Below are 144,179 nucleotides of genomic sequence, written 5' to 3' on the forward strand. Positions count from 1 at the left end.
GAAGTTCATGACTGAGGTGAAAAAGGTTTTAAATTCTCCGTTGTCCGGGAGAGAGGCTGCCAGGAAGTTACTCTAACTTTGGCAAGACTCCCACAGTGTGGCAGACTATGCGGTTGATTTCCGCACATTGGCTGCTAAGAGTTCCTGGAACCCGGAATCCCTGTTCGACACATTCCTTCATGGATTATCGGAGGAAGTTAAAGACGAGCTCGCAGTCTGGGAGCTGCCTAAGGATCTCGACTCATCGCCTTGGCCGTCCGGATCGATGGGCGGCTACGGAATTCCGGTCTCACTTGCTCACTTGCTTGATCCCACCTCGCCTCCAAGGGATCCCAGAAGTCCCCAGCATCTATGTTCCCGAGAGAATCCGAGGTTACCCCAGTTCCCCCGAGAGTCTTCGGCAGAGCTAGGTTGTCTCCAGCTGAACATTTACTCAGACTTAACACCAAGAGTTGTCTGTATTGTGGGACTATCAGTCAGTTTTCCTTCTCCCCTTACTCGTACCCCTCACCATGCCATCCTGCTGTGGGGGCGACCAGTCAAAATTTATCCGGGTACTCATTGACTCTGGGGCCAATGAGAATTTAATGGACACTATCCTGGTGTCAGATCTGGGCATCCCCACTCAGCCCCTCCCCATTCCCATGGACATCAGAGGGCTGGATGTGCGCTCTATAGGCAGAGTCACGCACAATACTACTCGGATCAACCTGCGAGTGTCAGGAAACCACAGTGAGTCTATGCAGTTCATTCTCATCAAGTCTCCTCAGGTACCCGTGGTATTGAGGTTTTCATGGCTCTAGCAACACAATCCCCCTTATCAGCTGGAATGCTGGTGCTATCACGGGCTGGAGCCCGTTCTGCCACGGCCATTGCCTGAAGTCGGCGCAGCCTGCCCCGGAACGTCTTCCTGTGGGCTCGGAAGAAGCCTTGGACCTCTCCACCCTTCCCGCGGAGTACCAGGACCTCCGGGAGGCTTTCAGCAAGGCTCGGGCCACTTCACTTCCTCCGCATCGACACTACAACTGCGTGATCGACCTTCTCCTGGGCACTACTCCACCCCGGGCACGGCTGTATTCTCTGTCGGGTCCGGTGAACAAGGCTATGGAAACATACATTGAGGACTCCCTGGCTGCAGGGTGTATCCGTCCTTCTGCCTCCCCTGTGCAATTCGACTACTGGGGCCTTAATGACATCACGGTTAAGAACCGCTACCCGCTACCACTCATCGCCTTGTCCTTCGAGCCGCTCCATGGGGCCACCATTTTCTCCTTCAACACAGCTAGCGGACAGTATGACTACCAGGTGATGCCATTCGGTCTGACCAACGCTGCTGCTGTGTTCCAGGCCCTGGTTAACGAAGTTCTCCGCAACATGTTGAACCTGTTTGTGTTCGTCTACCTTGTCGACATCCTCGTTTTTTCCCCGCTCAGTTCTCCACATCCGATAAGTCCTCCAGCGTCTCCTGGAAAACCAGATTTTTGTCAAAGCAGAAAAATGCTAATTCCATCGCTCCACCTTTCTCCTTCCTAGGATACATCATCGCTGCTGGTAATGTGCAGATGGGTCCCGCAAAGGTGAGAGCGGTGGTGGATTGCCCTCAACCCACTTCCAGAGTGCAGCTGCAATGCTTCCTGCCTGCCACCATGGCTCCCATTGGAGCCTGGCCTTTGTGTGACAACGCTTTTGGTGGCCCACCATGGTTTCTGATGTCTCCGCGTTCATCGCCGCCTGCACTGTCTGTGCTCAGAATAAGACTCCTTGGCAACCACTTCCTGTCCCTCACCGTCCCTGGTCACATTGATCCCTGGACTTTGTCACTGGTCTCCCTCCATCTGATGGCAACACCACTATCCTTACGGTGGTGTACAGGTTTTTCAAAGCCACCCATTTCATTCCCCACCTCAAGCTACCCTCAGCCAAGGAGACGGCCCAGCTCATGGTGCAACATGACTTCCGGATCCATGGACTTCCGGTGGACATGGTCTCTGACTGTGGTCCTCAGTTCTGGAAGGCTTTCTGCACACTCATTGGGTCGTTGGCCAGCCTGTCCTCTGGGTTTCACCCCAAGTCTAACGGCCAGTTGGAACGAGCCAATCAGGATCTGGAAATGACTCCTCGTTGCCTCGTCTCAGCCAACCCCACCACCTGGAGCCAGCAACTTGTGTTGGTGGATTACACCCGCAACACCCTTCCCTGCTCAGCCACTTGTCTCTCGCCTATTGAGTGTTTGATGGGTTATCAGCCCCCTGCTCTTCCCTGAGCAAGTGGAAGAGGTCAGCATACCCTCGGCCCAGATGTTTGTCTGGTCGCTGTCGCCGTACCTGGAAGTGAGCCCGGTGTGCTCTTCTTAAGACCACCTGCAGGTAGCGTAGACAGGCAGACCGCTACCGGACCCTCGTTCCCCGTTATCGTCTCAGGCAGAGGGTATGGCTGTCTTCTCGGGATCTGCCCCTCCGGGCGGACCCCCCCCGATCCTTAGCCCCTCTGTGTTCATCTTCTGTTGCCTCCGTATACATCCCGGTTTTCATGTATTAAGGATTAAACCTCTGTCTCACTGCCCCCTGTCTCCTCTTTCCATGTCTGCATCTGGGTCTTATCCTGAGTCTTGATAGCATTAAGCTTTCCTGAATATCTGGGCCAGGAGCATTTGTGGCCACGTTATTAAGACGACTTGGGAAAATGCTGATCCGCAACAGACGGTGCATCTCAGTATCAGCCAGACTGGTCTGCTACTGGGCACATCTAGACCTTATAAACTGTAGAGATTAGAAACACAACTGATCCAAACTGAAAGAAATAATTCAATCACAGGTGTTTTGGCGCCGTTATTCAAATTACATTTTCACTTCAGTTTAGTGCCTTGAGTAGAAATTTGTACTCACTTGATAAGTATTGTTCAATTAATGATTGCATTGTGTTGTTGTATGTTACTATACTCTAGGTCGGATAATTGTATTGTAGTGTTATAGTCTAATCTCGGTAGGATAATTGTATTGTAGTGTTATGGGCTAATCTAGGTAGGATAATTGTATTGTAGTGTTATGGGCTAATCTAGGTAGTATAATTGTAGTGTTATGGGCTAATCTAGGTAGGATAATTGTATTGTTATGGGCTAATCTAGGTAGGATAATTGTATTGTTATGGGCTAATCTAGGTAGGATAATTGTATTGTTATGGGCTAATCTAGGTAGGATAATTGTATTGTTATGGGCTAATCTAGGTAGGATAATTGTATTGTTATGGGCTAATCTAGGTAGGATAATTGTATTGTTATGGGCTAATCTAGGTAGAATAATTGTATTGTAGTGTTATGGGCTAATCTAGGTAGGATAATTGTATTGTAGTGTTATGGGCTAATCTAGGTAGGATAATTGTATTGTTATGGGCTAATCTAGGTAGAATAATTGTATTGTTATGGGCTAATATAGGTAGGATAATTGTATTGTAGTGTTATGGGCTAATCTAGGTAGGATAATTGTAGTGTTATGGGATAATCTAGGTAGGATAATTATAGTGTTAAGGGCTAATCTAGGTAGGATAATTGTATTGTAGTGTTATGGGCTAATCTAGGTAGGATAATTGTAGTGTTATGGGCTAATCTAGGTAGGATAATTGTATTGTAGTGTTATGGGCTAATCTAGGTAGGGTAATTGTATTGTAGTGTTATGGGCTAATCTAGGTAGGATAATTGTAGTGTTATGGGCTAATCTCGGTAGGATAATTGTATTGTAGTGTTATGGGCTAATCTAGGTAGGATAATTGTATTGAAGTGTTATGAGCTAATCTAGGTAGGATAATTGTATTGTAGTGTTATGGGCTAATCTAGGTAGGATAATTGTATTGTAGTGTTATGGGCTAATCTAGGTAGGATAATTGTATTGTTATGGGCTAATCTAGGTAGAATAATTGTATTGTTATGGGCTAATCTAGGTAGGATAATTGTATTGTAGTGTTATGAGCTAATCTCGGTAGGATAATTGTATTGTAGTGTTATGAGCTAATCTCGGTAGGATAATTGTATTGTAGTGTTATGAGCTAATCTCGGTAGGATAATTGTATTGTTATGGGCTAATCTCGGTAGGATAATTGTATTGTTATGGGCTAATCTAGGTAGGATAATTGTATTGTTATGAGCTAATCTCGGTAGGATAATTGTATTGTCCCTATACAAGATCAATAGGGGAGCTTTTTGAGCTTCTTGTCTTCACTGTTCTTTTATACACAACGACACCTCTCCGCTTATATAAAAAATTGGTGCCACTTTGAAAGATTTTATGTGTGGTATGATGCTAGTTAGCCTATTGCAGATCTGGACAAACAATCCACCTACAACTATTGTCACAATACATGGTGGATAGAGGGCAGGATAGACAGACTGGTAGACAGACTGGTAGACTATATTAACCTGTGGTATAGTTAGTCTGTTAGAGGGCAGGACAGACAGACTGGTAGACTATATTAATCTGTGGTATAGTTAGTCTGTCCTAGGGCAGGATAGACAGACTGGTAGACTATATTAACCTGTGGTATAGTTAGTCTGTTAGAGGGCAGGATAGACAGACTGGTAGACTATATTAACCTGTGGTATAGTTAGTCTGTTAGAGGGCAGGATAGACAGACTGGTAGACTATATTAACCTGTGGTATAGTTAGTCTGTTAGAGGGCAGGATATACAGACTGGTAGACTGTATTAACCTGTGGTATAGTTAGTCTGTTAGAGGGCAGGATAGACAGACTGGTAGACTATATTAACCTGTGGTATAGTTAGTCTGTCAGAGGGCAGGATAGACAGACTGGTAGACTATATTAACCTGTGGTATAGTTAGTCTGTTAGAGGGCAGGATAGACAGACTGGTAGACTATATTAACCTGTGGTATAGTTAGTCTGTTAGAGGGCAGGATAGACAGACTGGTAGACTATATTAACCTGTGGTATAGTTAGTCTGTTAGAGGGCAGGATAGACAGACTGGTAGTCTATATTAACCTGTGGTATAGTTAGTCTGTTAGAGGGCAGGATAGACAGACTGGTAGACTATATTAACCTGTGGTATAGTTAGTCTGTTAGAGGGCAGGATAGACAGACTGGTAGTCTATATTAATCTGTGGTATAGTTAGTCTGTCAGAGGGCAGGATAGACAGACTGGTAGACTATATTAACCTGTGGTATAGTTAGTCTGTCAGAGGGCAGGATAGACAGACTGGTAGACAGACTGGTAGACAGACTGGTAGACTAGCATAGACAAAGAAGGACCCGAACACCAGGATATAGGGGAGGCTTATGCAAGCAGATGAGGAAACATGGCTAGGATGGATGCAAGAAGATGAGGAAACATGGCTAGGATGGATGCAAGCAGATGAGGAAACATGGCTAGGATGGATGAAAGCAGATGAGGAAATGTGACTAGGATGGACGCAAGCAGATGAGGAAACATGGCTAGGATGGATGCAAGCAGATGAGGAAACATGGCTAGGGTGGATGCAAGCAGATGAGGAAACATGGCTAGGGTGGATGCAAGCAGATGAGGAAACATGGCTAGGATGGACACAAGCAGATGAGGAAACATGACTAGGATGGAAGAAATTATTTAGTAAAACCTGCAAAATGGTTTTCATTTCCATCGTTTTATGGTTGTTACATTCAGCTGACTCCCACATGTTAGGGGACAGAGATTTCATCCAGTTTGATCAACACCTGTATCATTCCCAGCTGCAGACTGCTGCTCAGGTCTAGTGTGTATGGGGGACAGAGTGGGCTGTCAGCCATGTGCTCATCGGGGAAGAAAGTCCCTCGTCCAGGTTTCTGTTCATGAGTCATCTTTCTGCTCTACTGCCACAAAGTGCTGCTACATTCTCCCACATCATCATAACAGACGAGATGATATCACCTGGAGGTCACCAGATTGTAGCTGGTCTTTCAAGGTCATTATCCCCATTTTGTTTGGAAAGCTTAAGACCAAACTCTACCCACTGGGAACACACTGGTTGAATCAATGTTGTTTCCCGCGTCAATTCAACACAATTACGTTGAACCAGCGTGGAATAGACGTTGAATTGACGTCTCTGCCCAGTGGGTATTTAGACTCTATTTATAGTGAGGTTTGGCGAGAATACCCCCCCCCCCCCCGTATATACATATAATACTATTTGAAATGTGTTGCACTGAAACTGCATAGGCCTGTGTAATGTGCTCGGATGGGCCAGAAATAAACCGGTCTTGACTGATGAAATATCTCCTAGGGTGAGAAGAAATAAACCGGTCTTGAATGATGAAATATCTCATAGGGTGAGAAGAAAAAAACTCCTAAAGAGTTTTTACCCCATGACCTAATATCCGTCACAAGTTTGATCACAATGATTTGAGTTACGATTAATGGCATGTCATCACTGACATGGTGACATTAAAGTAGATTGTTCCTTAAAATGAATTAACCACAGAATATTGCAGTGGTTTTATTACACGGTGATGAACAGCAAGCCGTGTTGTGCAATGGAGCATGTGTTGTTGTCTGTGGCTTTATATTTGATTAGTAATGTACACAGCATCTACTAATACTATCTAAATTATCTATCAATGTATTAGGCTTCATGTTTGTAGCTATTTGGTTCAATGTCAGTTTTCATTCATACTCTTCTGAACCAAACAACAGTTTCTGTACATGTACTTGATTATTGATATGTAGGGACAATACAGAGAGTGTTTTTTGATTGGCAGCCCTAGACAGTTACATAGTTTAGTGGGGATTGGTGAGAGACGGAGGGTTCTAGGAGTTATACGTTTGATTGGCAGCCCTAGACAGTTACATATTTGGTGAGAGACGGAGGGTTCTAGTAGTTATACGTTTGATTGGCAGCCCTAGACAGTTACATAGTTTAGTGGGGATTGGATTGAGACGGAGGGTTCTAGAAGTTATACGTTTGATTGGCAGCCCTAGACAGTTACATAGTTTAGTGGGGATTGGTGAGAGACGGAGAGTTCTAGGTGTTATACGTTTGATTGGCAGCCCTAGACAGTTACATAGTTTAGTGGGGATTGGTGAGAGACGGAGGGTTCTAGTAGTTATACGTTTGATTGGCAGCCCTAGACAGTTACATAGTGTAACACATAGTAGTTATATCTTGAACCTCTGACCACTGACTCAGTTGTTTTCCCCCAAAACCTGAAAACAGAAAAGTGGAGGCAAACTTCATTCAATAATGTAACGGCTTTCTATTGGTGAAGGAGAGTCGGACCACTGCAGCGTGTAGATTTCGATCCATGTTTAATAAAACAACTTAACACGAATCAACACACAAATTCAACAAAACAATAAACGAAAACCAAAAACAGCCTATACATGTGTCTACAAACCTCTAACAAGGACATCAAGACACACAGGACAATCACCCACAATACAACCAAAGAATATGGCTGCCTAAATATGGTTCCCAATCAGAGACAACGGTAAACACCTGCCTCTGATTGAGAACCACTTCAGACAGCCATAGACTCTCCCAGAACACCCCACTAAGCTACAATCCCACTAAGCTACACACCACATACAAAAACCCATGTCACACCCTGGCCTGACCAAAACATAAAGAAAAACACAAAATACTTCGACCAGGGCGTGACAAATAAAATGTTGCAGCTACAATGTATTATTTTAAGATAACAGAAGTACAGGTTCAACTCCATTTTAGGTTATGATTTGAATTTTTTTACATTTGGTTTCCACATGTCTTACAGTTACCTAAACCCACCGGCTAAACATAAACAGATGAATATGTCTGTTGAATAAGCATGCTATTACCGCAGCTATTTATTTATGAGAGTTATATGTCTGCAGGGGCTTTTCCTAGAAACTCAGCAACTAATAAAAAATCTAAAGATGTATGTGTTAATACAGCACTCGCCGTCGCTGTAGAATGTGCCGTGCTTCTACACCTGCATTGCTTGCTGTTTGGGGTTTTAGGCTGGGTTTCTGTACAGCACTTTGAGATATCAGCTGATGTACGAAGGGCTATATAAATACATTTGATTTGATTTGATTTGAATATAAGAAACAGTACTTTTAGATTCGCATTATGTCAGAGTCACTCTTCTAACCAAATGTCGTGCAATCTTTTGGCTTGAACAAAGCCAAAACATCCTAACGTAATTATTAGATCATTTCCCTAATTGTATTGGTCAAAATACTTCACCAGAAATGTAGCTAAAAAAGGGTTCATTGATAGGAAGTGATGTACTGGGCTAAATGTGTAGATTAGTATATTTTGGAAAACCCCTGAACAATAACATAAAGCCTAGTCCCTGTGGGAGTGGTGATGACTGGTATAGGCAGAGAGGAGGAGGAGGGGGTGATGACTGGTATAGACAGAGAGGAGGGTGGGGTGGGGGGGGGAGGTGTTAAGAGGGTGTCTAAGACTGAGAGCATAAATACTGAACCCAAAGCACCAAGGTCACAAAGGAGAACGACAACAAGTCTCAAGAGCCGGCCACAACAAAGAGATTGAACAGCAACAAGAGCCAAGGGAGAAACTGTGCTTTTTTTTGTGTGTGTGTGTCGGCGAGAGAGCATTCATCTTCATTGACTGTCTATCTGGCACATTCTTGCATCTTCTCTGTCACCTTTGGTCTCACCATGAGAAGAGTTCTGGCTTTGTTTGTGTTGGGGACGTGTATGCTGAGTGGATGGTGCGTTCCCCTGAAGAAGTCTGTGTCCGTCACGTTCCCTGGAGATGTCCTCAAGAACATGACGGATACGGAGCTGGCAGAAGTGAGTAGCCAATAGATGAATAGAGATTTGATCTTTGTCTATGAACAGATGCTTCGTTCCTCCTGTTTTCTGTTCTGAAGACGAAACACATGACGTGAGGGTGGGACATTTCTTTATGGTCACTAAAGAAATGTGGGTGTTGTCCAACGTCTTCATGTTTCAATGTTTTGGATTACGCCAAACTAAAGGGACACTAAATTCTGCATAGTTGGACTTCATTTTATGATTTGCAATAATCTCAAGATTTGCTATAATCTTATCATCGTAATTTATCATCAGAACTACCTGAAGCAGACATGTATGTGTTATAATTTGACCTCATTTCATGAATTTGCAATGATGTAATTAATCAAATAATCTCACGGTATTCATTATTTCCTACCTCCAGAGCTACTTGAAGAGGTTTGGCTACATGGACGTTCAGCACCGCAGCGGTTTCCAGTCCATGGTGTCCACCTCCAAGGCTCTAATGAGAATGCAGAGGCAGATGGGGTTGGAGGAGACAGGGACGCTGGACAAGTCTACGGTAGCAGCCATGAAGGCACCTCGCTGCGGGGTCCCTGACGTACGCTCCTACCAGACCTTCCAGGGGGACCTGAAATGGGACCATCACGACATTACGTACAGGTATGGTGGAAGATGGGATAATATAACCAAAAGACTGCACAGAGTGATGCTCCTAATACCTCTTGGTGCGTTGATGTATATTCATTAGCCCAGTAGCTAAGTGTAATGAGATGCATGAATTATGTTACAACCCTTTTCCTGACTGAGACATTCCAGAGTTATGTCTGATGCCTCAACAGACTTGAGTTGGAAATAGATACCTGAAACGGTGTGCTAATAGCGCATTGCAAAACAATGGCCTACGATACACTCTAATTGAATCTGTGGATGTTGACTGCCATAGTGAGTTTGACCGTACTCTCTTGCTTTTCTCTCTAGGATCCTGAACTACTCTCCAGACATGGTAGCCTCTCTGATAGACGACGCCTTCGCCAGAGCCTTCAAGGTGTGGAGTGATGTCACCCCTCTCACCTTCACGCGACTCTTCGACGGCATCGCTGACATCATGGTGTCATTTGGAAAAGCAGGTAAGAAGGGCTGCAGTAACTGTACGTAGCCTGGGATCCGAATGGACGCTTTGTTTTTCACCCATTGTTTCACTTCAGTGAAAAGGGAGCATATCATTTTGGAATCCAGGCTATGCAATATGTACCATATCATCTGACAGCAACAATTAAACAACCTCAGCCTCCCAGAAAATGTACGTTTTAAACATATCTCGAAATTGAAGAGTAGACATCCAAATAAATCTTTATTGAAGAAACATGAAAGGAAGGAACTGAATTGACCCCGACTCTGCATGAAATGAATGCCGTTCATTCAATGCCTTGTTATTTTCCAGACCATGGAGACGGCTACCCCTTCGATGGTAAGGACGGCCTTCTGGCCCACGCCTTCCCCCCTGGTGAGGGCATACAGGGAGACGCCCACTTTGACGACGACGAAAACTGGACCCTCGGCAAAGGAGCAGGTCAGCATGGTGTATAGTCAAACCTGGCTGTTTCAGGCAGGCAGTATTTCATGGATCTATGACTCCCCCTACTGTCCATTTTAAGCATTTTCTTGACTGAGATTGAAATGAATTATATGCCTCTGCCAACATCTTAACATCAATCTGTAGGGTTGAATCCTTGAGCTGCAGTGAGCCATTTTTTGGGGTCACTTATATGTATTTAATAATGTCGGACATAGCTATCGTTCACAAGTTCACCCAATAAAAACATCACTTTTTTGTTCCAGCTGTGAAGACTAGCTTTGGCAACGCAGAGGGTGCTCTGTGCCACTTCCCTTTTTCCTTCGAGGGCAAGCAGTACTCCACCTGCACCACGAAGGGGCGCTCTGACAACCTGCCCTGGTGTGCCACCACAGCCGACTACGGAAGAGACAAGAAATTCGGCTTCTGTCCAAGTGAACGTAAGATTGACAGTTAATACTTGAGAGGAATGATTGGTCAGAAAGTATTTTTGACAGAGTGTGCTATGACATGCCTCTAATCATATGCCCCTCCCTCTTTCTCTATTTCTTTCTTTCTCTCTCTCTCTCTCTCTCTCTCTCTCTCTCTCTCTCTCGCTCCATCTCTCTCACTCCATCTCTCTCTCTCTCTCGCTCCATCTCTCTCTCTCTCTCTCTCTCTCTCTCTCTCTCTCTCACTCCATCTCTCTCTCTCTCTCTCTCTCTCTCTCTCTCTCTCGCTCCATCTCTCTCTCTCTCACTCCATCTCTCTCTCTCTCACTCCATCTCTCTCTCTCTCTCTCCATCTCTCTCTCTCTCTCTCTCTCTCCATCCATCTCTCTCTCTCTCTCTCGCTCCATCTCTCTCTCTCACTCCATCTCTCTCTCTCTCTCTCTCTCTCTCTCACACAGTTCTGTACACATTTGACGGAAACAGCAACGGCAAAGCATGTGTGTTCCCCTTTGTGTTTCTCGGGGAGACATATGAAGGTTGCACGACGGAAGGCCGCAGCGATGGATACCGCTGGTGTTCCACCACAGACAACTTTGACAAGGATAAGAAATTTGGCTTCTGTCCCAACAGAGGTGAGGGATTGTCACTGTCACCACTACCAGACCTGGGTTCAAATAGTATTAATTTTATTTCAAATATTTTGAGTGTTTGATTGAGCCTGACAGGAGTAGCAAATGGGTGTGTTTTTGGGCCTATCCACTGATTCCATTGCACCAAGAAAAATCAATCGAGCACAGTTCAAATGAAATAGTATTTAAACCCAGGTCTGATCGCTGTCACACATACATTAATCACTAGCCTGCCGTCAGTGACACATGTTCGCTAATAGTATTGTGTCTGTGTGTTATGACAGATACGGCTGTGATTGGTGGAAACTCTGAGGGAGAGCCGTGTCACTTCCCCTTCATCTTCCTGGGAAATAAGTATGACTCATGCACCAGCGAGGGACGGGGAGACGGCAGGCTGTGGTGCGCTACCACCAGCAACTTTGACGCAGACACGAAATGGGGCTTCTGCCAAGATAGGGGTGAGTGATATAGACAGCGTCAGTGCCCCTACCGTGCTGACTCAAACTGATGGCTGACAGTCAGAGACAAACTGCTGGCTGACAGTCAGAGACAAACTGATGGCTGACAGTCAGAGACAAACTGATGGCTGACAGTCAGAGACAAACTGATGGCTGACAGTCAGAGACAAACTGCTGGCTGACAGTCAGAGACAAACTGCTGGCTGACAGTCAGAGACAAACTGCTGGCTGACAGTCAGAGACAAACGCCGGTTTCAAACTATTGCGCCGACTCGAACCGCTGAGTCAGATCATTTCCTTTCACATTGTCCTTTCCAGCATGGTTCTAGGTGGATGCATAACCAGCTCAATAGTATGGAAACTGTGTATTATAGTAGGTGCACTAGCCTGATCCCAGATCTGTTTGTAGCCAGTTAGCCTGGTCCCAGACCTGTTTGTAGCCAGTTAGCCTGATCCCAGATCTGTTTGTAGCCAGTTAGCCTGATCCCAGATCCGTTTGTTGCCAGTTAGCCTGATCCCAGACCTGTTTGTTGTCAGTTAGCCTGGTCCCAGACCTGTTTGTAGCCAGTTAGCCTGATCCCAGATCCGTTTGTAGCCAGTTAGCCTGATCCCAGACCTGATTATTGGCAGTTAGCCTGGTTCCAGACCTGTTTGTTGTCAGTTAGCCTGGTCCCAGACCTGTTTGTAGCCAGTTAGCCTGGTCCCAGACCTGCTTGTTGCCAGTTAGCCTGGTCCCAGATCTGATTGTTGCCAGTTAGCCTGGTCCCAGATCTGATTGTTGCCAGTTAGCCTGGTCCCAGATCTGTTTATTGTCAGTTAGCCTGATCCCAGACCTGTTTGTTGTCAGTTAGCCTGGTCCCAGACCTGTTTGTAGCCAGTTAGCCTGATCCCAGATCCGTTTGTAGCCAGTTAGCCTGATCCCAGACCTGTTTATTGCCAGTTAGCCTGGTTCCAGACCTGTTTGTTGTCAGTTAGCCTGGTCCCAGACCTGTTTGTTGCCAGTTAGCCTGGTCCCAGACCTGTTTGTTGCCAGTTAGCCTGGTCCCAGATCTGATTGTTGCCAGTTAGCCTGGTCCCAGACCTGTTTGTAGCCAGTTAGCCTGGTCCCAGACCTGCTTGTTGCCAGTTACCCTGGTCCCAGATCTGATTGTTGCCAGTTAGCCTGGTCCCAGACCTGTTTATGGCCAGTTAGCCTGGTCCCAGATCTGATTGTTGCCAGTTAGCCTGGTCCCAGATCTGTTTATTGTCAGTTAGCCTGATCCCAGACCTGTTTGTAGCCAGTTAGCCTGGTCCCAGATCTGTTTGTTGACAGTTAGCCTGGTCCCAGATCAGTTTGTTGTCAGTTAGTAAATGTCAAGCCAAACATGACAATGTGTGACGGGTAGTTAGCATGATAGCACAAACAATACTGACACTCAGGCTACAGGTGCAAACCACAGCTGACTTAATGATGTGTTTCTACTCACCCTCTCCTCTCTCAGGCTACAGTCTGTTCCTGGTTGCGGCCCATGAGTTTGGTCATGCCCTGGGTCTGGACCACTCCAACATCAGAGACGCCCTCATGTATCCCATGTACAGCTACGTGGAAGACTTCTCCCTGCATGAAGATGATGTTGAAGGCATTCACTATCTCTATGGTATGATATTATCACCATGTGACGTGATTAGAAAAGGCATTTTCACTGTATTTGAAACTTGATTATGCAATATCACTAGTCAGGGTCCTAGATCTGTTTGTGCTGTCTTGAGTGACACACAGACCTCCCGCTGGGCACATACGTCAGTTTAACTTCTAGCTTTGATTTACATCTAACTGTGAATTCAACGTGAAATCAACAGCAAATGTCACCATGTCATTAGATTTAGGTTAAAAATGCCCATTGATGATTTTCTGCAAATCCGATCAGTTTTCCACATTGACATATCGTCACATACATTTTTTTTGGGGGGTTGAAATGACATAGAAACAATGTTGATTCAACCAGTTTTTGCCAAGTGGGCTGGGACCAGGCTGCAATGTCATGTGATCATACAGGATACACAACATACAGACAACAACGTAGCATTTCCCTATATCACCACAGAGACCAGATGGCAATGGAACAAAAATGACTATAGTTAAGTGTTGTTCATTTCATTTAATTAATTTCCAATATCTTCCCACCCAGGGTCCAAGACAGGCCCTGACCCCATCCCCACCATTCCTTCACCTGGCCCTGAGCCCAAGCCTGACACCACTACCACTAAGTCCACTACCACTACCACCACACTCCCTGTGGACCCATCCCAGAGCCCCTGCCAGATTAACATATTCGACACCATCACAGAAATTGATGGAGACCTGCACTTCTTCAAAGATGGGTGAGCAACCTTTACACTATAAAAAAAAAAGGTTTCTTTGCGGTTCAACACTGCAACCTTTTTTAGGGCTGTGACGTTAAATGGGTGTGTGCCCCTTTAAGAGCGCACAAGAGTTCAAATCAAATCAAATTTTATTTGTCACATGAGCTGAAAACAACAGGTGTAGTAGACCTTACAGTGAAATGCTTACTTACAAGCCCTTAACCAACAATGCAGTTAAGAAAATACCAAAAAAATTAAATCAATAATAATAACAAATGATTAAAGAGCAGCAGTAAATAACAATAGCGAGGCTATATACAGGGGGTACAGGTACAGAGTCAATGTGCGGGGGCACCGGTGTCGAGGTAATATGTACATGTAGGTAGAGTTATTAAAGTGACTACGCATAGATAATAACAGAGACTAGCAGCAGCACAAGGGATGCAAACTGTCTGGGTATCCATTTGATTAGCTGTTCAGGAGTCTTGTGGCTTGGGGGGATAGAAGCTGTTTAGAAGACTCTTGGACCTAGACTTGGTGCTCCGGAGAGAGAAACAGGATAGAGTTATGGGCTAATGGAGAGAGAAACAGAGAGAGAAACATGATAGAGTTATGGGCTAATGGAGAGATAACCAGAGAGAGAAACAGGATAGAGTTATGGGCTAATGGAGAGAGAAACGGAGAGAGAAACAGGATAGAGTTATGGGCTAATGGAGAGATAAACGGAGAGAGAAACAGGATAAGAGTTGTGGGCTAATGGAGAGATAAACAGAGAGAGAAACAGGATAGAGTTATGGGCTAATGTAGAGATAAACGGAGAGAGAAACAGGATAGAGTTATGGGCTAATGGAGAGATAACCAGGATAGAGTTATGGGCTAATGGAGAGATAAACAGGATAGAGTTATGGGCTAATGGAGAGATAAACAGAGAGAGAAACAGGATAGAGTTATGGGCTAATGGAGAGATAACCAGAGAGAGAAACAGGATAGAGTTATGGGCTAATGGAGAGATAAACGGAGAGAGAAAAAGGATAGAGTTATGGGCTAATGGAGAGATAACCAGGGAGAGAAACAGGATAGAGTTATGGGCTAATGGAGAGATAAACAGGATAGTTATGGGCTAATGGAGAGATAACCAGAGAGATAAACAGGAAGTTTACAGGACAGAATGCAAATAAAGGAGCCACATATTTCTCCCGCTGGAGTCCCCACTTACTACTCAGCACAGCTACACCACAACGACCATTAGAGCTAATGAACACTTGTTGGTTCTTTCTAGAAACCATTTCTTCTAACAGTGTAGCCCATTATCTTACAATGTAAATAATAGCGTTGAAATGTAGCTAAATTCATAATTGTGATGTTTTTTTTTGCTGAATCCAATAGGCAATATTGGAGGATGTCGAGCAAGACTGATGGTGGCCTGGAGGGTCCGTTCTCCATGTCAAAGAGGTGGCCGGCTGTGCCAGTCGTCGTTGACACGGCCTTCGAGGACCTTGCGACCAAGAAAATCTACTTCTTCTCAGGTAAACATAATATACACACACACCATTTTTTAAATTTAACTAGGCAAGTCAGTTAAGAACAAATTCTTACTTACAATGACGGCCCAGGAACAGTGGGTTAAACTGCCTTGTTCTGGAGAAGAACAACTGATTTTTACCTTGTCAGTTTGGGGATTCAATCTAGCAACCTTTCGGTTACTTGCCCAATGCTCTAACCACTAGGCTACCTGCCGCCCCTACACTCTAACCACTAGGCTACCTGCCGCCTCTACACTCTAACCACTAGGCTACCTGCAGCCCCTACACTCTAACCACTAGGCTACCTGCCGCCCCTACACTCTAACCACTAGGCTACCTGCAGCCCCTACACTCTAACCACTAGGCTACCTGCCGCCCCTACACTCTAACCACTAGGCTACCTGCCGCCCCTACACTCTAACCACTAGGCTACCTGCCGCCCCTACACTCTAACCACTAGGCTACCTGCCGCCCCTACACTCTAACCACTAGGCTACCTGCCGCCCCTACACTCTAACCACTAGGCTACCTGCCGCCCCTACACTCTAACCACTAGGCTACCTGCCGCCCCTACACTCTAACCACTAGTCTGCCTGCCGCCCCTACACTCTAACCACTAGGCTACCTTCCGCCCCTACACTCTAACCACTAGTCTACCCGCCGCCCCTACACTCTAACCACTAGGCTACCTGCCGCCCCTACACTCTAACCACTAGGCTACCTGCCGCCCCTACACTCTAACCACTAGGCTACCTGCCGCCCCACATCACTCTAACCTTTGTCTCTGTTGTCCCACAGGCACCAGGTTCTGGGTGTATACAGGACAGAGTCTCCTGGGACCCCGCAGCATTGAGAAACTGGGTCTGTCCTCCACTGTAGAGAAGGTGGAGGGAGCACTGCAGAGAGGGAAAGGCAAGGTGCTCCTCTTCAGTGGAGAGAACTACTGGAGGTGAGTCAATCCCGAGTTCACATGGGAGGACTGGGTGCTGAGATAAGGTTCTGGGTTCAAGTTTCGAAGGGATCACACGCATACTAGAAATGTATGCATTGACTGTATTGTAAATTGCTTTGGATTAGAAGTGACTGTATTGTAAAATTGCTTTGGATTAGAAGTGACTGCTAAGTGGCAGAATATAATAGTATTAGCTGTATCATTTCATACAGCAAAACAACCTCCAAACGTAACTGGAAGTGGATCAGTAGAACTCAATGGAGGATTGGATGTATAACTATTTAGTGTATGTGTAGGTCTGTGTCGTAATAACCAAACCAAATGTGTCTGATCCTTACAGGCTGGATGTGGAGGGCCAGAAAATCGACATGGGATATCCTCGCTTCACAGACCTGGTCTTTGGAGGAGTTCCCCTCGATTCCCACGATGTGTTCCAATTCAAGGGTAAATATTCAACTATATTTCTCCACTCACACCGTAGGCTTTTTGATAAGAAACAGCATAAGTATTGCAGCAAACTGACAAGTTTATATTTTTGATAAAGGGATTGACATGGATTATTCCCGTTCTTAATTAAAGGGGATCCTTATTTGTATTGGGGATGCTCAGCCAGCCTCCTGTAATTGGAACCATGGCAACAAGACACTTCACACTGCTGTGTACCATTGTGTGTACTAAACACACAACACGTGAAAGAAGATTAATCCTTGTGATTGTTTGTATTGTAGGCAACTCCTACTTCTGCCGGGATAGTTTCTACTGGCGAATGAACTCCAACAGACAGGTGGACCGTGTGGGATACGTGAAGTACGATCTCCTGAACTGCAGTGGCTCTTAACTATGGGGGCTGAAGAACCCTTTCAATAGGGCCTCTTAGAGTAGGGTTCCATATCTGTTTGTTGCCGTCTTGCCAACTTATATATTTACATTGAAAGTAATTTAGCAGACACTCTTATCCAGAGCGACTTGAGAATGACGGCCAGTGTCTTAAGGTACGGTTTGTGTTTATGCAGTACCGTTTGGAAAGTTGAAACGTCACCCCAAAGCTTGTGTTTTGTAAAATGATTGGCCACCTTCCATGTACCAACAGTAGAATGGGTACTTTCCTTCAAACGGCGTGTGAGTCAACAGGTTCCTGTCATTTAACCTAGACTAGGGTCCAGAGAGATATAACCACAGCTCCAGCAGAATCGATTCAAAATCTGTTGTGGCTTTCACCTGTCTCCCTGGCACAGATATTTTGGATGAGACATGAATTTATATTTATTTATATTGCTCTTCAGTTTTATTTTTGCGTTCAACAATACAATGTGTTTATTTAGAGTTATTTTTTTATATTTTTGAACTGGCTCAAAAGCCATGCATTCTGCACTGAATGGCACGACATGGTCTCTCTCACTTAAGTTATTTTAGTATGTAAATCAATGTTTTGTATTAGAACAGAACTGAAAATTCAATAAACAAATAGCACTTTCATTATCAGTCCTTGTCTATGTCACCATGTAGCTAGCTAATCATCTTGTGCAGCTAGCTGTCTTCCTCTCTGCTGTCAACACAGTGAGGCGCCGCATAAACACACAAAACTATGTAATGTGTTGGTCCCATGTTTCATAAGCTGAAATAAAGGATCTGCGGACATTGTCCATACACACAAAAGCTTATTTCTCAAATTTTGTGCACAAATTTTACATTCGTTACTGAGCATTTCCCCTTTGCCAAGATAATCCATCCACCTGACAGGTGTGGCATATCAAGAAGCTGATTAAACACCATTATCATTACACATGTGCACCTTGTGCTGGGGACAATCAAATTTTAATTTCTCTACCATAAGCCTCAAGTCATTTTATAGATTTTGGCAGTACGTCCAAGCCGACCTCACAACCGCAGACCATGAGTATGACATTGTACGGGTGAGCGGTTTGCTGATGTCAACAGAAAGCCCCATGATGGCGGTGGGGTTATGGTATGGGCAGGCATAGGCTACAGACAACAAAATGGCATTTTATCAATGGCAATTTGAATGCACAGAGATACTGTGGAAAGATCCTGAGGCCTATTGTCGTACCATTCATCCACCGCCATCACCTCATGTTTCAGCATAATGCATAGCCCCATGTCGCAAGAATCTGTACACAACTCCTGGAATCTGAAAATGTCCCAGTTCTTCCATGGCCTGCATACTCAGACATGTCACCCATTGAGCATGTTTGGGATGCTCTGGATCAACGTGTACGACAGCATGTTCCAGTTCCCGCTAATATTCAGCATCTTCACACAGCTACTGAAGAGGTGTGGGACAACATTCCACAATCAACAGCCTGATCAACTCTATGGAGATGTGCAGCGCTGCACGAGGCAAATGGTGGTCACACCAGATACTGATTGGTTCTCTGAGCCACGCCCCTACTTTTTTTTTGTATGTTTTCCCAGTCATGTGACATCCATAGATTAGGGTTTACGAATATATTTCAAGTGACTGATTTCCTTATATGAACTGTAACTCTGTAAAATATTTTGAAATAGAGCTATGCCTGTTTTTTTGTTGAAATTCCACACAGCAGAGCCAGAGAGACTGAGCCAAACATCCAGCGTTATTAGCCACTGCCATTATGTAAATAGATACCTTGTATCATCTAACCAAACATCAAGCTACTATTTACAACTATAGTAGAATATTTTACAGCCATAACTACTGATTTTCCGAAACATTGCAGCATGTTCGCGCTACAATTGATATTGTTAATGCGCCCAGCACGCCGCTCGTTGGTAAATAATCTAATACGTCTTAATCTGGAAACAATAGACCTGTAATTTGCCATACGGTGCTCTATTGAAACTAACAAGATTTAAGACCTGCCATTAATATCATGAAAAAAAACAAGGAGCACATTTTAAAACAGCTTCCACTTTTCAGCAAAACAGAGAAATAAGATCCGGTCGGTCAAACAGGAAGTGAGGAGATACTGATGGCGCCCGACTAGAATGGAGGAGCAATTATCGCGTACAACTTCTTATACAGTTTTGTCGTGTCTACTAAGTCATAAACAAATTCAACTCGCAATACACAGTAAGTAAAAATCTCAAGGAATCTCGTGTTATATAGATACATTAATAAAATTTTCTTCAGGGACGGACGTTGGACGGTCTGTTTTTTTTTTACTGAGGCCCTCGAGGTCCCTCCGCCTTAGTAGGTTTTAGAATGCCTGAATGCAAAAACGTGGGCTCGCAGAGCAGGCAGGAGAGAGGGCAGCTAGGCCTGTTGAAATCCATAAAGATGGGTCGTTGCTAGCTCACACGCTGAACTCAAGTTGTGTTTAGTTAGAGTTGTCAACATGTAAAAATAAACAATAAGGACTGTTTGCGCTATTATATCAACCACGAAGTATATAACTATGCCACTGACCTTGTTGCATGTTGATGTGCAACCTCACGTCAGCAGGTTTATTAGCAGGATCTGAACGGCTTGTCCGAGAGCCTTGTTGTCTTCCCAGAAAAACTACTATTACTAGTTTAGCTACTAGATAGTATATTTGCCTCTAAAGGTCGCCAATGTGCTGTCTAAGCGCAAAGAAGAAGGAAACCACGTCCAGCGCAATTAACATTTACAGTTAGCGATGAAGCTAGCAAGCTCTCCAATACAGTGTTCCATCTAGTGTCAGTAATATTTACCTCCACTGACTTCTCTAATGATCCTCAGAAATGCTACTCTACAGAAACTCCTTAAACTTATTTGCAATAATCTGCAGTTCACACAATCAATATCCAATAAAAGGTACACACATTTTGTGTAAAAGCACACTAATGAAATAGTATGAAAGTTAAACTGGTATCCATCATCATGTCTCAGTCTCAATTATGTCTCTGTAGTGTGGCGCAGCGGTCTAATGCATTGCATCTTAGTGCTAGAGGCAACACTACAGACCCTGGTTCGATTCCAGGCTGTAACACAACCGGCCGTGATTGGGAGTCCCACGGGGCGGTGTACAATTGGCCCAGCGTTGTGTAGGTTAGGGTTTGGCTGGGGTAGGCCATTAGAGCACAGATGTCTCAAGGGTTAGAACATAATGTTGACAATACCAAGGTTGTGGGTTTGATTCCCTCACACTGAACATGTGCCACTCATAAGACCCGTGTGTCTTAGTTGGTAAAGCATAGTGTTTGCAATGCCAGGGTTGTGGGTTTGATTCCCCACCGGGGACCGGTATGAAAATGTACATACTCACTACTGTATGTCTACTAAATTACTAAAACAAAAATATTTTTTTGGGAGGGTAAACTGACTTTCTATTCTTAAAGCTAATGACCATATTATTTTCTATCCTAGATGGAAGGGGAGATAGAGGTGGAGAGCAGCAGTGATGTGGGTCCGTCGGGGTCCGGGATGGAGGAGCCGTCGGAGAGCGGTATGGGCATGGAGTCGTCGGAGGCCATGTCTGCAGACAGCAGTGACGCAGCGGCACCACACGCCTCACGCCACCACAGCCAGCACCGCCATGGGCACGGTCACCATGGGCACGGTCACCATGGCCAGGCCCCAGAGTCAGACTGCCATGTGGGACAAAGCTCAGAGGGTATCCCGGTAAGAACAACACCACTATGTGAACTGTTCAGAATCCTTAAACTTTATTGCTATTCAACATCAAATCAAATTGTATTCGTTACATGCACATGCTTGGTAAACAACGAGTGTGGACTAACAGGGAAATGCTTACTTACGGGCCTTTCCCAACAACGCAGAGTGAAAGAAAATAGAGAAATAATAGAAAAGTAAAACATGTAATAATTGATACACAACGTGTAACTATAACTTGGCTATATACACAGGGTACCAGTACAGAGTCGATGTGCAGGGATATGAGGTAAATGAGGTACACATAACTATGAATACATTGACAGATAGTAAACAGAAGCAGCAGCGTATGTGATGAGTCACAAAAAGTTGGTGCAAAAAGTGCCAATGCAGATAGTTAACCAAATAGCTAACCTAACAACTATTAGCAGTCTTATGGCTTGGGGGTACTACCCTCTGTAGCGCCTTGCGGTCTGATGCCGAGCAGCTGCCATACCAGGCGGTGATGCAACCAGTCAAGATGCTTTCAATGGTGCAGCTGTAGAACTTTTTGAGTATCTGATGACACATGCCAAATCTTTTCTGCCTCCTGAGGGGGAATAGGCTTTGTTGTGCTTTTTTCACAACTGTGTTGGTGTGTTTGGACCATGATAGATCCTAAAAGAGATCAAAACGTTTAATCTGTAATGGTAATACAAGGGAAGCCTGTGTGTTTGCAATGATAATCATAATACATTTTAATAAAGCGCTTTTCAAGAATCCAAAGACTGTTCAGCGTTTGAATGGCTCGGTAGGGTCTCTGGTAATACCTTTCAGTTAGTCTCCATCTCCTCTCACGCGTGTTTCTGTGTTTCCAGGCGTTCTTACCAGAGACCAGCTCCAGTACAGACGTCACCCACCACAGAGCCACCGTCCACCTCCCAGACTCCTCCTCTGTGGCCCAGTCCACCAGCGTCTCCACCGTAACCCAGTCCATCTTGGTGTCCGGGTCGGCCCAGGTGAGCATCTCTAATATTCAAGAGCACCCTGGTTGACCCCCATAGCCAGCTTAGGTACCGGCCGGCCTAGCTGTCGTACTAGCTACTGGCCGTACTAGCTACCGTACTAGCTGCCGGCCGTACTAGCTACCAGCCATATTAGCTACCAGCCGTACTAGCTACCGGCCGTATTAGCTACCAGTCGTACTAGCTACCGGCCGTACTAGCTACCAGCCGTACTAGCTACCGGCCGTACTAGCTTCCATACTAGCTGCCGGCCGTACTAGCTACCGGCCATACTAGCTACCGGCCCTACTAGCTACCAGCCGAATTAGCTACCAGCCGTACTAGCTACCGGCCGTACTAGCTACCGGCCGTACTAGCTACTGTACTAGCTGCCGGCCGTATTAGCTACCAGCCATATTAGCTACCAGCCGTACTAGCTGCCGGCCGTATTAGCTACCGGCCGTACTAGCTACCGTACTAGCTGCCGGCCGTATTAGCTACCGGCCGTACTAGCTACCGGCCGTACTAGCTGCCGGCCGTATTAGCTGCCGGCCGTATTAGCTACCAGCCGTATTTCAGCTACCGCCATACTAGCTACCGGCCGTACTAGCTGCCGGCCGTTAGCTAGCCGGCCGTACTAGCTACCGGCCGTAGCTGCCGGCCGTATTAGCTACCAGCCGTACGGCCGTACTGGCTGCCGGCCGTATTAGCTACCAGCCGTAGCCAGCGTACTAGCTACCGGCCGTCTAGCTACCGTTAGCTGCGTACTAGCTACCTAGTATTAGCTGCCGGCCGTATTAGCTACTGTACTAGCTGCCGTACACCGTAGCTACCGGCCGTACCGCCGTACTAGCTACCGTACTAGCTGCCGGCCGTATTAGCTACCAGCCGTATTAGCTACCAGCCATACTAGCTACCGGCCGTACTAGCTACCGTACTAGCTGCCGGCCGTATTAGCTACCAGACGTATTTGACAGGCAACAGGTGGCAGCCCATGCCGGTCAACAGGCAGAGTTAACTGAGCTAGAGATAATATTTAACACTGCTTACTGCATTTCCAAAGGCGACGGCTTTTACCAAATTCAGACCCATGTTACTTGATGAATTACAAATCAACCCCAACATATGGAAACGAGTGGTCTTCCGTTAAACATTATCTGCACCATAGAGGACACTATCCGGGAAGAGGGTTAGTGCTATCCGGGATCGTTGGGATGTCCCTACTCTAACCATAAAAGCAAGTTGTTGTTTTTTTTAGCTTTTAGCTAGTCTTGTGATGCATTCTACATACCACTAGAGGGATATCTTCAACCACCAACTTACCATCCTGAGACAAGGCTGAGTATAGCTAGTCTTGTGATGCATTCTACATCAAAGCTAACAACTGATGACAATTTTAAGAATAATAGGGACAGTCATTTGCAGTTAAAAAATATATATATTTTCTGAGCTCCTTACTTTTTGAGTGTAGTATTACACTCATATTACTCATATTACATAGTATTACACTCATATTAATGTTAATGTTACATACCCTACATTATTCATCTCATATGCATACGTATATACTGTACTCTATATCATCTACTGCATCCTATGTAATACATGTATCACTAGCCACTTTAACTATGCCACTTTGTTTACATACTCATCTCATATGTATATACTGTACTCGATACCATCTACTGTATCTTGCCTATGCTGCTCTGTACCATCACTCATTCATATATCTTTATGTACATATTCTTTATCCCCTTACACTGTGTATAAGACAGTAGTTTTGGAATTGTTAGTTAGATTACTTGTTGGTTATTACTGCATTGTCGGAACTAGAAGCACAAGCATTTCGCTACACTCGCATTAACATCTGCTAATCATGTGTATGTGACAAATAAAATTTGATTTGATTTTGATATTACATAGTATTACACTCATATTACATAGTATTACACTCATATTACATAGTATTACACTCTCACTTGTCTTTTCTTCTTTCTTCTTCCTAACATTGATTTGGCTAATAGTTGTGTTGAATGTCACTGACTAAGTCGCTTTGGTATAAAAAAAAAAGCATCTGCTAAACGGCAGTATATTGTATTACAGGTGACAGTCCACTCCAGTGCAGCGGTGTCAGACTGCGGGGGCATGATGGTGTCAGACTGCACAGCCTCTACCTCCTCAGACCTGGGATCAGCCATAGACAAGATCATAGAGTCCACCATCGGACCTGACATCATGAACGGTGAGGGAATGAAAACCTTTGCCCCCTCAACGAAGGAAATTTGATTCCTAGTAATCATGAAAATATATATAGAACAATAGACACAAACGTAACAAACAATATGAGTACAAATACCCCATTCAGGTCAATTATTATAATTTTTTTTTTTTTTTAAGGACTTGAGTTGGTGTGATTCCTTTGTGGAGAACTGACCACACACTGTAACCTGTCCATCACAGCCAATATATATGTATCCTTGTTCTCCAGGATGTATAGCAGTGACCAGTGCAGAGGACGGAGCTGCCGAGACCAGTGAGGGGCAGTATTTGATACTACAAGGACCAGACGATGGTGAGCTTTTCTCTGAGGACTCTTTGGTATCGACTGTACCTGTTAGGTCTTCCAAGTAGCACCTATATTGCTTTCAGTGGTTTACAGCAGTGGTTCCCAAATGGGTTTAGAGCATGTGGTTGGTTCCCAAATGGGTTTAGAGCATGTGGTTGGTTCCCAAATGGGTTTAGAGCATGTGGTTGGTTCCCAAATGGGTTTAGAGCATGTGGTTGGTTCCCAAATGGGTTTAGAGCATGTGGTTGGTTCCCAAATGGGTTTAGAGCATGTGGTTGGTTCCCAAATGGGTTTAGAGCATGTGGTTGGTTCCCAAATGGGTTTAGAGCATGTGATTGGTTCCCAAATGGTTTTAGAGCATGTGATTGGTTCCCAAATGGTTTTAGAGCATGTGGTTGGTTCCCAAATGGGTTTAGAAATGGGTTTATGTGGTTGGTTCCCAAATGGGTTTAGAGCATGTGGTTGGTTCCCAAATGGGTTTAGAGCATGTGGTTGGTTCCCAAATGGGTTTAGAGCATGTGGTTGGTTCCCAAACGGGTTTAGAGCATGTGGTTCCCAAATGGGTTTAGAGCATGTGGTTCCCAAACGGGTTTAGAGCATGTGGTTCCCAAATGGGTTTAGAGCATGTGGTTGGTTCCCAAACGGGTTTAGAGCATGCGGTTCCCAAACGGGTTTAGAGCAGTGGTTGGTTCCCAAACGGGTTTAGAGTTTGTGGTTCCCAAACGGGTTTAGAGTTTGTGGTTCCCAAACAGGTTTAGAGTTTGTGGTTCCCAAACGGGTTTAGAGTTTGGGAACTACTGTGGCAAAGGGTCGGCAGGGGGGGTCGCAGGCGAAATTGGGTAGTGCATCATCATTTTTAACTTGTCAGAAATGTCTTCATCAACTAGCCCATGTCAGCTAACATTTTTGAGCTAGGTTTTTTAGCCCATAGATTTTGTTATAATGTTTGAGTAACTCAAGTATCACATGAACACATAATACATGGCAAAATGTGTATATTACAGGAAATATGTTTTAAAACGGCAACATTTTATCTGCACCCCATGACAAATTTGTGGAATTGAAAGAAATTATATTTAAACCTGATACATTTTCACTCCGCCAACAAGAAGGGTAAACAGTTTGTGTCATGAACAGTGCTTGTGCCCATACAAGTAGACGTGGCGTGTGCAGGGAGGGGGCGCAGGATGTTCCCCAATGCTGGAATGGGGGGGTCTGAGTGCAATATGTTTTGGAAACTCTTATTTAGAGAACCCATGTTTCAGCAGCCAGTACATTGTACATAGGAAAGTACATTTGTTTTTTTCATGGGAACACAACATGCCTGTCTCTTTCCAGGGGCCCCTATGGTAGCCCACATGTCGTCCTCGGCTCTGTCCAGCCATCACCGCATCGCCATCGAGGCTCTGGGAGAGGGTCCTACCTCCACCTGCCACGACCAGGGGGACATGCAGGGTATGAAATATGCAACCTATGCCAGTGTTTGGTCGTTGTAATGTTTGTTTGTTTTTTTATGAAAGAAAAGCTTCATAAAGATTTCAAGTGAGTGCTGTCCCTTATTTGATTGATATGTTTATGACATGCAAGATAACCTGGATCCAGACCAGCCCTCTGGGAGTCACTCTCACTCCGGCCACTACCCAGACCATGAGGACCAGGACAACCAGCCTCAGCACTCCCACGCGTCCCAGTACATGGAGTGTAGCGGTGGAGATGCAGACGGACCTGATCAGGTATGAAGGACAGACTCAGTTGAGTTTTTTTTTTTTTTTAGCTTGGCCTTTTTAAATCATTGATTTTGTTGTTATTTTACACATCCTTTTTTATGTTCTGTTGTTGGTGCTTGTTTTATCTTCATCACCTTTATGGCTTTTCTGTTTTTTTTGGGGGGGGTGGTGGTATCTGTCATTCCATTGTTTTATGGTGGAGTGTGTTGTGATTTTTAAATGCATTTTAAATAAAGTTTGATTTTGTTTTAACCAGACTGGAGAGTCCTCCTCCTCGTATGTAGACGATGAGGAACCCGACCAGACACGCTCCTCCCGCTCCCTCGTCCGGTCCCGTTTCCCTGAGTACGGTATAGTCGACAACTCTGGCCAGGACCTAAGGGGGTACGTGGAGTGTAGTGGTAGCGGTGCCACCGACTCCAACCCCTCGTCCCCTGCCCGCCTACGACACACCCACTATATGGTGGACTGCAGCGCGGGGACGGGGGCGTACCTGGAGTGTGCCGGGGACGAGGAAGAGGATTCGATGCAGCACCACTCTCGGAGCCACATCGACAGCAGCAGCAGTGCTAACCATTCCCAGAATCACCAAACTCTGTCTAACCACTCCCAGAGTCACCAAACCCTGCGGCAGTATGTGGAGTCCGGGGCTGCGGTTGCAGATTCAGAGCAGCCCGGTTGTTCCAACTCCCACTCTCAGAGTCACCAAACCCTGCGGCAATATATGGAGTCTGGGGCTGCAGATTCGGAACAGCCACGATGTTACCAATACCAGGCTGAGGAAGGGCAAGGAGAGGACCCAGACCAGAACCAGGACCCAGACCAGCCACAGCACTCTGACCAGCAGCAGCCTCAGCACTCCCACTACATGGACACCACCAGCAGCAGCACTGGCCCAGAAGGCGAGGGTTCCACCACAGACCACCACCACCCCCAGGCAGACACCGCAGACTCGGGCTCAGCAGATCATCCACAGGCTATGGAGTGTTCTGAGAGCCAGCCTGGCCCTTACATCAGTAGCAGTGGAACCTACTCCTACCACCCGGAGCCTGAGGTGGAAGAGGCCCCTGAACCTACATGGTCCCCCAGTTTGGAGAGGTCTTCGAGGGGAGAGGAGGAGGAGGGCGGCGTGGTGGGGGGGTCTGGGGCTCCAGTCGTGGAGGAGGGGGCTGGGAGCGGACCAGGGGTCGCCGTCCCCCACACCATGGCTGAACTGGAGGAGATGATGGAGGTGGTGATCGTTCAGCAGTTTAAGTGCAAGATGTGTCCCTACAAGAGTGTCTCCAAAGACACCCTCATCAACCACATGAGAGACAGGCACTTCAAACCCACAGGTACAGTAGCCCCATCACACATAGAAAGAGCTGAGAAACAGGCACTTCAAACCCACAGGTACAGTAGCCCCATCCCTCCTAGAGAGAGCTGAGAGACAGGCACTTCAAACCACAGGTACAGTAGCCCCATCCCTCCTAGAGAGAGCTGAGAGACAGGCACTTCAAACCACAGGTACAGTAGCCCCATCCCACCTAGAGAGAGCTGAGAGACAGGCACTTCAAACCACAGGTACAGTAGCCCCATCCCACCTAGAGAGAGCTGAGAGACAGGCACTTCAAACCACAGGTACAGTAGCCCCATCCCACCTAGAGAGAGCTGAGAGACAGGCACTTCAAACCACAGGTACAGTAGCCCCATCCCTCCTAGAGAGAGCTGAGAGACAGGCACTTCAAACCACAGGTACAGTAGCCCCATCCCACCTAGAGAGAGCTGAGAGACAGGCACTTCAAACCACAGGTACAGTAGCCCCATCCCACCTAGAGAGAGCTGAGAGACATAAACATATGATCGAACAAACTGTACTCATCGTCCAAAAGGGGGAAATTATATTTGGACATAGTCTAGAGGCACAGCTTTCTTTTTTTAAATTTAACCTTTTTATTTAACTTGGCAAGTCAGTTAAGAATAAATTCTAATTTACAATGACGGCCTACCCAGACCAAACCCTCTAACCCGGACGACGCTGGGCCAATTGTGCGCCGCCCGATGGTGAGGTGAGGACAGAAACTAAATGAATTCGAGTCGAACTTTATTGATCCTCAGCCTAATTAATTAGAATGAACCTTTTATTTATCCCCAGCTGAATTAATTGGAATTAAACGTTATTGATCCCCCCCCAGGGAGAAAAAATAGACTAATACAACCCTTTATCATTTATCAAATAAGCGCCCTGCCAAAGAGGAAGTTTGATTTGATTAGCTGATTGATGGTGTTTGTGTTACTTCCAGGTGGCCCCCCTCCTAAGAAGCGTGGTCGTGGTCGGCCCCGGCGTAGTGATACGTTGGCCCGTCAGCAGGCTGAGGTGAAACCAGAGCCCCAGCCTGAGGAGCCAGAGGACGATGACATCGTAGACGCTGGGGCCATCGATGACCCTGAAGGTACAGTCCGTGGAGATCCCTGTCATTTTAGATCAATTATTGTACTTTACAGAAATGCATTGTCACTAGGCAAAAGCAGATAGTTACTGACTGACTGACTGACTGACTGACTGATCCACTATCATCACTTGGGGCGGCAGGGTAGCCTATTTGTTTGACTATTTTCTACATTGTAGAATAATACTGAAGACATCAAAACGATGAAATAACACATGGAATCATGTAATAACCGAAAAAGTGTTAAAAAATATATTTTATATTTGAGATTCTTCAAAGTAGCCACCCTTTGCCTTGGTGACAGCTTTGCACACTCTTGGCATTCCCTCAACCAGCTTCATGAGGTGATTCCAGATATCTTTGGTACATTGGTCTAGCCTAAATGAAACAAATTCAGAGGTAGCCTACAATTATAGTTCATCTGTATTTGAGTTTGAATAGCCTCGTAATAAGTTATTCTTTTAAATATTTTCATAATTAATAGGCTGACACATTACCTTTAGCCACAGAATACAGTATCTCACCACTGGGCTCCCGAGTGGCACATCGGTCTAAACTGCATCTCAGTGCTAGAGGCGTCACTACAGACCCTGGTTTGATTCCAGGCTCTATTGCAACCGGCCGTGATTGGGAGTCCCGTAGGTCCGCGCACAATTGGCCCAGTGTCGTCCAGGTTTGGCTGGTTTCCCAAATTAAGCACTGGAGGAACTGCAGGAACAGGTTGGAGAGCCCATGACATGCCGAGTTTGGGCAGAATATCACCTGTTGTGCTGCAAAATGACCAGAGTAGCCTGGAAGTGGAAAAACGTACTGGCGGGGAAGTGGCTACAATTCCATTGCTTACAGGTGACAGGTATTTTTGCTCCTTCCCCTGTTCCCTCCCATTTGATAACGGGCCAGTCTAAATCCAAACTAATATTAACTCATTAGTAAAGACCAGATTACATTGAGAATAGTCTGATGGGTGAAAATGATGATCACTTGATGAGAGAACAGCTGTGTAGCCTGAGGAAAGGAACAGAGCACAAGCTTTTTTCTTTTACTTTCTCAATTCATTAACTGCCTGTAGTCGCATCTTGCAGCCCATATATGTGTTCATTTCTAAGACATTCTAAGGTTTGTATCATTCACAACTAAAGTTGCCAAATAACTCTGAATCTATCTTATAAGACCTGTTTCAAATGATCACTTTAATGCTCAACGTAGCCACTTCATATGCACAATCACTCCGGAATGGGAAAAAATATATCCTTTCCATTTTATTAAGCTAAGTTCAATTATATTCTTCTTTATTCTAAAATAATGAAACTAATAAGCATCTCTAGTCTTCTAATTGAACAAGTCTACAGCCTATATCATGGGGCATAGACAGATAACACACAGTAGGCCAACTCATATTCTGTTCTCCTGAATAAAAAAATATTCATATCATGTTGCTTTAGACCTGCCTAAAATAAATAACGGATTTATTGTGATGGTGTATTTAGATTTATTAGACTTTTTTAAGTGTAGATGTTCCAAAGGTGCACATCAGCGGCTTGTAGCCAATGAGGAGGCCTGAAGATGCTAAACGTGTTTATGCTAATTAGCTGTCAATTACTGTGAGAATGGCAGTCTTTTCCATAACAATAACCGTCTGGGAAAAAAAGTATGACCGCAGATCTGCGCCTAGGGGCTAGCAGTCGATTTGGGATTTTACACACTCACTCTCTTTCCCCCCCCCAGAGGACAGTGACTATAACCCAGCAGATGAGGACTGTAGGGGCAGACAGCCTGCTCTCCTGCGACAACCTGTCCCCCCTCCCTGCTCCTCCTCCTCCTCCACAGACCGCCCCAGACGCAGGGTGGGACGACCCAGGAAGTTCACCTACACAGAGGGCAGCTACAACAGCAAGGGTGGGTATCATATACTGCACAAATACTCATGCCACGCACCACCTCTGTTTTTCTGAATAATCTGTCCATTGTAATATGAAGGCTTTCCAGCTGATAAGCTGGTGGGAAACCAACTACAGGAAGAGAATGCCGTTTTGTCTTTCATTTGAATGATCTTATTCAATAGGTTTGCTATCAGGGCATGAACTTTTTGTTTTGGATATATGCAGAAGCAGTAGCAGACGGGACGTCAAAGCCTAAGGGGAGTGTGGATCCTCAAGGCTCGGAGGAGGCCAGTTCCTCAGGCCTGGGAAACGGCCCAGGTCCCTTGGCCAATGGAAACACAGCGGAAGCCGGCATCAGCCAATCGGACTCTGAGAACAAAGACCCGTCGTCCAATGGGAGGCCAGAAGAGCTTTTCCCAAGGAAACGGGGTCGACCCTCCAAGCGGTTCATCAGAAAGAAATACAAGAAGTACATGAACCGCAAGTAAGACTCCGTTTCATATTATTACTGACACCTGGATCGCCTTTCTCACTGAGTCCTGTCAACAGCTATATACCCTTGTTGAAATATTGGGAGGGCCCCAACTGTACTGGAAGTGAGCTGGCCTTTTCCAGCAGATGTGATGAATGTAACCAGGCCATGCAGTGCAGGTAGCTCAGCATTTCTCTGTAGTGTGAAAAGGGTATATAATTCTGTCAATGATTTATCTGTAGGAAGAGCTCTCGCAACCAAACCTTGACTACCTCATCCCCTGCATCCTCTAGATTGGTATTATAAGAGCTCTCGCAACCAAACCTTGACTACCTCATCCCCTGCATCCTCTCGATTGGTATTATAAGAGCTCTCGCAACCAAACCTTGACTACCTCATCCCCTGCATCCTCTCGATTGGTATTATAAGAGCTCTCGCAACCAAACCTTGACTACCTCATCCCCTGCATCCTCTCGATTGGTATTATAAGAGCTCTCGCAACCAAACCTTGACTACCTCATCCCCTGCATCCTCTCGATTGGTATTATAAGAGCTCTCGCAACCAAACCTTGACTACCTCATCCCTCATCATCCAGAGATATAAAATACTGTGTGAGCTATGAAGCTTTTAGGAACCTCTTCCCCGTCTGTTCTGTTAGGTACTGTAAGTCTCTGAAGCCCCTCCTGAGGCCTCACAGTTGTTGGATTTGCGGCTCTCGCTTCCTGTCCCAGGAGGACCTGAGGTTCCATGTTGACTCTCACCAAGGAAACGACCCAGAGTGCTTCAAATGCCTGCAGTGTAACTACCGCTGCAAACGATGGTCCTCGCTTAAGGTGAGTGGGCCGGGGCGTACAGTCCGGTCAGACGGTCAGAGGTGAGTGGGCCGGGGCGTACAGTCCGGTCAGCCAGTCAGAGGTGAGTGGGCCGGGGCGTACAGTCCGGTCAGCCAGTCAGAGGTGAGTGGGCCGGGGCGTACAGTCCGGTCAGCCAGTCAGAGGTGAGTGGGCCGGGGCGTACAGTCCGGTCAGCCAGTCAGAGGTGAGTGGGCCGGGGCGTACAGTCCGGTCAGCCAGTCAGAGGTGAGTGGGCCGGGGCGTACAGTCCGGTCAGCCAGTCAGAGGTGAGTGGGCCGGGGCGTACAGTCCGGTCAGCCAGTCAGAGGTGAGTGGGCCGGGGCGTACAGTCCGGTCAGCCAGTGAGTGGGGGCCGGGGGCGTACAGTCCGGTCAGCCAGTCAGAGGTGAGTGGGCCGGGGCGTACAGTCCGGTCAGCCAGTCAGAGGTGAGTGGGCCGGGGCGTACAGTCCGGTCAGCCAGTCAGACGGTCAGCCGGTCAGTCAATTGTACAGTGCCTAGTGAAAGTCTACACACCCCTTGTACAGTTGTCATATTTTGCTGCCATAAAATGTTCTAATACCCATTGCTCGTGTTTCTTGGCCCAGGCAAGTCTCTTCTTCTTATAAAAAGGGACTCAATAGTTGTTGTTTTTTATACCCTACAGATCTACACAACCTGGTCCATATTTTCAAAGTGAAAGAAAAATATATATATATATTTCAATTATTATAATTTTTTAAGCAATTTTTTTTTGTAACAAATTAGAAGCACCTTTGGAAACAAATTCTGCTGTAAGTCATTTTGAATTAGATTCGACCAACTCTGCACAACTCTTAGGGCAACATCTATTCATTGTTTTTGTCAAAATCGCTCAAGCACAGTGCATTTGTGTGGGAATCATTGATGGACAACAATATTCAAATCTTGTTTATGATTTTCAAGCAGATTTAAGTCAGGACCGATACTGGACCATTCAGGAACACTCCACACCTCTTGGAAAGCCATTCTGGTGTGTCTTTGGCATTAAAATGTGTATAATTGTCCCACTGAGAAATAAACTCTATCCCAGGGTTTGGTTTTCAAAAGACTGAGGCATATTTTCCTCTAACTTTTTACCTGGGTTTTGCTCCTTTCATATTTATTTTCATCCTGATAAACTCCCCAGAACCTGTCGGTAACAAACATACCCATAACATGATGCTGCCACCACATTACATGAAAATACAGAGGGTTTCACTCTGATGTGTTGGATTGGATTTATTTTAAGCCATGTTGTCTTGCAATATTGTTGCTAACATAATTCAATTTTATTTTAAATTTGATGCATGCTTCATTCTTTTCACAGGAACTTGGTACTGGTACTTCCTGTCCTGTACTTCCTGTATATATCCATCTTAGTTTTACTCGTTATTGTTATTCCTCGTATCACTATTTTTTTTAAATGAATAAGATGTTTGTATCTTTATATTATTCCTAATTAATATCAATGACCTTGCTGCTGTGTCTTCCACCATACCTCCCATTCTCTTTGCTGATGAAAACCAATTTGATTTTATCACACAATCATTTTTATTCACTAAAAATGTTCTGAATACTTCCAGATAAACAAATGATCTTTTAAATGTAAAAAAAAAAATCCAACTTTATTGTTTTCACTAGTAAGAATAAAAAATATTGTATAAAAATATATTTTTTTAAGCCAGAATCTTAATTGGTGGGAATGAAATGGAACTTGTCAAATCCACTAGATTCCTCTGAGTTCTAAGTGACATCATAATCAATGTGTCTGCAGCAAAGTGAGGAAATCTGTTTGTATCATCTGGTGGTTTGGTTCATCAGCCTTGTTTCTTAAGTCTATACTAGAGCTTCTTTTACCCATCTCACATTTACTGTAATATTGTCTGGGCCAGAACATATGCCTTCTACTCATCGTACAAAATACATTTGTAAGACTAGCCACCTGGCTCCATCTGCACCTTTGTTTAAGAAACTCAATATCTTGTCTATTTAAGACATTAATGTACGCCAATTATGCACTTTCCTCTACGAATATTCATACCTCCCAGACAGTTTATCTAAACCCTTCAATGGATTCTTCCAGGTTAACACAAGACACTGCGATAACCTTCACCCTCCCCAGTGCCGCACCTCACATAGTCAATTCTCTATCAAATACAGAGGAACCATATTCTGGAATTCTTATCTTCACATTTGCCAAAACATCATCATCCCTCAAAAACTTCAAGAGACGACTGGAGGTCAGCCTGATGTAGCAAACTACTCAGTAATCTCCTCCATGAAGACTGGGGGTCAGCCTGATGTACCAAACTACTCAGTAATCTCCTCCATGAAGACTGGGGGTCAGCCTGATGTACCAAACTACTCAGTAATCTCCTCCATGAAGACTGGGGGTCAGCCTGATGAAACAAAACTACTCAGTAATCTCCTCCATGAAGAATGGGGGTCAGCCTGATGTACCAAACTACTCAGTAATCTCTAACTCTCACACACTCGCATGCGCACACACACACACACACATTTAAACAAAATAAATACATTTAAAAAATTCCTGTGATTACTGATCATCAACTCCTTTATATATTTTATAATTAGTAGGTTTTCTCATCTGTTTTAACAAACCTGTTTTCTTATTGTACCTATCTATTGTAATATAGTTTTGTGGTGTAGCTTTCATATAAGCCCTTGGGCTTCTAACCTGCACACTTGTTTTTTTTTGTTTATTTGAAGAATTGTTGTCTATCACCTTGTTTTCTTTGGTGCAAACAAATAAATGTTATGGATATGTAATGTGGAAGCAACATCATGTTATGGGTATGCTTGTCACCGGCAGGGATTGGAGAGTTTGTCAGGATCAAAATAAATATGAAAGGAGCAAAGTCCATGGACAATTACACAAATGGACAATTACACAAATGTTAATGACAAAGACACAGCAGAATGTATTTCCAGGAGGTGTGGAGTGTTCCAGGAGTGTTCCAGGGGAATACAGTCTGTCCTTACTTTAAATCCGTTTGAAAATCAGACACAGTTTGAATATTGCTGTCCATGCATGATTTGAAAAATGAAATGGCTGCCAAACGTGCTACCACCAAGCATTACCTCTGGGGTGTGAAGACATATGCCAGGGATCATCAACTAGATTCAGCCACAGGTCAATATTTTTTTTTGTGGGGGTGGTAATCTGGTAATCCCTTAGATTATATTTTTTGTGCAAGGGGCGTGTAGACTTTCACTAGGCACTGTACGGCTGACTCATTCACTGACTGACTGGATTACTCACTGATTGACTGGATTACTGACTGGATTACTGACTGACTGACTGACTGGATTACTGACTGACTGACTGACTGGATTACTGAATAACTGACTGACTGGATTACTGACTAAATGGATTACTGACTGACTGACTGACTGGATTAGTGACTGGCTGACTGGATTACTGACTGACTGACTGGATTACTGACTGGCTGACTGGATTACTGACTGGATTACTGACTGACTGACTGGATTACTGAATAACTGACTGGATTACTGAATAACTGACTGACTGACTGGATTACTGACTGACTGACTGGATTACTGAATAACTGACTGGATTACTGAATAACTGACTGACTGACTGGATTACTGAATAACTGACTGGATTACTGACTGACTGTACATAGCCCTCATTACAGCAGCAGGTCATTAGTCTTTATTGCAAAAGAATTGAAGAAACAATCATTGAATCAGTCTTCAGTTGTTCTCAGGCCTTGTCTGTTCATTGTACTTTCTGTAATAACCACAGTGGAATGGTAAGAGCCTGTTGTCTCTGCTGTGTTAACAGGAACACATGTTCAACCACCAGGGGAACAAGCCCTTTAAGTGTGAGGAGTGTGACTACAGCAGTGTGTATAAGAAGGATGTCATCAGACACTCTGCAATACACAACAAGGACAAGTATGTACACACACACACACACACACACAGGATATCATCAGACACTCTGCAATACACAACAATGACAAGTATGTACACACACACACACACACACACACAGGATATCATCAGACACTCTGCAATACACAACAAGGACAAGTATGTACACACACACACACACAAACACAAACACACACACACACAGGATATCATCAGACACTCTGCAATACACAACAAGGACCAGTATGTTCTCTCCTGCCACCATGTGGGCCATTCCCCTGTGAGCTCAATACAACTCGCCAGACCTACAGTACATTTACTGTTTTTTAAGATTTCAGATTGATCGACTTGATATAAATAAAAAATACAGTTCAATCAATCATCAACCGTAACTTATTTTTCTTCCTTTCACAGGAAAACAAAGACTGAGTCAGTAAGTATTTCCCCCTTTTTAAATCTATGAATATTCAGTTACCATAGTAAGACTTTTCTATCCAGATCATCCCTTTATAAAAGAACCAACAAAATCAGTGTCCTATACGAAGTTTAAGTTTAGGCCTTTTTTAAGGAAGAAATTATCCAGACGGGCCAGAAAAGCAATTATTATCCAGTTGAAAAGACGGTAGACTGCTACTATCCAGACTGCTACTATAACTTGCTACTATCCAGACTGCTACTATAACTTGCTACTATCCAGACTGCTACTATAACCTGCTACTATCCAGACTGCTACTATCCAGACTGCTACTATAACCTGCTACTATCCAGACTGCTACTATAACCTGCTACTATCCAGACTGCTACTATAACCTGCTACTATCCAGACTGCTACTATAACCTGCAATATCCAGACTGCTACTATAACCTGCTACTATCCAGACTGCTACTATCCAGACTGCTAGTATAACCTGCTACTACCCAGACTGCTACTATAACCTGCTACTATCCAGACTGCTACTATCCAGCCCATGATGTAGTCCTATAACCTAGCTCACTACGGTAAGACATTACATTTACATTACATTTAAGTCATTTAGCAGACGCTCTTATCCAGAGCGACTTACAAATTGGTGCGTTCACCTTATGACATCCAGTGGAACAGCCACTTTACAATAGTGCATCTAAATCTTTTAAGGGGGGTGAGAAGGATTACTTTATCCTATCCTAGGTATTCCTTAAAGAGGTGGGGTTTCAGGTGTCTCCGGAAGGTGGTGATTGACTCCGCTGTCCTGGCGTCGTGAGGGAGTTTGTTCCACCATTGGGGGGCCAGAGCAGCGAACAGTTTTGACTGGGCTGAGCGGGAACTGTACTTCCTCAGTGGTAGGGAGGCGAGCAGGCCAGAGGTGGATGAACGCAGTGCCCTTGTTTGGGTGTAGGACCTGATCAGAGCCTGGAGGTACTGAGGTGCCGTTCCCCTCACAGCTCCGTAGGCAAGCACCATGGTCTTGTAGCGGATGCAAGCTTCAACTGGAAGCCAGTGGAGGGAGCGGAGGAGCGTGGTGACGTGAGAGAACTTGGGAAGGTTGAACACCAGACGGGCTGCGGCGTTCTGGATGAGTTGTAGGGGTTTAATGGCACAGGCAGGGAGCCCAGCCAACAGCGAGTTGCAGTAATCCAGACGGGAGATGACAAGTGCCTGGATGAGGACCTGCGCCGCTTCCTGTGTGAGGCAGGGTCGTACTCTGCGGATGTTGTAGAGCATGAACCTACAGGAACGGGCCACCGCCTTGATGTTAGTTGAGAACGACAGGGTGTTGTCCAGGATCACGCCAAGATTCTTAGCGCTCTGGGAGGAGGACACAATGGAGTTGTCAACCGTGATGGCGAGATCATGGAACGGGCAGTCCTTCCCCGGGAGGAAGAGCAGCTCCGTCTTGCCGAGGTTCAGCTTGAGGTGGTGATCCGTCATCCACACTGATATGTCTGCCAGACATGCAGAGATGTGATTTGCCACCTGGTCATCAGAAGGGGGAAAGGAAAAGATTAATTGTGTGTCGTCTGCATAGCAATGATAGGAGAGACCATGTGAGGTTATGACAGAGCCAAGTGACTTGGTGTATAGCGAGAATAGGAGAGGGCCTAGAACAGAGCCCTGGGGGACGCCAGTGGTGAGAGCGCGTGGTGAGGAGACAGATTCTCGCCACGCCACCTGGTAGGAGCGACCTGTCAGGTAGGACGCAATCCAAGCGTGGGCCGCGCCGGAGATGCCCAACTCGGAGAGGGTGGAGAGGAGGATCTGATGGTTCACAGTATCGAAGGCAGCCGATAGGTCTAGAAGGATGAGAGCAGAGGAGAGAGAGTTAGCTTTAGCAGTGCGGAGCGCCTCCGTGATACAGAGAAGAGCAGTCTCAGTTGAATGACTAGTCTTGAAACCTGACTGATTTGGATCAAGAAGGTCATTCTGAGAGAGATAGCGGGAGAGCTGGCCAAGGACGGCACGTTCAAGAGTTTTGGAGAGAAAAGAAAGAAGGGATACTGGTCTGTAGTTGTTGACATCGGAGGGATCGAGTGTAGGTTTTTTCAGAAGGGGTGCAACTCTCGCTCTCTTGAAGACGGAAGGGACGTAGCCAGCGGTCAGGGATGAGTTGATGAGCGAGGTGAGGTAAGGGAGGAGGTCTCCGGAAATGGTCTGGAGAAGAGAGGAGGGGATAGGGTCAAGCGGGCAGGTTGTTGGGCGGCCGGCCGTCACAAGACGCGAGATTTCATCTGGAGAGAGAGGGGAGAAAGAGGTCAGAGCACAGGGTAGGGCAGAACCAGCGGTGTCGTTTGACTTAGCAAACGAGGATCGGATGTCGTCGACCTTCTTTTCAAAATGGTTGACGAAGTCATCTGCAGAGAGGGAGGAGGGGGAGGATTCAGGAGGGAGGAGAAGGTGGCAAAGAGCTTCCTAGGGTTAGAGGCAGATGCTTGGAATTTAGAGTGGTAGAAAGTGGCTTTAGCAGCAGAAACAGAAGAGGAAAATGTAGAGAGGAGGGAGTGAAAGGATGCCAGGTCCGCAGGGAGGCGAGTTTTCCTCCATTTCCGCTCGGCTGCCCGGAGCCCTGTTCTGTGAGCTCGCAATGAGTCGTCGAGCCACGGAGCGGGAGGGGAGGACCGAGCCGGCCTGGAGGATAGGGGACATAGAGAGTCAAAGGATGCAGAAAGGGAGGAGAGGAGGGTTGAGGAGGCAGAATCAGGAGATAGGTTGGAGAAGGTTTGAGCAGAGGGAAGAGATGATAGGATGGAAGAGGAGAGAGTAGCGGGGAGAGAGAGCGAAGGTTGGGACGGCGCGATACCATCCGAGTAGGGGCAGTGTGGGAAGTGTTGGATGAGAGCGAGCGGGAAAAGGATACAAGGTAGTGGTCGGAGACTTGGAGGGGAGTTGCAATGGGGTTAGTGGAAGAACAGCATCTAGTAAAGATGAGGTCGAGCGTATTGCCTGCCTTGTGAGTAGGGGGGAAGGTGAGAGGGTGAGGTCAAAAGAGGAGAGGAGTGGAAAGAAGGAGGCAGAGAGGAATGAGTCAACGGTAGACGTGGGGAGGTTAAAGTCGCCCAGAACTGTGAGAGGTGAGCCGTCCTCAGGAAAGGAGCTTATCAAGGCATCAAGCTCATTGATGAACTCTCCGAGGGAACCTGGAGGGCGATAAATGATAAGGATGTTAAGCTTGAAAGGGCTGGTAACTGTGACAGCATGGAATTCAAAGGAGGCGATAGACAGATGGGTAAGGGGAGAAAGAGAGAATGACCACTTGGGAGAGATGAGGATCCCGGTGCCACCACCCCACTGACCAGAAGCTCTCGGGTGTGCGAGAACACGTGGGCGGACGAAGAGAGAGCAGTAGGAGTAGCAGTGTTATCTGTGGTGATCCATGTTTCCGTCAGTGCCAAGAAGTCGAGGGACTGGAGGGAGGCATAGGCTGAGATGAACTCTGCCTTGTTGGCCGCAGATCGGCAGTTCCAGAGGCTACCGGAGACCTGGAACTCCACGTGGGTCATGCGCGCTGGGACCACCAGATTAGGGTGGCCGCGGCCACGCGGTGTGGAGCGTTTGTATGGTCTGTGCAGAGAGGAGAGAACAGGGATAGACAGACACATAGTTGACAGGCTACAGAAGAGGCTACGCTAATGCAAAGGAGATTGGAATGACAAGTGGACTACACGTCTCGAATGTTCAGAAAGTTAAGCTTACGTAGCAAGAATCTTATTGACTAAAATGATTAAAATGATACAGTACTGCTGAAGTAGGCTAGCTGGCAGTGGCTGCGTTGTTGACTTTGTAGGCTAGCTGGCAGTGGCTGCGTTGTTGACACTACACTAATCAAGTCGTTCCGTTGAGTGTGATAGTTTCTACAGTGCTGCTATTCGGGGGCTAGCTGGCTATCTAGCAGTGTTGATTACGTTACGTTGCGTTAAAAGAACGACAATAGCTGGCTAGCTAACCTAGAAAATCGCTCTAGACTACACAATTATCTTTGATACAAAGACGGCTATGTAGCTAGCTATGTAGCTAGCTACGATCAAACAAATCAAACCGTTGTACTGTAATGAAATGAAATGAAAATGTGATACTACCTGTGGAGCGAAGCGGAATGCGACCGGGTTGTTGAGTGAGGAAGTTCTATTCGGTAGACGTTGGCTAGCTGTTGGCTAGCTAGCAGTGTCTCCTACGTTAAGGACGACAAATAGCTGGCTAGCTAACCTCGGTAAATTAAGATAATCACTCTAAGACTACACACTCTAAACTACACAATTATCTTGGATACGAAGACAGCAAAGACAACTATGTAGCTAGCTAACACTACACTAATCAAGTCGTTCAGTTGAGTGTAATAGTTTTTACAGTGCTGGTAGACGGTGGACGTTAGCTAGCTGGCTAGCTGCTGTGCAGATAGCAGTGTAGACTACGTTAGGACGACGAAATACGATAATTACGCAATTATCTTTGATACAAAGACGGCTATGTAGCTAGCTAAGAAGAAATTGCTAAGATTAGACAAATCAAACCGTTGTGCTATAGTGAAATGTAATGAAATGTATACTACCTGCGGACCGAAGTACGAATGCGACCGCTCGCTCCAACCCGGAAGTACAGACTGGTCCATCATGATGTAGTCCTATAACCTAGCTCACTACGGTGAGACAGACTGTTCCCCATCATGATGTAGTCCTATAACCTAGCTCACTACAGTAAGACAGACTGTTCCATCATGATGTAGTCCTATAACCTAGCTCACTACAGTAAGACAGACTGTTCCCAATCATGATGTAGTCCTATAACCTAGCTCACTACGGTGAGACAGCCTGTTCCTCATCATGATGTAGTCCTATAACCTAGCTCACTACGGTGAGACAGACTGGTCCATCATGATGTAGTCCTATAATCTAGCTCACTACGGTGAGACAGACTGGTCCATCATGATGTAGTCCTATAACCTAGCTCACTATGGTGAGACAGACTGTTCCTCATCATGATGTAGTCCTATAACCTAGCTCACTACGGTGAGACAGACTGTTCCTCACCATGATGTAGTCCTATAACCTAGCTCACTATGGTGAGACAGACTGTTCCTCACCATGATGTAGTCCTATAACCTAGCTCACTACGGTGAGACAGACTGTTCCTCACCATGATGTAGTCCTATAACCTAGCTCACTACGGTGAGACAGACTGTTCCTCACCATGATGTAGTCCTATAACCTAGCTCACTATGGTGAGACAGACTGTTCCTCACCATGATGTAGTCCTATAACCTAGCTCACTACAGTAAGACAGACTGTTCCTCATCATGATGTAGTCCTATAACCTAGCTCACTACGGTGAGACAGACTGTTCCTCACCATGATGTAGTCCTATAACCTAGCTCACTATGGTGAGACAGACTGTTCCTCACCATGATGTAGTCCTATAACCTAGCTCACTACGGTGAGACAGACTGGTCCATCATGATGTAGTCCTATAACCTAGCTCACTACGGTGAGACAGACTGTTCCTCATCATGATGTAGTCCTATAACCTAGCTCACTATGGTGAGAGACTGTTCCTCACCATGATGTAGTCCTATAACCTAGCTCACTATGGTGAGAGACTGTTCCTCACCATGATGTAGTCCTATAACCTAGCTCACTATGGTGAGAGACTGTTCCTCACCATGATGTAGTCCTATAACCTAGCTCACTATGGTGAGACAGACTGTTCCTCACCATGATGTAGTCCTATAACCTAGCTCACTATGGTGAGACAGACTGTTCCTCATCATGATGTAGTCCTATAACCTAGCTCACTATGGTGAGACAGACTGTTCCTCATCATGATGTAGTCCTATAACCTAGCTCACTATGGTGAGACAGACTGTTCCTCACCATGATGTAGTCCTATAACCTAGCTCACTATGGTGAGACAGACTGTTCCTCACCATGATGTAGTCCTATAACCTAGCTCACTACGGTGAGACACTGTTGCTCACCAGACAGTTACTTCTACATCAGGTGTGTGCCACACAGACACTGACACACCTGTTCTGCTCCTCCACCAGAAATAATCATTAGAACAGATTTGCCATTGCTTGGACTTGCCAGGCTTTAAAAAACATATTTTGTCAGGATCCGTCTCGTTGCTGTAGCGATTTTGCGCTACAGCCCAACTGTCATTTTAGCTGAGAATTCTTTTTTGGGGGGGAGGACCAATGGGGGCAATAGAATCTTATATCACAATATTTTTGGGGTACATAATCACGATAGGACAAAGGTTAACATCGCCCTAACCTACTAAGGTGTTGTCGTTCCCGTGTCCAGTGTGGTCTGTCTGACTCTCAGCAGGTATCTAAGGTGTTGTCGTTCCCGTGTCCAGTGTGCCACAGAGTCTACCCCATGCAGAAGAGACTCACTCAGCACATGAAGACACACAGTACTGAGAAACCACACATGTGTGACAAGGTAACAGCACTGAGACACACATACGCACGCTCACACACACGCATGTACAAGAAAGTAAATTAAATGAATTCATCTTAATTATCAACTTTGTTTTTAAATGTGAATGAGGAGACCTGTGTATTATTGGAATGGTTAATCACATTAACCATTCCAATAATCCACTCAAATCAATCATGTTTTTCTAGTTACAATCTCAGGTTTTCATTTAAAATCTTTATAAATCTCTGTATGTGCTTTGACTTCAGTGTGGGAAGTCCTTCAAGAAGAGATATACGTTCAAGATGCATCTCCTCACACACATCCAGAGTGTTGACAACAGCAGGTCAGTACAGGATGTATTGCCATTTTCATCGTGCCTCTTAGCGAAACATATCCTCTTAGCGGAACATAGCCCCTTAGCGGAACGTAGCCCCTTAGCGGAACGTAGCCCCTTAGCGGAACGTAGCCCCTTAGCGGAACGTAGCCCCTTAGCGGAACGTAGCCCCTTAGCGGAACGTAGTCCCTTAGCGGAACATAGCCTCTTAGCGGAACATGGCCCCTTAGCGGAACGTAGCCCCTTAGCGGAACGTAGCCCCTTAGCGGAACGTAGCCCCTTAGCGGAACGTAGCCCCTTAGCGGAACATGGCCCCTTAGCGGAACGTAGCCCCTTAGCGGAACGTAGCCCCTTAGCGGAACGTAGCCCCGTAGCGGAACGTAGCCCCTTAGCGGAACGTAGCCCCTTAGCGGAATATATTAGCGGAACATATCCCCTTAGCGGAACATATCCCCTTAGCGGAACATATCCCCTTAGCGGAACATAGCCCCTTAGCGGAACATAGCCCCTTAGCGGAACATATCCCCTTAGCGATAGCCCCTTTAGCGGAACATATGCCCCTTAGCGGAACGTAGCGGAACATATCCCCTTAGCGGAACATATGCCCCTTAGCGGAACGTAGCGGAACATATCCCCTTAGCGGAACATATCCCCTTAGCGGAACGTAGCGGAACATATCCCCTTAGCGGAACATATCCCCTTAGCGGAACATAGCCCCTTAGCGGAACGTAGCGGAACATATCCCCTTAGCGGAACGTAGCGGAACATATCCCCTTAGCGGAACATATCCCCTTAGCGGAACATATGCCCCTTAGCGGAACGTAGCGGAACATATCCCCTTAGCGGAACATATGCCCCTTAGCGGAACGTAGCGGAACATATCCCCGTAGCGGAACATATCCCCTTAGCGGAACGTAGCGGAACATAGCCCCTTAGGGGAACATATGCCCCTTAGCGGAACGTAGCGGAACATAGCCCCTTAGCGGAACATATGCCCCTTAGCGGAACGTAGCGGAACATATCCCCTTAGCGGAACATATACCCTTAGCGGAACGTAGCGGAACATAGCCCCTTAGCGGAACATATGCCCCTTAGCGGAACGTAGCGGAACATATCCCCTTAGCGGAACGTAGCGGAACATAGCCCCTTAGGGGAACATATGCCCCTTAGCGGAACGTAGCGGAACATAGCCCCTTAGCGGAACATATGCCCCTTAGCGGAACGTAGCGGAACATATCCCCTTAGCGGAACGTAGCGGAACATATACCCTTAGCGGAACGTAGCGGAACATAGCCCCTTAGGGGAACATAAACCTAGTCAGTCCTGTGAGGCCATGGTGGTGTTCAGTACACACTGGAGCAAAAAAAAATTGCACCGTGAAAGAAAAATCTACTTCGAATTCACCCTGTTTCAAAACCTTTTTCTCCTACCATACACGACACAGTCGACATGTTTGGATTCAAGACCTGCGATCTAATGCATGTTTCTATTCCAGGTTCAAGTGTGAGTTCTGTGACTATGACTGTGACAACAAGAAGCTCTTGCTCAACCACCAGCTGTCCCACACCAACGACCGGCCCTTTAAATGTGACTACTGTAAATACTCCACCTCTAAAGAGGACTTCCTGGTCTCACACCTGGCCATCAAACACACAGGTGAGTCACCAATGATTTGATGACAGTTGGCACAGTAGCTAGCTTAGAGGCTAGCGAGACGGAGCAGTAGCCAAAGTGTTGCTGGTTCAAACCACAGGCCTAGTGTACAGTGGGAACTGAACTGCTGGTCTCTGATCTCCTGTCATTCTGCCCTTGATTATGGCACTCAACCCCTTAATTGCTCTCCATCCAGGGGGCGCTGCACTGAGACTGACCCTGTGCCTCTCAGTGGCTAATGCGTGTTTTCGTGTGTAAAATATTTCTTCCTCCCAGGAGAGAAACCGTTCTCCTGTGAGATGTGCCACTTCATGACGAAACACCGTAAGAACCTGCGTTTGCACGTCCAGTGTCGCCACCCGGAGGCGTTTGAGGAGTGGAGCGCTACGCACCCTGAGGAGCCCGTCAGGCGGAGGAGGAGACCCTTCTTCACCCAGCAACAGATAGAGGAACTCAAACAGCAACATGACGAAACACCGGGCCTACAGAACACTATAGTACGTCTGGAGAGCCTGGTCCCAGATCTGTTAGGGTTGATTATATGCATAGCCTGGTCCCAGATCTGTTAGGGTTGATTAGATGCATAGCCTTGTCCCACATCTGTTAGGGTTGATTAGATGCATAGCCTGGTCCCACATCTGTTAGGGTTGATTAGATGCATAGCCTGGTCCCAGATCTGTTAGGGTTGATTAGATGCATAGCCTGGTCCCAGATCTGTTAGGGTTGATTAGATTCATAGCCTGGTCCCAGATCTGTTATGGTTGATTAGATGCATAGCCTTGTCCCAGATCTGTTAGGGTTGATTAGATGCATAGCCTTGTCCCAGATCTGTTAGGGTTGATTAGATGCATAGCCTGGTCCCAGATCTGTTAGGGTTGATTAGATGCATAGCCTGGTCCCAGATCTGTTATGGTTGATTAGATGCATAGCCTGGTCCCAGATCTGTTATGGTTGATTAGATGCATAGCCTTGTCCCAGATCTGTTAGGGTTGATTAGATGCATAGCCTGGTCCCAGATCTGTTAGGGTTGATTAGATGCATAGCCTGGTCCCAGATCTGTTATGGTTGATTAGATGCATAGCCTGGTCCCAGATCTGTTAGGGTTGATTAGCCAACTCCTATGATCTCTGGCATGACAGATATGTTGCATGAGAATGACCGTAGCAGTTGGAAAGACATCACAAACTGATCTGTAAACAGGCTTGATGAGCTTCTCTTGCATTTCTATGCTTTGGAATTTGAAAAGCTGCAGCTTCTGAATAGGAAAGCTGCAGGCCTGTGACTCTGTTTTTTTCCCTGTGTTAGCTGGCGGTGGATCCTGATACACTACAAGCCATGCAGACAATGCAGAACGCCTCAGTCTCCCAAGATGCAATGGGAAACACCACCATCATCTACGAACAGGGTCAGTGATTCCTGCCATACAAAAGGACAGACACAAATGACATGGAAGGAAAAATACCTTTTTATGGCTCAATATAAATGTATTGTCTCAACAGAAATTGGTCAGTTGATCTCCTCCAAACACATTAACAACATTTGCATGTACTGTATATTATATTGAGTGTAAGGCATGACTGAACCATGTCTGAGACTCTCTCTCCATCTCCACAGCCGGAAACTCCGACCTGTCAGCCCAGAATGCTCTGGATCTGCTGTTGAATATGAGCAACGCCAGAGAGCTGGTGGGAAACTCACTGCAGGTACTGCCCAAAGCTTTGGTTTTTACACCCTGACAAGGTTCTATCCTGCCCTCTATCTGACAATCCATGGTTAGTTGACCGATCCATGGTTAGTTGACCGATCCATGGTTAGTTGACCGATCCATGGTTAGTTGACCGATCCATGGTTAGTTGACCGATCCATGGTTAGTTGACCGATCCATGGTTAGTTGACCGATCCATGGTTAGTTGACCGATCCACCTAAGGAGCAGTAGACATGCTATGGTCTGCGTGAATAGGAATGCATCTAGTTTCTGTCTATGAGCAGCCTTTCTGTCTGTCACCTCAGGTACAGGTGTTGAAGTCGTCTGACTCCAATGTTCTAGAAGCAGGCTCCTGGACGGGCGTTACCTCGGCGACGGGGGGAGGGCAAAAAGTAGTCACCTTTCACGTGTCTGAGACCGGCGAGACCCTGGTGCAGGAGGTACATTTATGACATATATTATTATATACTAGTATTATGATATTATATGCTATTATTATAGTATACTATTATTATGATATATTATTGTATATTATATACTATTATTATTATAATATATTATTATTTACTTATTATAGTATACTATTATTATTCTATACTATTATCATATTATTGTATACTATTATTATGATATATTATTGTATATTATTATTATTATAATATGTTATTGTATACTATTATTATGATATATTATTGTATACTATTATTGATATATTATTATATACTATTATTATGATTTATTATTATAGTATACTATTATTATGATTTATTATTATAGTATACTATTATTATATATTATTATTATTTATTATGATATATTATAGTATACTATTATTATATATTATTATACTATTATTATTATTTATTATGATATATTATTATATACTATTATTATTATTTATTATATACTATTATTATTATTTATTATTATAGTATACTATTATTATATATTATTATACTATTATTATTATAGTATACTATTATTATATATTATTATACTATTATTATTATTTATTATGATATATTATTATATACTATTATTATTATTTATTATATACTATTATTATTATTTATTATTATAGTATACTATTATTATTATTTATTATTATAGTATACTATTATTATATATTATTATACTATTATTATTATTTATTATTATAGTATACTATTATTATATATTATTATACTATTATTATTATTTATTATGATATATTATTATATACTATTATTATTATTTATTATATACTATTATTATTATTTATTGTATACTATTATTATTATTTATTATATACTATTATTATTATTTATTATTATAGTATACTATTATTATTATTTTATACTATTATACTATTATTATTATTTATTATGATATATTTATTATATACTATTATTATTATTTATTATATATATTATTATTATTTATTATATAGTATACTATTATTATTATATATTATTATACTATTATTATTATTTATTATGATATATTATTATATACTATTATTATTATTTATTATTATAGTATACTATTATTATATATTATTATACTATTATTATTATTTATTATGATATATTATTATATACTATTATTATTATTTATTATTATTATATATTATTATATACTATTATTATGATTTATTATTATAGTATACTATTATTATTATATATTATTATATACTATTATTTATTATATACTATTATTTTATATATTATTATATACTATTATTATGACATATTATTGTATACTATTATGATTTTTTTTTTTCATGATATTATGATTTATTATTATGATATACAATTATTATGATATATTATTGTGATATATTGTTGTATACTATTATGGTATATTTTTGGATACTGTTATTATTGTATATTGTTGGATACTGTTATTATTGTATATTTGCTGCAGTTTCTTTTTAGCGTTTGATTTATCATGGGCGTTTGATTTATCATGGGCGTTTGATTTATCATGGGCCTTTTTACTTCTAGATGACGTTGTGTGGTGTTGTCTGTTCTGTTTGTTGGTGTTCATCTTTGTTTTTCACACAATCAAAATGTTAATCACCCAAATAATGATCCATTAGGTCCAGGATGTGCAGGAGGGTTATGAGGCAGGGACCAATGAGAATGGAGAGATCACCCAGGTGGCCATCCAGGCCTATGAGGGGGCAGAAGGCTTCAGTGTGTTGGAACAGGTGGAACAAGCTACAGAGGAGATCCACAGCACCGGACCTGGGTACAGGTACAACACCATGGTCTCACCAGGGTCGTGTTTAGTAGAGCAATGTGAGAGAGAAAAAATCCTCTGCTCTCATTGGACAAGTTCAGGAAGTTCAGGAAGCACTCCCTTATTTTCACTGCGTTCCTATGTGCGTGTGTGTGTTGTGTTTTCAGCAGTGGCGAGGGCAGTCCTCAGCCCATGGAAGAAGAGGAGGAGGGAACAGAAATAGTCAGAGAGAATGGAGAAAAGTACTACCTGACCTCCGGGCTAGGGGATGGGGTGCTGCAGCAGGTCGAGGTAAGCCTGAAGCTCTGTCTATGAGTGGTTACATTTATCCAGTCCCGTCCCTCAGCTTTATACCAAACCATGTGGTCAGGATTGTGGCTTTTTGGTTCTGTTCGGTTGAACAGAAGATGGCTGAGAGGTCATCAGTGGAACATTTTAGGAAGGTTGTACTAGACGATTTTTGCCGTTCCAGACTAATTTTCATGATTGGGGAGAAATCCTGTGAACTTGGGCTAGGATCAGTACGTCGGGTTTCGTGTAGTATGAGCGGGTCAGGTACGCGTCGATGATGACTGTTCCGTTCTCCAGACTTCTGTCGGATGTCCCGATTTTTAGTACATTTTTCGGACATGTCAGAAATGTTGGTGGTGCGATTTTGTAGTCTGAACAGCGCTACGACGCGCAATTGGGCAAAGGGCTACTGCCAATAGCCAATGAGCACTCAGCATGTGAGACCAAAACTGAGACCAAATGTAAAACGACGACGGTGAAGAGGAAGTCATCATCATCATCATCAACTAGCAGCAGCAAGGCACCGTATGGACTGAAGTGATGGGAGACAGACAGGTGGAGCTGTGGAGAGAACACTGCTGGCTTTTCAATATTAATATTATTCAATATTTTATATGACCTCTAATTCCCTCTGTAGAATCGAACGTCCATATTGTCCACGTCTGCCCAACCATTGGCTGGTCCATAATTTTAGAAAATGTATTTTATTTGTTTTTTATGATAATAATGCAGCAGCACGGGAATTTCCGTGGATTTTTTTTCTCCCTTACGACACCTGAGAAACGCAGGGCAGAATCAACTAGGGAGTCATGGTGTAAAGTGAGCACCCACGTCCTGGGGTTTAGGATGGGCGGAAGGAAAGATCTGGGATCAAGGAAATGTGAGCAGGTCCAAGTTGTTAAGATTTTAGAAGTCATGTAGTGTATGCCTCGTATTAGGCTGCAGAAAGCCGTCTCACCCTGGGGCATCTAGACAGAGGGAGGATATCAGAACCAAGTCCACCCCAGAAGTCTGCGTTCTGATAAGTCTCATCCTCACACTCTCTTTCTTTCTCTCACTCTCTCTCCAGCTGAGCAGTGAGGCCCCGGGTTCTCCCTCCATGGTGGGTTCTCCCCAGCAGAACCAGCTCAACCCTAAGAGGTTCTCCTGTCGTATCTGCATGGAGTCGTTCCACGGCCGCAGTGACATGGAGAACCACAAGAGGGCCCATATCGACCCCTCCACCTTTAAGTGTCCCGACTGTGACTTCACTGCCTCCTCCTGGCCAGTTGTCAAGGTGGGGGGGGGGTAAACTATCTTTGATCAGCTTTGAGACATTTTAATTACATGGTGAATTACATGGTGAAATACATGTTGAATTACATGGTGAATTACATGGTGAATCTCAAAAGGGTTTTTCTTGATTTCTCTCATCCTTGCCTCCTTGAAGAGAAGGTCTGAGGGGATGAAACGTTCTCCTCCAATGCCTTTTCAAAACAAAGCTAGGAGATGGGGCACGGAGGGCGGCTAGGAGGGCGGCTAGGAGATGGGGCACGGAGGGCGGCTAGGAGATGGGGCACGGAGGGCGGCTAGGAGATGGGGCACGGGAGGCGGCTAGGAGATGGGGCACGGAGGGCGGCTAGGAGATGGGGCACGGGGCGGCGCTAGGAGATGGGGGGCGGCTAGGAGATGGGGCAGGGATGGGGGCGCTAGGAGATGGGGCGGCTAGGAGATGGGGCACGGGGGCGGCTAGGAGATGGGGGCGGCTAGGAGATGGGAACGGGGGCGGCTAGGAGATGGGGAACGGGGGCGGCTAGGAGATGAAGGACGGGGGCGGCTAGGAGATGGGGCACGGGGAGGGGGCACGGGGGCGGCTAGGAGACGGGGCACGGGGGCGGCTAGGAGATGGGGCATGGGGGAGGGGGCTAGGAGATGGGGCACGGGGAGCGGATAGGAGATGGGGGCGGCTAGGAGACGGGGCACGGGGGGCTAGGAGATGGGGGCGGCTAGGAGACGGGGCACGGGGGGGCTAGGAGATGGGGCACGGGGAGCGGCTAGGAGACGGGGCACGGGGGAAGTCTTTTGACAGTCACCACATAGATAGAGGTTGAATGTATCGTTTACAGCCTGTAAAGGCAGCGTTGACCTTGTCCTGATCTACAACTACTTCCAAAGCATTTCAACACATGGTTGTCCCATTCCTTTCCCCAGACCCACATGGTCATGCATGCCTACCTGAGACCTCACAAGTGTCCCAGCTGCAGCTTTGCCTCCAAGAACAAGAAGGATCTGAGGAGACACATGATGACGCATACCAACGAGAAGCCCTTCACCTGCCAGATCTGTGGACAGAGGTATGTACCCAAAGACAGTCAGATTGCAGATTTCTCTTGTTCTATTAAGGATTATAGATACAGTGCACTGAAGCAATTCCCCACACAAAGGCATTGATTGGTGTAAACATAAGCTAAAGCAGTGATGACACTGGTGTGCCCTGAGGAACTATGAGGTGTGCCCTGAGGAACTATGAGGTGTGCCCTGAGGAACTATGAGGTGTGCCCTGAGGAACTATGAGGTGTGCCCTGAGGAACTATGAGGTGTGCCCTGAGGAACTATGAGGTGAACTATGAGGTGTGCCCTGAGGAACTATGAGGTGTGCCCTGAGGAACTATGAGGTGTGCCCTGAGGAACTATGAGGTGTGCCATGAGGAACTATGAGGTGAACTATGAGGTGTGCCCTGAGGAACTATGAGGTGTGCCCTGAGGAACTATGAGGTGTGCCCTGAGGAACTATGAGGTGTGCCCTGAGGAACTATGAGGTGTGCCCTGAGGAACTATGAGGAACTATGAGGTGTGCCCTGAGGAACTATGAGGTGTGCCCTGAGGAACTATGAGGTGTGCCCTGAGGAACTATGAGATGTGCCCTGAGGAACTATGAGGTGAACTATGAGGTGGGCCTTGAGGAACTATGAGGTGTGCCCTGAGGAACTATGAGGTGTGCCCTGAGGAACTATGAGGTGTGCCCTGAGGAACTATGAGGTGTGCCCTGAGGAACTATGAGGAACTATGAGGTGTGCCCTGAGGAACTATGAGGTGTGCCCTGAGGAACTATGAGGTGTCCTCTGAGGAACTATGAGGTGTGCCCTGAGGAACTATGAGATGTGCCCTGAGGAACTATGAGGTGTGCCCTGAGGAACTATGAGGTGTGCCCTGAGGAACTATGAGGTGTGCCCTGAGGAACTATGAGGTGTGCCCTGAGGAACTATGAGGTGTGCCCTGAGGAACTATGAGGTGTGCTCTTGACACTTTCCCTAATCTGAACATTCACTTATAAATGGTTAACTTTTTATTTAGGAGAACCAGTGACCCTAGAAGGAAAAATCCCTCCTAGAATAGCCAGGCACACGTGTGAGAGGCTGTTACATTTTGTATCATTTGAGGGGTGCGCATTATCAAGTAATTTTGTATAATTTTGACTTCGCCTGTAAGAACCATTAGTAAGTCTGATGTTAGGTTTAGCTGTGCCAGCCTAATCAAATAAACTTATCCATCACGGTGGGACCTTTTTACGAAGCAGAAAGCCGCTCGTCTCAAGCCCAAATCGTTCAAAAGTAAAGACCCATGCATATCAAGTTATTGTATTGCGTATTCGCCGGTCGCTCTTAAAGGGGTACACACAAATTAATCATCATGAGTAAGGAGCTATAACAGTAGTTCAAATCAACACTACTTAATCTATTTTTTTTAAACTAAGTTTGTACTGAAAAGTGATGATTTGCAGTATGGATCAGATGAGATGGAGGGCATGACAGTTGTGTCACAGTTCCAAAAGGTATGGGAACCACTGGGCAAGAGAAAGGTTCCCCCATATTTCTTACACCAGTCCTTTCCTTTAAAAAAAAAAAAAAGAATTCATGAGGGGATGTGAAAAAGTGCACACTTGGAGCAGAAGGGTAGAGAATGGTGGCATGATTTAGTGAATATCCATGTTATTCTTTCAGGTTTAACCGTAACGGCCACCTCAAGTTCCATATGGAGCGACTCCACAGCCAGGACCCTCCGACAAAGAAGAGCCGCTCTGGTGCAGGCTCCCAGCAGACCATCATAGTTAACAGTGACGAGGAGGCTCTCGCCACGCTACAGTGTAAGGGAACCATACTTAAGAGCCTATACACTAGCACACATACACAGATCATTTCACTGGTTGAATATGTCAATCTCCATCCATACCATCTGACATTATAGTTGATATACTGTACACACACCCTAGGGCAATACACATAGTTCCCTCAAAGGTGGTTTGAAATGCTCACATTTTAATGTTATTGTATGGTAGCCATTAGCCCATTGTCTGACCTGGTCTTTGTCCCTGTGTGTCTCCAGCAGCTCTGCAGGCAGGACAGACTATCAGCCCAGAGCAGCTACAACAGGCCTTGGGTCAGGACCACATCATAGTGTCCCAGGAACAAGCCTTGGGTCAGGACCACATCATAATGTCCCAGGAACAAGGCCTGGGTCAGGACCACATCATTATGTCCCAGGAACAAACCTTGGGTCAGGACCACATCATAGTGTCCCAGGAACAAGGCCTGGAAGACCAAGAGGAGGCCACGTACATTCAGCAGATCACCACAGTGGACGGACAGACGTTACAGTACATGACAGGAGACAACCAGGTGACTGATGTACACTGGATCAGGGGTGTCAAACTGGGCGGGGGATGTACACTAGATCAGGGTGTCAAACTGGGGGGTGATGTACACTAGATCAGGGGTGTCAAACTGGGGGAGATGTACACTGTAGATCAGGGGTGTCAAACTGGGGGGGGGGTGATGTACACTGTAGATCAGGGGTGTCAAACTGGGGGAGATGTACACTGTAGATCAGGGGTGTCAAACTGGGGGGGTGATGTACACTAGATCAGGGTGTCAAACTGGGGGAGATGTACACTGTAGATCAGGGGTGTCAAACTGGGGGGTGATGTACACTAGATCAGGGGTGTCAAACTGGGGGGGGAGATGTACACTAGATCAGGGTGTCAAACTGGGGGGAGATGTACACTGTAGATCAGGGTGTCAAACTGGGGGGAGATGTACACTGTAGATCAGGGTTGTCAAACTGGGGGTGATGTACACTAGATCAGGGTGTCAAACTGGGGGGGATGTACACTAGATCAGGGTGTCAAACTGGGGGGGAGATGTACACTGTAGATCAGGGGTGTCAAACTGGGGGGAGATGTACACTGTAGATCAGGGGTGTCAAACTGGGGGGGTTGATATACACTGTAGATCAGGGTGTCAAACTGGGGGAGATGTACACTGTAGATCAGGGGTGTCAAACTGGGGGGGATGTACACTGTAGATCAGGGGTGTCAAACTGGGGGGGGTGATGTACACTGTAGATCAGGGGTGTCAAACTGGGGGGGGATGTACACTGTAGATCAGGGGTGTCAAACTGGGGGGGGAGATGTACACTGTAGATCAGGGTGTCAAACTGGGGGTCACTGTAGATCAACGGGGGGTCCAGGAGACCGCACTGAAAATCGGTTATATTTTCTCGCCACTAAAATTAGCTAAAAAGTCCTCTATCCAGTACTTTAGAATTTTCAATGTTCCATGACTATCTATCTTTCATTTCTGTGATTTATTTGTGAGCTGAACACAGTCAATAAACTGTATGGATGTGTAGATCCATCATATTTTATGAACAGTTTTAGAGAATTTTAAAGTAATATTGAGTTCAAAACCACAAACGTTTTTATTTATTATAATTTTTTACTCAAACCAACTGCGGGCCGGATTGGACCCCCTGTCGTACTGGATGTTTGATACCCCTGCTGTAGATAGAGCTATATCTAGATACCAGAGGTGGCTAGTGGATAGGGATATAGGAGGACTGTCACATGGTTTCCATGTGTTCGATATCTTTCCATCCGTTCCATTCCAGCCACTACAATGAGCCCGTCCTCCTATACTTCTACCCACCAGCCTCCTCTGCTAGATACATACAGTGGATTCCTTTACAAATGGAGCTAGATATGACTACTTACAGTGTATTCGGGAAAGATTCAGACCTCTTGACTTCTTCCACATTTTGTTACTTTACAGCCTTATTCTAAAATGGACCAAAACATTATAATTCCTCATCAATCGCCCTCCCAGGGCTAGTTCTCCTCCTTCGCCCTCCCAGGTCTAGTTCTCCTCCTTCGCCCTCCCAGGTCTAGTTCTCCTCCTTCGCCCTCCCAGGTCTAGTTCTCCTCTTTCGCCCTCCCAGGTCTAGTTCCCCTCCTTCGCCCTCCCAGGTCTAGTTCTCCTCCTTCTCTCTCCCAGGTCTAGTTCTCCTCCTTCGCCCTCCCAGGTCTAGTTCTCCTCCTTCGCCCTCCCAGGTCTAGTTCTCCTCCTTCGCCCTCCCAGGTCTAGTTCTCCTCCTTCGCCCTCCCAGGTCTAGTTCTCCTCCTTCGCCTCCCAGGTCTAGTTCTCCTCCTTCGCCCTCCCAGGTCTAATTCTCCTCCTTCGCCCTCCCAGGTCTAGTTCTCCTCCTTCGCCCTCCCAGGTCTAGTTCTCCTCCTTCGCCCTCCCAGGTCTAGTTCTCCTCCTTCGCCCTCCCAGGTCTAGTTCTCCTCCTTCGCCCTCCCAGGTCTAGTTCTCCTCCTTCTCCTTCTCCCCCAGGTCTAGTTCTCCTCCTTCGCCCTCCCACGTCTAGTTCTCCTCCTTCTCTCTCCCAGGTCTAGTTCTCCTCTTTCGCCCTCCCAGGTCTGAATCCCCTCCTCTCCCAGGTCTAGTTCTCCTCCTTCTCGCTCCCAGGTCTAATTCTCCTCCTTCGCCCTCCCAGGTCTAGTTCTCCTCTTTCGCCCTCCCAGGTCTAAATCCCCTCCTTCGCCCTCCCAGGTCTAGTTCTCCTCCTTCTCTCTCCCGGTCTAGTTCTCCTCCTTCTCTCTCCCAGGTCTAAATCCCCTCCTTCGCCCTCCCAGGTCTAGTTCTCCTCCTTCTCTCTCCCAGGTCTAGTTCTCCTCCTTCTCGCTCCCAGGTCTAAATCCCCTCCTTCGCCCTCCCAGGTCTAATTCTCCTCCTTCGCCCTCCCAGGTCCAGTATATCATCTCTCAGGATGGAGTCCAACACTTCCTACCTCAGGAGTACGTGGTGCTAGCAGACGGGAACCACATCCAGATGTCAGATGGCCAGATCATCCAGTATGAGCATGATGGGGCCTTCCTGCAGGAGCAACAGGTGAGGGAAAGAGGACCCCCAAAAACAAAATGACTCAATCCAGAATAAATATTTCTTTTTTAGTATAATTATGTAATGGAAAGGTGCTATACAGTGCCTTCGGAAAATATTCAGACCACGTGGGGCGGCAGGGTAGCCTAGTGGTTAGAGCGTTGGACTAGTAACCGGAAGGTTGCAAGTTCAAACCCCCAAGCTGACAAGGTACAAATCTGTCGTTCTGCCCCCAAACAGGCAGTTAACCCACTGTTCCTAGGCCGTCATTGAAAATAAGAATTTGTTCTTAACTGACTTGCCTGGTTAAATAAAGGTTTAAAAATATATATATATATATATAAGGTCCCACAGTTGACAGTAAATGTCAGGGCAAAAACCAAGCCATGAGGTAGAAGGAATTGTCCGTAGAGGCCTTTATGGTAAAGTGGCCAGGCGGAAGCCACTCTTCAGTAAAAGGCACATGACAGCCCCCTTGGAGTTTACAAAAGGCACCTAAAGGATTCTCAGACCATGAGAAACAATATTCTCTCCTCTGATGAAGGCAAGATTGAACTTTACAATAAGTCTGTAAAGTAACATAATGTGGAAAACTCAAGGGGTCTGAATACTTTCTGAATGCACTGTATGTGCATTGCTTACTCTATTGTTTGAAAACCGTATGTTAGATTGTTAACTGTTTGTCAAACTGTCTTGCAGATTGCCCTGAGTCATGACGGGCAGATCCAGTATCTTCCCATCAGTTCAGAACAACAGATGGTCAGTCCTGAGGACCTGGAGGTTGCTGAACATTCTGCCGTTACTGGTATGTTAACACGCGGTCTGCTTCATACACGCTGTCTGCTTCATGCACGCGGTCTGCTTCATACACGCGGTCTGCTTCATACACGCGGTCTGCTTCATACACGCGGTCTGCTTCATACGCGCGGTCTGCTTCATACGCGCTGTCTGCTTCATACGCGCGGTCTGCTTCATACGCGCGGTCCGCTTCATACGCGCGGTCCGCTTCATACGCGCGGTCTGCTTCATACACGCGGTCTGCTTCATACACGCGGTCTGCTTCATACGCGGTCTGCAACACCTGGTTCAGTCCTTCCAACCCTGTAGCAACACCTGGTTCAGTCCTTCCAACCCTGTAGCAACACCTGGTTCAGTCCTTCCAACCCTGTAGCAACACCTGGTTCAGTCCTTCCAACCCTGTAGCAACACCTGGTTCAGTCCTTCCAACCCTGTAGCAACACCTGGTCCTTCCAACCCTGTAGCAACACCTGGTTCAGTCCTTCCAACCCTGTAGCAACACCTGGTCCTTCCAACCCTGTAGCAACACCTGGTCCTTCCAACCCTGTAGCAACACCTGGTCCTTCCAACCCTGTAGCAACACCTGGTCCTTCCAACCCTGTAGCAACACCTGGTTCAGTCCTTCCAACCCTGCAGCAACACCTGGTTCAGTCCTTCCAACCCTGCAGCAACACCTGGTTCAGTCCTTCCAACCCTGCAGCAACACCTGGTTCAGTCCTTCCAACCCTGCAGCAACACCTGGTTCAGTCCTTCCAACCCTGCAGCAACACCTGGTTCAGTCCTTCCAACCCTGCAGCAACACCTGGTTCAGTCCTTCCAACCCTGTAGCAACACCTGGTTCAGTCCTTCCAACCCTGTAGCAACACCTGGTTCAGTCCTTCCAACCCTGTAGCAACACCTGGTTCAGTCCTTCCAACCCTGTAGCAACACCTGGTTCAGTCCTTCCAACCCTGTAGCAACACCTGGTTCAGTCCTTCCAACCCTGTAGCAACACCTGGTTCATGTTATCCCGAGGGCTTCTGAGTGGCGCAGCGGTCTAAGGCACTGCACCTCAGTGCTAAAAGCGTCACTACAGACCCTGGTTCGATCCCCTGCTGTATCACAACCGGCCGTGATCGGGAGTCCCATAGGGCGGCGCACAATTGGCCCAGCTTCGTCCGGGTTAAGGGAAGGTTTGACCGGGGTAGGCCGTCACTGTAAAATAAGAATTTGTTCTTAACTGACTTGCTTATTCAAATACAAATCCTCATGTTCTCTATACGTAACACCAGGATTTGTTGATTATTTGAATCAATGGTTTTAGAGGGGACGGGCTGGAACAAAAGGGCTCAAGAACTGGAGGTTGAGAACCTTGAAGTGGTTGTTCTCTTGTCAGTTTATTAACACTACCTGCTCTCCCTCCCTCTCTGTTCCAGCGGTAGCAGATGCAGCCTTGCAACAGACCCAGACGGTCTATACAGAGGCCACACAAGAACAGCTGGAGCAGCTACAACAGCAGGGAATCCAGTATGATGTCATCACCTTCACCGATGAGTAGAAGACCCTCTGTCGGACGGATGGAAGTCGGGAGGGATGGCTCTCTGTGATTGCGGACTTGTCTCCTAGTATGATGTCTATTATTGGCTGCCTGATGTCCGTATGTAGTGCAGGACTAGTACGGTGGAACCACGATGACCAGTGACCTCCAGCATGGTTCGACAGGATCGGTTCGACAGGATCGGCCCGAGCGAGACTGCAGAGAATCTAAAAATCATTGTGTAAAATCATCCAAAACAGCTACTCATTATGCGATCAAGATTGGCAAATCTTGGCAGGGTCTTGCCTAGGTCCATCCCCTAGAACACACTGCTCTACTCTCTAGGAGCTCTGCCATGCTTCAGATACCCATAACCCACTGCTCTACTCTCTAGGAGCTCTGCCGTGCTTCAGATACCCAGAACCCACTGCTCTACTCTCTAGGAGCTCTGCCGTGCTTCAGATACCCAGAACCCACTGCTCTACTCTCTAGGAGCTCTGCCATGCTTCAGATACCCATAACCCACTGCTCTACTCTCTAGGAGCTGTGCCGTGCTTCAGATACCTGGGATGAAAGAAGCAGCCCTAGAGAGGATTCTAGTGGCTGGTAGATCTATCACTCATAGTGGGAGTGTTGAATAGATGAACTCTCACTGTTAAGTAGATCTATAAACAGAAGCTTTTGTCAATTCTAAATATTGTACCCGTCGCTTCTAGGTTAATCAATAGGGGTTGATGTACATTAAAGAACAAAGTTACACACGGTTGGATGATCTAGACTGTGTCTGAAATGCCACCCTATTTCCTACATAGTGCACTACTTTTGACCAGGGCCCTTCAAAACTGGTGCACTAAATAGGGAATAGTGTGTATTTTGGTACGTAGGCGTACTCTGTAATTATTTAAGATCTGCGGTTTCCTCAACACCTGCTTTGACTTGCCAGACAATGTCACAAAAGAAGAAATGAAAATGGACTGTGTGAAGACTGCCTCTGGAGGATCGGAGGACTGTCAGACTACAGGGTTGATTGTGATTTGTGGTTTAAAAGGAGTGGTTAATCATTTGGTCATTTGTACATATCTTTTTGCATATGAAGCATTTTGTTCCATGATTTGCTTAAATGAAAATTGCTGAATAAGCTAAAAGCTGATGCCAAATAAATCACAACATTTACATATGAATCATTTTGCAGACGCTCTTATCCAGAGCGATTTACAGGAGCAATTAGGGTTAAGTGCCTTGCTCAAGGGCACATCGACAGATTTTTCACCTAGTTAACGCAAAGATTCAAACCAGTGACCTTTCGGTTTCTGGCTCTGTGCTCTAATCGCTAGGCTAGCTGCCACATTACTACATCCTGTCAGATCTTTCACTTCCCTTATTGTGATTTTGTTTTCTTATGCTTTCATTTTGACCAGATCATTTTGTTTTTTCTATGACAAAAACATTCTAGAGGTATTGTGATACTACTTGAAACTGTGATACCTGAGCTGGTACCGTGACAACAGTACAACCAATCATCCTTCTACTCTAAGCCAATAATAAGTGTTCTGAAACTTGTAAATTACAAGCTAGAGAGACACCCCCCCCTTCCCAAATGAAGGAAGTGAATCACAAGGCTGGTCTCGGAACAATACAGTAAAAGACCTGTGAACTCCAGTTGCCTTTTTTTGGTTGGTGACTAGGATGTGTGGGGACAGCTGCACAGCCTCAGTGAGTACTTGACTGAAGATGAACATTCTCTTTCTCATGATTCTTCTATTAGGTGAGATTTTATCCAGTTTTGTCTCATTTAAGATGTAAAAAAAAATATATATATATATATAAAATTTGCGAGAGACCCACATGAAAAAATAATGTAGTATACTGTAGTGTTTACTGTAGTGTTTAAAAATATATTATTATCTTTGGCATTGAGGCTTTCTCCTTCAGGAATCCTACTGGAGAAATACTAAATCCTTGTTCACACTTCAGACATTAATGCTCTAATCAGTTCTGTTTTCAAAATCTATTTTGGACAACTGACTGTCCGAACAGCAAGTTACAAATGACCAAATTAGGTGTGTGTGTTCAGACAGCAGTCATTTGCTGACACGGCTACGCTAGTTGTCATAGTAACGACAGGAAGTTTCACAGTTGCTTAAATGTAATGTTCAAAATCATAGTGTATAAACACGTTTAAAGCCTCAAAGGACAAAGATGATCCAACTTTCAAAACAAATCCTTTTTGGTTATCCACAGCAGTTAACGAGCTAGCTAGGTACAGCGCATTCAAAAATAATTCACACCCCTTGACCTTTTCCACATTTTGTTTTGTTACAGACTGAATTTAAAATGGACTCAATTGAGATTGTGTGTCACTGGCCTGCATATTACCCCATAATGTCAGTGAAATTGTGTTTTTTTTAAAGAAATGTTTACAGATGAATTTAAAATGAAAAGCTGAAATGTCTTGAGTGAATAAGTATCCAACGCCTTTGTAATGGCATGGACTCACTCTGTGCAATAATAGTGTTTAACAGGATTTTTAAATGGCTACCTCATGTCTGTAGCCCACACATACAATTAGCTCTAAGGTTCCTCAGTCGAGCAGTTCATTTAATTTCAAACACAGATTCAATCACAAAGTCCAGGGAGGTTTTCCAATGCCTCGCAAAGAAGTTCACCTATTGGTAGATGGGTAAAAATAAAAAGCAGACATTGAATATCCTCTTTGAGCATGGTGAAGTTATTTATTACACTTCAGGTGGTGTATCAATATACCCAGTCACTACAAAGATACAGGTGTCCTCCCTAACTGAGTTGCCGGAGAGGAAGGAAACCACTCAGGGATTTCACCATGAGGCCAATGGTGACTTTAAAACAGTTTATAGAGTTTAATGGCTTTGATATTAGAAAACTGAGGATGGATCAACAACATTCTAGTTACTCCACAATATTAACCTAAATGACAGAGTGATAAGAAGGAAGTCTGTACAGAATACAAAATATTCCAAAATAGGCATCCTGTTTGCAACAAGGCACTGAAGTAAAACTGCAAATGTGGCAAAGAAATGAACTTTGTCCTGAATACAATGCTTTATGTTTGGGGCAAATCCATGGTGTTGGCTGCGTCATGTTATGGGTATGCTTGTCATCAGCAAGGACTGGGGAGTTTTTTAGGATAAAAATAAACGTAGTAGAGCCGAGGACTGGCAACATCCTAGAGGAAAACCTGGTTCAGTCTGCTTTCCAACAGACATGGGAACAATTTACCTTTCAGCAGGATAATAACCTAAAACAGTTGTGATTTAAATCTGCTTGAATATCTGTGGCAAGACTTTGAAATGGTTGCCTAGCAATGATCAACAACCAATTTGACAGAGCTTGAAGAATTTTGAACAGAATAATGGGCAAATATTGTACATTCTAGGTGTGCAAAGAATTAACCAGAAAGACTCACAACTGTAATCGCTGCCAAAGGTGATTCTAACATGTATTGACTCAGGTCTGAATACTTATGTAAATTCAATATATATATATTTTTTTTATGTGCAAAAAAAAATCTAAAACAGCTTTTCACTTTTATTATGAGGTATTGCGTGTAGATGGGTGAGGGAAAAATATATATTTCATCTGTTTTGAATTCATGGTGTTAAACAACAATGTGGAATAAGTCAAGGGTTATGACTCATTTCTGAAGGCACTGTAGGAAGGTGGCTTGAAATGGCTTTTTGGCTGTTCACAATGCAGGAAAAATAACAGATTTTAATCAGATGTGCAAAAAAAAACTTCAAACTGCCCATGGAAACGAGGCTTAAAAGAGCACATTTTCCATAACCTGTAGGTAGAACTGGGGTCTGAATGGATTCTTCTCTGCTGTAGACAATACAATATGTTCTATACTTGGCATGTAGGTCTCTCACTTATGGGTGGCACAAAATAAGTTATGGGGAAAGGGCAGGGTGCATTCAGAAAGTATTCAGACCCCTTGACTTTTTCCACATTTTGTTACGTTACAGCCTTATTCTAAAATGTATTAAATGTTTTTTCCTCATCAATCTACACAGAATAAAAAAAACAGTTTATACTTTTTTATTTGAGCAAATTTATTCAAATACATTATTTACATAAGTATTAAGATCCTTTGCTATGCAACTTGATCCTCCTTGAGATGTTTCTACAACTTGATAGGAGTCCACCTGTGGTAAATTCAATTGATTTGGACATGATTTGGAAAGGCAAACACCTGTCTATATATGGTCACACAGTTGACAGTGCATGTCAGAGCAAAAACCAAGCCATGAGGTCGAAGGAATTGTCCGTGGAGCTCCGAGACAGGATTGTGTCGAGGCACAGATCTGGGGAAGGGTACCAAAACATTTCTGCAGCATTGAAGGTCCCCAAGAACACAGTGGCCTTTATGGTAGAGTGGCCAGACGGAAGCCACTCTTCAGTAAAAGGAACATGACAGCCCGCTTGGAGTTTGCCAAAAGGCACCAAAAGGATTCTCAGACCATGAGACACAAGATTCTCTGATCTGATGAAACCAAGATTGAATTCTTTGGCCTGAATGCAAAACATCACTTCTGGTGGAAACCAGAACAATACCATCACTACATTGAATCATGGTGGTGGCAGCATCATGCTGTGGGGATGCTTTTCAGTGGCAGGGACTGGGAGACTAGTCAGGGTAGAGGGAAAGATGAACGGAGCAATGTACAGAGAGATCCTTGATGAAAACCTGCTCCAGAGTGCTCAGGACTTCAGATTGGGGTGAAGGTTCACCTTCCAGCAGGACAACAACCCTAAACACACAGCCAAGACAACACAGGAGTGGCTTCAGGACAAGTCTCTGAATGTCCTCGAGTGGCCCAGCCAGAGCCCGGACTTGAACCTGATCGAACATGAAAATAGCTGTGCAGCGACACTCCCCATCCAACCTGACAGAGCTTGAGAGGATCTGCAGAGAAGAATGGGAGACACTCCCCAAATACAGGTGTACCAAGCTTGTAGTGTCATACCCAAGAAGACTCAATGCTGTAATTGCTGCCAAAGGTGCTTCAACAAAGTACTGAGAAAAGGGTCTGAATACTTATGTAAATGTGATCGTTAAGTTTATTTACATTTTAATATGTTTCTATAGTAAGTACTGTATAATATGATATAGTTAACTAGTATTTTTTCATGTGGGGGGGGGGGGGGGGATCTGCTTGTTTGTAATTTCTTAGTGTGTTTGTTTGATAGATGTCCCTGAGATGGAAGCACAACAGAGGACGGTGGTGAATGGACAAGCGTTGCTGAGATTTGTCTTTCCTCCTTTCTACAACGGTTATGAGAAGTTCTGTTCTAAACTATATCCTTGGGGAGTTTCTGTTATTGTGAATACCAGAGGATATGTCAACGACTTCTACGAGGGAAGAGTATCCACAACCGAATACAACGGTGGAATGGACGTTGTGATAAGGAATTTAAAGCCAGTGGACACTGGCGACTACAGGTGTGCTATTGTCACCATTGGATGGAATCATATCTACAAAGACTATAGCCTCCTGATTGGTAAGAATGATCATAAATAAATCATACCATATCTTATATGATGTTTCATCTGGGGTTCGAAAGTTATTCTGTTGTATTCTAGGAACTGTGATATTGTAAACCAGTCGGTGTTGAAGACAAATAAATCTGTACAGGATGAGGAAGTCACCTTTTTTTAAATAACAACATAACTGTATTGAAATGAGTGCTTATTAAACTCAGTCTCTGTTTAGATAGTGGTCGACGTAGCGGTCCAGTATCCCCTCGACCTCCGGTCAGGTCAACCATCAGCCCCTTCGTCTTCTCTTCCTCATCAGACACCTCTGGGCCTGTTTTCACCAAGGACCACAGTGACAGCCCCAGGTGCAATCTCTCCCTAACACTGGTTCATTATTCCTCCTAGTTGATCATATTTCTGGGAGCGTTTTAATGCCTATGTTAATATGTTGTCATGTCTGTCTAATTCACCTGGTAGTGTTCCCTGGAGCTTTGGTTTACCACTAGCTGCAGGTCTTTGCATCGCTATGGTGATTGTGATCAGCTCAGTAGTCCTTGTTGTGGTTCATCACAAAATCATCACGAAAAGTAAGAGGACAAACCTTCAGTGTTTCATAGATGAATTGCTGTTCATGTTGAAATCATTTTTCAAATGCGTAGGCTATGACCTTTTTAGCCAGCCAAAATATATAATAATAATTATAGCACTGTGTCTGTTCTTTGTTTTTAAATTGATGTAATAACCTCGTTCTTCGCAGAGAAATGTGGAGCAACTTCCAGTGACTCAGCTGCACACATCCTCTCAGTAAGTGCTAAAGGTGGACCTTTGTCTCTGTGACTCAGTGTCAAATGTCTTTTGTCCCAGAAACAACAACCAAAGAATAATTATTGTGTTTGAACTTGACGTTGCCATTATGCATTTTCCCTGTTGACGTCTTCTGTCGTGTGCCTCGTGCTTAACAGTTTATAAATATGTATTGCTACTCATAACGTATACCTTAAAGTCCCAATGCTGCCGTTTTTATCTCATCAAAACATATGTGCGTAAGAATTAAGTACCTTACTGTAATAGATTTTTCATTAAAATGGGCAAAAATACATTTCTCAAGCAATAGAACTTTCTGGGATTGTTCTAAGTGGGGACACTCCTGCCCATGCAAACCTGATGATTTTAGAAAGTCCTGTCCTGTGTAGAATGTATTTTCAACCAGAAACTATCAGGAAATGGCACTGATCACATGTGTTCTCACTTTCAGTGTTAGTTTCAGTGTTATTGCACAACAGCTGATGAAACTATGAAAACACAGGAAAAAGTGCATTTAAATATGTAACATGCAGGATGTCCTACAGGAGGAGAGCAGTATTGTCTACACCACAGTGGACTTCAAGCCTCATGAGAACCATACCACTGAGCTGTATGCTAACCTACAGACACTCCGCAGTCCCAGAAGCACCGACTCACACAGAGAGCCTGCTGGGACAGTGGTGTACTCCACACTGGCTAGCAACCAACGCTGAACCCCATTATCTTTCTGATGATCCCAGAACTCCAATGTTTGAAAACCTGCATTGTATAACCTCAACCTGGTTTAGGGCTCTATTCAATCAGATCCACTTTAGTCGATGATTAAAGTTTTTTTTTTTTTTGCGGTATTGGAGGTGGAACTGCCTACAGGTTTATCAAATCCACAAGCGGCTCCGGGCATTATACCTAAAGGTGGACACCGCCATTGGCTGCACGGTGTCACAATAATAGAAAACCCACGCAGCTTTGTTTACAAGTTTGAACACTGCAATGTGAGATGTAATCTACACCTCGAATTAGGCTGATAATTATTTTTAAATTTGAGCGTCATTATTTCTGTTTATAAACTGGGTGGTTCGAACCTTGAATGCTGATTGGCTGACAGCCGTGGTATATCAGACCGTATACCACGGGTATGACAAAACATTTATTTTTACTGCTCTAATTACGTTGGTAACCAGTTTATAATAGCAATAAGGCACCTTGGGGGTTTGTGGTATATGGCCAATATACCACGGCTAAGGGCTGTGTCCAGGCACTCCGCGTTGTGTCGTGCTTAGAACAACCCTTATATTGGCCATATACCACACCTCGACGGGCCTTATTGCTTAAGTAGCGTACATATTCTTGCTTTGAACTTCTAACAGGAGTGGGACGGGTGTGATCATTGTCACGCAGACACAAGAGCAGCTGCTCACCGATTTGACCGCTCAAACACAGTTCCACCTCCGACACCGCCAAAACATCAGCTGTGCGGGTGTCAGCTATCGCCAGTTAAAGCTTGATTTGCCATCGTGTTGATGATGTGTTGATATCATGGGATGGTCAGTCGTTGCATCCACAGCTCTGTCTATTCATTTGAGAGTGGTTACATTTCTCTAGGCCCATCCCTCAGCTTTTTACCCAAACAGAGGTGGGGTGACCACTTTGTTTCAGATACAGATTCTAGCTTTAAGGTGATTTTTTTATATCTATTTTGACTTATAAACCATACAAATAAAGTATGAATCCGCTGCACCAGAATTTATTTTTGAGTTTGATATCAGACTGTCTTTCAACAAGCTGGTTCTATTGACGTGCTGAGATCGATACGGTATCTATCTGGACATCAGGTTATCCGTCATCCAATCACCATGTCTTTATCAGTTTCCTCTGGAGAAAACCCTTAGAGGCGGAGCATACCCGAGTCCTATAAGAGATGGTTATCTGTGGTTTCTGGGCCTACCTGCCTTCACCATGTCCAGATCTATATTCTATAGAATTCTATTATTTTTCTTACATTAAGAGGTTCCACAAGAGGACAGTTTCACTTCAGGGAGAAAGAGCTACAGACAACCAAACACACATTTTAGCATTGGGAATATAGTGTTTTTTATTAGTTGGCAACTGTGTACATTTCACAATCTACAACATTTCCCCAACTATGCCAATTCTAGTGCTACAATCACGTGTATATAACATATTACTATTCATTACTGGAAGACTTAGATTCAATCCAGACTTATTTCACAGTAGATATCTTATGCGATCTGGGCCAGACCGACATTGTTGTTCTGTCTGTCAAAGATGGCATAGTACTGCCTGATGAAGACATCTCCAAGGATCCAGAGCTGCTGAGTTCCACCGTTACCAAAACCAGTCATGCAGCCGTTGGAGTTCTACACAGAGAGAGAGAGAGAGAGAGGAGGAAAATCAGGCATGTGACGACCTTTGCTTCTAGGATCTAAAGAAAGATTAAGCCTCAGATGTACATGTGTTCTGATGAAGGAGCTCTGAAACACATCAGGATTAAAGATCAGATGGGTCATTTAGGTTGTATGTAACATTCAGGAGACTACCTGGGAGGTGTAGGCGGAGGCAGGGATGGTGAAGGCGTTTCCGTTGAGAGTGAAGGTCACCTCGGGCATGTTGGGGATGTTGTTGCAGTTCACGGTGGCCTAGGAGAGGAGTAATAACATGTTCTCATTTATTCTGTGGTTAATCAAAGGGGAGGTGGTGATTGAGGGGGAAAACATCAAGAACAGATTTACACACGACCACACCGGTCCCAACCCAAATAGGTTTAGCAACAATACGGTCGTTCCAACAATACGGTCGTTCCAACAATCCGGTCGTTGCAACAATACGGTCGTTGCAACAATACGGTCGTTCCAACAACTAACAAGGCAGCTTAGTGCAGCTTGGTTTGGCTTGGTTCCGCTCAGTAGTGTGAAAAGCCTTATAGTTGGACACGTGTGTGTGTGTGTGTGTGTGTGTGTGTGCGTGTAACTCACATCTCCATACTGGTCAGTAGTGGCTCCGACCCAGCTGTTCATGTTGTTGATGTCAGTGGTTGGCCCAACGATCTGAGAGGTGCCAGTATCTATGATAGCCTGACATCCACCATTGCAAGCCACTGTGTTGCCGTTGATGGTAACGCTGGAAGGACAAATACTAGCTGAGTTGACCTGTTCTTCCTGTATTTGGTATGTATATTTCTTGACGTTTTTAGGTTTTTGTCGCGAGCAAATAAACTTGAAGTGCACAGCAACATTTAGTCAATGAATACTTATGTAAATGTCTGCGATATATATATATAATGGACCAGGATATAGGCTCTGTGTGGACTAGTGTACCTACCTGTCCATGTTGATCTGCCAGTAGGTCTCGGAGGACAGGGGGATCCAGGTGATCTGTCCGGTGTAGTAGTTAGACTCAATGTCTCCGAAAGACACCACACTACCCTGTGCTGAGTTTCTATTGGACGAGGACAAAAGGTCAATAAGGTTGTTTAATCATCAACACATGTTGAAATGGATGTCACCTTTTCTTCAAGGACCATTTTAAAGCAGTTGTATAATTGTATTAAATATGAATTCACTGGATACGTTCTTGCTTCATTAATATCACAGCTAAGAGAAAAGGCCACCTCCCATCCAGTTGTATTTCTACAGTTACTATGTTACCCGCTCAGGTAGACGGAGAAGAGGTTCTGGGAAACGAGGCCCTGACTCATCATGTTGTCAAAGACTGGTGTGGCCCCAGAGGCCGCCAGGTTGGGGAAAGCCAGGCCCAGGATACCGTCGGCAACCATGTTGGCCATGAAGGGAGCCTCGGTCTGGCTGGCACCAAAGATCTGTTGAGTCACAGAGATACCGCCCACCTGGAAATACAACGGCAAGCGTCAGTCACTGGGCACCATAGAAATAGAACAACTAGAATAGGATTTCCCCATTCAAGTCTATTGTTTGGTGACGTGTTCACCAGCACCCATATTGAGTGTAGCCAAAATAGTAATTATATTTCTTTGCTGTCTATACTGGAGTCTGTATCTAATATACTTTTTTAGCATGTAATGATATAAAACAGGACCACTTTGGGATGGCGGGTGCTGAGTGGAAGATTATTTGAGGGTTTGCATTGTATGTAATGTGTCAATTAAACACGTGTCACAGTAATGTCTACATTTACGTACCGAAACAGTGTCGTATGCCAGCCGCCCAGTCATGCTGCCAGTTCCGTACTGAATGGAAACAGGCTTGTTGGCCCACGTGAAGGTGCTGGACTGTGCAGGGTTGAATTTGGCATGATTCTCTATTTAAAAACATGAACATGTTCATTACAGACCATTTAAAAACATGAACATGTTCATTACAGACCAGTTAAAAACATGAACATGTTCATTACAGACCAGTTAAAAACATGAACATGTTCATTACAGACCATTTAAAAACATGAACATGTTCATTACAGACCATTTTAAAACATGAACATGTTCATTACAGACCATTTTAAAACATGAACATGTTCATTACAGACCATTTTAAAACATGAACATGTTCATTACAGACCAGTTAAAAACATGAACATGTTCATTACAGACCATTTAAAAACATGAACATGTTCATTACAGACCAGTTAAAAACATGAACATGTTCATTACAGACCAGTTAAAAACATGAACATGTTCATTACAGACCATTTAAAAACATGAACATGTTCATTACAGACCATTTAAAAACATGAACATGTTCATTACAGACCATTTAAAAACATGAACATGTTCATTACAGACCATTTAAAAACATGAACATGTTCATTACAGACCATTTAAAAACATGAACATGTTCATTACAGACCAGTTAAAAACATGAACATGTTCATTACAGACCATTTAAAAACATGAACATGTTCATTACAGACCATTTTAAAAACATGAACATGTTCATTACAGACCAAGTACATACTGTGCCATTGCAAAACTAAACGTTCATTTATTCATTGGTAGTGATCTATTCGCTACCATCCACGCTCTTAAGGGGACGATGTAAAAAAAATAGAAAATGCATGAATCCTATTCTATTGTTTAACTGTGTTGAGCCAACCCTCTTATGATGTTAACCCTCAGCCCCTAACCTCAACCCCACAACCAAGTCTCCCATTCTCTGGCTAAGTACTCAATATGAAACTGTATTTTACAACTCTTGTCACAAGAGACTACTCAGAAACAATTTTGAAATATAGCTATTCTCCAATGCCAACGGTATGCTACAGTATTCTACAGACGCCTCTGGTATACTCACGGCAGGCCTGGCTGGAGCAGTAGACCGAGGGAACCCACAGGTTGGAGGAGCCCGTGTCAAAGATGACGTTGAAGGACTGGGGAGGGGTTCCAATAGAAATCACACCGTAGTAGGACAACTACAAGGAGACGGTGACAGGGTCACACTAGTGAACATTTCAGAGTCCTACGAAGAAACACACATTTGTCTAACAACATAGCTAGTTACATGCCAAGAAGCATGGCTGGCTATATACTCATAGTTCATCTGATTATGCCAGTGTACATTTAATTTAAACAAGAACACAAACTCTAGAGCCAATGGGTTCAAACTATGCAGTCACAATATCCAACATGTAAGGACATTTTTGAAACGATAATCATTTAGCCTATAGACTAGCCTGGTCCCAGGTCTGTTTGCGCTGTATAGACACATCCCATGGCCATTAGCTATAGAGCAAAAACAATTGTGGGACCAGTCACCAGGCTAATACAGTATTTCACCATACTGCTTCTGTCTGTGCCTTACATCAGCATCGTTGGTCATAGCCTCATCACCAGTCTGGTAGAACTTGGCCATAGGTTTGTAGGGGAACTTCAGCCTGGTCTCCTCCCATATACCCTTCTCCATCAGGGTCTCTCTGGCAGTCTTCCCCTTGATCAGAGAGATCCTGAAAACACACAATCACAATCACAAATCCACTTTATTCACTACAATTACACGTACCAGGAATTGGACCTGGTGCCAGGTGCTGACAATAATAAACAGAATATGCAGACTGAGAAGAGAAGAACAGAACTTACTTGACATTACACTCGGACAGGGCCACTAAGGCACACAGGAGGACAGCCCAGTTCATCATAGTTGCTTCTGGTTCTTCTTGGGACAGAGGGAGTGAAGTTAGAAGGAGGAGAACCCAGGCCTTATATACAGTCATCCTGGACACCAGGACCCAATCCCACAGCCAATCGACCATGTTAATGCCCTCCTTCAGCACACAATGTCAAAGCTATGGGTATTGTCCAAAAATGGCATGCTATCCCCTATATAGTGCACTACTTTTGAACAGGGCCCATATGCCTCTGGTCAGAAGTAGTGCACTATGTAGGGCACAGGGTGCCATTTTGAGCACTACGTGATAACACAACTTCAGATAAGAAGTGTGAAGTGGTTGCAAATATAAAACGCCTTTGTAGCAAAAAGTAAATATGCTTCAGGAACAATGTTAAAGAACAGTCTGTCATCTAATCTAGAAAGCAAAATATATCTGGATACTAGTCTGTGCCACAGTGGGGTCAGTTCAGCTAAACCTAGAGTATGGGGGGTCAGTTCAGATAAACCTAGAGTATGGGGGGTCAGTTCAGATAAACCTAGAGTATGGGGGGTCAGTTCAGATAAACCTAGAGTATGGGGGTCAGTTCAGATAAACCTAGAGTATGGGGGTCAGTTCAGATAAACCTAGAGTATGGGGGGATCAGTTCAGATAAACCTAGAGTATGGGGGGTTCAGATCAGTTCAGATAAACCTAGAGTATGGGGGTCAGTCAGTTCAGTTCAGATAAACCTAGAGATAAACCTAGTATGGGGGGTCAGTTCAGATAAACCTAGAGTATGGGGGTCAGTTCAGATAAACCTAGAGTATGGGGGTCAGTTCAGATAAACCTAGAGTATGGGGGGTCAGTTCAGATAAACCTAGAGTATGGGGGTCAGTTCAGATAAACCTAGAGTATGGGGGTCAGTTCAGATAAACCTAGAGTATGGGGGTCAGTTCAGATAAACCTAGAGTATGGGGGGTCAGTTCAGATAAACCTAGAGTATGGGGGGTCAGTTCAGATAAACCTAGAGTATGGGGGGGTCAGTCAGTTAGAGTATGGGGGGTCAGATAAACCTAGAGTATGGGGGGTCAGTTCAGATAAACCTAGAGTATGGGGGGGTCAGTTCAGATAAACCTAGAGTATGGGGGGTCAGTTCAGATAAACCTAGAGTATGGGGGGTCAGTTCAGATAAACCTAGAGTATGGGGGTCAGTTCAGATAAACCTAGAGTATGGGGGGTCAGTTCAGATAAACCTAGAGTATGGGGGGGTCAGTTCAGATAAACCTAGAGTATGGGGGGTCAGTTCAGATAAACCTAGAGTATGGGGGTCAGTTCAGATAAACCTAGAGTATGGGGGGTCAGTTCAGCTAAACCTAGAGTATGGGGGGTCAGTTCAGATAAACCTAGAGTATGGGGGTCAGTTCAGATAAACCTAGAGTATGGGGGTCAGTCAGTTCAGATAAACCTAGAGTATGGGGGGTCAGTTCAGATAAACCTAGAGTATGGGGGTCAGTTCAGCTAAACCTAGAGTATGGGGGGTCAGTTCAGATAAACCTAGAGTATGGGGGTCAGTTCAGATAAACCTAGAGTATGGGGGTCAGTTCAGATAAACCTAGAGTATGGGGGAACAGTTCAGATAAACCTAGAGTATGGGGGTCAGTTCAGATAAACCTAGAGTATGGGGGTCAGTTCAGATAAACCTAGAGTATGGGGGGTCAGTTCAGATAAACCTATAGTATGGGGGGTCAGTTCAGATAAACCTAGAGTATGGGGGTCAGTTCAGATAAACCTAGAGTATGGGGGCTCAGTTCAGATAAACCTAGAGTATGGGGGTCAGTTCAGATAAACCTAGAGTATGGGGGGGTCAGTTCAGCTAAACCTAGAGTATGGGGGTCAGTTCAGATAAACCTAGTTCAGTAAACCTGGGGGGGGACAGTTCAGATAAACCTAGAGTATGGGGGGTCAGTTCAGATAAACCTAGAGTATGGGGGGGTCAGTTCAGATAAACCTAGAGTATGGGGGTCAGTTCAGATAAACCTAGAGTATGGGGGTCAGTTCAGATAAACCTAGAGTATGGGGGTCAGTTCAGATAAACCTAGAGTATGGGGGTCAGTTCAGCTAAACCAAGAGTATGGGGGGTCAGTTCAGATAAACCTAGAGTATGGGGGGTCAGTTCAGATAAACCTAGAGTATGGGGGGTCAGTTCAGATAAACCTAGAGTATGGGGGGTTCAGATAAACCTAGAGTCAGTTCAGATAAACCTAGAGTATGGGGGTCAGTTCAGATAAACCTAGAGTATGGGGGGGGGTCAGTTCAGATAAACCTAGAGTATGGGGGGGTCAGTTCAGATAAACCTAGAGTATGGGGGTCAGTTCAGATAAACCTAGAGTATGGGGGTCAGTTCAGATAAACCTAAGAGTATGGGGGTCAGTTCAGATAAACCTAGAGTATGGGGGTCAGTTCAGATAAACCTAGAGTATGGGGGGACAGTTCAGATAAACCTAGAGTATGGGGGGGTCAGTTCAGCTAAACCTAGAGTATGGGGGGTTCCCAGTTAAGATAAACCTAGAGTATGGGGGGTACAGTTCAGATAAACCTAGAGTATGGGGGTCAGTTCAGATAAACCTAGAGTATGGGGGGTCAGTTCAGATAAACCTAGGGTATGGGGGACAGTTCAGATAAACCTAGAGTATGGGGGGACAGTTCAGATAAACCTAGAGTATGGGGGTCAGTTCAGATAAACCTAGAGTATGGGGGTCAGTTCAGATAAACCTAGAGTATGGGGGGTCAGTTCAGATAAACCTAGAGTATGGGGGTCAGTTCAGATAAACCTAGAGTATGGGGGGGACAGTTCAGATAAACAGGATATGTAGCAAAAGTAAATATGCTTCAGGAACAATGTTAAAGAACAGTCTGTCATCTAATCTAGTTCAGTTAAATAGTTCAGATAAACCTAGAGTATGGGGGTCAGTTCAGATAAACCTAGAGTATGGGGGTCAGTTCAGATAAACCTAGAGTATGGGGGTCAGTTCAGATAAACCTAGAGTATGGGGGTCAGTTCAGCTAAACCTAGAGTATGGGGGTCAGTTCAGATAAACCTAGAGTATGGGGGGTCAGTTCAGATAAACCTAGAGTATGGGGGTCAGTTGGGGGTCAGAGATAAACCTAGAGTATGGGGGTCAGTTCAGATAAACCTAGAGTATGGGGGTCAGTTCAGATAAACCTAGAGTATGGGGGTCAGTTCAGATAAACCTAGAGTTCAAAACCTAGAGTATGGGGGTCAGTTCAGATAAACCTAGAGTATGGGGGGTCAGTTCAGATAAACCTAGAGTTTGGGGGTCAGTTCAGATAAACCTAGAGTATGGGGGTCAGTTCAGATAAACCTAGAGTATGGGGGGTCAGTTCAGATAAACCTAGAGTATGGGGGGGGTCAGTTCAGATAAACCTAGAGTATGGGGGAGTATGGGGGTCAGTTCAGATAAACCTAGAGTATGGGGGTCAGTTCAGATAAACCTAGAGTATGGGGGTCAGTTCAGATAAACCTAGAGTATGGGGGTCAGTTCAGATAAACCTAGAGTATGGGGGGGGTTCAGATAAACCTAGAGTATGGGGGGTCAGTTCAGATAAACCTAGAGTATGGGGGGTCAGTTCAGATAAACCTAGAGTATGGGGGTCAGTTCAGATAAACCTAGAGTATGGGGGGGTCAGTTCAGATAAACCTAGAGTATGGGGGGTCAGTTCAGATAAACCTAGAGTATGGGGGTCAGTTCAGATAAACCTAGAGTATGGGGGTCAGTTCAGATAAACCTAGAGTATGGGGGTTCAGATAAACCTAGTTCAGATAAACCTAGAGTATGGGGGGGGGACAGTTCAGATAAACCTAGAGTATGGGGGGACCAGTTAAGATAAACCTAGAGTATGGGGGACAGTTCAGATAAACCTAGAGTATGGGGGGTCAGTTCAGATAAACCTAGAGTATGGGGGTCAGTTCAGATAAACCTAGAGTATGGGGGGGACAGTTCAGATAAACCTAGAGTATGGGGGGGACAGTTCAGATAAACCTAGAGTATGGGGGTCAATTCAGATAAACCTAGAGTATGGGGGGTCAGTTCAGATAAACCTAGAGTATGGGGGTCAGTTCAGATAAACCTAGAGTATGGGGGTCAGTTCAGATAAACCTAGAGTATGGGGGGTCAGTTCAGATAAACCTAGAGTATGGGGGTCAGTTCAGATAAACCTAGAGTATGGGGGTCAGTTCAGATAAACCTAGAGTATGGGGGGGGGACAGTTCAGATAAACCTAGAGTATGGGGGTCAGTTCAGCTAAACCTAGAGTATGGGGGGGGTTCAGACCAGTTAAGATAAACCTAGAGTATGGGGGGGGACAGTTCAGATAAACCTAGAGTATGGGGGGTCAGTTCAGATAAACCTAGAGTATGGGGGTCAGTTCACATAAACCTAGGGTATGGGGGGACAGTTCAGATAAACCTAGAGTATGGGGGGACAGTTCAGATAAACCTAGAGTATGGGGGGTCAGTTCAGATAAACCTAGAGTATGGGGGTCAGTTCAGATAAACCTAGAGTATGGGGGGTCAGTTCAGATAAACCTAGAGTATGGGGGGACAGTTCAGATAAACCTATGTAGCAAAAGTAAATATGGGGGACTTCAGGAACAATGTTAAAGAACAGTCTGTCATCTAATCTAGTTCAGTTAAATAGTTCAGATAAAACCTAGAGTATGGGGGTCAGTTCAGATAAACCTAGAGTATGGGGGGGGGTCAATTCAGATAAACCTAGAGTATGGGGGGTCAGTTCAGATAAACCTAGAGTATGGGGGGTCAGTTCAGATAAACCTAGAGTATGGGGGGGGGGGTCAGTTCAGATAAACCTAGAGTATGGGGGGTCAGTTCAGATAAACCTAGAGTATGGGGGTCAGTTCAGATAAACCTAGAGTATGGGGGGTCAGTTCAGATAAACCTAGAGTATGGGGGTCAGTTCAGATAAACCTAGAGTATGGGGGTCAGTTCAGATAAACCTAGAGTATGGGGGTCAGTTCAGATAAACCTAGAGTATGGGGGGTCAGTTCAGGGGGGGGTCAGTTCAGATAAACCTAGAGTATGGGGGTCAGTTCAGATAAACCTAGAGTATGGGGGTCAGTTCAGATAAACCTAGAGTATGGGGGTCAGTTCAGATAAACCTAGAGTATGGGGGTCAGTTCAGATAAACCTAGAGTATGGGGGGTCAGTTCAGATAAACCTAGAGTATGGGGGTCAGTTCAGATAAACCTAGAGTATGGGGGGACAGTTCAGATAAACCTAGAGTATGGGGGTCAGTTCAGCTAAACCTAGAGTATGGGGGGGGGGGTAAGTTCAGACCAGTTAAGATAAACCTAGAGTATGGGGGGACAGTTCAGATAAACCTAGAGTATGTCAGTTCAGGGGACAGTTCAGATAAACCTAGAGTATGGGGGGACAGTTCAGATAAACCTAGAGTATGGGGGATAAACCTAGGGTAGTTCAGATAAACCTAGAGTATGGGGGTCAGTTCAGATAAACCTAGAGTATGGGGGGTCAGTTCAGATAAACCTAGAGTATGGGGGTCAGTTCAGATAAACCTAGAGTATGGGGGGTTCAGTTCAGATAAACCTAGAGTATGGGGGGTCAGTTCAGATAAACCTAGAGTATGGGGGTCAGTTCAGATAAACCTAGAGTATGGGGGTCAGTTCAGATAAACCTAGAGTATGGGGGGTCAGTTCAGATAAACCTAGAGTATGGGGGTCAGTTCAGATAAACCTAGAGTATAAACCTAGAGTATGGGGGTCAGTTCAGATAAAGTATGGGGGGTCAGTTCAGATAAACCTAGAGTATGGGGGTCAGTTCAGATAAACCTAGAGTATGGGGGTCAGTTCAGATAAACCTAGAGTATGGGGGGTCAGTTCAGATAAACCTAGAGTATAAACCTAGGTCAGTTCAGATAAACCTAGAGTATGGGGGTCAGTTCAGATAAACCTAGAGTATGGGGGGTCAGTTCAGATAAACCTAGAGTATGGGGGGTCAGTTCAGATAAACCTAGAGTATAAACCTAGGGGGGGGTCAGTTCAGATAAACCTAGAGTATGGGGGGACAGTTCAGATAAACCTAGAGTATGGGGGTCAGTTCAGATAAACCTAGAGTATGGGGGGTCAGTTCAGATAAACCTAGAGTATGGGGGTCAGTTCAGATAAACCTAGAGTATGGGGGGTCAGTTCAGATAAAAACCTAGAGTATGGGGGGTCAGATTCAGATAAACCTAGAGTATGGGGGGTCAGTTCAGATAAACCTAGAGTATGGGGGTCAGTAAACCTCAGATAAACAGAGTAAACCTGGGGGGGGGGACAGTTCAGATAAACCTAGAGTATGGGGGGGGGTCAGTTCAGATAAACCTAGAGTATGGGGGGTCAGTTCAGATAAACCTAGAGTATGGGGGGACAGTTCAGATAAACCTAGAGTATGGGGGGTCAGTTCAGATAAACCTAGAGTATGGGGGGAAAACCAGTTAAGATAAACCTAGAGTATGGGGGGTCAGTTCAGATAAACCTAGAGTATGTTGGGGACAGTTCAGATAAACCTAGGGTATGGGGGACAGTTCAGATAAACCTAGAGTATGGGGGGTTCAGTTCAGATAAAACCTAGAGTATGGGGGTCAGTTCAGATAAACCTAGAGTATGGGGGGACAGTTCAGAGTTCAGATAAACCTAGAGTATGGGGGTCAGTTCAGATAAACCTAGAGTATGGGGGGTCAGTTCAGATAAACCTAGAGTATGGGGGGTCATAAACCTAGTATCAGATAAACCTAGAGTATGGGGGGTCAGTTCAGTTTCAGATAAACCTAGAGTATGGGGGTCAGTTCAGATAAACCTAGATAAACCTAAACCTAGAGTATGGGGGGTCAGTTCAGATAAACCTAGAGTATGGGGGGGGGTCAGTTCAGATAAACCTAGAGTATGGGGGGGACAGTTCAGATAAACCTAGAGTATGGGGGGTCAGTTCAGATAAACCTAGAGTATGGGGGGTCAGTTCAGATAAACCTAGAGTATGGGGGTCAGTTCAGATAAACCTAGAGTATGGGGGTAGATAAACCTAGGGGGGTCAGTTCAGATAAACCTAGAGTATGGGGGGTCAGTTCAGATAAACCTAGGGGGGTCAGTTCAGATAAACCTAGAGTATGGGGGGTCAGTTCAGATAAACCTAGATGGGGGGGGTCAGTCAGTTCAGATAAACCTAGAGTATGGGGGGGGGTCAGTTCAGATAAACCTAGAGTATGGGGGGTCAGTTCAGATAAACCTAGAGTATGGGGGGTCAGTTCAGATAAACCTAGAGTATGGGGGGTCAGTTCAGATAAACCTAGAGTATGGGGGGTCAGTTCAGATAAACCTAGAGTATGGGGGTCAGTTCAGATAAACCTAGGTATGGGGGTCAGTTCAGATAAACCTAGAGTATGGGGGGTCAGTTCAGATAAACCTAGATAAACCTAGAGTATGGGGGTCAGTTCAGATAAACCTAGAGTATGGGGGGTCAGTTCAGATAAACCTAGAGTATGGGGGGTCAGTTCAGATAAACCTAGAGTATGGGGGGTCAGTTCAGATAAACCTAGAGTATGGGGGGTACAGTTCAGATAAACCTAGAGTATGGGGGTCAGTTCAGATAAACCTAGAGTATGGGGGGTTCAGATAAACCTAGAGTATGGGGGACAGAGATAAACCTAGAGTATGGGGGGTTCAGACAGTTCCTAGAGTATGGGGGGAAGTTCCTAAACCTAGGGTATGGGGGGGGACAGTTCAGATAAACCTAGAGTATGGGGGGACAGTTCAGATAAACCTAGAGTATGGGGGATCAGTTCAGATAAACCTAGGGGGGGTAGTTCAGGGTATGGGGGACAGTTCAGATAAACCTAGAGTATGGGGGGACAGTTCAGATAAACCTAGAGTATGGGGGGTCAGTTCAGATAAACCTAGAGTATGGGGGGACAGTTCAGATAAACCTAGGGTATGGGGGGTCAGTTCAGATAAACCTAGGGTATGGGGGGTCAGTTCAGATAAACCTAGAGTATGGGGGGGTTCAGAAACCTCAGTTCAGCTAAACCTAGAGTATGGGGGGTCAGTTCAGATAAACCTAGGGGGGGTCAGTTCAGATAAACCTAGGGTATGGGGGTCAGTTCAGATAAACCTAGAGTATGGGGGGACAGTTCAGATAAACCTAGGGTATGGGGGGGTCAGTTCAGATAAACCTAGAGTATGGGGGTCATATGGGGGGGTCAGTTCAGATAAACCTAGAGTATGGGGGTCAGTTCAGATAAACCTAGGGTATAAAGGGGGGTCAGTTCAGATAAACAGGATATGTCAAAGTGGGGACTTTTTTGAAAGTTGAAGCTCATTTACTGCATTTCTACACAGTTTAAAAACTCTATACTATTATTTGGAGAACAGCAAAAACAAACAAAAATTACCCCAACCATTAATTATCACTGCAATATTAGGTTTAAAGGTCTGTGGAACGGCATATACACTGGGTGTACAAACCATTAGGGACAACTAGCTATTTTTTTTTTTTTTTGTAGGGTCATGGATTATACAAGGTGTCAAAAGGGTTCCACAGGGATGCTGGCCCATGTTGACTCTACAAGGTGTCAAAAGGGTTCCACAGGGATGCTGGCCCATGTTGACTCTACAAGGTGTCAAAAGGGTTCCACAGGGATGCTGGCCCATGTTGACTCTGCAAGGTGTCAAAAGGGTTCCACAGGGATGCTGGCCCATGTTGACTCTACAAGGTGTCAAAAGGGTTCCACAGGGATGCTGGCCCATGTTGACTCTACAAGGTGTCAAAAGGGTTCCACAGGGATGCTGGCCCATGTTGACTCTACAAGGTGTCAAAAGGGTTCCACAGGGATGTGTAAGGAATTGCTATTTCGTATGCAGGTGACTAACTTACTGCTAATTACATGGCTACAACTCACAGTAAAGCCTGTGGGGTCCCCTACAGGATAGCTCCCACATTACACACATAATCTCCTATGTAACCGAACACTGTGTGCCCGAAGAAGATTCTACGATGACGGACAGACAACTGAGCCAATGGCGGAAGACTACAGACTACAACCAGCTGAACCAATCCGGAGATCCGATCTTCCTAGAGTCAACCTACTTCCTGTGACGTATATAAGGGCTGTGCTGACTGTTTACGCGCTCTCTGCCTGCCGTTCCACACGAACTAACGGAAGAGCCGTAATTACGCTGTACTACATATTTTCACTCTGAATAAACTGTTTACTTGTCATAAAATTTACTACTTAGTCTGAATCGATCCTTGACCGGCTCACCCATCTACATATCTAATTACTAACAGAACTTGGTACGCAGAGGATGGTTAACTAACGGTCCAGTCGAAGCGAGCAGATTGGGTATGAGAGAGGGGGTGAGCTCGTGGAAAGGACGATTCGATTTTCGGGGGGTGGACAACAATTCTGCTCAACTCGGGAAACTGATCTAAAGGTGCACCATAAATAAGGTAAGCAAAACCTGTTAAATCAAACTTTGCATATTGTCGTATAGTCAGTCTAAATTTTGATCAGTATTTCCGAGTAAGTATGAATTCTTGTGTAAATTTATAAATTTGCTGACGAGTCGAAAAGAACAGTGTAGTGAAGATATGTAGAAACAAGCCAGCGACGGCTGGTGTGATATAAATCATTGATGAGATATCAGTAGGGGATAGTTAATTACTATTCATTAAATCTGGCGCCGAGGGGATAGATTGTGTAATTTTGTCCCGTGACCCGGTCAGCGCAGTCTGATAGCTTTCAATGATGAGGGATCACTTTTGAGGCCTGTAGTTCCGATAGGGGTCGAACATATATATAAATTCAGTTTCGATAGGGGTCGGACATGTGTATAATTTTGATAAGGGTCAGCACGATAGAGATTAGGGATAGATATCAGTAAGGGGATAGCAAATTGCTATTCATTAAACCTGGCCCGAGGGTGTCCCGCGACTCGGTCGAAGTCCAGTCTGATAAGAGGTCCAATGATAAAGATAAGCTGATAGGGGTCAGAGAGAACGTGTATTAATTCTGATATTGTTAATTCGATAGGGGTCAGTAGGGGATAGAGTTGAATTCTAGAGTTGAATTCTATCCAGTAATTCCGCTTAGTTCGGTCTGATAGGGGTCGATTAATAAGAGTTCAGAGATATAACCTGTAATTGTGTGTTTTGTCTTGTTTTGTCTATTTGTAACTGTTTATATGAAAATGCAAGGTGGTTGTAATGGTTTCCATTAAGATTGTTGGTGGTTACATAGAGAGAAAGAGGCAGAAAAGAAAAAATCACGTAGGGGTCAGATACGAAGGGAGCGAGATTGATGAGAATCCTGATTGAGGGAAAACTTTGGGCGTTTAGGTTGGTGCTGTTTTCTGTTGTTCAGATGCCGGAGTAACAAATGCAGATAACTGAAAATTGGGTCTATTTGCGGAGAATCTCAGTTCCATAAGCATTGGTGGTTCAGTGGTAGAATTCTCGCCTGCCACGTGGGAGGCCGGGTTTCGGTTCCCAGCTGAGGTGTAAAGAATAGTTATATATGTCTGAGTTTTTGGTTGTAATTGAACTGGTTGTTTTGCAGAGAAAGTTATAGTCACTAGTATTGGTATAAGATATAAACTGAACGTTTTAAATAGTTTGTTTGGTTCAAATTGAAAGACTAATTCATTCAACTTAATATAAGAACGGAGATTTTGATGCAAGGCGATGTCTGTTCACTAAATGATTTGTTGGGAATAATACATTGGGAAAAGAGTCGTAATTAAAATGTTAATTCAAAGACGAGACAGTAACTTAAATCAAATTAATTCTGAATAATAACGGGGAACAATTATGATAGATTTGTGTCCATCGAAATGTTTTTATAAGATTAGCGAATTGAGAGATGTTGATTGATGTTGTAAACTCTAAATCAGGATTCAACAGATGTGATAAATTAGGTTTGGTTTATCGAACCCGAAATACTGTTGTTGCAGACAGCCAACCATTATTTACAATGAGTTGAAAATCGTTGCGAAATGAGTCAAGATTGAGCGCTTGTTGATGACATCACTCGCGAGGTTTCCGTCGCCACGGAAATGATGTCTTGACTGGGGGTGACAGAGAAAATGGTTAGTGTCCTTCAAAGGGCGTTAATGTTGAGTCACTTTTCAGAAGATGATAAACATTTCGAAATACATTTTTAAAAAAGGAGTATGTAAATCGTCAGGAAAGATGCTAAAAACTAGCAGCTGATTCGCTGGGTGGGTATCATTGATTTGTGGCGTTTATTTGGACTGTAATTGGGCCGTGAGAGAGAGGGATTGGATGTCTGAGTCATAAAACATCGTGATGGTGGATTCTGATGGTTGTTGATTCTTGGTTTGATCGTTTGAATAGCACCAGTGAATTTGAGCACTGTTTCCATTATGTGGAACGGTGTCAGGGTATTAATGGTGAAAAGCAACCTCTATGGTAAAACATTGTACATGTTTCGGTAAACTAGCGAGGTTGAATTTGGTTATTTGAACATTTCCCTTGATACGTAGACATACGTAACAGGGGCAAGTTGTTTTTCCTTGAGGAACACGCAGATGGTGTTTTGTTTTATTGAGATGTAAATGTGAGTTGAAGGAGCCAAGGGAAAATACGTTATTTTTATTAAATATCAGGGATTATAATCTTGGGGAGAATGAGGCCATAAATGACCAAATTGGAAAGGCCTGGAAGTTTTGATTAATCATTAAGGTTTGCAAATATATACACATAAAACATTTGTTAGGACTATTTGTTTTGGTGCAAAGGTATTTTAAAGAGACACGCTTAAATATGGAACTTTATGAGTTTTTATTTTATGAGTTTTAAATTACACAAGTGAATTTGGATTTTAAGGATAAAGGGTTCTTTAATATGTCTAATGTGGTGTAGAACTTGAATGTAAAAGGGCGGGTTGACTCATGGACCTTATCATGACTGTCTTCTAAGGTCTGATCAGCCTTAGGGGAGAGTCATTGGTATAATGAATGTGGTCATATTGAGATACTAGTTTTAAGGTAAATTCATTATAAAGGAGTTTAGAATAGGAGGTTAGGATAGGATATATATTAAGCCAATAGGGCAGGGAATTAAATAGAAAAATAAGTTTCAGTTCTTCGGGGTGATAAATCACTGTAGACAAGGAATTCTGCACTCTGCAACATATATTAAATTCATGTTATTGTCAGATAGAATACTGAGAGTCCTTGAAGGAAGGATTTTGATATGATAAGCATTTGTTTTGATTTTTTTTTGACCATTAGGGGTTTAAAAAAAAAAAAAAAAAAAAAAAAAATAGTATTAAATTTAACAGGTATATAGGACATCTGTGATGATTTAGGATTATTGTTAGGTTGATTAAGGAAATGTAAGGACTTTAGAGATTGACACTCATAGACATGATTTTGGATAAAGTCAAACAGTTAGAAGCTTAGTGGTATTTGAGAAATATGAGAGAAAAGGTTTAAATTGGTAAATATATATTTAAGAAAATATATAAGTAGCGCAGATAGTTCTTAAGTAGATAAGAAACTTGACAGGGAATTGGTACTGGATTGACGCCCAAGGGAGAATTGGACATGTGGAAAACTAAAAGGGGCTCCTTCATGATGATGTCAGACATAAAGATAATATACTAATCTTACCTAAGTCATTATTTAGAGTAGGTAAGGTTGATACCTGGGCAGAGTCAGGTATCAAAAGGGGGATGGGTAAATTGTGGTCTAGGATAGGATGGGGCTTATTGGATAAGAAACTAATAAAAAAAAAATGTAAGCTAACAATTGGGAATAGAAGTTAAAGATATAATCAGATAAAACATATGAGAAATTGTTTGTTAACCAAGCCTGTATGTCCAGGATTTTATGCATTACAGGTGAACTACAGGTGAAGTCACTCAATCCAGTCCCAGAGGCTTGGGGACCATAGAAGACCCCTGGTGACAGCTAGCTGAAAGAGCTACCCAGATTCATATCGCACGGCGGAAGGGTAAGACATTTTTCACTGTCGGACAATAAACAGAGTTCGGGAGAAGAACTGGAATTAACAGAATTCCGGGGCCAACTCTCGAATGAAGTAACCCTACCTGTCCTATCACCCCTGTTTTTGTTCATAGAAGTGAAGATGTGTCTGGCTCTGGCTAAGGGATGTGTATTTTGTTCCAAAATAAGCATAAGAGATCCCTAGATCTGGGTAGATAAGAAGTTAGAATAGAGATTACACGGTAACCGACTTGACAGTTCTAGGATTGGAGAAGAGGGTATCCTTATAGCATGGAGGATCCCACAAGGGTGGATAGGTTTTCCATGATATGGGGAAACCTGGGAGCAATGTTGAACTTTGTAAAGGTGATGAAATCCTACTAACCATCAAAACTATTAAGCTCTCTGATGCAGGCACTCACACCCTCGGACTACAAAGGACGAGGACAGACATGATGGGTGTGTTTTCTATTAAGGTACTGCCAAGACCAGAGGTAACCGGACACACTCCTCTACCACCACTGTGTTAAAAATACCATTCAGGTAATTAATGTTAGAGACTATTCGGCTATGGATCAATTAGAAACTGAGACTGGTTTTGATAGTAGGGACAATTTGTGGCTGTCTTATATGAGGTACACAGCTAAAACCCTGAGAAGAAAGGACTGTATTATTTGAAGTTATGCTAGACCTGTTCTGGCTACACCCATTTGCTGTAGGAGAAGGAGAGGGGTGGTTGTGTATTTTGAGAAGTTTTTACCAGGTTAAGCCCAATTCAACCCTCTGCTCCTCTTTGAGCCTTGTGTTTCCTGCAGTACCTCCTCATCGGGCCTCTTGGGGTGTTGAGGCATATGGGGGCAATTACGAGTGCATCACGGGTACAGGTAATGGCATTGATTATGGGAGATTGCCTGAAGCTGATTGCAGGAGTAACATAACCATTAATTCCACTTGGCCAGTTACAGGCCTAAACCAAACTAGTGGTCTGGCTGATGTATGTTGGATGAGTGGAGCCAAAAGAGGGCTGAGACCCATTCTTAGAGGAGAATGGCAAGGTACGTGTGGTCTGACCAGTTTGATAATTCCACTGACCATTGTTGATGTTGTTGCTGAACAGCTGCTGAGTTCTGTAACCAGGGGACCTGAAAACATGCCATCCCATGGGAGACATAGATGTAGTAGTGCTCCATAGACAGAGGATGTAGTTGACATACACACTAACCTGTTGGGAGTGCCAGTGGGGGTTCCTCATGAGTTTCAGGCCTTGGGTAGGAATGATGGACTCTGGCACTTACTACCTACTATGGGTCCAGCCATGGTGGATGCTAGACAGACTGCATGGATTAATTATATCTACTATAATCAACAGCGTTTTGTGAATTACTCCCGTGATGCACTCACTAGTATGTCTGAACAGCTTGAGGCCACATTTGGGGTTTCCAGACAGAATAGATTTGCCTTGAATATGCGTCTTGCCAGTCAGGGGGACGTCTGCAAGATGTTCGGTAAACAATGTTGCACATATATTCCTAATAATACCAGTCCAGATGATAGTTTTTAAACTTCACAATCTAAGGCGGGCTTGATGCACTGTCTGCTAAGATGAGGTCCACGGGGGGGGGGGGGGGTGGAGGAGTCTGTTCTCTTGGCCTGGTTTGGTAAGTGCACTGGTATGATGGTTACTGGATTTCTGACCCTAATTCTTGTATTATTTGTTATTGATGTGATGTGCTGCTTGCATCATACCGTGTTTTGAGAAGTCTGTTACAGATGTGGTGAGGGCTTCAGGCATATGCCTTTGCTTGATGCTCCAGTTGGCGATGCTGATACGGACGCATGCTTTCAGGGGAGGATGGGACTGGTACCACCTGGTACAGGATAGGAGTAGCTGAGAGGACCAGATGGTTTCTAATAATTCTTTACTCTGTTTTCCATGACCAAAGTTTTATCCTACATCTTACATGTCAATAACAATAAAGTTTTATCCTGTTTTTGATAAGTGACACCCTTGGGGGGAACAAAGGCATACAACAAAGGCATATATAACTTGTTATTAGTAATAAACTTTTTATTATTTTCATGAAATGCTATGACTGCTGAAATAAAGGATAATTGAGTGACACCCTAGCAGGAGTAAGGAGGGGGATCCAGTTGCTTTTATTGATTAAGCTTCTCCATTGTATGTCGTGTCCCATCTGGGATGGGAAGAGGGGGAAATTATTTTTCTTTGTGGGCCATTTCCGGATAGACATACCTAGTTTAGGATATTTTTCCTTTTTGGATTATGTCTTCGTTTTTGCTTGGAGTAATGTATCTGGACTATATCACATCTCTTAGGAGATGTGAAGAGAGGGTATCACAACTTTTTCCTGCTGGAAAAAGTGGGCTAATGTGGACAATCATTTTACTTTTATTTTGAGCTGTTCTCCGCTCTGTTAAATGAGGGTTGTAAGCCAACTTAGTACATAGTGGGATTGAATGGAGAACATGATGGTAATACATAAATATCTATTTCTGTTTAATACCGTGCCTTATTTCATAGTCCTTTTGGGAGAAGTTTCTCTTTGTGTCTGGATCCAGTTAGGTTGTGTCACGTCTCTGGTGAGACGTGAAGAGAGGGTTTTGTAAGGAATTGCTATTTCGTATGCAGGTGACTAACTTACTGCTAATTACATGGCTACAACTCACAGTAAAGCCTGTGGGGTCCCCTACAGGATAGCTCCCACATTACACACATAATCTCCTATGTAACCGAACACTGTGTGCCCGAAGAAGATTCTACGATGACGGACAGACAACTGAGCCAATGGCGGAAGACTACAGACTACAACCAGCTGAACCAATCCGGAGATCCGATCTTCCTAGAGTCAACCTACTTCCTGTGACGTATATAAGGGCTGTGCTGACTGTTTACGCGCTCTCTGCCTGCCGTTCCACACGAACTAACGGAAGAGCCGTAATTACGCTGTACTACATATTTTCACTCTGAATAAACTGTTTACTTGTCATAAAATTTACTACTTAGTCTGAATCGATCCTTGACCGGCTCACCCATCTACATATCTAATTACTAACAGATGCTGGCCCATGTTGACTCTACAAGGTGTCAAATGGGTTCCACAGGGATGCTGGCCCATGTTGAATCCACAAGGTGTCAAAAGGGTTCCACAGGGATGCTGTGCCCATGTTGACTCTGCAAGGTGTCAAAAGGATTCCACAGGGATGCTGGCCCATGTTGACTCTACAAGGTGTCAAAAGGGTTCCACAGGGATGCTGGCCCATGTTGACTCCAATGCTTCCCACATCTGTGTCAAGTTGGCTGGATGTCCTTTGGGTGGTGGACCATTATTGATCCACACGGGAAACTGATGAGCGTGAAAACCCCATAAGCGTTGCAGTTCTTCACACACTCAAACCGGTGCGCCTGGCACCTACTACCATAGCCCGTTCAAAGGCACTTCAAACTTTTGTCTTGTCCATTCACCCTCTGAATGGCACACATACACAATCCATGTCTCATTTGTCTCAAGGCTTACAAATGATTATTTAACCAGTCTCCTCGCCTTCATCTACACTGATTTAAGTGGATTTAACAAGTGACACCAATACGGGATCATAGCTTTCATCTGGATTCACCTGGTCAGTCTATGTCATGGAAAGAGCCGGTGTTCCTAATTAAAAAAATAAATAATAATTTAACCTTTATTTAACCAGGTAGGCTAGTTGAGAACAAGTTCTCATTTACAACTGCGACCTGGCCAAGATAAAGCATAGCAGTGTGAACAGACAACACAGAGTTACACATGTAAGTAAACAATAAACAAGTCAATAACACTGTAGGAAAAAAATGAGTCTATATACATTGTGTGCAAAAGGCATGAGGAGGTAGGCAAATAATTACAATTTTGCAGATTGACACTGGAGTGATAAATGATCAGATGGTCATGTACAGGTAGAGATACTGGAGTGATAAATGATCAGATGGTCATGTACAGGTAGAGATACTGGTGTGCAAAAGAGCAGAAAAGTAAATAAATATAAACAGTATGGGGATGAGGTAGGTAAATTGCGTGTTTTGTAACTCGGTGTATAGTGTCGACCATTACCCAACCTCGTCGTATATATTGTCTCACTTACTTGTGGAACCGCACATTCAGTGCAACGTGAAATAGGCGCGTAATACACATGATCAAATCACAAGGCAGACTTCAAATGCCGACATGCGTAGGCGGCACGTGAGTTTCAAGTTTAGGGAAGCTCTTTTCTTTCACCATAAAATTTAACTTTTATATTAAAGGATTGCGTGCATCTATCATAGCAAAAACGTATGTAAGATAGGCTACCATTCTTTATGTGATGAATAGATTGCATAGTCATAATTTAGGCTAATAACGTAACTCAATCACTGTTTTGTGAAACGTGAGACGACAAGGAGAGAATATCTGTCGTTAAGCCTAATTTGCTCCTGGGGGCGTCGTACCCTCTATAGCAACATATTTCACTGCACCCTATATGGGGACTAAGTAATGCTGAATGTACCTTTGCATAATCTTATCAAAATGTCCCATGTTTCCATTTGGAAAGTAGACGAGCTTGCCGTTGCCAAAGTTATTTGATAACAGCGTTCAACAACAACACAGCAATATATGAAGAATATATATGAATAAACAGAATATTGACTGACCAGCACAAGTTTATCTACATCAGTAATGAACAATTGGTCTGTAATCGGGCATTGGTTATCAGTACCTTAAACAGAATGTCTGAAGGTGTAGTAGAGGTCGTCTCTGACAAAACATTTAAAGATCACATTTGAACCAGTTTAAAGATGAAAATGCTTGTTTCTTTTCTCATTTAAAACAACAGCATAAAGATGATGTGCAGGACACAATTCGAACCCTTGAAAGGATATATACTGCTTTGGGATGGCATCCTCCACATTATAAATCAAAACGCTAATATTCTTTTATTTAACTAGGCAAGTCAGTCAAGAACAAATTCTTATTTACAATGACTGCCTACCCCAGACAAACCCGGACGACGCTGGGCCAATTGTGCGCTGCCCTATGGGACTCCCAATCACAGCCAGATGTGATACAGCCTGGAATCGATCCAGGGACTGTAGTGACACCCTTTGCACTGAGATGCAGCACCTTAGACCGCTGCGACACCCGGGAGCCAAATGACGATGATGATGATGATGATTATGAGGAATGTCCAAGGGACAGTACAGTGCTTAATTATGACGCTTTCTAATTGACTGATTGGCTGGGAAAACATTGTTAACAAACAGAACGCAGCTATGAATATATCACTAAAACTGTTTTCTGAGTCAGAGTCACGACTTGTATTGACAATCTCTTTGTTCCCAATTATGTTTCTATGGCCACAACATATGTTGAATACAACCTTAGTTACGGACTCATTTGACATTGATTGTCACATGTTTCAGTCATATGAAAGGCAAGGGCTCCAGTTTTTTTTTTTTTTTTAAGAGGCTGATTACGGCCACGTGATACTCAAGTAAAACAAAGAGGTATGGACTTTCACTAAGAGATAAGATATTACACTAAACAAAAAAAACATGTAAAGTGTTGGTCCCATGAGCTGAAATTAAAGATCCCCAGAAATGTTCCATACCGTATGCACAAAAAAACAGATTTCTCTAAAATTTTGTGCATATTTTTTTTTATACACATCCCAGTTAGTATTTCTCCTTTTCCAAGATAATCCATCCACCTGACAGGTGCATATCAAGAAACAGAAACAGGATGCTCATTAAACAGCAGTACTTTATGCTGGAGAGAATAAAAGGCCACTCTAAAATGTGCAGTTTTGTCACACAACACAATGCCACAAGTTTTGAGGGAGCGCGCAATTGGCATGCTGACTGCAGGTATGTCCACCAGAACTGTTGCCAGAGAATTTAATGCTAATTTCTCTACCATAAGCCACCTCCAATGTCGTTTTTGAGAATTTGGCAGTACGTTCAACCGTCCTCACAACCGCTGACCACGTGTAACCAGCCCAGGACCTCTACATCTGGCTTCGTCTGAGTCCAGCCACCCGGACAGCTGATGAAACTGAGGAGTATTCTGTTTGTAATAAAACTCATTCTGATTGGCTGGGCCTGGCTCCCCAATGGGTGGGTTTATGCCCTCCCAGGCCCACCCAGGACCTAATTTATTTATTTAAAGTGTCTGATTTCATTATATGAACTGTAACTCAGTAAAGTCATTGAAATTGTTGCATGTTGAGTTTATATTTTTGTTCAGTATATATATAACTTACATAATTACTTACATAACAACAACAGACACAACACACAGTGTAAGTACATATTTTTCACAGTGGTATGATACAGTGGTATGATACAGTGGTATGATACAGTGAGTTTAATTTGCAAAAATGTTGATCATAAATAAAAACATTACATTTGCATATGAATTCAACCGTATATATATATATATTATTATGATTTGCATTAAGCTTTTGACAGGCCTGTGTATTAAAACTATAGTCTGCAATTGGTACATACATTAAAAAAAGAAAACATTTAGCTATGTATCTTTCTTGGCACAGTTTAGCATGTATATATTGTCTTGGCATGTCTTTGGAGGCCAGTGGGGCACAGTGAGGTGGTATTTACAGATGTTATATATTCTCATGAAATATAACAGTTCCTATAGTATATATAACAAAGACTAAGTAAAGGGAAAAGAGTGAAGGTCGTGTGTAATTGAGGGAATAAGTAAAGGGAAAAGAGTGAAGGTTCTGTGTAATTGAGGGAATAAGTAAAGGGAAAAGAGTGAAGGTCGTGTGTGATTGAGGGACTAAGTAGAGGGAAAAGAGTGAAGGTCGTGTGTAATTGAGGGACTAAGTAGAGGGAAAAGAGTGAAGGTCGTGTGTGATTGAGGGACTAAGTAAAGGGAAAAGAGTGATGGTCATGTGTGATTGGGGGACTAAGTAGGGTGAAAAGAGTGAAGGTCGTGTGTGATCGAGGGACTAAGTAAAGGGAAAAGAGTGAAGGTCGTGTGTGATTGAGGGACTAGGTAAAGGGAAAAGAGTGAAGGTCGTGTGTGATTGAGGGACTAAGTAAAGGGAAAAGAGTGAAGGTCGTGTGTGATTGAGGGACTAAGTAAAGGGAAAAGAGTGAAGGTCGTGTGTGATTGAGGGACTAAGTAGAGGGAAAAGAGTGAAGGTTGTGTGTAATTGAGGGACTAAGTAGAGGGAAAAGAGTGATGGTCATGTGTGATTGAGGGACTAAGTAGAGGGAAAAGAGTGAAGGTCGTGTGTGATTGAATGTGCTGCTGTCATTGTTTCCCATTTTTCTCCTCTTCTTCCTCCTCTGTCATCAAAAGTCTAGGTTTTTGAAGTCTTTGGTACACCTGTATGTGCTACCTGTGTAGCTGGTACAGACCAAATGAGGAAGACATGGACAGGTGTGATGCTGTCTTTTTCCTGGATAGGGCACCTGGAAGAAAAATACATGATCTACATTTGATTCAACTTCTCCCTTAGGATCCATTAAATCACATTGAGCCAACAGCTCTATGGACTAAATGAACAGACTTGGTCAAACGCCACCAGAGATCATGGAACAATTCCTATGGGAAATGGAGAACCATTCAGTTGTCAATTCCCAGAGATAAACTTTGTGGAGTGAACTAACCCGGCTGGAGGCTGAGCCGATCTCCAGACGATCAAAGTGACGTATTACTTCCATTGGTTTGATTCATGATGAAAACAAGTCAATAACTTCTGAAGTTATCATCCTAAGCAATAACTGTGTGTGTATGTTTGTGCATATGTGTGTTTATGTGCACTTCTGTGTGTTTGTGTGTGTGCTTGCGCTTGTGTGTGTATACCGGCGTGTGTGAGTGTTTGCGCATGTGTGAGTGCGTGTGCCAGCCAGTACGTGCCATCAAGCATATGCATGTGTGTTTGTGTGTGTGGTGTGTTTGCGTGTGTGTGTGTGTTCCTCACCTTGTGACTGAAGGGGTGGCACTCGTCCCCCTCTTCCCCTCGTGGTATACACATCCGCAGTCCCCTAAGCCACAGGCTGACAGCACAGCATAGACCAAACCCACACTGAACATCTCTATCACACGCCTGACAGAGACGGAGAGAGAGAGAGAGAGAGAGAGAGAGAGAGAAAGAAAGTGGGGACGAGAGAAAAAGAGAAAGAAAGAGAGAGAAAGAGAGAAAGACAGGGAGGGAGAGGCAGAGAGAGGACCATCACACATTTTTTTTACTCAGTTTGGTTGCAGGTTTTCTGTGCCGGTCTGGTGTTGTAGTAAAGCTCTGACTCTGGACCACACATACCCACTGGAAACAGGATTCACATACCCACTAGAAACACATACCCACTGGAAACAGGATTCACATACCCACTGGAAACACATACCCACTGGAAACAGGATTCACATACCCACTGGAAACACATACCCACTGGAAACAGGGGACACATACCCACTGGAAACACATACCCACTGGAAACAGGGACACATACCCACTGGAAACACATACCCACTGGAAACACATACCCACTGGAAACAGGAAACACATACCCACTGGAAACACATACCCACTGGAAACACATACCCACTGGAAACACATACCCACTGGAAACAGGAAACACATACCCACTGGAAACACATACCCACTGGAAACAAATACCCACTGGAAACAGGAAACACATACTCACTGGAAACACATACCCACTGGAAACAGGAAACACATACCCACTGGAAACACATACCCACTGGAAACAGGGAACACATACCCACTGGAAACAGGAAACACATACCCACTGGAAACAGGAACCACATACCCACAGGAAACACATACCCACTGGAAACACATACCCACTGGAAACAGGAAACACATACCCACTGGAAACACATACCCACTGGAAACAGGATTCACATACCCACTAGAAACACATACCCACTGGAAACAGGAAACACATACCCACTGGAAACACATACCCACTAGAAACACATACCCACTGGAAACAGGAAACACATACCCACTGGAAACACATACCCACTAGAAAAACATACCCACTGGAAACAGGGTACACATACCCACTGGAAACAGGAAACACATACCCACTGGAAACACATACCCACTGGAAACACATACCCACCGGAAACACATACCCACTGGAAACACATACCCACTGGAAACACATACCCACTGGAAACAGGAAACACATACCCACTGGAAACACATACCCACTGGAAACAGGATTCACATACCCACTAGAAACACATACCCACTGGAAACAGGAAACACATACCCACTGGAAACACATACCCACTAGAAACACATACCCACTGGAAACAGGAAACACATACCCACTGGAAACACATACCCACTAGAAAAACATACCCACTGGAAACAGGTTACACATACCCACTGGAAACAGGAAACACATACCCACTGGAAACACATACCCACTGGAAACACATACCCACTGGAAACAGGAAACACATACCCACTGGAAACACATACCCACTGGAAACAGGAAACACATACCCACTGGAAACACATACCCACTGGAAACAGGATTCACATACCGACTAGAAACACATACCCACTGGAAACAGGAAACACATACCCACTGGAAACACATACCCACTAGAAACACATACCCACTGGAAACAGGAAACACATACCCACTGGAAACACATACCCACTGGAAACAGGCACATACCCACTGGAAACACATACCCACTGGAAACAGGAAACACATACCCACTGGAAACACATACCCACTGGAAACACATACCCACTGGAAACACATACCCACTGGAAACAGGAAACACATACCCACTGGAAACAGGAAAAAACATACCCACTGGAAACAGGAAACACATACCCACTGGAAACAGGAAAACACATACCCACTGGAAACACATACCCACTGGAAACACATACCCACTGGAAACAGGACACATACCCACTGGAAACACATACCCACTGGAAACAGGATTCACATACCCACTAGAAACACATACCCACTGGAAACAGGAAACACATACCCACTGGAAACACATACCCACTGGAAACAGGAAACACATACCGACTGGAAACACATACCCACTGGAAACACATACCCACTGGAAACAGGAAACACAGGATATTTTTGCAGAATTCTGCATGCAGTCTCAATTTGGTGTTTACTCTCTCTGTCTCCCTCTATATCTGTCTCTCTCTCTACCTTCCACCTGTCACTTCTAATGACCCCTACTCTCTCTGTATCTGTCTCTCTCTACCTTCTACCTGTCACTTCTAATGACCCCTACTCTCTCTGCATCTGTCTCTCTCTACTTTCTACCTGACCCCTACTCTCTCTATATCTGTCTCTCTCTCTACCTTCTAATTACCCCTACTCCCTCTATATCTGTTTCTCTCTCTACCTTCTAATGACCCCTACTCTCTCTGTATCTGTCTCTCTCTCTACCTTCTAATGACCCCTACTCTCTCTGTATCTGTCTCTCTCTCTACCTTCTAATGACCCCTACTCTCTCTGTATCTGTCTCTCTCTACCTTCTAATGACCCCTACTCCCTCTATATCTGTCTCTCTCTCTACCTTCTAATGACCCCTACTCTCTCTGTATCTGTCTCTCTCTACCTTCTAATGACCCCTACTCCCTCTATATCTGTCTCTCTCTCTACCTTCTAATGACCCCTACTCTCTCTATATCTGTCTCTCTCTACCTTCTAATGACCCCTACTCTCTCTATATCTGTCTCTCTCTCTACCTTCTAATGACCCCTACTCTCTCTGTATCTGTCTCTCTCTCTACCTTCTACCTGTCACTTCTAATGATCCCTACTCTCTCTGTATCTGTCTCTCTCTACCTTCTAATGACCCCTACTCTCTCTCTATCTGTCTCTCTCTACCTTCTAATGACCCCTACTCTCTCTATATCTGTCTCTCTCTACCTTCTAATGACCCCTACTCTCTCTCTATCTGTCTCTCTCTCTACCTTCTACCTGTCACTTCTAATGATCCCTACTCTCTCTGTATCTGTCTCGCTCTACCTTCTAATGACCCCTACTATGTCTGAGTGTTAAACTGTGCCCCTGGCTATCTGTAAATCAAAAAACAAGAAAATCGTGTTTTCTGGTTTGCTTAATATAAGACATTTTAAATTATTTATACTTTTACCAAATACTTTTAGACTTTTACTCAAGTAGTATTTTACTAGGTGACTTTTACTTGAGTCATTTTCATTTAAGGTATCTTTCCTTTTACTCTGGTATGAAAATTGGGTACTTTTTCCACCACTGGTCTCTCTCTACCTTCCAACTGTCACTTCTAATGACCCCTACTCTCTCTGCATCTCTCTCTACCTTCCAACTGTCACTTCTAATGACCCCTACTCTCTGCATCTCTCTCTCTACCTTCCAACTGTCACTTCTAATGACCCCTACTCTCTCTGCATCTCTCTCTACCTTCCAACTGTCACTTCTAATGACCCCTACTCTCTCTGCATCTCTCTCTCTACCTTCCAACTGTTACTTCTAATGACCGACCCCTACTCTCTCTGCATCTCTCTCTCTACCTTCCAACTGTCACTTCTAATGACCCCTACTCTCTCTGCATCTCTCTCTCTACCTTCCAACTGTTACTTCTAATGACCCCTACTCTCTCTACCTTCTAATGACCGACCCCTACTCTCTCTACCTTCTAATGACCCCTACTCTCTCTGCATCTCTCTCTCTACCTTCCAACTGTCACTTCTAATGACCCCTACTCTCTTTGCATCTCTCTCTCTACCTTCCAACTGTCACTTCTAATGACCCCTACTCTCTCTGCATCTCTCTCTCTACCTTCCAACTGTCACTTCTAATGACCCCTACTCTCTCTGCATCTCTCTCTCTACCTTCCAACTGTCACTTCTAATGACCCCTACTCTCTCTGCATCTGTCTCTCTCTACCTTCCAACTGTCACTTCTAATGATCCCTACTCTCTCTACCTTCTAATGACCCCTACTCTCTCTGTATCTATCTCTCTCTGCCTTCCAACTGTCACTTCTAATGACCCCTACTCTCGCTGCATCTCTCTCTCTACCTTCCAACTGTCACTTCTAATGATCCCTACTCTCTCTACCTTCTAATGACCCCTACTCTCTCTGCATCTGTCTCTCTCTACCTTCCAACTGTCACTTCTAATGATCCCTACTCTCTGTACCTTCTAATGACCCCTACTCTCTCTGCATCTCTCTCTCTACCTTCCAACTGTCACTTCTAATGACCCCTACTCTCTCTGCATCTCTCTCTCTACCTTCCAACTGTCACTTCTAATGACCCCTACTCTCTCTGCATCTCTCTCTACCTTCCAACTGTCACTTCTAATGATCCCTACTCTCTCTACCTTCTAATGACCCCTACTCTCTCTGTATCTATCTCTCTCTGCCTTCCAACTGTCACTTCTAATGACCCCTACTCTCTCTGTATCTGTCTCTCTCTCTACCTTCTACCTGTCACTTCTAATGATCCCTACTCTCTCTGTATCTGTCTCTCTCTACCTTCTAATGACCCCTACTCTCTCTCTATCTGTCTCTCTCTACCTTCTAATGACCCCTACTCTCTCTATATCTGTCTCTCTCTACCTTCTAATGACCCCTACTCTCTCTCTATCTGTCTCTCTCTCTACCTTCTACCTGTCACTTCTAATGATCCCTACTCTCTCTGTATCTGTCTCGCTCTACCTTCTAATGACCCCTACTATGTCTGAGTGTTAAACTGTGCCCCTGGCTATCTGTAAATCAAAAAACAAGAAAATCGTGTTTTCTGGTTTGCTTAATATAAGACATTTTAAATTATTTATACTTTTACCAAATACTTTTAGACTTTTACTCAAGTAGTATTTTACTAGGTGACTTTTACTTGAGTCATTTTCATTTAAGGTATCTTTCCTTTTACTCTGGTATGAAAATTGGGTACTTTTTCCACCACTGGTCTCTCTCTCTACCTTCCAACTGTCACTTCTAATGACCCCTACTCTCTCTGCATCTCTCTCTCTCTACCTTCCAACTGTCACTTCTAATGACCCCTACTCTCTCTGCATCTCTCTCTCTACCTTCCAACTGTCACTTCTAATGACCCCTACTCTCTCTGCATCTCTCTCTCTACCTTCCAACTGTCACTTCTAATGACCCCTACTCTCTCTGCATCTCTCTCTCTACCTTCCAACTGTTACTTCTAATGACCGACCCCTACTCTCTCTGCATCTCTCTCTCTACCTTCCAACTGTCACTTCTAATGACCCCTACTCTCTCTGCATCTCTCTCTCTACCTTCCAACTGTTACTTCTAATGACCCCTACTCTCTCTACCTTCTAATGACCGACCCCTACTCTCTCTACCTTCTAATGACCCCTACTCTCTCTGCATCTCTCTCTCTACCTTCCAACTGTCACTTCTAATGACCCCTACTCTCTTTGCATCTCTCTCTACCTTCCAACTGTCACTTCTAATGACCCCTACTCTCTCTGCATCTCTCTCTACCTTCCAACTGTCACTTCTAATGACCCCTACTCTCTCTGCATCTCTCTCTCTACCTTCCAACTGTCACTTCTAATGACCCCTACTCTCTGCATCTGTCTCTCTACCTTCCAACTGTCACTTCTAATGATCCCTACTCTCTCTACCTTCTAATGACCCCTACTCTCTCTGTATCTATCTCTCTCTGCCTTCCAACTGTCACTTCTAATGACCCCTACTCTCGCTGCATCTCTCTCTCTACCTTCCAACTGTCACTTCTAATGATCCCTACTCTCTCTACCTTCTAATGACCCCTACTCTCTCTGCATCTGTCTCTCTCTACCTTCCAACTGTCACTTCTAATGATCCCTACTCTCTGTACCTTCTAATGACCCCTACTCTCTCTGCATCTCTCTCTCTACCTTCCAACTGTCACTTCTAATGACCCCTACTCTCTCTGCATCTCTCTACCTTCCAACTGTCACTTCTAATGACCCCTACTCTCTCTGCATCTCTCTCTACCTTCCAACTGTCACTTCTAATGATCCCTACTCTCTCTACCTTCTAATGACCCCTACTCTCTCTGTATCTATCTCTCTCTGCCTTCCAACTGTCACTTCTAATGACCCCTACTCTCGCTGCATCTCTCTCTACCTTCCAACTGTCACTTCTAATGATCCCTACTCTCTCTACCTTCTAATGACCCCTACTCTCTCTGCATCTGTCTCTCTCTACCTTCCAACTGTCACTTCTAATGATCCCTACTCTCTGTACCTTCTAATGACCCCTACTCTCTCTGCATCTCTCTCTACCTTCCAACTGTCACTTCTAATGACCCCTACTCTCTCTGCATCTCTCTCTCTACCTTCCAACTGTCACTTCTAATGACCCCTACTTCCACCCCTATCTCTCTGCATCTCTCTCTACCTTCCAACTGTCACTTCTAATGATCCCTACTCTCTCTACCTTCTAATGACCCCTACTCTCTCTGCATCTCTCTCTCTACCTTCCAACTGTCACTTCTAATGACCCCTACTCTCTCTGCATCTCTCTCTCTACCTTCCAAATGTCACTTCTAATGATCCCTACTCTCTCTGCATCTCTCTCTCTACCTTCCAACTGTCACTTCTAATGATCCCTACTCTCTCTACCTTCTAATGACCCCTACTCTCTCTGTATCTATCTCTCTCTGCCTTCCAACTGTCACTTCTAATGACCCCTACTCTCTCTGCATCTCTCTCTCTACCTTCCAACTGTCACTTCTAATGACCCCTACTCTCTCTGCATCTCTCTCTCTACCTTCCAACTGTCACTTCTAATGACCCCTACTCTCTCTGCATCTCTCTCTACCTTCCAACTGTCACTTCTAATGATCCCTACTCTCTCTACCTTCTAATGACCCCTACTCTCTCTGCATCTCTCTCTCTACCTTCCAACTGTCACTTCTAATGACCCCTACTCTCTCTGCATCTCTCTCTCTACCTTCCAAATGTCACTTCTAATGATCCCTACTCTCTCTGCATCTCTCTCTCTACCTTCCAACTGTCACTTCTAATGATCCCTACTCTCTCTACCTTCTAATGACCCCTACTCTCTCTGTATCTATCTCTCTCTGCCTTCCAACTGTCACTTCTAATGACCCCTACTCTCTCTGCATCTCTCTCTCTACCTTCCAACTGTCACTTCTAATGACCCCTACTCTCTCTGCATCTCTCTCTCTACCTTCCAACTGTTACTTCTAATGACCGACCCCTACTCTCTCTGCATCTCTCTCTCTACCTTCCAACTGTCACTTCTAATGACCCCTACTCTCTCTGCATCTCTCTCTCTACCTTCCAACTGTTACTTCTAATGACCGACCCCTACTCTCTCTACCTTCTAATGACCCCTACTCTCTCTGCATCTCTCTCTCTACCTTCCAACTGTCACTTCTAATGACCCCTACTCTCTTTGCATCTCTCTCTCTACCTTCCAACTGTCACTTCTAATGACCCCTACTCTCTCTGCATCTCTCTCTCTACCTTCCAACTGTCACTTCTAATGACCCCTACTCTCTCTGCATCTCTCTCTCTACCTTCCAACTGTCACTTCTAATGACCCCTACTCTCTCTGCATCTGTCTCTCTCTACCTTCCAACTGTCACTTCTAATGATCCCTACTCTCTCTACCTTCTAATGACCCCTACTCTCTCTGTATCTATCTCTCTCTGCCTTCCAACTGTCACTTCTAATGACCCCTACTCTCGCTGCATCTCTCTCTCTACCTTCCAACTGTCACTTCTAATGATCCCTACTCTCTCTACCTTCTAATGACCCCTACTCTCTCTGCATCTGTCTCTCTCTACCTTCCAACTGTCACTTCTAATGATCCCTACTCTCTCTACCTTCTAATGACCCCTACTCTCTCTGCATCTCTCTCTCTACCTTCCAACTGTCACTTCTAATGACCCCTACTCTCTCTGCATCTCTCTCTCTACCTTCCAACTGTCACTTCTAATGACCCCTACTCTCTCTGCATCTCTCTCTACCTTCCAACTGTCACTTCTAATGATCCCTACTCTCTCTACCTTCTAATGACCCCTACTCTCTCTGCATCTCTCTCTCTACCTTCCAACTGTCACTTCTAATGACCCCTACTCTCTCTGCATCTCTCTCTCTACATTCCAAATGTCACTTCTAATGATCCCTACTCTCTCTGCATCTCTCTCTCTACCTTCCAACTGTCACTTCTAATGATCCCTACTCTCTCTACCTTCTAATGACCCCTACTCTCTCTGCATCTGTCTCTCTCTACCTTCCAACTGTCACTTCTAATGATCCCTACTCTCTCTACCTTCTAATGACCCCTACTCTCTCTGTATCTATCTCTCTCTGCCTTCCAACTGTCACTTCTAATGACCTCTACTCTCTCTGCATCTCTCTCTCTACCTTCCAACTGTCACTTCTAATGACCCCTACTCTCTCTGCATCTGTCTCTCTCTACCTTCCAACTGTCACTTCTAATGATCCCTACTCTCTCTACCTTCTAATGACCCCTACTCTCTCTGTATCTATCTCTCTCTGCCTTCCAACTGTCACTTCTAATGACCCCTACTCTCTCTGCATCTGTCTCTCTCTACCTTCCAACTGTCACTTCTAATGACCCCTACTCTCTCTGCATCTCTCTCTCTACCTTCCAACTGTCACTTCTAATGATCCCTACTCTCTCTACCTTCTAATGACCCCTACTCTCTCTGCATCTGTCTCTCTCTACCTTCCAACTGTCACTTCTAATGATCCCTACTCTCTCTACCTTCTAATGACCCCTACTCTCTCTGTATCTATCTCTCTCTGCCTTCCAACTGTCACTTCTAATGACCTCTACTCTCTCTGCATCTCTCTCTCTACCTTCCAACTGTCACTTCTAATGACCCCTACTCTCTCTGCATCTGTCTCTCTCTACCTTCCAACTGTCACTTCTAATGATCCCTACTCTCTCTACCTTCTAATGACCCCTACTCTCTCTGTATCTATCTCTCTCTGCCTTCCAACTGTCACTTCTAATGACCCCTACTCTCTCTGCATCTGTCTCTCTCTACCTTCCAACTGTCACTTCTAATGACCCCTACTCTCTCTGCATCTGTCTCTCTCTAGTTTCAATCGTACGTTTCACAATGACAACTCTATTAGTTAAAATTTCCACACAGCACATGAATGAAAGGTTTGTCACTCACCCCAGTGATGACAGCCCCCATGGACCAGTTGAAAGAAATCATTAAGATGGAGAGAAGCAGGACCCTGGTCCCCATGGCCGTAGCAGCAACAGTAGCACAGGATAGTGTAGGGTACCACTCTCTCCTCAACACAGTAATACTGTATCCCCCTTCAGCGCAGTGGCTACTTTCTGTTGTCAGTCTCTACTCAACACAGCAATACTGTAGCCCCCTTCAGCGCAGTAACTACTTTCTGTTGTCAGTCTCTACTCAACACAGCAATACTGTAGCCCCCTTCAGCGCAGTAGCTACTTTCTGTTGTCAGTCTCTACTCAACACAGCAATACTGTAGCCCCCTTCAGCGCAGTAGCCACTTTCTGTTGTCAGTCTCTACTCAACACAGCAATACTGTAGCCCCCTTCAGCGCAGTAGCTACTTTCTGTTGTCAGTCTCTACTCAACACAGCAATACTGTAGCCCCCTTCAGCGCAGAGCTACTTTCTGTTGTCAGTCTCTCCTCAACACAGCAATACTGTAGCCCCTTTCAGCGCAGAGCTACTTTCTGTTGTCAGTCTCTCCTCAACACAGCAATACTGTAGCCCCCTTCAGCGCAGTAGCTACTTTCTGTTGTCACTCTCTCCTTCTTGTGCTGTCCGTCTGACTCACTGTGCCTGGTGTCATGTCCAAGCTCTCTCTCTCTCTCTTTCATCCTCTCCCTCTCCCGTGACCCCCCATGTATGTATGTATGTATGTATGTATGTATGTATGTATGTATGTATGTGTGTGTGTGTGTGTGTATGTATGTATGTATGTGTGTGTGTGTGTGTGTGTGTGTGTGTGTGTGTATGTATGTATGTATGTATGTATGTATGTGTGTATATGTATGTATGTATATGTATGTATGTATGTGTGTGTATGTATGTATATAAAATAAAATACCTTATTTACATAAATATTCAGACCCTTTGCTATGAGACTCGAAATTGAGCTTGAGTTGTACCCTGTTTCATTGATCATCCTTGAGATGTTTCTACAACTTGATTGGACATGATTTTGAAAGAAACACACACCTGTCTATATAAGGTCCCACATTTCACAGTGCATGTCAGAGCAAAATCCAAGCCATGTCGTCGAAGGAATTGTCCGTAGAGTTCCGAGACAGGATTGTGTCGAGGCACAGATCTGAGGAAGGGTACCAAAATATTTCTGCAGCATCGAAGGTCCCCAAGAACACAGTGTTCTCCATCATTCTTAAATGGAAGAAGTTTGGAACCACCAAGACTATTCATAGATTTGGCCGCCCAGCCAAACTGAGCAAATCGGGGGAGAAGGGCCTTGGTCAGGGAGGTGACCAAGAACCTGATGGTCACTCTGACAGAGCTCCAGAGTTCCTCTGTGGAGATGGGAAAAACTTCCAGAAGGACACCCATCTCTGCAGCACTCCACCAATCAGGCCTTTATGGTAGAGTGACCAGATGGAATCCACTCATCAGTAAAAGGCACATGGAAGCCCGCTTGGAGTTTACCAAAATGCACATAAAGACTCTCAGACCATGAGAAACAATATTCTCTGGTCTGATGAAATCCAGATTGAACTCTTTCCCCTGAATGCCAAGCATGGTGGTGGCAGCATCATGCTGTGGCAATGTTTTTCAGCGGCAGGGACTGAGAGACTAGTCAGGATCAAGGGAAAGATGAACGGAGCAAAGTACAGAGAGATCCTTGATGAAAACCTGCTCCATAGCACTGAAGACCTCAGACTGGGGCGAAGGTTCATCTTGCAAATGGACAATGCCTGTAAGCACACAGTCCAGACAACGCAGGCAGGAATGGCCTTAAGTGGCCCAAAAATAGCCAAGACTTGAACCCAACCGAACATCTCTGGAGAGACCTGAAAATAGCTGTGCAGCAATGCTCTCCATGCAACCTGATAGACCTTGAGAGGATCTGCAGGAAGGAATGGGAGAAACTCCACAAATGCAGGTGTGCCAAGCTCGTACCAACATACCCAAGAAGACTCGAGGCTGTAATAGCTGCCAAAGGTGCTTCAACAAAGTACTGAGTAAAAGGGTCTGAAAACTTATGTAAATGTGATATTTCTGTTTTTTAATTTGAACAAATTTGCCAAAATGTATAAAAACCTGTTTTTGATTCGTCATTATGGGGTATTGTGTGTTGATAGATGGGGGAGACACAATTAAAGTTTATAATAATAATTTAAGTTTATAATAAGGCTGTAACGTAACAAAATGTGGAAAAGTTAAAGGGGTCTGAATACTTTCCGAATGCACTGTATATACCTCTTCCTATTCCAAGTATAGCTCCGTATTCTGAGTAAGTGACCAGACCAACAGTGGTGACTGACTGACCAGCATGTCTGTTGAAAGGGCTTTACGAATACACACTAATACAGTATGTCACGGGACTGAAAGACACCTGCTACCGGGCCAAAAAATGTATGGAAGTGAATAGGGAATTTCCACGCCGAAGGTATACATGTCATTCCACAGTAAATTATTATATATATATATATATATATATATGATGATAATAATAATAATTTACTCTACCGACGGATATATATATATATATATTTTTTTTTTTTCTTATCTCTCTCAGATACTTCAAAACATTGTTTTGATATATTTTTGGATTAATCTGTTTTTCCATATATGAATCTGTTATTCGATGTGTTTCTATGGGCTAATAGCAGTAAGACCAAATTCAATGTTTCATCAAATATATATATATTTTTTTTATACCTACAAGGTTCCTAAAATCAAATAGTTAAATGATCCATGGTATGACCATCTTAAAACAATTCCATATGTTAGTTTAGGGCTGTAGAAACCCAGCCCAGGCCTTTGGACTGTAATGGGATTTATGTAACATCCTGGTCCCAAGGTGTCCATCTGTTTGTCTGGGACAGGACCAGCCGTCATAGAAGACCCCAAAGTTATTGCCATAGAAATAGAATGTCATTGCAGCTCACTCTTCCGGTCGGTCCATCGTCTCATTCTAAGATGAGGCTTTCAGGTAAATCACTACATAATCGACCCCAACTTTCTACTGAAAACAATGAGGCCTGGGAAAACACAGTGATCTGATCTCTTCTGTCATGCACCCATAAAATCATATACAGTTGAAGTGGGGAAGATTTACATACACCTTTGCCAAATACATTTAAACTTAGCTTTTCACAATTCCTGACATTTAATCCTAGTAAAAATTCCCTGTTTTGGGTCAGTTAGGATCACCACTTTATTTTAAGAATGTGAAATGTCAGAATAATAGTAGAGAGAATGATATATTTCAGCTTTTATTTATTTCATCACATTCCCAGTGGGTCAGAAGTTTACATACACTCATTTAGTATTTGTTAGCATTACCTTTAGATTGTTTAACTTTGGTCAAACGTTTCATCCACAAGCTTCCCACAATAAGTTTGGCCCATTCCTCCTGACAGAGCTGGTGTAACTGAGTCAGGTTTGTAGGCCTCCTGACAGAGCTGGTGTAACTGAGTCAGGTGTGTAGGCCTCCTGACAGAGCTGGTGTAACTGAGTCAGGTTTGTAGGCCTCCTGACAGAGCTGGTGTAACTGAGTCAGGTGTGTAGGCCTCCTGACAGAGCTGATGTAACTGAGTCAGGTGTGTAGGCCTCCTGACAGAGCTGGTGTAACTGAGTCAGGTGTGTAGGCCTCCTGACAGAGCTGGTGTAACTGAGTCAGGTGTGTAGGCCTCCTGACAGAGCTGGTGTAACTGAGTCAGGTGTGTAGGCCTCCTGACAGAGCTGGTGTAACTGAGTCAGGTTTGTAGGCCTCCTGACAGAGCTGGTGTAACTGAATCAGGTTTGTAGGCCTCCTTGCTCACACACGCTTTTTCAGTCCTGCCCACAAATGTTCTATGGAATTGAGGTCAGTGCTTAGTGATAGCCACTCCAATAGCTTGACTTTGTTGTCCTGAAGCCATTTTGCCACAACTTTGGAAGTATGCTTGGGGTCATTGTCCATTTGGAAGACCCATTTGCGACCAAGCTTTAACTTCCTGACTGATGTCTTGAGATGTTGCTTCAGTATATCCACATCATTTTCCTATCTCATGATGCCATCTATTTTTGGAAGTGCCCCAGTCCCTCCTGCAGCAAAGCACCCCCACAACATGATGCTGCCACCACCGTGCTTCATGGTTGGGATGGTGTTCTTTGGCTTGCAAGCCTCCCCATCTTTCCTCCAAACACAACCATGGTCATTATGGCCAAACAGTTCTATTTTTGTTTCATCAGACCAGAGGACATTTCTCCAAAAAGTATGATATTTGTCCCCATGTGCAGTTGCAAACCGTAGTCTGCCTTTTTTTTATGGAGTAACTGCTCAGAGAGAAACTGAGAAAAATGACTTCAAAGTTATTTTTTATTGTCCAGCCGAATGAGTTGTAGGCAGATCATTGGAGATGTGGTTATCTGTTGTCTTACTATGAGGTAATTTTTTAAAGTTCATATTAACCCTGACCAGTGACATGACCTATGACCCCAAAAAGACAGTTACTGCCTTTTTGCTTGGTACAGCCACTGGAATACTTTTCCATGCCGATTAATGTTTTTTTTTTTTTTTACAAACTTGTGTTAGAATATTTCATTGTATGTGGCTGTCAGTGTCATATAGTTTGATACTTGTATTAGCAAAGAACAATAAATAATATCAAAGTTTACCGTAGACACTGCAGCCCAAAGCTCAGTGAAACCAAGGGAAAAGGCAGTAATTGACGTGAGTAATGCCAGCGAATGCCTTTTTACATGGTTTCACTTGAACTTTTTACAGTTACTGCAAACGTGACCGCCCATTTTCTCCATAATACAACACAATTGAGTCATGTTATTTGTACACATGATAAAGCATGTTTTTAATAATTATTACATTTTTTTTTTTATAACTCATTTTTGACGAAAATGTGCAGTCACTGCTCTTTCGCCCTATTAGGGCAGTATAGTGCACTAAATATAATAATAATAATACATTTAATTTAAGTAGTACAAAAGTAGTACACTAGGGAGCTATTTGGGAAGCAACCCAGGATCTCTAGACTAGACTGCCCTTTAAATGGGAAGCAGTCCAGGATCTCTAGACTAGACTGCCCTTTAAATGAGAAGCAGTCCAGGATCTCTCTAGACTAGACTGCCCTTTAAATGAGAAGCAGTCCAGGATCTCTAGACTAGACTGCCCTTTAAATGAGAAGCAGTCCAGGATCTCTAGACTAGACTGCCCTTTAAATGAGAAGCAGTCCAGGATCTCTCTAGACTAGACTGCCCTTTAAATGGGAATCAGCCCAGGATCTCTAGACTAGACTGCCCTTTAAATGAGAAGCAGCCCAGGATCTCTCTAGACTAGACTGCCCTTTAAATGGGAAGCAGCCCAGGATCTCTCTAGACTAGACTGTCCTTTAAATGGGAAGCAGCCCAGGATCTCTCTAGACTAGACTGCCCTTTAAATGGGAAGCAGCCCAGGATCTCTAGACTAGACTGCCCTTTAAATGAGAAGCAGCCCAGGATCTCTCTAGACTAGACTGCCCTTTAAATGGGAAGCAGCCCAGGATCTCTGTAGACTAGACTGCCCTTTAAATGGGAAGCAGCCCAGGATCTCTAGACTAGACTGCCCTTTAAATGGGAAGCAGCCCAGGATCTCTCTAGACTAGACTGCCCTTTAAATGGGAAGCAGTCCAGGATCTATCTAGACTAGACTGCCCTTTAAATGGGAAGCAGTCCAGGATCTCTAGACTAGACTGCCCTTTAAATGGGAAGCAGTCCAGGATCTCTCTAGACTAGACTGCCCTTTAAATGGGAAGCAGTCCAGGATCTATCTAGACTAGACTGCCCTTTAAATGGGAAACAGTCCAGGATCTCTCTAGACTAGACTGCCCTTTAAATGGGAAGCAGCCCAGGATCTCTGTAGACTAGACTGCCCTTTAAATGGGAAACAGTCCAGGATCTCTCTAGACTAGACTGCCCTTTAAATGGGAAGCAGCCCAGGATCTCTCTAGACTAGACTGCCCTTTAAATGGGAAGCAGCCCAGGATCTCTCTAGACTAGACTGCCCTTTAAATGGGAAGCAGTCCAGGATCTCTCTAGACTAGACTGCCCTTTAAATGGGAAGCAGCCCAGGATCTCTAGACTAGACTGCCCTTTAAATGGGAAGCAGCCCAGGATCTCTGTAGACTAGACTGCCCTTTAAATGGGAAGCAGCCCAGGATCTCTCTAGACTAGACTGCCCTTTAAATGGGAAGCAGCCCAGGATCTCTCTAGACTAGACTGCCCTTTAAATGGGAAGCAGTCCAGGATCTATCTAGACTAGACTGCCCTTTAAATGGGAAGCAGTCCAGGATCTCTCTAGACTAGACTGCCCTTTAAATGGGAAGCAGCCCAGGATCTCTGTAGACTAGACTGCCCTTTAAATGGGAAGCAGTCCAGGATCTCTCTAGACTAGACTGCCCTTTAAATGGGAAGCAGCCCAGGATCTCTAGACTAGACTGCCCTTTAAATGGGAAGCAGCCCAGGATCTCTCTAGACTAGACTGCCCTTTAAATGGGAAGCAGTCCAGGATCTATCTAGACTAGACTGCCCTTTAAATGGGAAGCAGTCCAGGATCTCTAGACTAGACTGCCCTTTAAATGGGAAGCAGTCCAGGATCTCTCTAGACTAGACTGCCCTTTAAATGGGAAGCAGTCCAGGATCTATCTAGACTAGACTGCCCTTTAAATGGGAAGCAGTCCAGGATCTCTAGACTAGACTGTCCTTTAAATGGGAAGCAGCCCAGGATCTCTAGACTAGACTGCCCTTTAAATGGGAAGCAGCCCAGGATCTCTAGACTAGACTGCCCTTTAAATGGGAAGCAGTCCAGGATCTCTCTAGACTAGACTGCCCTTTAAATGAGAAGCAGCCCAGGATCTCTCTAGACTAGACTGCCCTTTAAATGAGAAGCAGTCCAGACAGACTAGACTGCCCTTTAAATGGGAAGCAGCCCAGGATCTCTAGACTAATGTGAAATGGGAAGCAGTCCAGGATCTCTGTAGACTAGACTGCCCTTAAATGGGAAGCAGCCCAGGATCTCTAGACTAGACTGCCCTGAAATGGTGAGCCCAGGATCTCTAGACTAGACTGTGATTTGTGTGAGAAGCAGTAGGATCTACTAGACTAGACTGCCCATTAAATGGGATAGAGAGCTACAGTATAGCATGACAATATTGTGTGACACATATCATATACTAGTGTGATATTGTGTGACCCATATCATATACTAGTGTGATATTGTGTGACCCATATCATATACTAGTGTGATATTGTGTGACACATATCATATACTAGTGTGATATTGTGTGACCCATATCATATACTAGTGTGATATTGTGTGACCCATATCATATACTAGTGTGATATTGTGTGACCCATATCATATACTAGTGTGATGACTCATTGTGAGTTAAAGGTCAATCAAGGGACCGTCTGGAGACAGATATGTGCAGTACTGATTGATATACCGTAACTAATAGCAGTCAAGACACCTATTCCTTTTCACCAACTCCCTCTGGCCGTAAAGTGGACGAGGATGGATTATCTGTGTGTGTGGGCGGAGGGGGTGAAGAGGGGTGTGTGATGGTAATGGACAGGGAGGTGTCAATAGGATATGCAGGTTTCTGATTTAGGGACGAAGAGAGGGATGAGAGGAGAGGAAGTATACCCCATGGGTTAGTCAGCAACACATTACCCAGAATGCTGTGTAGCAGGTGATGGATTTCTCTGAAGGACTCCTGGCTACATAATTACATTCCCTTGTGTCTGCCGTCTCAGCAGAAGAGAAGCAGCAGGCCTCTGAGGACCGATAGGTCAGAAATCATCCAGAACCCTGTCTTCCCTGACTTGGGCAAAGTACAGTCGTGGCCAAAAGTTTTGAGAATGACACAAATATTAATTTCCACAAAGTTTGCTGCTTCAGTGTCTTTAGATATTTTCATCAGACGTTACTATGGAATACTGAAGCATAATTACAAGCATTTCATAAGTGTCAAAGGCTTTTATTGACAATTCCATGAAGTTGATGCAAAGAGTCAATATTTGCAGTGTTGACCCTTCTTTTTCAAGACCTCTCCATTCCGCCCTGGCATGCTGTCAATTAACTTCTGGGCCACACCCTGACTGATGGCAGCCCATTCTCGCATAATCAATGCTTGGAGTTTGTCAGAATTTGTGGGTTTTTGTTTGTCCACCTGCCTCTTGAGGATTGACCACAAGTTCTCAATAGGATTAAGGTCTGGGGAGTTTCCTGGCCATGGACCCAAAATATCGATGTTTTGTTCCCCAGCCACTTAGTTATCACTTTTGCCTTATGGAAAGGTGCTCCATCATGCCGGAAAAGACATTGTTTGTCACCAAACTGTTCCTGAGTGGTTGGGAGAAGTTGCTCTCAGAGGATGTGTTGGTACCATTCTCTATTCATGGCTGTGTTCTTAGGCAAAATTGTGAATGAGCCCACTCCCTTGGCTGAGAAGCAATCCCACACATGAATGGTCTCAGGATGCTTTACTGTTGGCATGACACAGGACTGATGGTAGAGCTCACCTTGTCTTCTCCAGACAAGCTTTTTTCCGGACTCCCCAAACAATCGGAAAGGGGATTCATCAGAGAAAATGACTTTACCCCAGTCCTCAGCAGTCCAATCCCTGTACCTTTTGCAGAATATCAGTCTGTCCCTGATGTTTTTCCTGGAGAGAAGTGTCTTATTTGCTGCCCTTCCTGACACCAGGCCATCCTCCAAAAGTCTTCACCTCACTGTGCGTGCAGATGCACTTACACCTGCCTGCTGCCATTCCTGAGCAAGCTCTGTACTGGTGGTGCCCCGATCCCGCAGCTGAATCAACTTTAGGAGACGGTCCTGGCACTTGCTGGACTTTCTTGGGCGCCCTGAAGCCTTCTTCACAACATTTGAACCACTCTCCTTGAAGTTCTTGATGATCCGATAAATGGTTGATTTAGGTGCAATCTTACTGGCAGCAAAATCCTTGTCTGTGAAGACCTTTTTGTGCAAAGCAATGATGACGGCACGTGTTTCCTTGCAGGTAACCATGGTTGACAGAGGAAGCACAATGATTCCAAGCACCACCCTCCTTTTGAAGCTTCCAATCTGTTATTCGAACTCAATCAGAATGACAGAGTGATCTCCAGCCTTGTCCTCGTCAACACTCACACCTGTGATAACTAGAGAATCACTGACATGATGCCAGCTGGTCCTTTTGTGGCAGGGCTGAAATTCAGTGGAAATGTTTTGGGGGATTCAGTTCATTTGCATGGCAAAGAGGGACTTTGCAATTAATTGCAATTCATCTGATCACTCTTCATAACATTCTGGAGTTTATGCAAATTGCCAACATAAAAACGGAGGCAGCAGACTTTGTGAAAATGTATATTTGTCATTCTCAAAACTTTTGGCCACGACTAGACACCTTTATGGGGAACAAAAATACAGCAATACGATGAGAGAAGACAAAATATTTCCACCTATCAGAGTCATTAGTTCATTTATTTTATATCGGTAGCTCGTTTTTGGTCACAGGTCCAGGAATGGTTGAAGACCTGGACCTTTACCTGGAGCAAACTCTGCAGATAGCACTTCTGGGTGATCTGAAAAGTCAAAGTCAATTAATTGATCAATAATATAATAATACTTTTGGCAAAAAATGTTTATCTTTAATTTACAATCTGTAGAAACTATCAGAATAGAAAATTATCAGTACTTTTGTGAAACATCACAGCACAGTTGAAAAATATATAGGGGAGGGGTTGAATGGAGCTGAACGTTGGGACTAATAACAACAAGATAACAAATGTAAGACATACGGGGTCTGTAAAATGTTTATAGGTTCAGAACTTTTGTGAAATAGCACAGTTAAAAATGTATGGCAAATAGAAATCAAACTAGATGGACATCAGAAATAGATGGGAGAGGTTGAGGAAGGCCAGGACTAAAAACAAACACAATACAACTATTGTAAAATAGATTGTGCCGATAAATTATATATAAACTCAGAAAAAAAAGAAGCGTCCTCTCACTGTCAACTGCGTCTATTTTCAGCAAACTTAACAAGTGTAAATATTTGTATGAACATAAACAAGATTCAACAACTGAGACATAAACTGAACAAGTTCCACAGACATGTGACTAACAGAAATGTAATAATGTGTCCCTGAACAAAGGGGGGTCAAAATCAAAAGTAACAGTCAGTATCTGGTGTGGCCACCAGCTGCATTAAGTACTGCAGTGCATCTTCTCCTCATGGACTGCACCAGATTTGTCGGTTCTTGCTGTGAGATGTTACCCCACTCTTCCACCAAGGCACCTGCAAGTTCCCAGACATTTCTGGGGTTCATTAATTGTTTATGGTTCATTGAACAAGCATGGGAAACAGAGTTTAAACCCTTTACAATGAAGATCTGTGAAGTTATTTAGATTTTTACGAGTTATCTTTGAAAGACAGTATCCTGAAAAAGGAATGTTTCTTTTTTTGCTGAGTATAGTATGTATTAGCTGGAAGTAGAAGCCTAAGTGTTGTTGTTTATTTGTTTTCTCCAATTAGGAGAGGGGTGGTAGGGTTTGCTGGAAATAATAAAGGAAAATATATGAATATATGTATGTGTATTTGTATGTATGTATGTATGCATGTATGTATATAAATATATACTGTATATTTACTCAAAAAACATATGGGGGATTGGAAATGATGCAGACAATTACATTGATGGAAGCTACATTCTACTCGCTATAGTAAAGCTGATCTACCCCCTAAAAAAAAAAAGAGAGATAGATTGATTTTTTTGTACATACTTTATTGGCCCAATTGTTACCAACTTCTTGAATGATAGGGCAAAATATAGATTTCACCCAAAAGTAATTATTTTTCATGAGATGACCATAAACAATAACTAGTAATGCTGCATAGTTCTAGACAGTTCTGGAACAAACCTTTCTGATAAGAAACGGTTATAATTGCAGAGGTTTACTCACTTAAGGACACAAGCTCAAGTAAATTTTTTGTAGATTTTTTTCATATTATGAAAAAATGGGGCAATTAGGGCTTGAAATGACTGAACTGCTTTCTAAATATAGTTACAATCAAATTATAAAACGACTTACGATAAGATTTCACATTTCTTATAACTGTAAAAGAAATATGATCATAATTAGTGACAGTACAATATTGGCCCCTTTTCATATTACTGATAAAAGAGACATTTCTCCTCAATGTCCACTGAGCGGCACTGAGACGCCATTCAAATGTTTGCCCTGACCATAACCCTAAACCTAACCCTAAACCCTAAACCTAACCCTAAACCTAAACCTAACCCTAAACCTAACCCTAACCATAACCCTAAACCTAACCCTAAACCTAACCCTAAACCTAACCCTTTACACAGAAAGTGATTTTGTCCTTTGTGACAAGGAGAAAGTGGTCTTGTTTAAATTCTATGAAATGATTTAGTATTTTTTCATGTTGAGAGCTCTAAATCCGACCTGAGAATATCACAAGATTGCTGAATTCGCTAAACTGTCCCCTTTAATATGCCGCAGGCTGGGCTAGTCTGCGGGAGAGCAAATTGATTCTTTGTCTGGATAGGCCAGAAAATGTGACACATCACTCCCTATGCAAATGTGGAGTCTGAAACCTGACACTTCAAGTCAGCTCTACTGAGAGAGTGGAAACAGAGAGCTGACAGATGGGTCTTTCTGACACTATAAGGCCCGGGACTCTACGATGTTCACAGAGAGCTTTGTACACCAAAATGTCACTCGGAACTGATCCAGAACCACCCAATAGTCCCCCATTTAGGGGACTTAACATCTAATTAAAAGCGCAAACTTTACTTAATTTTAACGCACCTAGAAAGTTAGAACCAAGCACCCCTCCTCGTCCACTGTACATAGAACCCACCTGACGCCCCACACCCCTAAAAAGTCCCCCTAACAGTTCACCAGCTCCTAAATACATGCTCCAGTGTGAGCGAGCCTGCACCAGCCCCAGCAGCCCAGCTCTGGGTTCCGTACACCCCGCCCCCTGAACCTCATGTTTCCTGGTCTTCCACACTGCCATTTTTGCCTGCCCCAACAAGTACTTTACGAGGCAGTCCCTTTGCCTTGTTGGCTACGCTCTACCTACTGTAGGACCTCTAACATTTAAGTCCAGTCACCCCCAATCCTCGGCCCACCCCGGACAGAAAACAACCCGACCAGCCTGGAACAAGACAAAAAACCTTGCATTGTCTCCTCCTCTCCACAGAACAGACCCCATAATGGATCAAGGTGCAACGTGTATCTGTTCGAAGCGATAGGCCTGTGAATCTCCTGTAGATCAGCAATACGCTTCTCTGTGGGAGGCTTATACAGGGAGCGCCAATATCCTCTCAGAGAAGAGCCCGGTCCCAACCCCCGCCAGCCACCCCGTTGCCCTCAGCCCGTGAAGATGGTATTTCTAAGCCACATTGGGGCGGCAGCGTAGCCTAGTGGTTAGAGTGAAAGGTTGCAACGTCGAATCCCTGAGCTGACAAGGTAAATATGTCAGTTAACCCACTGTTCCTAGGCCATCATTGAAAATAAAAATGTGTTCTTAACTGACTTGCCAAGTTAAATAAATACATTCACAGCTACCCCATTGCCTTCAGCCTATGCAGATGGTGTTTCTGAGCCACAGTCACCCCTCAGCACATGCAGATGGTATATCTGAGCCACAGTCACCCCTCAGCACATGCAGATGGTTTTTCTGAGCCACAGTCACCCCTCAGCACATGCAGATGGTATATCTGAGCCACAGTCACCCCTCAGCACATGCAGATGGTGTTTCTGAGCCACAGACACCCCTCAGCACATGCAGATGGTATTTCTGAGCCACAGTCACCCCTCAGCACATGCAGATGGTATTTCTGAACCACAGTCACCCCTCAGCACATGCAGATGGTATTTCTGAGCCACAGTCACCCCTCAGCACATGCAGATGGTATTTCTGAACCACAGTCACCCCTCAGCACATGCAGATGGTATTTCTGAACCACAGTCACCCCTCAGTACATGCAGATGGTATTTCTGAGCCACAGTCACCCCTCAGCACATGCAGATGGTATTTCTGAGCCATAGTCACCCCTCAGCACATGCAGATGGTATTTCTGAACCACAGTCACCCCTCAGCACATGCAGATGGTATTTCTGAGCCACCTACGTACAGAGTCTTTTTGCTGGCTGTGCAAAAGGTCCCTAGCTCCGGAGTCTTGTACGGCACAATAATTACTTCACCCTGCTGGTGTTCCCCTGCAGCAGCAATGGTTGCTCCATTATCAATGCTCCTAGCTGTGAAACGTCTCTGTGAACGCCCAGGTAGAACGGAGTAATGGGTGACATATATGGTCCTGCTCCAGATCCATCAGGAACAAGTGCCCGTCATATCCAAGGTCCACTGCATTGTTGGTTAAGGGCTTGTATAAGTAAACATTTCATGGTAAGATCTACATCTGTTGTATTCGGCGCATGTGACAAATACAATTTGATTTGATTTTGATTTGCTCTCCTCAGAACAGACCAAGCAGTGTCTCTTCAGCACACCCCCTTCTGGTACAGAAGTCTCTGTGCAGCTTATAGATGGAAAGCCGTCACTTTGGACCCAATGTCCACTGGTCCTTGACCCCCCCTTAAGCAAAAGGAAGTGTAATCCTGCTTCGACCAAAATCGATCCACCAGTAACCTCTGCAGTTGCTTGATGAGACTCTGTGGGCAATCCATCCCCCATCAGCCAGTGCCTGAACATTGAAGCAACCAAGTTGTTAGTGACCAGGACCTTTAAAAGGTCCAATATGCAGGAATCGATCAACCATTTCCTGGTTGCTAACATTCTAATAGTTTGTCTAATGTCAATTTATTTGGCAAAACAAGCAGTCATTGTGTAGAGAATCCTTGTACCATCTAAACCACTGTGAAATATATTTTCCATAACCCAAAATATTGTATTGTCAGGTGTTTGAAGCTGGTGTACAAAACCCGAAAGTAAAAGATGCAAAACTGAAACTTAAGAACGGGAAGCATAGGATTAGCGCACATAGAACAGATATACCACTTCTTAGACTTGAATTCATTGAGAAGGACGGATCTATAACTTACATTTCTATGTGAATTTGGTCGGGTCGCCCCAAAAAAGTCACATATTGCAGCTTTAACTAAAAAACATCAGTGGCAACAACCATTTAGACAACTTAGCTGTAACCTTGTCCACCAGACCCGCCCAGTGTCTCTTAAACTCTGAGGTCCCCAAGAACACCCCCAAAGAACTCCATCCCTACTCTGCCCCACTGTACCCCCCCCCCCCCCCCCAGAAAGACTAGGGGACCCTTCTCTGGCCCATCCCCATAAATCAGACCCTCACTCTGCTCCCAGTTCACCTTAGCTGATGCCAGTATATGCCCAGTGAAACCTCGGATTGGAGCGGCAATCCTGTTACAGCTCCAATTACAGACATAAAACCTACATAGCCTCGCTGCACTAATCCTCTTGCCTGGCTACCCAGACTTCTTGCTCCGGCCAAAATAACTCTAGTAGACAGTTTAATGAGAGCGGCTGAAGAATCCATACCAAACTCTAAATCATTCAGAAAGGGCAAGGCTGTCCCCCCCCGGTGGTCAAGTGAGTGCCATACAGTTGTCAAGGAGAGAAACCGAGCCTTTAAAGCCTTAAAATAACTCAAATAGGTTCACAGAGCTGATTGAGCATCAAGGAAAAAGAGTAATAGCAAGAATAATCATACGGTCAAACAGACTTATTGGAGAAGGTACTGTGACATCACACTTATTGGAGAAAGTACTGTGACATCACACTTATTGGAGAAAGTACTGTGACATCACACTTATTGGAGAAGGTACTGTGACATCACACTTATTGGAGAAGGTACTGTGACATCACACGTATTGGAGAAAGTACTGTGACATCACACGTATTGGAGAAAGTACTGTGACATCACACTTATTGGAGAAAGTACTGTGACATCACACTTATTGGAGAAGGTACTGTGACATCACACTTATTGGAGAAGGTACTGTGACATCACACGTATTGGAGAAAGTACTGTGACATCACACGTATTGGAGAAAGTACTGTGACATCACACGTATTGGAGAAGGTACTGTGACATCACACTTATTGGAGAAAGTACTGTGACATCACACTTATTGGAGAAAGTACTGTGACATCACACTTATTGGAGAAAGTACTGTGACATCACACTTATTGGAGAAAGTACTGTGACATCACACTTATTGGAGAAGGTACTGTGACATCACACTTAATGGAGAAAGTACTGTGACATCACACTTATTGGAGAAGTACTGTGACATCACACTTATTGGAGAAGGTACTGTGACATCACACTTATTGGAGAAGTACTGTGACATCACACTTATTGGAGAAAGTACTGTGACATCACACTTATTGGAGAAGGTACTGTGACATCACACTTATTGGAGAAGGTACTGTGACATCACACTTATTGGAGAAGGTACTGTGACATCACACTTATTGGAGAAAGTACTGTGACATCACACTTATTGGAGAAGGTACTGTGACATCACACTTATTGGAGAAGTATTGTGACATCACACTTAATGGAGAAAGTACTGTGACATCACACTTATTGGAGAAAGTACTGTGACATCACACTTATTGGAGAAAGTACTGTGACATCACACTTAATGGAGAAAGTACTGTGACATCACACTTATTGGAGAAGAAAAAGAGCACCACATTGAAGCTGCCCAGCAACACCCGTTGGGGTGATGTTGTCATCATGTTTGACAGTCTCCTGGAGGGGAAGGAGTCTCTCCAAGAAATGGCCATATCATAGTCTGCCGATATGGACAGCCCCATCAAGAGGATCCTCCTGGATGATGTATTTTGGGAGAGAGTGGTAAGCAGCCTGAAACCTATAGCAGTAGCCATTGCACGGATTGAGGGAGACAATGCCATCCTGTCTGATGTTCAGACTCTACTTGCAGATGTAAGAGAAGAAATCCGTGCTGCCCTGCCCACTTCACTGTTGATCCAAGCTGAGGAAACTGAAATTCTGAAATACATCAAAAAGTGTGAAGACTTGTGCCTGAAGCAGCAAGTAGTCTAGTTGTTAGATCATTGGACTAGTAACCGAAAGGTTGCAAGATCGAATCCCCTAGCGGACAAAGTAAAAAATATGTTGTTCTGCCCCTGAACAAGGCAGTTAGCCCACTGTTCCTAGACCGTCATTGTAAATAAAATGAGTTCTTAACTGACTTCCCTAGTTAATAAAAAGTCAAATAAAAAAAGGCCATACACACTGCAGCAGCTTTGGGATAGAGATGCAATATGGCAGTCATGCCAACATATCTCATCAGCCACCTGGTGGAAGGGACTTTGTGGATCTGAAGCTGTTGCCTCCATCATCCTCCAAATCCCACCAACATCAGCTGCCTCAGGGTGCAACTGGTCCTTGTTTGGGAACACACACACACACAACAGGCTGACCAATACAAGGGTTGAAACATTGGTGGCCATCTGGGCAAATTTGAGGCTTTTTGAGCCTGACAACGAGCCATCCTCAACTAGGTTGGAAAGTGACAGTGAAGCTGAGGCCTCAGAGTCTGACGTTCAAGAGGTGGACATTGAGGAGGTCCAGGGAGAAGACATGGAAGCCTGAGAGGAAGACAACCAAAGCTTTAGTTTCTAGACTATCATTTTACAGATGTATGTTTAAAACATTTTTAGGAGATGCGATGGATCATTGGGGATCATTCAATATTCCCTTTCTTTTGTTGTTCAGTGAAATCATCCCATGTGAAGAGTCAATTCGTAACTAAATTGTTTAAAAATATATATATATTGGAAGGATTTAATCATTTGCATTTATTTCTACTTATGATAAGGTTAAAGGTTTATATTTCTGTCTCCATAGGATACGGTAAATATAAATCAAATCAAATTTTATTTGTCACATACACATGGTTAGCAGATGTTAATGAGAGTGTAGCGAAATGCTTGTGCTTCTAGTTCCGACAATGCAGTAATAACCAACAAGTAATTACATTTACATTTAAGTCATTTAGCAGACGCTCTTATCCAGAGCGACTTACAAATTGGTGCATTCACCTTATGACATCCAGTGGAACAGTAGTGCATCTAAATCTTTTAAGGGGGGGGGGGTGAGAGGGATTACTTTATCCTATCCTAGGTATTCCTTAAAGAGGTGGGGTTTCAGGTGTCTCCGGAAGGTGGTGATTGACTCCGCTGTCCTGGCGTCGTGAGGGAGTTTGTTCCACCATTGGGGGGCCAGAGCAGCGAACAGTTTTGACTGGGCTGAGCGGGAACTGTACTTCCTCAGTGGTAGGGAGGCGAGCAGGCCAGAGGTGGATGAACGCAGTGCCCTTGTTTGGGTGTAGGGCCTGATCAGAGCCTGGAGGTACTGAGGTGCCGTTCCCCTCACAGCTCCGTAGGCAAGCACCATGGTCTTGTAGCGGATGCGAGCTTCAACTGGAAACCAGTGGAGAGAGCGGAGGAGCGGGGTGACGTGAGAGAACTTGGGAAGGTTGAACACCAGACGGGCTGCGGCGTTCTGGATGAGTTGTAGGGGTTTAATGGCACAGGCAGGAGCCCAGCCAACAGCGAGTTGCAGTAATCCAGACGGAGATGACAAGTGCCTGGATTAGGACCTGCGCCGCTTCCTGTGTGAGGCAGGGTCGTACTCTGCGGATGTTGTAGAGCATGAACCTACAGGAACGGGCCACCGCCTTGATGTTAGTTGAGAACGACAGGGTGTTGTCCAGGATCACGCCAAGGTTCTTAGCGCTCTGGGAGGAGGACACAATGGAGTTGTCAACCGTGATGGCGAGATCATGGAACGGGCAGTCCTTCCCGGGAGGAAGAGCAGCTCCGTCTTGCCGAGGTTCAGCTTGAGGTGGTGATCCGTCATCCACACTGATATGTCTGCCAGACATGCAGAGATGCGATTCGCCACCTGGTCATCAGAAGGGGGAAAGGAGAAGATTAATTGTGTGTCGTCTGCATAGCAATGATAGGAGAGACCATGTGAGGTTATGACAGAGCCAAGTGACTTGGTGTATAGCGAGAATAGGAGAGGACCTAGAACAGAGCCCTGGGGGACACCAGTGGTGAGAGCACGTGGTGTGGAGACGGATTCTCGCCACGCCACCTGGTAGGAGCGACCTGTCAGGTAGGACGCAATCCAAGCGTGGGCCGCGCCGGAGATGCCCAACTCGGAGAGGGTGGAGAGGAGGATCTGATGGTTCACAGTATCGAAGGCAGCCGATAGGTCTAGAAGGATGAGAGCAGAGGAGAGAGAGTTAGCTTTAGCAGTGCGGAGCGCCTCCGTGATACAGAGAAGAGCAGTCTCAGTTGAATGACTAGTCTTGAAACCTGACTGATTTGGATCAAGAAGGTCATTCTGAGAGAGATAGCGGGAGAGCTGGCCAAGGACGGCACGTTCAAGAGTTTTGGAGAGAAAAGAAAGAAGGGATACTGGTCTGTAGTTGTTGACATCGGAGGGATCGAGTGTAGGTTTTTTCAGAAGGGGTGCAACTCTCGCTCTCTTGAAGACGGAAGGGACGTAGCCAGCGGTCAGGGATGAGTTGATGAGCGAGGTGAGGTAAGGGAGAAGGTCTCCGGAAATGGTCTGGAGAAGAGAGGAGGGGATAGGGTCAAGCGGGCAGGTTGTTGGGCGGCCGGCCGTCACAAGATGCGAGATTTCATCTGGAGAGAGAGGGGAGAAAGAGGTCAGAGCACAGGGTAGGGCAGTGTGAGCAGAACCAGCGGTGTCGTTTGACTTAGCAAACGAGGATCGGATGTCGTCGACCTTCTTTTCAAAATGGTTGACGAAGTCATCTGCAGAGAGGAGGAGGGGGAGGGGGATGAGGATTCAGGAGGGAGGAGAAGGTTGCAAAGAGCTTCCTAGGGTTAGAGGCAGATGCTTGGAATTTAGAGTGGTAGAAAGTGGCTTTAGCAGCAGAGAGAGAAGAGGAAAATGTAGAGAGGAGGGAGTGAAAGGATGTCAGGTCCGCAGGGAGGCGGTTTTCCTCCATTTCCGCTCGGCTGCCCGGAGCCCTGTTCTGTGAGCTCGCAATGAGTCGTCGAGCCACGGAGCGGGAGGGGAGGACCGAGCCGGCCTGGAGGATAGGGGACATAGAGAGTCAAAGGATGCAGAAAGGGAGGAGAGGAGGGTTGAGGAGGCAGAATCAGGAGATAGGTTGAGAAGGTTTGAGCAGAGGGAAGAGATGATAGGATGGAAGAGGAGAGAGTAGCGGGGAGAGAGAGCGAAGGTTGGGACGGCGCGATACCATCCGAGTAGGGGCAGTGTGGGAAGTGTTGGATGAGAGCGAGAGGGAAAAAGGATACAAGGTAGTGGTCGGAGACTTGGAGGGGAGTTGCAATGAGGTTAGTGGAAGAACAGCATCTAGTAAAGATGAGGTCGAGCGTATTTCCTGCCTTGTGAGTAGGGGGGGAAGGTGAGAGGGTGAGGTCAAAAGAGGAGAGGAGTGGGAAGAAGGAGGCAGAGAGGAATGAGTCAAAGGTAGACGTGGGGAGGTTAAAGTCGCCCAGAACTGTGAGAGGTGAGCCGTCCTCAGGAAAGGAGCTTATCAAGGCATCAAGCTCATTGATGAACTCTCCGAGGGAACCTGGAGGGCGATAAATGATAAGGATGTTAAGCTTGAAAGGGCTGGTAACTGTGACAGCATGGAATTCAAAGGAGGCGATAGACAGATGGGTAAGGGAGAAAGAGAGAATGACCACTTGGGAGAGATGAGGATCCCGGTGCCACCACCCCGCTGACCAGAAGCTCTCGGGGTGTGCGAGAACACGTGGGCAGACGAAGAGAGAGCAGTAGGAGTAGCAGTGTTGTCTGTGGTGATCCATGTTTCCGTCAGTGCCAAGAAGTCGAGGGACTGGAGGGAGGCATAGGCTGAGATGAACTCTGCCTTGTTGGCCGCAGATCGGCAGTTCCAGAGGCTACCGGAGACCTGGAACTCCACGTGGGTCGTGCGCGCTGGGACCACCAGATTAGGGTGGCCGCGGCCACGCGGTGTGGAGCGTTTGTATGGTCTGTGCAGAGAGGAGAGAACAGGGATAGACAGACACATAGTTGACAGGCTACAGAAGAGGCTACGCTAATGCAAAGGAGATTGGAATGACAAGTGGACTACACGTCTCGAGTGTTCAGAAAGTTAAGCTTACGTAGCAAGAATCTTATTGACTAAAATGATTAAAATGATACAGTACTGCTGAAGTAGGCTAGCTGGCAGAGGCTGCGTTGTTGACTATGTAGGCTAGCTGGCAGTGGCAGCGTTGTTGACACTACACTAATCAAGTCGTTCCGTTGAGTGTAATAGTTTCTACTGTGCTGCTATTCGGGGCTAGCTGGCTAGCTAGCAGTGTTGATTACGTTACGTTGCGTTAAAAGAACGACAATAGCTGGCTAGCTAACCTAGGAAATCGCTCTAGACTACACAATTATCTTTGATACAAAGACGGCTATGTAGCTAGCTATGTAGCTAGCTACAATCAAACAAATCAAGCCGTTGTACTGTAATGAAATGAAATGAAAAATGTGATACTACCTGTGGAGCGAAGCGAAATGCGACCGGATTGTTGAGTGCGGAAGTTCTGTTCGGTAGACGTTGGCTAGCTGTTGGCTAGCTAGCAGTGTCTCCTACGTTAAGGACGACAAATAGCTGGCTAGCTAACCTCTGTAAATTAAGATAATCACTCTAAAACTACACACTCTAAACTACACAATTATCTTGGATACGAAGACAGCAAAGACAACTATGTAGCTAGCTAACACTACACTAATCAAGTCGTTCAGTTGAGTGTAATAGTTGTGCTGCTAATCGGTAGACGGTGGACTAGCTAACGGTGGACGTTAGCTAGCTGGCTAGCTGCAGAGCAGTGTAGACTGCGTTAGGACGACGAAATACGATAATTACGCAATTATCTATGATACAAAGACGGCTATGTAGCTAGCTAAGAAGAAATTGCTAAGATTAGACAAATCAAACCGTTGTACTATAATGAAATGTAATGAAATGTAATACTACCTGCGGACCGAGTGCAGATGCGACCGCTCGCTCCAACCCGGAAGTACGTCTAACTAACAATTCCAAAACTACTGTCTTATACACAGTGTAAGGGGATAAAGAATATGTACATAAGGATATATGAATGAGTGATGGTACAGAGCAGCATAGGCAAGATACAGTAGATGGTATCGAGTACAGTATATACATATGAGATGAGTATGTAAACAAAGTGGCATAGTTAAAGTGGCTAGTGATACATGTATTACATAAGGATGCAGTAGATGATATAGAGTACAGTATATACGTATGCATATGAGATTAATAATGTAGGGTATGTAAACATTATATAAGGTTACTTATTAAATTGTATTAATATTAAGTTTCATATATTTCTGTTAATTCCCGTTAATTCCCACAGAAAGTCTCCACCTCTGAATATTCCCCAAAATGTTGCAACCCTAGTCCCGACTGAAGCCCAGTGACTCATCCTATTGGCCATGTGACGGGAGAGTGTGCGACATGCTGACATTCTGCTGGAGGTCAAAGGCTATTTCCTTTTGTGGCACTTCTTTCAAATCGCCATTCATTCCTGCTGCCAATCATCACTCCGTATTCCTGCGAGACTGTTGATGAAAAGAATCTGTTTCAACTTGGGTTATGGTCAGTTTTCTTAGAACTTGTCTACGTGACATAATGGGCGATCTCTAAGAAACTGATAAAGACCCAACCTGCCAATGGATATGTACGCATGAACAAAGAATTGGTGATGAATGTATTATTATTAAATGAAGCTTCTAGGGGTTCATGTTTAGTAGTTATCTCACAGGACACTGGAAAGGAAGACATTATCATAGCTTATTCAAGGTATAGATCAAATGGATGGGGAGAAATGTGTATACTATTTACGATTCATCTCAATAAAATGACACTTTCTAAATAGGAAGAATGATATGATTTGATATTTATTTTAAACCTTGCATTAGTACGTGTTGTAGGCTTCTCATTAATGCATGAATCAATGTTCGAAGTAGGGCCTACATGAATATTGCCTTCATAAATGACATTCTATTTCCATGATTTTATAGAGCACATTATCTGAGGGAGATTCAAACTGAATCCTGAGCAGCAGGGTGGCCTAGTGGTTAGAGCGTTGGACTAGTAACCGGAAGGTTGCAAGTTCAAATCCCTGAATTTGTTCTTAACTGATTTGCCTAGTTAAATAAAGGTATATAAAAAAAGAGAGTTCATAACAACACAAAGAGAGAGAGAGCGAGACATTGTTGCCGTGGCCACAGCAGGAAGTTAGCTTGTCTAGATAACAATCAACATCCCTTTTCAAATATTTGACAGACACTTCTGTTGAGCTGAATAGAGTAGATGTTTATATAGCACCGTGATAAGGACACAGATTGGTGGTGGCTCAGACATGATCCTATCATAGAGGATATACCTAACAGCCTGTCCATCACCTGTTGAGAGTCAAGACATCACTGTCAGATGCGAGATGGGCTTAATAAGAAATGTTTGTAAAATTAGAAATATGGTGATGATTGTGTTAGAAGAAGAAGACTGTAGCATACACCAGGTTAATTGTTTATACAGTAAAACAAACACTGAGTATATGAAACATTAAAAAGTCAATATTAGGAAGATGTTCCTAATTTAAAAAAATAAATAAATTCACCTTTATTTAACAAATTCTTATTTACAATGATGGCCTACCCTGGCCAAACCTGGGCCAATTGGGACTCCCAATCACGGCTGGATGTGATACAGCCTGGAATCGAACCAGGGACTGTAGTGACGCCTCTTGCACTGAGATGCAGTGCCTTAGACCGCTGTGCCACTCAGAAGCAGTTTGGTATACTCATTGTCCGTTTCATATATACGTCAAAACACTTCTTTCATGTTAAGAGATTGATTTGTTAAAGTTGAGATGCTGAGAGGAGACTTTATAACGTTGCAAATGCACTAAACAAGTGATGGGATTTCAGTCCTGGCCCGCAACAGGTGGGATTTCAGTCCTGGCCCGCAACAGGTGGGATTTCAGTCCTGGCCAGCAACAGGTGGGATTTCAGTCCTGGCCCGCAACAGGTGGGATTTCAGTCCCACTCCTCTTCAATGGCTGTTTCGAAGTTGCTGGATATTGTTGTGAATTGAAACACACTGTCGTACACGTCGATCCAGAGCATCCCAAACATGCTCAACGGGTGACATGTCTGAGTATGCAGGCCATGGAAGAACTGGGACATTTTCAGCTTCCAGGAATTGTGTACAGATTATTGCGTCATGGGACCATGCATTATCATGATGAAACATGTGGTGGTAGTGGCGGATGAATGGCACAACAATGGGCCTCTGGATCTCATCACGGTGTCTCTGTGCATTCAAATTGCCATCGATAAAATGCAATTGTGTTTGTTGTCTGTAGCTTATACCTGCCCATACCATAACCCCACCGCCACCATGGGGCACTCTGCTCACAACGTTGATATCAGCAAATCGTTCGCCAACAAGACGCCACACACGTTGAATGCGGTTGTGAGGCCGGTTAGACGTCCTGACAATTTCTCTAAAACGACGTTGGAGGTGGCTTATGGTAGAGAAATTAACATTCAATTCTCTGGCAACAGATCCGGTGGACATTCCTGCAGTCAACATGCCAATTGCATGCTCCCCTAAAACTTGAGAACTCTGCGGCATTGTGTTGTGTGACAAAACTGCACATTTTTGAGTGGCCTTTTATTGTCCCCAGCACAAGGTGCACTTGTGTAATGATCATGCTGTTTAATCAGCTTCTTAATAGGCCATACCTGTCAGGTAGATGGATTCTCTTGGCAAAGGAGAAATGCTTACTAACAGGGATGTGACAGGCTATTTTAGAGATGCAATCTAACTTTGTTGCCTAACATAAAGACCTGGTTGGTTTAAAACTTGCACTAATTCTCACAAAAATGATTGGCCGATCGATTGGTTTCCCGCCTATAAATATCTGGACATTTGGATTGAGAAGGATTAAATGGTTAAAAAAAACATACAGATGAGGTTAAAAAACTAAGATTTAAAAAATATATATATATACATCTTACCTCTCCCTAAATAGTAGGAAGCAGATTGTACAGTCCTGCCAATTCTTGACTATGGTGTCACCATTTATCAGATTGCAGCAGCCACGCACCCTTTGGATGCTGTCTACCATATCGTGCTTTGCTTTATCACAGGTGACTGTTTTAATATTCACCACTGCATCCTGTATCAAAAGGTTGGCTGGTCCTCATTAAAATCCCGTAGATCACTTCCTATTCCCTTTCTGGTTTACAAAGCTCTACTACACAAGCTTCCAACTTACTTAGCTTCGTTGTTAAGATATGAAAAACATGAGGTACCAAACCCGTTCACAAGGTTGGTTAACTCTTGAGGTTCCTCGGGTTTCCAAACTAGGGAAGTCCTTTTTTAGTTTTAAAGCCCCTCATTGCTGGAACCAACTACAAAATACATTACAATTGGATGTTCTGGTGCCGCTCGGGCAATTTAAAATATTGATTGGGAACCTTCTTATTGAGGACTGAAAATTGTTTTTCTTTAATATTTATGTTGTGCTGTATTTTACTGGTTTTATATTGTATTTGATTTTTGAAATTGTATATGCAGGACTCCCTTGTGAAAGAGACCCTGGTCTCAATGCTGACTCCCTGCTTAAATAAGGGTCAAATGTAGTGTAAATTAAATCTGTTATGTAGGCTACAGTCAATCCGTCAGGGTGGTTGATGGCACTGCAATCCCAGAGTGCTCTTCTCGTTTTGCTTACTGTAGCTAAATGCACAGTGGCAGCCAGGCTGTGATTCAGGTCGGGACATACACAGTAAGCTATTTATAGAAAAGGGTCAAATATTAGTTTGGAATCATTTTCACCAGGTGAATCACTCTGGGATGCCTATTTAGTTTATTTATCACTCACTTAAGGCCTAGTTCAGGGGTATTCAACCTTAGGTCTGCGGTACTCTAGGGGGGGGGGTCAGCTATTTGTATTTATTTATTTAAAATGGGAAATGTTTGTATTTTATTTCAATGTTTTTATGAATATCGATAGCAGAATAAATGCATTTTGAATGACATACTTACAGTAGACAAAGATGAAAGAATATAGTTTAAAGAAGATATTCTCAACTATTTCACTCATTGTAGCTAGTTTACACTCACTGACCTACCAGTAGAGGGGGAAAAATGCTACTGGTCAGCTTTCTTGTCTTGGACATATATTTTTACCAACACATGGCTAACCTTTGTTTAACCAGATAAACAGCTGTTATTTGCAAAAATGCATTTGGAGTTACCTTTCCAGCAATAGGCTATGTTAGAGTTTAAACTTCCTCTTCCAATTATAAATGTGGAGAATACCAAATCTATACATTCTTTTAAATGTTCATTATGTCTGCTTTTCCTTGACACCAGCATTCACCTGATAATAAGACAAGACATGTGATCAACATTTTTCTCGCTAAAATTAGGCGGGTCCATGGGGTCACCAGTTTGCCTGGGTTGTGGTGTCTAAGCAAGAAAAGCTTGAAGCTCCCTGGCCTATTTGGTAAAGGATAGCCACTTACCAAAAATATAGTACATTGTTGACATTGTACATCTATTGCTTTTGGGAGAAAAAACAACAACTGTTCTTACGTTGTTTTACCACCGATGTCTGTTTAAATGTTATAACATTGTGTTATTTCTCCCCCTCCTTTCCCATTACAGAAAAACCAGAAGGAATCGCGGTTGGTGTAATTTTGCCTTCGCGCGTTTCCGTAGGAATGCGTATCACGTGAGTTCGAGAAAAAGTCAGGAAGCAGACAATCACAAACAATTTCTTGCAAAATTTAAAATGTATTAACTGTAGTTAACTCGATTTAGGCTTTTGTTATCATGGAGTCGACCCTCGAGCTGCATCTTGATGATACGTAAGTGATTATCTGATCGAGACTCGTACAAAACCGTTACATTTTGTGTAAACATTCCTGAAACATGTATCCATGTCGTTTTGATAGCATGAAAAATCCAGCCATTATAGGAGTTCTCTGCACCGACCAACAGGGACATATTCTAGGCTGTAAGTAAAAGACCAATTTCTTGTTATTTTCATTATTTATCTTATTATTCAGCAGGCAAACATTTGACTGACGATGTTTGAAAAGTGTGGAAATATCCCCTTGAAATGGCAGTAGCTAACGTTACAAATATTAGATAATGCAATAAGTAAAATGAATAGTAACTATAGCCCAAGCTTGTTCTTTGGTAGGGGGTAAATCCATTTGAATTCAATCACTTTTTGACAGCACCCCTCTTTGTATGGAACGAAACCTTCCATACATATTTTACCATTGTAGAATTGCTAATAAAAAGTGACATTTTGTACCCGAATAACAAAACATTCAAGAGAGCACCGTGTACAAAGTAGACCTATTTTTGCATACCCCACCATAGCCCAATAATGTACTCCTACAGATGTGTAGGCGAGCAAAACATTACTCCTTAAAGGTAGACTCAGCGACATGAAATAGATGCAGAAGGTAAACCGCACAGTGTGGTAATTTCCACAACTAGGTGTGCGTGGCCCAACTTCTCTATATGTTGGTGACCTGACAACCACGCTGTGAACCAAGTCATGCATCTCAATAGTTACTCGTTGCAACGTCATATCGTGACGTCTACCTTGGATCCTATGTTCTTTTCAGAGCTAGACTGGCTCTGGCAGCCAAAACATCCAAGTACTCCCCATCTAAACGTGAATCAATTCTCAATAGTGATACTGTTCAATAAACATAAAGCCCTTTTTAATATCACGTCAGAAATAATTTCACAAATGCAAAATACACACTTACTGTTTTAACCGGGTTTGTCACAGTTGCAGCCGATTGTATTTTTCTATTCCAACACGTTTCTGATGGCATTCTTCCGTTACACACACACACACACACATACATACGTGTCAGGTGCATGCTGTAGCTCATTAGCACAGGTGTTCGCCTCTCTTCTGTCGGTCTTCCGTAAGCATATGCCGTAACATGGAGATATGGCCGTGTGGGAACACTAGCCCTATAAAGGTGTGTAGTAATTGAACATTTAGTTTAAAAATATATATATATCGCTGATATGAAAGATATGTTCCTTTTTATGTTTTGAAAAACCACACCGGCAAGCGATGCATGTTCACGTTTAGACCGAGCGTCAGGTTTATTAACAAAAGCCACCTGGGAAGAAGACGCCTTCTAGCATAGGCACTAAAGGTAGTTAGCGTCTAACAATGGGGTAACCCCACCATACCATGAGACATGTCTTTATCACTTGAAAAGGGGAAACAGTTGAGATTTATATAATTTAAACGTTTATAAACAGGGTTGTCAAACTATTTCATTTTTTTTTTTACATAATTGTTTTTGTAAACATGTCATTTTTTTAACCTTAAATGTAAATGATCTAAAAACATGTCAAATCCCCCCCTCTATGCTAGAAGGAGTCTTCTTCCCAGGTGGCTTTTGTTAATAAACCTGACGCTCGGTCTAAACGTGAACATGCATTCGCTTGCCGGTGTGGTTTTTCAAAACATAAAAAGAACATATCTTTCTTCCAATTGTTCATATTCGCATATTGGTTGAAGCTTAGACCCTATTTTTACATCATCTGAGGTTTTTGTGTTATTCCCGCCATCGGTAGAGACATGCTATTGAATACAGGGCCTAGCTAATGTATCAGGCCCCCTTTTGATACAAGTGAACTTACCACAAGATCAGCCTACATTTTGCTCTGTTCTTCCATATGACTGAATCTGAGTCTACTTTGTCTTGTGTTTATTTCAGGTCGTGGCTCTCTGTCTGATGAGCATGGTGGAGTGGTGTCTGTACTGGCCAGACAGGTAGCCTCTCTCACCAAAGACCCTACAGACAGCCCCACAGTGTGTCTGGAGTCAGATTCAGGGTGAGGAACCACATCCAATCAGGAGTCAATATTAGGGGCGAGTTGCTTTTGCATCGTTTGGTGCCCCGGGTTGGGAAGAGATTTCAAAATGAACTCCTCTTAGTTATATAACCAGTTTAACTGCTCCATTTACTATTTACAAATAGAGTTTCTAGCACCTTCCATTTTGCCACTTGTATGGATCTATTGGATAGATAATGATGCAAAGTCTGCCCAGCCTTTCCATCAGAGGGAAAGGCCTGACATATTATCATGTTGCTGATACCTTTGCAAGTTTTTCCACAGCTACATGGCGGGCATAGGTAGGAACTAGGGGTGGATTTGGGACTCGACTGGGAGCTTATCTGCAAAGTGCATGCATGTCTTGTTGTCTAGTTAGGTTTTCTTTGACTGTGCTGCCACCTTGTGGACATCATAGGTATGTGCACAGCTTCATATAGTTCCCTGAATTTCACCTTTACGTTGCACTGTGCATATCTGAGCAGTCAAAACAACTCATTTGAAACTATGTTCAAGACATAGGCATAAAACACTGATCCCCAGTGGGCAACATGCTATATTTATAACGATGGACAGCTTAAATGGGAAAAGATCACATGGCAGCATCCTGTGAATGCAAATTACACCATGACATGCTGCCTATGGTATTTAATGGCATGTTGAGCAGAGCCAGAGTTGGTCAGTTTCTGCTGATCAAGGATCAGTTTTGTAGTTTAGTAATGTCTTGATTGAAATGCAATTGATTGGCCACGGGCCATATTGTTTGTATTTCCCACAGGAATATTCTAGTGAGAGCACATGGCACCATCACAGTAGCTGTTCATAAGATGTCGTCATGAAGTCGCCCGATGAAGATGGAGGAGTCTGTTTCTGTTTGTAAAGCTGTTTGTTCACTAATGCTAAATAATCCCACACAATTACTGCCCTACCAAGCAAAAAGGCAGTAACTGCTTGGAACTGAGAAAAAAGGCTTTTATTTACCTTGGTTTAGCAGTTACTGCAAACATGACCCCCATTTCCTCCAACACACAATACAATGGAGGCAGGATACTTGTCTACATGATTAAGAATGTACGTAATGTAGAAAAAATGACTAACTAATTTTTGACCAAATGAGCAGTTACTGCCGTTTTGCTTGGTAGGGCAGAATACATTATCTGGATCTAGGAGGTCACATGCAGATGTTAGAAGATTCCATTTCTTCAACTGTCTGTTTGGCCACGAGTCATATTTAAAAGTCGACTCCATACTATTTGAGTTATGTTTTGTAAGTTAATAGGTCTGATCAGTTTTTGTATCAATATTTGTTGACCTGGCAATTACTTTTTGGGACATTTTTAATCTGCAATCATGTCTGATTTCAAATTCCTGTAGAGATATTGTATTCACATTAAAAGCAATGTAACATCAATATGCAATTTTTCACTTTTGTTATGGTGTCTGTCCAGTAGTAAAAAGCATACTGCCACGTCATGAGGACTTAGTTATGTCACACTGTACTGGCTGGACCGAGATCCTAGTTTTTAGTGCAATTGTGAAGTATGCCAAATGAACGTACCCCTCGTTAGGATACTTGACAGATGAACATTGAGTCTTCATCACAGTTCACTCTCTTAAGTGCTGTCTGTTTTCAAATGAGTGGTGTGACACATTTCCCTCTTGTGGGATGAGTACGTAAACTTGACCTACACGCCTACAGGAGTTGAACATTGAGTCTGGGCCACCTCTCACAGTCTCCATTACAGCCTGAAGGTCACCAATAATCCAAATCAAATCACATGTTATTGGTCACATACACACATTTACCAGATGTTATTGGTCACATACACATATTTAGCAGATGTTATTGGTCACATACACATATTTACCAGATGTTATTGGTCACATACACATATTTACCAGATGTTATTGGTCACATACACATATTTACCAGATGTTATTGGTCACATACACATATTTACCAGATGTTATTGGTCACATACACATATTTACCAGATGTTATTGGTCACATACACACATTTACCAGATGTTATTGGTCACATACACATATTTACCAGATGTTATTGGTCACATACACATATTTACCAGATGTTATTGGTCACATACACATATTTACCAGATGTTATTGGTCACATACACATATTTACCAGATGTTATTGGTCACATACACATATTTACCAGATGTTATTGGTCACATACACATATTTACCAGATGTTATTGGTCACATACACATATTTAGCAGATGTTATTGCAGGTGTAGTGAAATGCTTGTGTTCCTAGTCACATACACATATTTACCAGATGTTATTGCAGGTGTAGTGAAATGCTTGTGTTCCTAGTCACATACACATATTTACCAGATGTTATTGGTCACATACACATATTTACCAGATGTTATTGGTCACATACACATATTTACCAGATGTTATTGGTCACATACACATATTTAGCAGATGTTATTGCAGGTGTAGTGAAATGCTTGTGTTCCTAGTCACATACACATATTTACCAGATGTTATTGCAGGTGTAGTGAAATGCTTGTGTTCCTAGTCACATACACACATTTACCAGATGTTATTGGTCACATACACATATTTACCAGATGTTATTGCAGGTGTAGTGAAATGCTTGTGTTCCTAGTCACATACACATATTTACCAGATGTTATTGGTCACATACACATATTTACCAGATGTTATTGCAGGTGTAGTGAAATGCTTGTGTTCCTAGTCACATACACATATTTACCAGATGTTATTGGTCACATACACATATTTACCAGATGTTATTGGTCACATACACATATTTAGCAGATGTTATTGGTCACATACACATATTTAGCAGATGTTATTGGTCACATACACATATTTAGCAGATGTTATTGCAGGTGTAGTGAAATGCTTGTGTTTCTAGTCACATACACATATTTACCAGATGTTATTGCAGGTGTAGTGAAATGCTTGTGTTCCTAGTCACATACACATATTTACCAGATGTTATTGGTCACATACACATATTTACCAGATGTTATTGGTCACATACACATATTTACCAGATGTTATTGGTCACATACACATATTTACCAGATGTTATTGCAGGTGTAGTGAAATGCTTGTGTTCCTAGTCACATACACATATTTACCAGATGTTATTGGTCACATACACATATTTAGCAGATGTTATTGGTCACATACACATATTTAGCAGATGTTATTGGTCACATACACATATTTAGCAGATGTTATTGGTCACATACACATATTTAGCAGATGTTATTGCAGGTGTAGTGAAATGCTTGTGTTTCTAGTCACATACACATATTTACCAGATGTTATTGCAGGTGTAGTGAAATGCTTGTGTTTCTAGTCACATACACATATTTACCAGATGTTATTGCAGGTGTAGTGAAATGCTTGTGTTTCTAGTCACATACACATATTTAGCAGATGTTATTGCAGGTGTAGTGAAATGCTTGTGTTTCTAGCTCCAACAGTGTAGTAATATCTAACAATTCACAACAATACACACAAATCTGAAAGTAAAAGAATGGAATTCAGAAATATATAAATGTTAAATCGAGTGATGTTGGAATGGCATTGACTAAAATACAGTAGAATAGAATACAGTATATATGAGATGAGTAAAGCAGTATGTAAACACTATTAAAGTGACTAGTGATTCTATGTATATAGGGCAGCAGGGTTGCGTAACAGGGTGGAAGCCGGCTAGTGATGGCTGTTTAACAGTCTGATGGCCTTGGGATAGAAGCTGTTGTTTCAACGGCATCCTATTCCCAATTAACTATAGTTAAGTAATTAGTGCATTAAATGGAGAATAGGGTGCTATTTGGGACTCATTTCCAATCCGTGTGTTCATGACCATGGCAGAGACAGACACCAGGACTTAATTTGTTGGCTGACGGTAAACATGATGATGATGACGACGATGAACCTATTGTTGTTGTACAGTGCTCACTCAAGTGTGTAACATGTATCACAGCCCCCCCCCAGTTTGATCTATGTATATTCCGGAAATGTTTATTTTAGTGATGAGTTAACTCACAGATATGGAATTAAGCAATCAGTGCTCCCTTGTATGAGCCTCTGAGTGTGATTTATGTATTGTTCAGCTGCTCGCTCTCTTTCTCTCCCTCACCTCTCGTTTAATTGTTATATGCGTTTTACGTTTGTGAATATTCACAGTTCACATGTCTCAACAGGTGCCCATGCTTCCAGCGAATGCATTTCCAGTTCAATGCATTTATTTCTAGGGCGTTTCAGGTAGATAAACTTTAACTGGAATATGGATTAATCTTCTAACCTTCTCCATGTCAAGTCTTTTATTTTCTCCTTTAGATGGTTCAGCATTTCTCTTAGCAAGCGCGTCCTGCAGAGGTAATTCTGTGCAAATAATAGGCCTATGTGTGGTAGGAGGTATTCGTGTCAAAACCTAGAAAAGTTATATAGTTTTATACCATTATATCATCTCTCATTATTACACAATTTGAGTTCAGGTCACACAGATAAGATCTTGCGCTAATGTTTCTCTGCAGTGGATGGGATGTCCCGTTAGCTGCAGAGAGAACACTGCAGTCAGCGATTCCGCCTGGGCTGGCTGGCTGACTCTGTGTCAACCTGCAGAAAGACTCACCCCAATCTCCGACTCTGTAACGGTTCTCAGCTAATAGCCTACATTAACCTACTGGCCAAGTTTTTAGCATGATGTTTTGACAGCAGAGCAGACGTTGTTTTTCTACGTTGGGAGGTTTTCAGAGAGAGCTCCACGTTTCAATCACGTGTCAGTCCTTGTGGAGGGCGGCTTTGGTTCACGCGATCTCTCTCACTTCATCGCCAATTTGCTGTTGACTGTTGAGGTGGTGGAGTTTGAGTCGCAACTCAGAGGAAGGAATTCAAACGTTGAACTAAAGTTATTATGGCGACTTCACCCTCAGTGCCATCAAGTGAACGGGTCCTGTTCTGTAGAATTATATGCAAAGGAAACTTCTCCAAGTAGGCCTCCTTTCAAGTGCACTATCAAAAGGATGGATCGCGCACCTCAAGTGTAGGAATCTCCATCTCCTCGAGCGCAGAACACCACCGTTGTTATTTACTGAAGTTCCTATGTAAAATCAAGAGCGAAATTGGTCAGAAGCTTATTGAAAATTAAGGTATGTATATAAGTATACTAAATAGACTAATTCAGTCATAATTAATGAAAAGTTATTGTTCTAGACAAGTGTTTTTGCAGTTATGTATTTATTTTTTTATAGGGTTTTAGTGATTATGCTTTAACATATATATATTTTTTACTCACAAATACACAACAATTGAGTGTTTTCCCACCGGGCACAAATGGATTGCATCAACGTTGTTTACACGTCTTTTCAACGACTCAAAATACAATGGGGTCACGTTTAATCAACGTGAAAAACTGATTGGATTAGCAAAAAGTAATTCATATAAAGGAATGTTTGTCTTTTTTTTTTACCCGACTTTTAACCTACAGTGAGCTCCAAAAGTATTGGGAGAGTGACATTGTATTTTTGTTCTGGCTCTGTATTCCAGCACTTTGGATTTAAAATGATACAATGACTATGGGTTTAAAGTGCATACTGTCAACTTTAATTTCAGGTTATTTTCATTCATTTCGGGTGAACCGTTTAGAAATTATAGCACTTTTTGTACATAGTTCCCCGCTTTTAGAGGACCAAAATTATTGGGACAAATTCACTTGTGCTGTATGTGTATGAAAATAGTCAAAAGTTTAGTGTTTGGTGCCATATTCCTAGCACACAATGATAACATCAAGCTTGTGAAGCTCAAATATCATACCACCAAAACATGCTAACCTCTCACCCTTACAATAGGGGAGGTTAGCAGTTTTTGGGGGGGTTGATATTTGTGTGTCTGTAACTTTCTCAATTGTCATTATTCATGGTTCATTCAGGACTATCTGTAATCATGGTAGGATCCACATTAATGTCAAAGTGTTAAGAAACATATTATATTCTTATTTACAATAAAAGTGACTATAAAATGACATTATTTACCATTCATTTATATTAGGCACAAAATAATCTGATACACAACCAAAACAAACAGCACATGCATCCTTCAAGTGTGTAGAGTCACAAGCTTGATGTAATCATTGCATGCTAAGAATATGGGACCAAATACTAAACTTTTGACTACTTTAATACACACAAGTTAATTTGTCCCAGTACTTTTGGTCCCCTAAAATAGGACTATGTACAAAAAGTGCTGTAATTTCTAAATGGTTCACCCAATATGGCTGAAAATACCTTCAAATTATAGCTGACAGTCTGCTACTTTAACCTCAGTCATTGTATCATTTTAAATGCAAAGTGCTGGATTACAGAACCAAAATATTTTAAATAAATGTCTCACTGCCCCAATAGTTTTGGAACTCACTGTAAAACCAATGAAATGGTTCACATTTTGAAAAGCATTCCACATGATTCCATATGTGTTATTTCATAGTTTTGATGTCTTCACTATTATTCTACAATGTAGAAAATAGTTTAAAAAAATAAAGACACACTTTTGACTGGTACTGTAGGTTGTAATCTCATTGATCAACATCTCAACCAAATACTACCCAATTATCCACGTTGAAATGACGTAGGGTGCCCAGTGGGATATGTGTTCCTCTAACTAAATCCAAACAGCTAGTGATGATCTGTTTGTTCCAAACAGAGTTGTTTGATGTCCGGTGAGTGAGGGGCAATAATGCAGCAAGACCTCTCTAGGAGTTCAAATTTACAATACTGTGGTGTTGTATGGTCCAGATCTGGGATCAAATAATGTTTGAAATCATTTCAAAAACGTAAGCTGTGCTTGATTGCCTGCCCGTGGGCATACAGACCTGTCCACTACCTCCACTGACCATATGGCTATGAGCTTTCTGATCCTCTCAAGACTGCGGCTGCCCATCCGGAGGCTTCAAGAAGTACTCGAGCTGACTTGGATCTATCTGATCTAGCTATTGTTGTAGCCTATATTTCTCTTTACATGACTTCTGGTTGTCTATTTAGCTCAACAAGCGCTTTGAGAATCTGTCTGTAATGAAAAGCGCTATAAATGTTTAATTTATTATTATTATTATTGTTGATTGAGCTCTCCCTGTCGCAATGGAACTAATAGAAACATCCCAAAAGTGCAAACCCTGTGCACCTGGCACTCCAGGCGAGCTAATGCATAACGCTCAACGTTTGTGGAAGATTTAAAATAGTACTTGAACCCTTTTGAATACTTTGGTGTATGAGTTCACAGTACTGTGGTGTATGAGTTCACAGTACTGTGGTGTATGGTCGTTCCATTCTCTTTTTCAGGGATAATAAACTAAGCCAAAAGCTTTTCAACTAACCACCAAGCAGCTTTTTAGCGACGTAATCTCACTATTCCTCATGACTAATGTATTTTGCTTTTCTTATTAACACTAAAAGAGAATGTGAGAATGTCGGATTGGCTTTTAGTATGGTATTGTATTACTGGAGTCTACTGGGGAGGCAGAGCTACAGTAATTGTAGCTATGGATCCGTGGTCACAAAGCTTGTTCGTACACTAGTGCCTATCAAAGTAAACTGATACAGTATCTCATTGTATTCAACACTTAATAATGTCTAAGGTCTTCATTTCAGTTATTTGCTCTCACATAATGAAAATCCTTGAATTGAGAACTATTACTCTGAGATGAGAGCATCTTTTGTTCTGTTAATTGAACTTACGTTACCCTCTTCCAACCCGGTCTACTCCGGCATAAACTAATCTACATGCTTAATTCATTGTAATGGATTGCCCTAGTTGACCAAACACTACAGAATAAGTTGGATGTTGTAACTGTAGGTAACTGAACCCACTGGGCTTAGTCAATGTCAATTCAACATCTACGTGAATTCAAGTGAAATCAATACCATTTTTAAATTATGTCTTTGGATTTCGGTAAAAATTGGATGAGAAAGAAATACCAAATTTACATCGATGACTTTTTGGTAAATCCAAATAGTTTCCCATTTTGATTCAATGTCATCAGAAGGAAAAACTTTTTTTTGCTGAAACAACATTGATTCATCCAGTTTGTGCCCAGTGAGAAAGCTTCTAACCACAGGAGGTTGGTGGCACCTTAATTGGGGAGGACTGGCTCGTGGTAAAGGCTGGAGCGGATTCTTTTTGTTGCCATTTTCACTATTACAATTATAGGCGCACTTGTTGGCCTTGGCGTGAAAGGGCTCGGTTTTGATGAATAAACACGTTGTGGGTGTGTCGAGGACCCTCACTGACCAATCAGTGCTCCATGGCCAAATATGTGGTTGCTCGAAGTCGTTTTTTTAATGTATTGCCTTGGAATCAACTCCAACTCCAATGTTAGTCCGTTATAGTTTGTTAAATGGCTTACAGAAATGAAATAACAAGATGTAGACCTATATTTGCAAAATAGGTGAACTTGAATCCATTTTACAGTCCACATTGTTCTAAGCAATTGCATGGCTTCAATAGCATTCACACTGACATAGGGGCTAGGCCTACTGACATAGGGGCTAGGCCTACTGACATAGGGGCTAGGCCTACTGACATAGGGGCTAGGCCTACTGGCATAGGGGCTAGGCCTACTGACATAGGGGCTAGGCCTACTGACATAGGGGCTAGGCCTACTGACATAGGGGCTAGGCCTACTGTAAACTACATCATGGCTGAGCATGGACATGCCAAACAATGTTAATAAGCAAGATTAAATTAATTATTGATAAGGCCTAAAAAGAGAACAGATATTTCTAATCAAATTGTTATCAAAACAACTTGTTTTAAATAGGCTATGTCACCCTTACAGACACCATCATTTCTCCCATAATATAATATGGGATATGACATAATATTAAAACAACACAGACTATGGCGGCTTTTTGCAGTAGCTGGACCTGTCCAATATAAAGAGAAAGGGAGAATGTCCACTCACCGTTATACTGCTCCCAAATAGGTGTCACGCCCTGACCTTAGAGAGACGTTTTATTTCTCTATTTGGTTAGGTCAGGGTGTGATGTGGGGTGGGCATTCTAAGTTTTGTTTTTCTATGATTTTGTATTTCTATGTTTTGGCCGGGTATGGTTCTCAATCAGGGACAGCTGTCTCGTTGTCTCTGATTGGGAACCATACTTAGGTAGCCCTTTCCCTCCTTTCTCTGTGGGTAGTAAACTTTGTTTGTGGCACTTAGCCCTTAATCACGGTTGTTTTTGTATTGTGTATTGTTTTTGTCGGCGTCATCCTAATAAAAAGGAATATGTTCGCTCACCACGCTGCGCTTTGGTCCTCTTCATTCGACGGGCGTGACAATAGGCCTGTGTTTTATGAATATAATCGGAACCATTTTACAGATCAGATCGTGTTCACACATCTCTAGAAGTTGCATTGTAAGTATGAAAAACAAGCAATCATATATAAAAAAAAAAAAAAAATGTAATGATGTTATAAAATCTCCGGGATAAAAAAAGACAGGCGTTGCTGTTGAACCAGCCTTCATTATAGTAGACGTAAGGGAGGGCTTGGGTTGAATCGGAAAACAAGCAACTTTTTACAGGTTACAGATAACTTCTAAATACGAGGTTCACCCTTATCTCTCATTTCATGATGGACATGGACTTATTGATCTAAAGGAGGCACATAAGAAAAGACTTGCTTGGGCCAAGAAACAAGAGCAATGGACATTAGAACGGTGGAAAACTGTCCTTTGGACAGATGAGTACAAATGTTAGATTTTTGGTTCCAACCGCTGTGTCTTTTGTGAGATGCAGAGTAGGTGAACGGATGATCTCTGCATTGGTGGTTCCCACCGTGAAGCATGGAGGAGGAGGTGTGATGGTGCTTTGCTTGTGACACCGTCTGTGATTTATTTAGAATTCAAGGCACACTTAACCAGCATGGCTGCCACAGCATTCTGCAGTGATACGCCATCCCATCTGGTTTGCGTTTAGTGGGACTACACCTCCAGGTTGTGTAAGGGCTATTTGACCAAGAAGGATATGATTCCATATTTGTCAATTTATAGTTTTGATGTCTTCATTATCATTTTACATTGTAGAAAATATTAAAATTAAAGAAAAACCCTTGACTGAATAGGTTTGTCCAAACTTTTGACTGGCACTGTATATATTTTTGTGTTATTTTACTTATTTATTATTAACCACCACCCCCTTCTTCGAAGGACACATATCTGTTTTAGCTTTTCTGCTACATAGAAACTCAGCAAAAAAAGAAACGTCCCTTTTTCAGGATCCTGTCTTTCATAGATAATTCATAAAAATCCAAATAACTTCACAGATCTTCATTGTAAAGGGTTTAAACCCTGTTTCCCATTCTTGTTCAATGAACTATAAACAATTAATGAACATGCACCTGTGGAACGGTCGTTAAGATACTAACAGCTTACAGACGGTAGGCAATTAAGGTCACAGTTATGAAAACTTAGGACACTAAAAAGGCCTTTCTACTGACTCTGAAAAACACCAAAAGAAAGATACCCAGGGTCCCTGCTCATCTGTGTGAACGTGCCATAGGCATGCTGCAAGGAGGCATGAGGACTGCAGATGTGGCCAGGGCAATAAATTGCAATGTCCGTACTGTGAGATGCCTAAGACCGCATAACAGAGAGACAGGATGGACAGCTGATCGTCCTCGCAGTGGCAGACCACGTGCAACAACACCTGCACAGGATCGGTACATCCGAACATCACACTTGCGGGACAGGTACAGGATGGCAACAACAACTGCTCGAGTTACACCAGGAACGCACAGTCCCTCCATCAGTGCTCAGACTGTCCGCAATAGGCTGAGAGAGGCTGGACTGAGGGCTTGTAGGCCTGTTGTAAGGCAGGTCCTCACCAGACATCACCGGCAAAAACGTTGCCTATGGGCACAAACCCACCGTCGCTGGACCAGACAGGACTGGCAAAAAGTGCTCTTCACTGACGGGTCGAGGTTTTGTTTCACCAGGGTGGTGGTCGAATTTGCGTTTATCAATGAAGGAATGAGCGTTACACTGAGGCCTGTACTCTGGAGCGGGATCGATTTGGAGGTGGAGGGTCTGTCATGGTCTGGGGCGGTGTGTCACAGCATCATCGGACTGAGCTTGTTGTCATTGCAGGCAATCTCAACGCTGTGCGTTACAGGGAAGACATCCTCCTCCCTCATGTGGTACCCTTCCTGCAGGCTCATCCTGACATGACCCTCCAGCATGACAATGCCACCAGCTATATTGCTCATTCTGTGAGTGATTTCCTGCAAGACAGGAATGTCAGTGTTCTGCCATGGCCAGCGAAGAGCCCAGATCTCCATCCAATTGAACACGTCTGAGACCTGTTGGATCGGAGGGTGGGGGCTAGGGCCATTCCCCCCCCAGAAATGTCCGGGAACTTGCAGGTGCCTTGGTGGAAGAGTGGGGTAACATCTTACAGTAAGAACTGGCAAATCTGGTGCAGTCCATGAGGAGGAGATGCACTACAGTACTTCATGCAGCTGGTGGCCACACCAGATGAACCCCCCCCCCTTGTTCAGGGATACATTATTCAATTTCTGTTAGTCACATGTCTGTGGAACTTGTTCAGTTTATGACTCAACTGTTGAATTATCAACCATGTGCAATGGAATCAGTACATCAAAAATCTGTATGGCGCAACTGTTGAATTATCAACCATGTGCAATGGAATCAGTACATCAAAAATCTGTATGGCGCAACTGTCAACTCCTCTCAAATTTGATGTTTTAATAAAGCTTTGATGATGAAGATTTATTTCCAATCAGTCTCAGGAGCCAAACCCTTTGTCGACAGTCTTGACTACTTTGCGATTGCATTGGGCAAAAAATATATATATTTGAGAGGAGGGAGGCTATGCTTGGTTTTTAAGCAAATACGAACTATACAGGCACCAAAATCACATTAGTCTACTCTTGTTCCATGTCATATGGTCAGTGTGCGTCACGGCTGGATGGGCTGCGTTTCCGCTGTCAAAATGCATACCATAACCAACTGTGTTACTGCTAAAACCAGATTTTGGTTGGTCTAAAATATCCCTATCAGCGCTGCCTGAAATTAGCACTTTGGATAGTAGACTGTATGCAGCTGCTGTTGTTAGTAGCCGACAGTTGATCCGACTGAAGAATCGTCTCGTTTCCATGCAGTACAGCATGTCAGGTCGCTAATGTTTAGGTGTAGGCTGCTACAACATTTATGTAAAGATTTTTTTGCTTGTATCTGTCGCAGTTCCATACTGCGATTTATATTAATCTGATTGGTCAAGACAGCCTATAGGGACGAGGTCAGTGACCTGGCAGTCTGGAACCAACAGGACCCTGAGCAGCTTCTACCCACAAGCCATAAGACTGCTAATAGTTTGTCCGGATAGCTATTGGTTAACTAATTAACTATGTGCATTGACCCTTTTTGCACCTAACTCTTTTGATTCATCACATACAGTACAGTGCCTTCAGAAAGTATTCATACCCCTTGACTTTTTGTTGTGGTACAGCCTGAATTCAAACTGAATTAAATATATATTTGTCCCACCTGTCTACAGACAATACCCCATAATGGCAAAGTGAAAACAACATGTTTTTAGAATTTCTACACATTTATTGAAAATGTAACTATTCAAACCCCTGAGTCAATACTTTGTAGAATCACCTTTGGCAGCGATCACAGCTGTGAGTGTTTCTGGGTAAGTCTCTAAGAGTGATTACAGCTGTGAGTCTTTCTGGGTAAGTCTCTAAGAGTGATTACAGCTGTGAGTCTTCCTGGGTAAGTCTCTAAGAGCGATAACAGCTGTGAGTGTTTCTGGGTAAGTCTCTAAGAGTGATTACAGCTGTGAGTGTTCCTGGGTAAGTCTCTAAGAGTGATTACAGCTGTGAGTCTTTCTGGGTAAGTCTCTAAGAGTGATTACAGCTGTGAGTCTTTCTGGGTAAGTCTCTAAGAGCGTTTACAGCTGTGAGTGTTTCTGGGTAAGTCTCTAAGAGTGATTACAGCTGTGAGTGTTTCTGGGTAGGTCTCTAAGAGTGATTACAGCTGTGAGTGTTTCTGGGTAAGTCTCTAAGAGTGATTACAGCTGTGAGTCTTTCTGGGTAAGTCTCTAAGAGTGATTACAGCTGTGAGTGTTTCTGGGTAAGTCTCTAAGAGTGATTACAGCTGTGAGTGTTTCTGGGTAAGTCTCTAAGAGTGATTACAGCTGTGAGTGTTTCTGGGTAAGTCTAAGAGCGATAACAGCTGTGAGTGTTTCTGGGTAAGTCTCTAAGAGTGATTCCAGCTGTGAGTCTTTCTGGGTAAGTCTCTAAGAGTGATTACAGCTGTGAGTGTTTCTGGGTAAGTCTCTAAGAGCGATTACAGCTGTGAGTCTTCCTGGGTAAGTCTCTAAGAGCGATTACAGCTGTGAGTGTTTCTGGGTAAGTCTCTAAGAGTGATTACAGCTGTGAGGGTTTCTGGGTAAGTCTCTAAGAGTGATTACAGCTGTGAGTGTTTCTGGGTAAGTCTCTAAGAGCGATTACAGCTGTGAGGGTTTCTGGGTAAGTCTCTAAGAGCGATTACAGCTGTGAGGGTTTCTGGGTAAGTCTATAAGAGCGATTACAGCTGTAAGGGTTTCTGGGTAAGTCTCTAAGAGCGATTACAGCTGTGAGGGTTTCTGGGTAAGTCTCTAAGAGTGATTATAGCTGTGAGGGTTTCTGGGTAATTCTCTAAGAGCGATTACAGCTGTGAGGGTTTCTGGGTAAGTCTCTAAGAGCGATTACAGCTGTGAGGGTTTTTGGGTAAGTCTCTAAGAGCGATTACAGCTGTGAGGGTTTCTGGGTAAGTCTCTAAGAGTGATTACAGCTGTGAGGGTTTCTGGGTAAGTCTCTAAGAGCGATTACAGCTGTGAGGGTTTCTGGGTAAGTCTATAAGAACTTTCCACACCTGGATTGTGCAACATTTGCACATGATTATTTTCTAAATTCTTCAAGCTCTGTCAAATTGGTTGTTGATCATTGCTAGACAACCATTTTCAGGTCTTGCCGTATATTTTCAAGCAGATTTAAGTCAAAACTATAACTCGGACATTCAGGAACCTTCACTGTCTTCTTGGTAAGCATCTCCAGTGTAGATTTGGCCTTGTGTTTTAGGTTATTGTCCTGCTGAAAGGTGAATTAATCTCCCAGTGTCTGGTGGAAAACAGACTGAACCAGGTTATTGTCCTGCTGAAAGGTGAATTAATCTCCCAGTGTCTGGTGGAAAACAGACTGAACCAGGTTATTGTCCTGCTGAAAGGTGAATTCATCTCCCAGTGTCTGGTGGAAAGCAGACTGAACCAGGTTATTGTACTGCTGAAAGGTGAATTCATCTCCCAGTGTCTGGTGGAAAGCAGACTGAACCAGGTTATTGTCCTGCTGAAAGGTGAATTAATCTCCCAGTGTCTGGTGGAAAGCAGACTGAACCAGGTTATTCATCTCCCAGTGTCTGGGGGAAAGCAGACTGAACCAGGTTATTCATCTCCCAGTGTCTGGTGGAAAACAGACTGAACCAGGTTATTGTCCTGCTGAAAGGTGAATTAATCTCCCAGTGTCTGGTGGAAGGCAGACTGAACCAGGTTATTGTCCTGCTGAAAGGTGAATTCATCTCCCAGTGTCTGGTGGAAAGCAGACTGAACCAGGTTATTGTCCTGCTGAAAGGTGAATTCATCTCCCAGTGTCTGGTGGAAAGCAGACTGAACCAGGTTATTGTACTGCTGAAAGGTGAATTAATCTCCCAGTGTCTGGTGGAAA

The 144,179-nt window shown here is 43.8% G+C and overlaps 3 protein-coding genes across 3 annotated transcripts; 2 read left to right on the forward strand and 1 right to left on the reverse strand.

Annotated features, from left to right (window-relative positions):
* The first annotated feature begins 8,428 nt into the window (after window positions 1-8,428).
* On the forward strand, window positions 8,429-66,705 carry LOC115132530 (uncharacterized). The gene is made up of 48 exons (XM_065021104.1): window positions 8,429-8,760; window positions 9,149-9,387; window positions 9,706-9,854; window positions 10,169-10,297; window positions 10,567-10,740; window positions 11,190-11,363; window positions 11,645-11,818; window positions 13,300-13,455; window positions 13,987-14,179; window positions 15,548-15,687; window positions 16,483-16,633; window positions 16,977-17,080; window positions 17,365-17,471; window positions 20,964-21,218; window positions 22,067-22,207; window positions 24,296-24,434; window positions 24,681-24,764; window positions 26,097-26,213; window positions 26,346-26,491; window positions 26,742-27,819; window positions 28,768-28,917; window positions 30,640-30,810; window positions 31,020-31,278; window positions 31,926-32,100; window positions 35,950-36,062; window positions 36,456-36,474; window positions 42,837-42,953; window positions 43,199-43,275; window positions 44,762-44,922; window positions 45,196-45,416; window positions 46,225-46,324; window positions 46,534-46,622; window positions 46,931-47,065; window positions 48,706-48,863; window positions 49,016-49,139; window positions 50,209-50,415; window positions 51,330-51,472; window positions 53,120-53,262; window positions 53,505-53,794; window positions 56,201-56,344; window positions 57,035-57,140; window positions 58,549-58,666; window positions 59,191-59,255; window positions 63,876-64,187; window positions 64,400-64,529; window positions 64,642-64,751; window positions 64,922-64,968; window positions 65,514-66,705. Exons 1-48 carry the CDS (start codon window positions 8,626-8,628, stop codon window positions 65,679-65,681), a joined length of 8,037 nt encoding a protein of 2,678 aa, XP_064877176.1. The 5' UTR covers window positions 8,429-8,625; the 3' UTR covers window positions 65,682-66,705.
* Window positions 66,706-67,034: 329 nt separating this feature from the next.
* LOC115132535 (pepsin A-like) lies at window positions 67,035-71,139 on the reverse strand. Its single transcript, XM_029665276.2, has 9 exons — window positions 71,033-71,139; window positions 70,758-70,899; window positions 70,251-70,368; window positions 69,143-69,261; window positions 68,634-68,830; window positions 68,308-68,424; window positions 67,962-68,106; window positions 67,527-67,625; window positions 67,035-67,346 (listed from the first exon to the last, which is right to left on the reverse strand). The coding sequence occupies exons 1-9, from the start codon at window positions 71,089-71,091 to the stop codon at window positions 67,209-67,211; spliced, it is 1,134 nt and encodes a 377-aa protein (XP_029521136.1). The 5' UTR covers window positions 71,092-71,139; the 3' UTR covers window positions 67,035-67,208.
* A 56,079-nt stretch (window positions 71,140-127,218) lies between these two features.
* Window positions 127,219-130,797, forward strand: lamtor5 (late endosomal/lysosomal adaptor, MAPK and MTOR activator 5). Its single transcript, XM_029665292.2, has 4 exons — window positions 127,219-127,372; window positions 127,460-127,521; window positions 129,269-129,386; window positions 130,165-130,797. The coding sequence occupies exons 1-4, from the start codon at window positions 127,338-127,340 to the stop codon at window positions 130,223-130,225; spliced, it is 276 nt and encodes a 91-aa protein (XP_029521152.1). The 5' UTR covers window positions 127,219-127,337; the 3' UTR covers window positions 130,226-130,797.
* The last annotated feature ends 13,382 nt before the right edge of the window (window positions 130,798-144,179 follow it).

This window comes from Oncorhynchus nerka, linkage group LG7, assembly GCF_034236695.1.
Source record: "Oncorhynchus nerka isolate Pitt River linkage group LG7, Oner_Uvic_2.0, whole genome shotgun sequence".
Lineage (NCBI taxonomy): Eukaryota > Metazoa > Chordata > Actinopteri > Salmoniformes > Salmonidae > Oncorhynchus > Oncorhynchus nerka.

Coding starts and splice junctions, on each gene's coding strand:
- LOC115132535 (XM_029665276.2), bottom strand. CDS start 71,091: ATGATGAACTGGGCTGTCCTCCTGTGTGCCTTAGTGGCCCTGTCCGAG. Junction 69,262..70,250: donor CTGCTCCAGCCAGGCCTGCC/GTGAGTATACCA, acceptor GTTTTTAAATAG/AGAATCATGCCAAATTCAAC. Junction 67,626..67,961: donor CTACTGACCAGTATGGAGAT/GTGAGTTACACG, acceptor CTCCTCTCCTAG/GCCACCGTGAACTGCAACAA.
- lamtor5 (XM_029665292.2), top strand. CDS start 127,338: ATGGAGTCGACCCTCGAGCTGCATCTTGATGATAC. Junction 127,373..127,459: donor GAGCTGCATCTTGATGATAC/GTAAGTGATTAT, acceptor TCGTTTTGATAG/CATGAAAAATCCAGCCATTA. Junction 129,387..130,164: donor TGTCTGGAGTCAGATTCAGG/GTGAGGAACCAC, acceptor TATTTCCCACAG/GAATATTCTAGTGAGAGCAC.
- LOC115132530 (XM_065021104.1), top strand. CDS start 8,626: ATGAGAAGAGTTCTGGCTTTGTTTGTGTTGGGGACGTGTATGCTGAGT. Junction 11,819..13,299: donor GGGCTTCTGCCAAGATAGGG/GTGAGTGATATA, acceptor CTCCTCTCTCAG/GCTACAGTCTGTTCCTGGTT. Junction 17,081..17,364: donor CGATGTGTTCCAATTCAAGG/GTAAATATTCAA, acceptor TTTGTATTGTAG/GCAACTCCTACTTCTGCCGG.